Consider the following 144,179-nt stretch of genomic DNA (forward strand, 5'->3'; position numbering starts at 1 on the left):
AAGCCAACAGTATAAGTGAAGTGCCTGTAGAAGTGTAGCTTATTGTTCCTGTTGTCGTACTGTCGATTGCATCAACCAGAGGATGTGGTTTGCCCCCCGTGTTTCTGGGGTTCCTCCACTGTGTGGATTAGATAGGATCGTTGTCCTTGACAACATCAAAACAACCTTACATCTCTGTGGACCTATAACTCTCAGTTGTCCGTTTCGTAATAGCGCAAAGTGACAATCTTAAAGTGGCAGATGATGTAATGGTTCGACAATAGAGAAGTCCCTGACAATATGACGACTGTTATTTGAAACATCAGAACAAACAGTGTTACTATGTGTTGATAATACTTTGTCCTTGACAACGTCAACATAGCTTGACATCTCTGCATGCTCGCATAGATGAATCTGTCATCACTAAGCGTGCTGTTTTTGTAACACGTAGAGACCAACTCATCACATGGGAAAAAAACATTTCCAATATTAGTTTTGCAACAGGTTTTCACAACAGATCTCTCTGAAATGTGACGATAATAATCCTAGACAACACCATAACATTGTTATGTCTCAGCATGCTTGTATAGTGGTCTTTCTATAAACTAGGGTACCAGTGAGAATTTGCTATGCTGGACAACTTGTTACAACTTGTACAAACTATGGCATAAGTCATTTTGATGAAGACATTAATGAGCGAGCTAGGACTGACTCAATAGTAAATAGTTACTAATAAACAGTTATATTGACCTCTTACAGAATTCCTCACCCGAATATGGAGTCAGCAGGAGCAGGTGCCCCTGGTATAGGGGTCAAGGAGCACATCCGGGAGCATACGGCGATGCTCCACCATCTCGGCGCCGCCATGGACCGCGTCATCCAAACCATGGATCGCTGGGAGAGACAGGGAGTTCCTCCACCAGCACAACCGGGGCTTCCACTACTCGCCCCCCCCTGCACCCGGTCCCAGTGGGATTCGTCTCGCTCTTCCCCGGGAGTACGATGGGACAGCTGCACGCTGCCAGGGTTTCCTGTTGCAGCTGGATCTATACCTGACAACCATCCACCAGGCTCCTTCAGGCCGTGAGAGGGTGTCCGCCCTAGTCTCGTGCCTCTCGGGAAAAGCCCTGGAGTGGGCCAACGGCGTGTGGAGAGAAGGAGTTGCGGCTCTGGACCATTTCAAGGATTCCACCCGCCCGAGGGTAGAGTGGCGGGTGAATGTCTCTTCCATCTGAGGCAGGGGACAAGGAGCGCCCAGGAGTACGCAATGGACTTTCGGATACCTGGCCGCCGGCGCGGGGCCCTGATCGACCACTACTGCTGCAGTTTGCGCGAGGATGTCCGTCGGGAATTGGCCTGCAGGGACACCACCCTCACCTTCGACCAGCTGGTGGACCTGTCCATTCGGCTGGATAACCTGCTGGATACCCACAGACGTCCAGAGCGGGGTCTGTCGGTTCCATCCCCCAACACCACCACTCCGATGCCCATGGAGCTGGGAGGAGCTGCGCTCAGGGAGACCGGAGGAGGTTCCATCCCCCAGCACCACCACTCCGATGCCCATGGAGCTGGGAGGAGCTGCGCTCAGGGAGACCGGAGGAGGTTCCATCCCCCAACACCACCACTCCGATGCCCATGGAGCTGGGAGGAGCTGCGCTCAGGGAGACCGGAGGAGGTTCCATCCCCCAACACCACCACTCCGATGCCCATGGAGCTGGGAGGAGCTGCGCTCAGGGAGACCGGAGGAGGTTCCATCCCCCAGCACCCCCACTCCGATGCCCATGGAGCTGGGAGGAGCTGCGCTCAGGGAGACCGGAGGAAGTTCCATCCCCCAGCACCACCACTCCGATGCCCATGGAGCTGGGAGGAGCTGCGCTCAGGGAGACCGGAGGAGGTTCCATCCCCCAGCACCACCACTGTTGGAGTTGGAAGGTGCTGCGCTCAGGGAGACCGGAGGAGGTTCCGTCACGTGCACCATCTGTGGCCGCAGAGGTCACACTACCGGTCGGTGCCGGGTTGGTTCCTCTTGGGGTCGACGCAACAGGCAGGGCACTCTGGCGTCACCCCAGGTGAGCCGGCACCATTCTCACCCAGAGCCCTCTGTTGCACACATGTTTTTGTATGTTACTTTTCCTGAGTTTTCCCTGCATTCCCAGCATAAGGCGCTCGTCTATTCAGGCGCAGCTGGGAATTTCATAGACAGATCATTGGCCCATAGTTTAGGGATCCCCATTGTTCCAGTGGCTATGCCCTTCCCAGTTCATGCCTTAGACAGTCGACTATTGGGGTCAGGGTTGATTAGGGAGGCCACCGCTCCCCTGGGCATGGTGATGCATTGGGGTCACAAGGAGAGAATCAGTCTCTTCCTCATTGACTCTCCTGCGTTTCCCGTGGTGCTAGGCCTACCCTGGTTAGCCTGTCATGGCAACTGTTTCATGGCAATGGAGGGCTCTCACGGGGTGGTCGCGAGAGTGCTCTGGGGGGTGTTTAGGGGTTTCTTTTGGTGCTACTACGGTGGAAAGTCCAGACCATTCCCCCCGAATATTCCGATTTGTCTCTCACCTTCTCCCAAAAGAAGGCGACTCAATTACCACCCCATCGTCAGGGGGATTGTGCGATAAATCTCCTGGTAGACGCCACACTTCCCAGGAGTTACATGTATCCCCTGTCACAGCGGGAGACGGCGGCTATGGAAACATATGTCTCCGAATCCCTGCGTCAGGGGTACATTTGGTCCTCCACTTCACCCGCCTCCTCAAGTTTATTTTTTGTGAAGAAGAAGGAGGGAGGTCTGCGCCCATGTATTGACTATCGAGCTCTTAACCAGATCACTGTGAAGTACAGTTACCCGCTACCTCTCATAGCCACAGCGATTGAGTCAATGCACAGGGCGCTTCTTCACGAAACTAGATCTCAGGAGCGCTTACAACCTGGTGCGTTTCCAGGAAGGAGATGAGTGGAAGACAGCGTTCAGTACCATCTCAGGGCATTATGAGTACCTCGTCATGCCGTACAGGTTGATGAATGCTCCGTCAGTCTTCCAAGCCTTTGTGGATGAGATTTTCAGGGACCTGCACGGGCAGGGTGTAGTGGTGTATATCGATGACATTCTGATATACTCCGCTGCACGCGCCAAGCATGTGTCCTTGGTGCACAGGGTGCTTGGTCGACTGCTGGAGCATGACAGGTACGTCAAGGATTTCCACCTCAGGGGTGGAGATGGAGAGTGACCGCATTTCAGCCGTGGGTAATTGGCCGACTCCCACCACGGTAAAGGAGGTGCAGCGGTTTCTAGGGTTAGCCAACTACTACCGGAGGTTTATTACCTCACTGCTGAAGGGGGGCCCGGTACGTTTGCAGTGGTCGGCTGAGGCAGACAGGGCTTTTGGTTACCTGAGGGATCTGTTTACCTCGGCTCCCGTGCTGGCCCATCCGGATCCCTCTTTGGAGTTCACAGTGGAGGTGGACTCGTCCGAGGCTGGGATAGGAACGGTGCTCTTTCAGCGCTTGGGTACGCCACCGAAGCTCCGACCCTGTGCCTTCTTCTCAAGGAAGCTCAGCCAGGCGGAGCGAAACTATGACGTGAGGGACCGGGAGCTGTTGGTTGTCATCAAGGCTTTGATGGCGTGGAGACATTGGCTTGAGGGGGCTAAACACCCTTTTCTCATCTGGACTGACCACCGCAATCTGGAGTACATCCGGGCAGCGAAGAGACTGAACCCTCGCCAGGCAAGGTGGGCCATGATTTTCACCCGTTTTGTTTTCACCCTTTCTTACAGACCAGGTTCTCAGAAGATGAAGGCAGACATACTGTCCCGGCTGTATGACACAGAGGAGCGGCCCATGGATCCCACCCCCATGCTCCCGGCCTCCTGCTTGGTGGCGCCGGTAGTGTGGGAGCTGGACGCGGACATTGAGCAGGCGTTACGTGCAGAGTCAGCTCCCCTCCAGTGTCCCACTGGGCGTCTGTACGTTCCGTCTGCTGTCCGGGACCGGCTGATCTATTGGGCCCACACGTCACCCTCCTCTGGTCATCCAAGCATCGGTCGGACGGTGCGCTGTATGAGTGGGAAGTACTGGTGGCCCACATTGGCTAAGGACGTGAGGGTTTATGTTTCCTCCTGCTCAGTGTGCACCCAGTGTAAGGCTCCTAGGCACCTGCCCAGAGGTAAGCTACACCCCTTACCCGTTCCACATCGGCCTTGGTCGCACCTGTCGGTCGATTTCCTTACCGATCTTCCTACCTCACAGGGTAACACCACGATCCTGGTCGTTGTGGACCGTTTTTCCAAGTCCTGCCGTCTCCTCCCTCTGCACGGTCTCCGTATGGTCCTACAGACTGCGGAGGCCTTGTTTACACGTCTTCCAACACTACGGGATGCCTGAGGATATAGTGTCTGATCGGGGTCTCCAGTTCACTTCGAGGGTCTGGAGGGCGTTCATGGAATGTCTGGGAGTCTTGTTCAGCCTTACCTCGGGTTTTCACCCCGAGAGTAACGGGCAGGTGGAGAGAGTTAACCAGGATGTGCGTAGGTTTCTGCGGTCTTATTGCCAGGACCGGCCTGGGGAGTGGGTGGCGTTCATGCCCTGGGCAGAGATGGCCCAGAACTCGCTTCGCCACTCCGACACTAACCTCTCCCCCTACCAGTGCATACTGGGGTATCAGCCGGTTCTGGCTCCTTGGTATAAGTCAGACCGAGGCTCCTGCGGTGGATGACTGGTTCCGGCACGCGGAGGAGACATGGGACGCCGCTCATGTTCACCTTCAGCGCACCGTGCTGTCACAATCACTGTCACAACTTCCGCCGAAGGTGGTTCCTCTCCTTGTTCGGGCGGTGTTCGGCGGTCGAAGTCACTGGTCTTCTAGCTATCTCCAATCCACCTTTCATTTTCCATTTGTTTTGTTTTGTTTTCCCACACACCGGGTTTACATTCCCTCATTACTTGACGTGTATATAACCCTCTGTTCCCCCCATGTCTGTGTGTGGAATTGTTTGTTGTAAAGTGTATATGTACTCCAGACTGGTTTGCGACGGGTTATTTCAACCCATATTTTTTTGTTCTGGGTACCGTTGGTTTTGCCTCATCAAACTGGTCCGGTTATTACCCAGTTCTGCTCTCCTGCGACTGACTTCCCTGCAGCCAGTTACTCACCTCTTACAATTGTGAGGAGAAAGGAGGAGGGGAAAACAGAACGGAAGAACCTGCTAAACAGATGAGTGTTTAACAGCATTTTCCCAACAAAACAACAGGGACCCCCGAGCGGTAATTTGACCATGATTACTGCAAGTTTAGATAGCTGGCCTATTACCAATCAACAACAAAAAATGTCAGTGACTGACATAACAAGAGAAATACTGCTGATGCGCAACCAACTTGCACCTTGTGTATTCTACTATTCTGACTGGTAACAGTAGGTTGAGAACTCAACTGAGATTTTTTTATTGATTCGCGGGCCTATAAAAGGGGGGCTGCTTTCGACCGACAATTGGACATCCCTGCTGTACAGAGTTAAAGACACCCATCTGTTTAGCAGGTTCTTCCGTTCTGTTTTCCCCTCCTCCTTTCTCCCCTTCCTCACAATTTCTTTCCTCCCTCTCTTTCTCTCTCACACCCCCATGTCCAGCTGGCCTGACCAAACCTCCCTCCCACACTCCCTCGCTCACAGCCAGCCTTGAGCTCCAGGACAGCCAGCTGTATTCCAGTTGTTCAATCAAGGATAGTGCTGACTGTGCTGTCTAATAGAAATCACTGTTCATTTCTCTGATGTGATAACACAGGACTACTCAGTCCTGTTCAGCCAGAAAGCCACACAAACATGCTCCTCTGTCGGTCTGTCTGTCTGCGTGCTTCCCTGTCTGTCTGTCTGTAATTCTTTGTCTCCCCCAGGTGTGTGTGCAGCTTCTCAAATGGTTGAACATTGTTAGACAGTAGACAGCAACATATTTCACCCACTATAACATACCAACATCTACCTAAACCCCATGGAACACCTGTGGGATGAGCTGAAGAGGAGAGTGCACAAGCGTGGACCTCAGAATCTGAAGGATCTGGCGAGATGATCTATGGAAGAATGGTCTCAGATCCCTTGCCATGTGTTCTCCAACCTCATTACGTACTATAGGAGAAGACTGCTATCTTGGCAAAGGGAAGTTGCACAAAGTATTGAATGAAGGGGTGCCAATAATTGTGGTACACATATATTTGAGAAAAATATATTATTGCATAATTGTAGCGGGTTAACTAACTTGTTAGTTCTATTAGCTATGCTGACTATGACTATGGTGTTTGAAGGACATATTGGCACGGTTTGCCGGCCCATAACTTCATCTAGGGCCTAACATCACCCGTGCCAATATATCCTCCAAACACCGGCTTAGCGGGCATTATCACTTAAATTAGCTAAAGTAAAGTCATAGCCAGTTAAATAATATTATCAGTTGTGATTAGAGGAGAGGAAGCCACGTGGCTTCTATAGATCTGATTATAGCCATAGAACCATTTCCAGGGAATGAAGGAAGGAGGAGGAAAGGAAAAACATCTTCCCTTGTTTTTCCAAAACAGGTTCAGTTCAGCTCACTTAAGCCTCAAGTGCACTTCCTGGTCACATGTGTGTGAAAGTTCATGACAAGCACACCCTCTAGCACACAAATACACACTCCGCATTTTCCAGTCCTGTGGTGTTTCTCTGGGAGTCAGTGTTTGGAGGAATGTGAACAGTGGGTATGACAAATGGAGGTCAAAACACCACCATGCTTCTACCTCTGCTGTGGTTGCTGTAGTCCAGATTTTGGACTGAAAGTAGGATCTGCACTTATATTTCAAAATATGGTGAGGGCAGCTTTTACTTTTAGTTTTTAGACCAATTTTGACCTTTAGCTTCTTTTAGAAGATCTATGTATTATGAGAAAATAAGAGCAAACTGCATTCTTCTAACACACGACACCGTCAGTGGCCTTAGTTCTTTTATACCTGTAATACAGATTGATAGATTTTCTTAACTGGTCTATTCTGAGGGCTCTCCCCCGATGCAGCTTTCAGTATTGTGTTGTGTTCAGGTGAGCTATAGATCTCTAACATCAACTCTATAGGATCATTTGCTTTCCATGACAAAAGCTGAGGATCCAACATGGTCCTGGAACCTGCAGAGACTTGTTTGGGTCCACAGAGGAGGGGGGAGGAAGGATGATGTTTCTGACAGTGACAGGCCTTTTCTTTTTTCTCTGTGTGTTCATATCACGGAGGAGGAGAGGACAATCTATCAAGTTTTATTTGAATTGCATTTTACACCAGGGGGAAAACACATCAACAAAATAAGAGGGTAATAATGTTTAACGTGCACATTAGATTGAGCATACTTGATAAAGTGCAAACAAAACATAGTAAAAGGGGGATAGTAGAGTGTTCATTAGGCACCAAATGCAAGACAACGGACTGAAACAGTGAGGGACTACCTAGGCTTGTCCAATAAGAAACTTTGAATTTCTGTCCCTGTTGCAAAGCTCTTTATAATGTTTTCCGCTACATGCCCTAATGACAGTGGTGGGGAAAGTACTCAATTGTCATACTTGAGTAAAAGTTTAGATACCTTAATAGAAAGTAAAAGTGAAAGTCACCCAGTAAAATACTACATGAGTAAAAGTCTAAAGTACATTTAGAACCAAATACTTTAAGTATCAAAAGTACATGTAATCTAAAATATACTTAACTATCAAAAGTAAAAGTATAAATAATTTCAAATTCCTTATATTAAGCAAAGCAGATGGCACCATTTTCTTGTTTTTAAAATGTATGGACAGCCAGGGGTACACTCCAACACTCAGACATAATTTATAAAGAATGCATTTGTGTTTAGTGAGACTGCCAGATCAGAGGCAGTAGGGATGACCATGTGTTATCTTGATAAGTGCGTGAATTGGATCCTTTTCCTGTCCTGCTAAGCATTCAAAATGTAATGAGTACTGTTGGGTGTCAAGGAAAATGTATGGAGTAAAAAGTACATAATTTTCTTTAGGAATATAGTGAAGTAAAAGTAAAAGTTTTCACATTTAGAAATGGTAAAGTAAAGTACAGATATCCCAAAAAACGACTTACCTAGTACTTTAAAGTATTTTTTACTTAATTACTTGACCCAGGGGCAAGGAGATGCTTCAAATCATATTTTCTTCGTGCCCAACACACGCACACAGAACTCTTGTCGTTGTATGTTTTAATCACAGCAGGTTCACACACCCATGTCTCCTCTCTCCCTCCCTGTATTCATTTTTGTTTGCGAAATCACTTCACTGAACAACCATAAATCTGGTTTTATGGACGTGGTCACGCAGGAAACTACAGCTTCTTGAACAACACAAACACACACACACATCAGCGACAAAGGACCCTAAACTCTCCCTCCTTTGTCTGAAAGAGAGACACCACTTGGCCTGTTTTCACTGACTGTGTTTGAGCAGCAATTAGACACGGTCATTTACACCCGTACTGCAGCTCTGTCAGGATGAAAGAGATGAAAGAGGCTCCTTGGGGTGCTCAGAGGGTTCGGAGGGGGGTGAACTAGTGCCCATTCTCCAAACTTGAACAGACAAGTTTTGGCATTGGGACATTAAATGGAGGGAGAACGGAGTGGAATGGAGTTCCATAACCTTGTGTTTTGGCTCAGTATTAGTAGTCATTACATGATGCTGCAAGACACATTGTTGCATGGAGTATTTATCTTCCACTACTTCCCTGATGCCAACATGGTGGCCATCACAATTCTAAAATCTCGGCTCCATATGGCCAAACTCTGCCTATCTTTGGCTCTGGTTATTGCTATTGACAGGTAGCAATTATCAGGGTTGGGCTCGTCTGTGAGCCATAAGGGATATGAATGTGAGCAAAATGGACGAGTGGGACAGGGGGGCAGGGGTGTGATTGGTAGAAGGGTGAGTGAAGGGTTAGGGGTTTATGGGGGAGAGTGTGGATAGGATTGGCAAGGGTTGCATGCTGGTTCTATCTGCCAGCTTCATCAGTCAGTCACAACCCCCCCCCCCCTAATCTTGTAGTGATTACAGTGAATTAACAGCTTTAGAGACATTAGAGACACACCAGCAGACAGCAGGGCCAGCCATGCCAAAGCAAGACACAGTGTGTGTGTGTGTGTGTGTGTGTGTGTGTGTGTGTGTGTGTGTGTGTGTGTGTGTGTGTGTGTGTGTGTGTGTGTGTGTGTGTGTGTGTGTGTGTGTGTGTGTGTGTGTGTGTGTGTGTGTGTGTGTGTGTGCGCGCGCGCGTGTGCTTGGACGTGTTTAACTATACTTCTGGGTACATTTTGTTAGTCCCCACAAGGTCAAATGCTATTTCTAGGGGGTTTAGGGTTAAGGTTAGAATTAGTATTAGGGTCAGGAGCTAGGGTTAGTTTTAGGGTTAGGATAAGGTTAGGTTTTTGGGTTAGAGTTAGGCTTAAGGTTAGGGTTAGGGTAAGGGTACAGTTCAAGGTTAGGGGTTAGGGGTTATGGAAAATTTGAATGGGGCTGAATTGTATGTTCCCACAAGGTTAGCTGCGCAAGACTGTGTGTGTGTGTGTATGTGTGTGTGTGTGTGTGTGTGTGTGCACTAAACTGAGACCTTCCTTGCTTCTAGGGTCCAGGAGTTACAGAGACTCCAGTCCCGCCTGAACCAGGACTAAATGAAAGGGGCTTGATGCCAAAGTAAACAACGGCCAACACACATCTTGATGCCACAGGGATGGGGGAGGGAGGGAGACCCACCTCCCTAACCTAGCCAGGGGGATGGTTGTTGGGGAAGATGGATAGACAGAAGAGGAAAGGGTAAAGAGATCCAATTAGTGAGAGGATCGGGAAGATGGGAGAGAAAGGGATGGTGCATGGAGTTGAAAGGATTGGAGAGAAGGGACCAGGCTGTTGTCCTTTTTATCTTGACATCTGTTAGAACCTCAGAATTAACGCTGATTCGTTCTGTCTGACCAAGTAACTGTATGTCCCACAAAAATCTGTAATTTTTGAATTAGCACATTTAGTGCCCTGTGCTTTGAGAAATGTAATTAGTAACCTAAAATATGCTCTTAAATTGACAGAAAATGTCAAACTCGCAAACAGAATTCACTTTAAAGCATGTTCACGTTCACCAGGTGTGTGGTGTTTCCTCCGACACAAAATGTTTTTTTGTGAATGGGTGTAATTTGTATGTATACAATGTATAATAGTAGTATTTAAAATGACTAAATCGGGTAATTTTGTGTGCGTTTATAAAATTTGCATCGGGCCGCTTCTGGGGGGTTTCTGGTAAGATCCCTGCAAAGTCGGCTGAATTCCGGTAGACGGAAACAGCCTGATGTAGTTGGGCCGTTTCTGGCAGTCATTCAATTTGATTCCGGGCTGAGTCCGACACCCGATTCCGGGACGATCCAATCAGTTCCGGCCCCCCAGAAGAGGGGGGCTGGGTAGTGAACAAAAGCTGTTAGCTGAATTAGTCTAGCAAAATTTTTCACATCTCATTCGCATTACACACACATTTATCTGCCCTTGAAGAGATTACACAGCAATTTTACACTCACCAACGCTATTAACTCAATTACTGGGCTACATATTTCCCATTCTGTTGGGGGTTTTAATGTGGGGAACAGTTTGCTTTGACTTGTTTTTCCACATCTCTCTCGCCTTCTTTTTCTCACTCATTCTCTCTCTTTCTCTCAATCTCTCACACTCTCTCTCACCCACACCCTTGTCATCGTGTGAGTTGTAGACTCGTTTCTTTACCAGAAATGAAAGAGGCTGTCTTGTTCTGCCGTAAGTGGAGTGGGGCTCGGAGCTGGAGTGGGGCTCGGAGCTGGAGTGGGGGTCGGAGCTGGAGTGGGGCTCGGAGCTGGAGTGGGGCTCGGAGCTGGAGTGGGGCTCGGAGCTGGAGTGGGGCTCGGAGCTGGAGTGGGGCTCGGAGCTGGAGTGGGGCTCGGAGCTGAGACTGTGGCGGTAAATACAGAGATAAAAACACATGTGCAGAGGACAGCTTCTCTTTCTGTGGCGGCAGGCCAATGGGCTGCTACATTTAGATGTAAACCAAGACGCCCTTCATGTCACAGACTCTGGTCACGGATGTAAAAATGCAAAAACATGAGACGCCGACGAGCGGTTAAAAGCAGTGGTTGGCCATGGTGTGTTCGCGATGTGCTGATTCAACATGTATAGTTGTCTCTTTCTGCCTCTCTTTGTCTCAATCTCTATCTCTCCCTCTTTCTCCCAGGTAAGCATCGGCTAAAGGGGCTTATCTCTAGTCTCAGTTCTCGGGACTCACATTTGCATCCCTTCTTTCACTGTTATAGTGCTCGGCTCCTGTAACCCATCTAAACAATGCATTAAAACAATGCAACCTCACTCATCCAATCTATTCTAACTCCCATAGCCCAAGTTTGTGGCACTAGTGTTAAGGAGACAGGGCAGGACCAGGCCTATCTCCGAGTCAAGGCACTGAGAAAGCGAATGATGCAGAGAGAGATCGATTGTTGAAAAGGTGGACATCCTCTATACAGCAGGCAGCAGAAGCAACAGATGGAATCCAGACAGACAGTCTTAGCTGACAATAGGAGAGGAGTGGTCACCACAGCATAGACCCATCTGGGATAATGATGTGAGGCTTACAGTCTCCATAACTGGCTTTCTCCCAGGCCTGAGAAGCTGGAGATATATTAAAGCTGTACATACTGTATGAATATAGATAGGGAGGATACACTATTGCCATACATTTGGCTGTGAAACTAGTCTGAAGATTTGGCCCATTCTTAGCCCTGTCCCCCTGTGCTGGCCTGGCCTTTTTGTGTGAGAGGTCATTAATGACACTGGGGCTCAGAGGGGAGGGGGATACAATCACAATGGCAGAACTGAAGGAAGAGGAAAGGCCGAAGTCTCGGTGTCCCATCACTTTAAATCACTGTGCCCAAGCTGTGTGGCCTGAGGGAAGCATTCGATACCACGGTATGCTCACACACACACACATGCAGGCAAACAGGCACGCACAGACTTACCACCATAATTGAGAGTCAGACATGTGGAGATAATTATTTTCACATCAGTGTCGTACACATCAGAACGGTGAATATGTCTGAATGTCACGTTCGTCGTATGAATCTTTATTATATTAAGAATGAACACTGAACAAACTAACCAAAATAACAAAACGACACATAAAGCTATACAAATGAGTGCTGACAAGCAACTACACATAGACAAGAACCCACCAAAACAAAAGGGAAATAGCTACCTAAATATGATCTCCAATCAGAGACAACGATAATCAGCTGCCTTTGATTGGGAACCATATCAGGCCACCATAGACATACAAATACCTAGACATACAAAAACCCTAGACAATACAGGAGGGTCCGGGTGGGCATCTATCCTCTGTGGCGGCTCCGGTTCTGGATGCAGCCCCCCCTCCTTACGCTGATCCCTCCGCCTTTGTAGAACCGGACTGGGAGGCCCAGGACTGGGAACCGTCGCCGGAGACCCCGGGCTGGAAACTGTCGCCCGGAAGCTCTGGACTGGGAACTGTCGCTGGAAGCTCTGGACTGGGAACTGTCGCCAGAAGTTCGGGACTGGGAACTGTCGCCCGGAAGCTCTGGACTGGGAACTGTCACCAGGAAGCTCTGGACTGGGAACTGTTGCCGGAAGCTCTGGACTCTGGAGGCGCACTGGAGATCTGATGCGTGGTGCCGGCACTGGTGGTACCGGGCTGAAGACACGCACCTCAGGGCGAGTGCGGGGAGCAGGCACAGGGCGTACTGGACTGTGGAGGCGCACTGGATATCTGGAGCATAGAACTGGCACAATGCGTCCTGGCTGGATGCTCACTTGAGCCCGAAAAGTGCGGGGCGCTAGCACAGGACTCACTGGCTGTGCAGACGCACCGGAGACACAGTACGCACAGCCGGCGCAGGATATCCTGGTCCAAGGAGGTGTACTGGAGACCAGGAGCGCTGAGCCGGCCCCATCCATCCTGGCTGGATGCCCATTCTAGCCCGGCAAATGCGAGGAGCTGGAATAGAGCGCACCGGGCTATGAATGCGAACTGGAGACACTGTGCGCATCTCTGCGTAACAAGGTGCCTGACCAGTCACACGCTCCCCACAGTAAGCAAAAGAAAGTGGCTCAGGTCTCCAACCTGACTCAGCCAATCTCCTCGTGTGCCCCCCAATTTGTTTTTATTGGGGCTGCCTCTCGGGCTTCCGTGCTAACCGTGTCCCCTCATATCGTCGCTGTTCCTCCAGCGCTATCTCCACCTGCTTCCATGGCAGGGTCTTGTCCCCTGCCATTACCTCCTCCCAGGTCCAGGATGTCCTCCACTCATCCTTCTCCCGGGCCCAGGATGTCCGCTCCTCATTAACACGCTGCTTGGTCCTTTTGTGGTGGGTTCTTCTGTCACGTTCGTCGTATGAATCGGACCAAGGTGCAGTGTGGTATGCGTACATTCTTTATTATGTTAAGAATGAACACGGAACAAATTAACCAAAATAACAAAACGACACGTGAAGCAATACAAATGAGTGCTGACAGGCAACTACACATAGACAAGAACCCACCAACACAAAAGGGAAAATTGCTACCTAAATATGATCCCCAATCAGAGACAACGATAAACAGCTGCCTCTGATTGGGAACCAAATCAGGCCACCATAGACATACAAATACCTAGATCTACAAAACTCTAGACATACAAAAACCCTAGACAATACAAAAACTAGCATACCCAACCTCGTCACACCCTGACCTAACCAAAATATAAAGAAAACAGAGATATCTAAGGTCAGAGCGTGACACTGAAATTATTTTTTATCACCAATGTAGGCCTAGAGCCATTCTGAATTTGCCTTTTCAGCAAATTCATACCTACACATCACACTGTATGTCTTTATTGAAAAGAGAGGGAGAGGGAACTATCTTTACTTTACTAATCAAGTTGATATATCAACTGTTAGTGTCTGAAATTATGTTTTTTTTTGTCTGCCAATGCGGCACCAGGGTAATGGCCATTTCAGCAAAATAACTTTGATACACCTGCTGACCTGCAACAATTTGAGACTAGCAGGTGACACATGATAAAGGCTAAGCTGAAACATTAACTATATAGGTCAATGTTTGTATGGTTGTTAAGGAAGATATTCATGTCACCTTTACTTAACAAGGAAATAACCTTGAGGTTAAAAACATATTTTACGAGGCCGACCTGGAGCCGACCTAGCAAGAGGCCGACCTGGCAAGAGGTCAGCAGGAATAATAGACACCAGGACAGATACATATTTTATTGTCACGTGCACTAGTACAGTGAAATGCCTTTCTTGCTTGCTCTTTCCTAACAATGCAGTAATCGATATCAGTAGTTGTATGAAAAAAGTCAAGTAGAACAAAAACACATGAGAAATATACTGAACAAAAACACAAATGCAACATGCAACAGTTTTAAATATTTTACTGAGTTACAGTTCATATAAGGAAATCAGTCAATTTAAATAAATTCATTAGGCTCTAATCTATGGATTTCACATGATTTTCACTAACTTAGCTAGCAAATGCAGCTAGCTAGTTTAGCCTACTGAAACACCCTGCTCAAACAAAGGGATGCTATGTTAGCTAGCTGGCTATGACTTTCCAACACAACACAACTCTTCCAAGTCAAGTTAAACTTTTGGTATTACTAATTTATTACCTCCGGGACCCGCCGGTGTAACTAATTACACTAAGTACACTAACATTACTGCATAATTGTATGTAGTGGGTTTACTAACTTGTTAGTTCTATTAGCTATGCTGACTATGACTTTACTTTAGCTAATTTAAGTGATAATGCCTGATAAGCCGGTGTTTGGAGGATATATTGGCACGGGTGATGTTAGGCCCTAGATGAAGTTATGGGCCGGCAAACCGTGCCAATATGTCCTTCAAACGCCATAGTCATAGATAACAGCTCTGAGTCTTCTCCTATAATGCGCAATGAGGTTGGAGAACACATGGCAAGGGATCTGAGACCATTCCTCCATAGATCATCTCGCCAGATCCTTCAGATTCTGAGGTCCACGCTTGTGCACTCTCCTCTTCAGCTCATCCCACAGGTGTTCTATGGGGTTTAGGTCAGGGGACTGGGATGGCCATGGCAACACCTTGATTCTTTGGTCAGTGAACCATTTTTGTGTTGATTTTGGGGTGTGCTCTGGATCATTGTCCTGCAGGAAGATCCAACCACGGCCCAATTTAAGCTTCCTAGCAGAGGCAGTCCGATTTTGATTGAATATCTGCTGGTATTTGATGGAGTCCATGAAACCATGTATCCCAACAAGTTGTCCAGGGCCTTTGGATGAAAAACAGCCCCACAACATCAAAGATCCACCACCATACTTCACAGTGGGGATGAGGTACTTTTCTGCATGGCTATCTTTCTGTCTCCGACAAACCCACCTCTGGAGTTTGTTTCCAAAAAGCTCTATTTTGGTCTCACCTGACCATAGAATCCAGTCCCATTGAAAGTTCCAGTAACGTTTGGCAAACTGCAGGCACTTGAGTTTGTTGTTTAATGACAGCAAAGGCTTTTTTTATGGCAACCCTCCCAAACAACTTGTGGTTATGTGGCGTCTGATTGTAGTCTTGGAGACCTTCTGACCCCAAGACCCAACTAACATTTGCAATTCTCCAGCTGTGATCCTTGTAGATTTTTTGTCCACTCAAACCATCCTCCTCACTGTGCGTGGGGTCAATATAGACACACGTCCTCTTCCAGGCCGATTGTTAACATCTCCAATTGCTTTAGACTTCTTAATTATTGCCCTGATAGTGGAAATGGGCATTTTCAACCGTAGAGCTATTTTCTTATAACCATTTCCTGATGTGTGCTGCTCAACAACCTTTTGGCACACATCATTACTGTATTCTCAGGTCTTTCCCATTGTGATGGATGACTATGTGAACTTGGCCTGTGTGTGACCTCATATTTATACCCCAGTGAAACAGGCTTACCACTTAAGTGTTCCTAATCACTCAGGTGAACTTGAGTAAGATTTTACTCATAAGAATTTCTAGGGGTGCCACATATGTGGCACATATTTTTTGGAGAAAAAGATTTATTTCATTTTTTTCACATTTCAATTTTTATTTTATTTTACTTCAATTAAAATGTTTGATTTTTGTGAATATTTTGAATGAAAGACCAAAAGGATAAACAGCAAAGAATTTTTTTTTGCCAAGGGTGCCAATATTAGTGGAGGGCACTGTAAGCTGCGTTTGCTAGCTAAGTAAGTGAAAGTGAAAAAAAATGATAATCTCTATCTCCCTATTTCTGTGTGCCAGATGTGTTGTTACCTACCCTTACCACCTGGGGGGCGGCTCGTCAGGAAGTCCAGGATCCAGTTGCAGAGGGAGATGTTTAGTCCCAGGGTCCTTAGCTTAGTGATGAGCTTTGAGGGCACTATGGTGTTGAACGCTGAGCTGAAGTCAATGAATAGCATTCTCATGTAGGTGTTCCTTTTGTCCAGGTGGGAAAGGGCAGTGGGGAGTACAATAGAAATTGCGTCATCTGTGGATCTGTTGGGTTGGTCATTCAACATGCTGCAATAGAAATAAGGCCATGCTCATAAAAATGTCATGCTCATACATTTTTATCAAATAATCCTCCCACATCTTAAATGGCACTGAGTACCAAAAGTCCTCACAAGAATAGTAAACCAACTAAAATTCAGAAAAGTGAGGACATTTTGCAGGTTATTAAAAATGCTATTTTAGGCTTAGGGGATAGGTTTAGGGTTAGAATGAGGGTTAGGGATTAGTGGGTAAGAGTTGGGTTCAGGTTTAGGTTCAGGGGTTAGGTTTAGAGTTAGAATTAGGGTTAGGGGTTAGTGGGTAAGAATTGGGTTTAGGGTTAGGGTTAGGGGTTAGATTTAGGGTTAGAGGTTAAGGAAAATAGGATTTTGAATGAGAATCAATTGTTGATCCCCAAACATTCCTCACAAGTATAGTAAGACGTGTGTGTTTTTTTTTGTGTGTGTGTGTGTGTGTGTGTGTGTGTGTGTGTGTGTGTGTGTGTGTGTGTGTGTGTGTGTGTGTGTGTGTGTGTGTGTGTATGTGTGTGTGTGTGTGTGTGTGTGTGTGTGTGTGTGTGTGTGTGTGTGTGTGTGTGTGTGTGTGTGTGTGTGTGTGTGTGTGTGTGTGTGTGTGTGTGTGTGTGTGCGTGCGCGTGGGAGGTCATGGGAGTCTTGGGATTGTGTGAAATCAGATTGGAGATGTGGGTGGGTTCCCTTCATTGGAGTATTCTCCATCTCTTGCCATGCTGACTAATTTCCATTCGTAGACAAATATGAGGTGAATCTTTGGCTAGTTGTCCATTTTAGACAAAACATAGCAGTAGTTGTCTGCATCATCATTTCCTCATAGCAGAGTGAGTCATGATAGTCACACAGATGTCTTGTTAGGTCATATGTCTGTCAAATTGACTGAAAAGAACATGCCTTCATCATAATGAATGTGAAACTTGAGAAACTACACAGTAGGACACGGCAACTGAATAACTGTAGAAAGAACTGCTTTGCATTTGTAGAAATCTTGTTGCAGTTTTTTTTGATCGCAGATACAAGCACTACTTTGAGCAATGTTGTCGATTTTCAAAACAGTGTTCTCAAGACACAGAACTCTGTGGCCTTTTGCAAAACGGTAAATGCATTTTCAAAATGTAGTTGCCATTTCAAAATATAAATACATTCATCAACACTGTATGATACATTAATCACAAGAACACGGCTATCTGCAAAAAGATTAACACAAACATACATTTCTCTTGAGTCCAAGCAGGCAAAACAGAAAGTTCGATTTAACATTTTCTTTTCCAGTAGATCAATAGATTTTCTTTGCAGTCACTAAATCATGGTGATCAAAATTGGAAGTACAACTATCAAAAGGTGCAGAATTGTGTGAAATTACTCTCATTTTATGCATTTTTCACCAAACAATTTCCTACAACAAATCAATTATAATTCCTGGTCAAAAAGAAAATGGAAAATAAACACATTGTGTGCAGGAATCATTCATCGGTATCATCACACTCAATTCCATGTATTCATTACAAAGACTGGTCTCATAGGTTAGTAGAGATCACTCTGTCATGCTGATTGAGTTCGAGTAACAGACTGGAAGCTTCAAAAGGAGGGCGGTGCTTGGAATCATTGTTCTTCCTTTGTCAACCATGGTTACCTGCAAGGAAACACGTGCCCGTCGTCATTGTGTTGCACAAAAAGGGCTTCACAGGCAAGAATATTTCCAGTAAGATTGCACCGAAATCAACCATTTATCGGATCATCAAGAACTTCAAGGAGAGCAGTTCAATTGTTGTGAAGAAGGCTTCAGGGCGCCCAAGAAAGTCCAGCGCCAGGACCGTCTCCTAAAGTCCACCGGTACAGAGCTTGCTCAGGAATGGCAACAGGCAGGTGTGAGTGCATCTGCACGCACAGTGAGGTGAAGACTTTTGGAGGATAGCCTGGTTTCAAGAAGGGCAGCAAAGAAGCCACTTCTCTCCAGGAAAAACATCAGGGACAGACTGATATTCTGCAAAAGGTGCAAGGATTGGACTGCTGAGGACTGAGGTAAAGTCGTTTCCTCTGATGAATCCCCTTTCCGATTGTTTGGGGCATCCGGAAAAAAGCTTGTCCGGAGAAGACAAGGTGAGCGCTACCATCAGTCCTGTGTCATGCCAACAGTAAAGCATCCTGAGACCATTCATGTGTGGGGTTACTTCTCAGCCAAGGGCTCACTCACAATTTTGCCTAAGAACACAGCCATGAATAAAGAATGGTACCAACACATCCTCCGAGAGTAACAACGCCTTTTCCAGCATGATGGTGCACCTTGCTATAAGGCAAAAGTGATAACCAAGTGGCTTGGGGAACAAAAGATCAATATTTTGGGTCCATGGCCAGGAAACCATGGCCAGACCTTAATCCCATTGAGCACTTGTGGTCAATCCTCAAGAGGCGGGTGGACAAACAAAAACCCACAAAATCGGACAAACTCCACGCATTGATTATGCAAGAATGGGCTGCCATCAGTCAGGATGTGGCCCACAAGTTAATTGACAGCATGCCAGGGCGGATTGCAGAGGTCTTGAAAAAGGAAGGGTCAACACTGCAAATATTGACTCTTTGCATCATCTTCATGTAATTGTCAATAAAAGCCTTTGACAGTTATGAAATACTTGTAATTATGCTTCAGTATTCCATAGTAACATCTGACAAAATTATCTAAAGACACTGAAGCAGCAAACTTTGTGAAAATTAATATTTGTGTCATTCTCAAAACTTTTGGCCACGATTGTATACGCCTCAATCCACACCAAAAGAAAGCTCTATAATGGAAGGTCACAATGTTGGATATGATGACTTAGAAGTAACCCAACTTCCTTCTCTGCATCTCTGCATCTCTGCATGCCCAAATGTTGTCAAAAATCATAAAGATTTGCCCGTCTCTGTTGCCTAGATCTTTCCCTATATTGTACCTGATTGACTACAGATAAAGCTACTATATACAATTTTGAGTAGTATTATGTGCTGATTGCCGGAAGCATTGAACACATTTGCAACCTTTTCTCTTCTGATGAAAACAACGTGTGTGTGTGTATGTGCATATTCATAGTGAAACATCTATGACCAAACTGGCTTTGACAGGTGCATTGAAAACACGTTACCATTGCATGATCATAAGGTGAATGGTTTAGACTTCTCAGTTCAGTCCAAACCAGCTGACGCTTCCCCATGCATCATTGTAGAGAACTGTAAGAGTCCAAATATTGCCATCTCCTCCTCCTACCTATTTCACCACCATCCAACCATTGAATAACCCTCCAAGACTTCTACCCAACTAATACCCCTGCTTGCCCAACGTCCACACCCTGCCATCTACCCCACTGCCCCCTTACCTGATCCATGTCCCTCGTCTTTCCCACACTTCCAGCCCAGTGCCCCTGGATGCGGCTGGCATCTAGAGGCCGGGTCCACTGCCAACTGCCAAACCCATGCAGCGCCATTTCCAACATGCTAGCCAAAAAGGCGCCCGGCGCTGCCGGCAGGGTGCGTTGTTTTAGAAGCCAAGAGACCATCGGGCCCCGAGGGATCATGTGTTGTGTCAACATGTCTACCGGGACCCAGTTTCTCCCTGGCACAGGACAATGCCAACAGGTGGACTGCGGCTGGGCTGTAGTGGGCTCTGCTTTGCCCTGTGCCAACTGTACTAAAGAAACAAAATGGAGGGTGGGTCTCTGCCAGCTTCCTGCTCCCATGGTTGCAGCAACACAGACTGGCAGATATCTGGCTGCTTCAGTCACATGCAGATAGGGATGGCAGTCAGAGGAGAGTCTCCAAACTTTTTAACTCTGGTCTTTCGTGAGTCATTTGATATGAAAACAAAATTAGCCAAAAGATCCCAGTAGAAAGAGGTGAACTCCTCATCATCGCTAGCTGTAATGTTACTGTGGAGTCGCTGGGGGGAAGTCTGTCTTTTCTCAACGACCTGTGACCCTGACCAACAGGACATCCCTTATAGACACCTCCTAACCCCACCTGCCATTCACCAACTTCAGTCTATAAATAGCCATAGTTGCATAACCACTGGCTTTGCTGAAGGGTTGAGTAATGATCACAAGCGCCCTGGGAATTGGAATGTCTATTTCAGTATGTCTGTCTACGCCCCACAGAGCTGTGTACAGAGCTGCACAGACACCAACAGCAGGTCACTGACTACCACTCATAGAAGTCATAGAGACAGGGACACAGAGGGACACAGTCCTTCAGTGCCAAGGCGGTGGCCAGTAACCAGCTGTCACTCAAACTCCCCCCAATATAGCCCTGTTAAAAGGGAGACCAATAAAGCAAGCAGGGGGTAAAAACGAAAAGAGATATTTTAAAACAATATTTAATTTTAATATTCTCTGGTAGGCAATTGATATTAGCTGCATTCAATACATTTTGTCGCATTCCAGTTTTTCAGAGCTAATCCAGATTTGAGTTTGCATTCGTTAGAAATATCAAACATCTCAACTTCAGTCAACATGTGCCAAACCTTAAACTTATCATACACTTTTTAATACCAAGGCAATAGAATTTGAAACAATTAGTATTTACACATAGATACAAAAATATATTTCACAAAAAAAGTAGTATTGATACATTTACAATGACCAGCTCTATACAATTACAAATATACTTATATTGTAAAAAGACATTTCTTAAATACTCTTCCAGCTCAAGTTATGTATAAAGGACGCACAGCCTGTCCCGTGTATGTGAGATGGTGTTTGTCTGTCTAACAGTGTCCCAATACTTTTACAAAGATTCCTTTCCTTGTCTCCTTCTTCATCTCCTCCCCTAGTCTCCTCTCTTCCATGACTGCTAATAGTTTATAAACTGGGGCTGCGTACGAAATATCACTCTATGCCATATAGTGCAATAGAACATGAGGCTCCATTTTAGATTAGCCCATTGTTACCGTGCAAACCTAGAAAAAACTATCCAGTCCAATCAGCTCAGATCATGAGGGAAATGAGACGACAAGAAGGAAAGGAGACAAGGAGATGACGCCGTCTTATAATATTGGGACACAGACTTGAGATGAAGTTGCTCAGCAAGTCTGACGGTCACTGTGACTGTCCCTGTGCTATGTTCACAGCACTCCTGGTGTGTGTGTGTGTGCGTGTTCTGGGGTGCTGGACAGGGTGTCCCTTCCTCGCGATGGCTACTCTCCAAAAAAGGGTCTCTGCCACTTCTCTTCGGCTCCGTGTCACATGCCTAAGGAGAGACAGACAGACGTTTGATTAGTAATGGACTGTAGACTCCTCTTCGTACCTCAGGACAGACGCATAGACAAATTCACACACACACACAGTGCTTAGCAATAGCCTCTCTGGCTCCTTGGCAGTCCAACACTATTCTTAGTTTGGAGGTGTGGGGCAGTTTTACTTGGCAGCCATCATTAACACTGTAGACCCTAATAAAAATGACAGGCTCTACTTAACCTGAATGACAAATAACTGACTGTCCCTTTACTTTACGTGACTTGCTGTCCCATCGCGTGGTGTGACTGAATGACTAACCGTCCCATTGGTTTGAATGAGGAACATTCAGTACTCTAACTGCCTGGCCTTCTCTGTTAAGAAAAGCATCGGAAACTCTTCCATTGGTAATTCCAATTCCGAAGCTGACATTTACAGTTGATATTCCACCCCAGGTTTTACGCTGGCACATTCCAATGTAACCGCCCTGATGCAAGTTCCAACACCCTGGACTACTGTAGTAAAGGATTGGTCCAAAACAAATAAACTGAGCTATGTTGGTCTGTACCCGCCACATAAACTAGGCTCTCTCTCTGGTTACATTCGTACATAGGCTGCTGCGTGTGTGTGTGTGTGTGTGTATGTGTGTGAGTGTGTGTGTGTGTGTGAGTATGTGTGTGAGTGTGTATGTGTGTGTGAGTGTGTATGTGTGTGTGAGTGTGTATGTGTGTGTGGTGTGTGTGTGTGTGTGTGTGTGTGTGTGTGTGTGTGTGTGTGTGTGTGTGTGTGTGTGTGTATGTGTATGAGTGTGTGTGTGTGTGTGTGTGAGAGTGTGTGTGTGTCAAGACATAATGACATGAGTGACAGCTGAAAGGGATATCTTCCCTTTCCCTCAAGGCTTTACATGGTCTATCCATACATCCTCATACATCCCCATACCCCAACCCTGTTTAGAGCTGACAGCTAAGAGCTTATTGTTTCGGAAAAACAGCAAGGCGTGACAATCATGTGGTGGTTAGCATATCTAACATAGTTAGCATAGAGAACACACACCCTTGACTGAGTAAATTGTAAAAAAAAAATATATATATATATATATTTTTTTTGTTCTAACATTTTTGTTTTGTGGAAACCCGTTGCCTAAAACCAACTCAAAGTGTTTCAGTGTTCAATACTTAACGTAATAAAGTCACATCATCACCGCCCATATTGTTATCTTTTTAAGTTGTAAATACTTCACTGTTTTGTGTTTTATGAGCTTGTTGGCATTAAATGATGTTATGTATTCTGAACTAGAACGCTTGAAGTTACTTGAACATGAGTATTTGTTGTAGTCAACATTCAAATGTAGGGTCTCTTTTACTTCAATGATTAACCTTCATTCCAATCATTTTCAAGGTTAAGTCGTAAGTAGTTCTGATTAGACATTTTCAGTGACCGTGTCTTAATGTTTAACATTGCTTTATGTATCTGACGATTTGTCATTTTAACCCACCTTAGCGAGCATTGTGGAGCACAAGTACTCAGAGCAGTAACTGGATATAGAGCTGTGAGCATTACAGGGTGATGCATTCGCCTCTGTCATTAAGACCGGCGCACATGACCTCGTTAATGGTGGGAATGGCTTGTCTCATTATCGAACCTCAATTTGTCCGACGGCTTTGATATCTGTTCATCATGATCAATTGCATCTCGTAGCACAAAAAAACTGCTTAATATATACTAGAAATATATACTAGAAATATATATTTTTTTCTTCGAACGTGCCTACAGCATTGTGTACAAGTATCATAAATCCTCTAAAAACAAAGCCGTGGGGCACTATGAAGTATTCATAACTTGCAAAAACGTAGTCATTCTATATCAGCACAAAACAGATAAATCGTGTTTTTTACGCAAATATCAACGTGTCTGACTATTACTTTATTATTTGAAGTAAAGACGTAAAACATAATAGAATCAAGTAAGAACAACTTACAGTTTTGAATAAATGTTATATTGACTTTAAAACGTTAAATCACAATAACTTCTAGAAATGGAATAACTAGATCAGCGGAACATAAATAAATGCAGTTATATTTTCTCAATCCCCTAATATTTGTTAACAGTTCTCAAAAACATGAAGTGATAACAAATCTTTTTGATATCTGAGTTCGTACTACTTTTATGATTTGAGTTCTACTGACCATTGGAGATGTTTGAGTTGCCATTACCTAATGTCTTTAATGAGTTACTTTTGACAGTGTACTGTGAATGGTGTAAGCTATTAGCGCTTACTTGCTAACGTCTTGTCAAGGTCAGCAATGAAGTCCTCCAGTTCTTTAGTGTCTCCCAGTTTGGCTGTAAACAACATCGAGAGAGGGTCAGATGATAGAATAGAACAGAGTAGAACTGTATTATCCACCTGCAATTGCATAACCTCAAATGAACATGCATCATGTGTTATGTGAATCGAACATTACATGGCATTATCTACTACAAATATATACATACCTACTACAATACTAAACAAGAAGAGTGAGTCACTTGAACGCTAATTAGTTAATAGGTGACGTATTGGAATAGCTGAGGATAGCTGAAGTGCTCTAAGCCTAAGGCAATAAGCCTGCCTATTGTAACATTCTCCTAAAACACACATCATGTTTAATCCTGCATCTATCCTTCTGTCTAAACAGGAGTGATACTGAGCTGCATTTTGGCAAATGTCTCCTGTTGTCAAACTGGGACAAGACTTTGCATACAGTATAGAAAAGTTGAGGCAGAATGACGTGTGTGTGTAAAGGTGAGAATGCTGACGGTTGTGTGTGTGCACGCTTGCATTTTTGTGTGTGCGAGTGTGTGTGCGTGCATACGTGTGTGTGTCGAGGCTCACCTCTGGGTGATGTGAGAGGTGGGGGGGAGGTGGGAGAGGGAGAAAAGACATTGGGAGAGTTCAGTCTCTCATCACTGAAACTGAAGCTGTTCCTGTTGAGCGACCCAGCGCCTGAGAGAGAGAAAGGGAGGAAGAGAGAGGGGGAGAGAGCGAGAGAGAAAGGGAGAGATTAAAAGACTGATCACCTTTCTGTATGCCCGAAGCATCTGTAGGGCCTATTGCCACATCCATATGTTTTGCACACTTGCGCGCACACACACACACACACACACACACACACACACACACACACACACACACACACACACACACACACACACACACACACACACACAAGCAGACTGGGCTCCCTAACTCATAAGTTGACAGAAGTCATCTGGTTAGCGTGAAAGGGTCAGAGCGGGGACATGAGTAGAGGGTGGTGGGAAGTCAATGAGGGCCCCTCAAACAGGGACAAAACAAAATACCACTGTTTAACAGCTGGTCTCTCTCTCTCTCTCTTTCTCTGGCTCTCTCTATAACTATTGAGATGTAGCCCTAACCCTAACTCAGAGAGGGACATATTTCTCCTGTGTGATAAATAGTGTGTGTTTGATTTAACTCTGTCACGTCTAGTACACACACACACACACACACACACACACGTTACCACCCTCACTCCTGCATTCCCCCACAGTGGTAAAACTGGGTAAGTCAGGCTCTATGTGGTCAAAGCGTTGGCTGTGTGATTGCATAAGTGACATAATGAACACTTTGATTCCGCCAGTAGATATTTCAGCCGGCCACAGAACACGACAGATCTGTATCACTGTTTGTTTTTTTCCAGGAAAGGAATGGTGTTGGGAGAAGGAGAGAGTAAGAGAACGGTTGTTTCTCCTCCGTACAGTATAGAAATGGGCAGTACCGTGGAATTAATTTCAATTCTACACAGCTGAGTTTTGTCCGACTATAAAGTATATTATAAAGTCAGGGTGGGTACTGGAGATGGATGGACGTCCCAAAAACGAGTTGTTTACTGTGGTCATTTTCAACAGAAATGAATCCACTTCCCTGTGCTGTCTCCAATTCAAAGGTAATGGAACCCCTTTCTCAACTCCTGCTTAGATTGAGGTCTGCTGGTCTGCTACTTAATCCTTGTATTAACACTCTTGACAGGTCTGACTAGGAGTATGAGGCTAACTACTAATAGCATAAGCAGCTTAACCTGCAAACCTCAAAATATCTTTCTCTCTCTCTCTCCTGTCTCCTCTCTCTCTCTCTCTCTCTCTCACTCAAGAGTTCCACTGGACCCTGACAGAGTGGCTCTGATGTACAGCACATACCTAGAATAACCCCTGACCTCCACCTCTCAGCACCACATTCAAGTACGCGCACACACACACACACACACACACACACACACACACACACACACACACAAACAAAACCTTGATCTAGGTCCAGAGATCTTGGATTTAGATTGAGCTACTGCTGCATATTTGGCACACAAGCCCCCATATTCCAAGCCAGCCATGTCTCTGTGATAGCCTGTACGCGCTTAGATTTCATTGTCATAAGCAGCTATGAAGTCTCCCAGACGTCAAGCTGTGCATTACCATACGGGGCGTTTGTGTGTGTGTGTGTGTGTGTGTGTGTGTGTGTGTGTGTGTGTGTGCCTCGGGCCCTAACCCAAATGTGATAACCTCACACAGTTACACATAGACAGAAATATGCTCCCGCTCCCCAAGTGAACATTGATTTCATTTCCCAACCACATGTGAGGTGAAAGGATAACTTCATGGTGCTCTGTAGAGTGTGCAACACACTTCACGTCCTCAGGACGAGTTAGGAAGGGTAGTGTCCAGTTTTGCGTGTTTAAGACCGGGGCCTGGCATTCACAGAGGGAGTTACTATTTCATTGACCTGTTTTAGTAACAACTAAAAGACTACGTAATAATAGGTCCATTTAACGTTTTTACTTGAGTAATTACAGAATAACTATAGCATAACTACTGTACACAGGTTTTCAGAGGAACCTAATGTGAAGGGTTACCAGAACATGTTATCTACAGACGAGTGTGAAAACGTTAGGTCCAGGATTCCTGTGTGGGTCCTGTCCTCTCCATTGTAGTCCATTGACGAGTGACCTGTCTCATGCAGGGGAGAGCTATTGTGTGTAAGGACTGATGGATGGATGCATGGCTGAAAGAGAGCTGCACCCCAGAGTGGGCAACAATAGCAGAACTGTCAGTCTGTGATGTAGGTTAGTGAGAAGGCATTCTGAACATGAGGAGAGGCTGGCAGATACTCTGATCTGGGAAGAGAGAGCGAGAGAGCGAGAGAGAGAGAGAGCGAGAGAGCGAGAGAGCGAGCGAGAGAGCGTGAGAGAGAGAGAGCGACAGAGTGAGAGAGAGCGAGAGAGAGAGAGAGAGTGAGAGAGAGAGAGCGACAGAGTGAGAGAGAGTGAGAGAGAAAGAGGGAGAGAGAGACCACTCATTCAGATGCACTGAGTGAGGATGGTTAGGGTTAGAGAAAGCATTTCCAGAGACAGAGGCATCCACCGAGGCATGGTCTGTCTGAGAAATTGAAGGTTTCCAGTTCCAAGTCAAACATTGATGCTTATCAAGGAGTGTGTGGCTGTAGGGAGTGTGTGTGTGTGTGTGTGTGTGTGTGTGTGTGTGTGTGTGTGTGTGTGTGTGTGTGTGTGTGTCCGCCTGCTATAGGTTTTCAGCAGACCGGGAAGAGCACTTGTGGGACACATGACAATGTATAATCTAGCACGAATGGCAATTATGTCAGGCACTATAGGGAGTAAAAGGAATTGTGAGCCTCAAAGTGCAAACAGTAACATATCTAGGCTACTGATACTGGTACTGTCACTACTTGAGAATGTGTGTACTGCTACTGTTGCCGCCCTGTAGGCTATGTAATTGTAGCCTCTGTTGTAGCTGCGAGGTCCTTGGTTCAAATCCTGTTGCAGGCATTCCAGCACAATTGCTACACTGTCTTTCGGGTATTAGGACAACTGTGTGTGTGTTCATGTGTGTCTGTGCGTGCAAGGTTCACTTACTTTCCGAGTCGCTGATGCCACTGTCACTGACGCTGGCACTGCTCCGTCTCTTCACCGTCTTCAGGTGCTCGTCGTACTGGAAATGTCTCTTCTCCATCGGGGAAGTGAAATCCTCGATCACCGCGTCGAACTCACACAACACGTCAGACATATCATCCTCCTCAAGGAATTTAGCTGAAATAACGGAGGGAATAAGCATGTGTTACTATACTGGCTGGACTGGTATGCCTATCCCACAATCATTCTCAATCAAAATATATTTTTCTTTACTTCATTTCACTTAATAAAATAAATAGCTCTCTATTAATTTAGCCTATCCCATGCAACCTATCGACAGTCTGTTTTTGTGTCATTGAAATATGTGCAACACACCTGTTAAATTGAAACAATGTTACATTGTAACAGCTGTTGAATAAGAACCACACTTGCACGGTTTCACAACTTCATGGCTCCCTTTCTGAAAGGTCCAATAACGCCATGCCTGGTCAGTTGTTCAGTGCATTGTCCAGTGGAAGTCGACAGAACAACAAATGAGATGGTCTAACTTACATTTGCCTTGAGACTTCAACTTTGGAGACTTCATTTTTCGTGTCTTGTGAATCTCAAAAGTATCCAGTATAATGAACTTGTTCGGGACGAAGTAAACTCCGCGGGTATCTCCAATAACAACGTGTTTGCACTCTGCGCGCTCTGTCCGCTACTAGTCTGCTACTAGTCTGCGCTGTCCCTCTGATAGTGTCCAGCGTCTCAAGACTGGTTTTAAAGTCTTCCCGTCCCACAGCCGGGGCGGTGACTCGGAGGAGGCGGGAGAGAGAGAGAGGAGGGAGAGAGAAATGGTTGAGTGTAATGTTTGTTCATTTTTATTGTTTATTTCACTTTTGTATATTATCTACTTCACTTGCTTTGGCAATGTTAACATATGTTTCCCATGTCAATAAAGCACCTTGAATTTAACTGAGAAAACGCACTGTGCGTGATTTTACGGTAAAGGCCTATCATTGACCGTTTTCTATTCCTAGGATGATGCTCCACTGGCTGGCGTCATCCCCGGTAGCTATGTGTTTGTAAACAACTTGTGTGTGTCTCTAAGCGGTCAGAGATGTAATGCTTACCGGGCACACAGTACGTGTAATACTTTTACGTTTTATTTATATCCCTGACCCTGATATTTCCGTCTTCTATCACTGGGCAGTTTTTGAACAGAATGTGGTAAAACATTGTTAACTAATTAAACTAATTAACCATTGATTTAACTATGTATTATCTGAAATGTGGACAATGCCGATCTTATTCAAGAATTGTTAATAGTCTCATTCATAAGTTTAAAAAAAAGTTGAATCTTGTCGTCTATCATAGCATGAAATCTATTCATAAAATAGACTACTGTCTCTGTGCGATATCCCCTTTCAATATCTTTGTGTAGTCTATGTCAGAATGGACTGGGAACTGGAATTACACATAAATCCGGCAACCTAATTGAGTTTCTGGTAGAGGGCTAATTTTAATTTGGAGCGACACCATGTGGTGTGAAGTAGAGTTGCAGCCCCTGGAGCTGGCTGATGTCTGCTGCCCCTCTAATTTAAATACAGTACATCAAGAATCTGACCGAATATTCATATCCTATGGTATCTGATGTGAAATACGGTGGGATAAGTAGGATAAACAGTATTTCTGATATTCTGTTTTTGTTCTAGGGTAAGATTTCCTGCTCCTCATTTGTACTTAACCAAACTCCAATGATCTTTTTGTGTCATGATGATTTTTTATGGATCTTTAATGCAGTACAAAACACTTTTTTACATATCAAATCAATACATACGTCATAGTACTGTCAGTACACATTTTAGGATTGCTTATACACCACTGCATCATAAAAATAATTGTCTTTATTAGGCTATATACTGTATAATTTAGATCAGCCTTCATTGTATTGGCTTTTCACTTTGAAGTCTTTGCATGAGTGGCAGCAGCAAATATATCACGTCTCAGAATGTGAAGATAGGCTCATTTGCTCAGCCACTTGGGCATCATTAGCATTGGAGAGCTGTGACAATGTCTGGGAGCCAGCCGCGTTTCTCCTCCTTACACAAACAAAAATACTGAGTAGAATAATTATGGCCACCATGCCCAGTGGACCTGACTTGACATAAAGACCCACTCTGTCGATCCCAGACTCAGGTATCCAGCTGACATCCAGCTTGTTGTCCAGACTGAGGTGGGAGGTGGTGCAGGTGTAGTTGTGTCTCTCTCTCAGCTCCTCTGTGTTGACCTCCAGACTCTTTCTCAGCTGGTAGGTCCCGTCTCCATTGGGCAGCAACTGGCCCCCAGTTATGTCCTGTTCTACTATTGGCTGGCCGTCTCTCAGCAGGGTCAGATTGATGTGGCGGGGGTAAAAACCAAACGCCAGACAGCTCACACGGGCTCCTCCAGACATGGCTTTCTGTGTGAGCCTGACTCTGGGACGCACTTTACGCATCACAAAGTTCTTCAATCTCTCCAGAAATTTCTTCAATGTTTTTATGCAAATGGGTAGGTAAATGGTCTGATAACGCCATTTTGCATATGTTTGATGCACCTCACTCCATGGCGACAGTAGGTTTCCGGAATTGTATGAATAATGTGTCATGTTGTAATATATTAAATCAGCTAAAATTGCATTGAAAGCATCTGTGGACAGAATAAGGCCTGGTTCACCAGTATCCAACATCTCACAGCCAGCCATTCTCTGCTGAACGTCTATATTCCCTGTGGAATTAAAGCGATACCTCAGGTCTAACAGTCGCCTTTTCATGCTGAGGAACATGTGTCCAAACACATTAGCTGCATCTTGGGCTACGTCAACCTCTGTTTCGTCTGGGGCGTAAGGTCCCTTGTGAATAAACTGCTCCGTGTTGGAGTCAAAGTAGCCAACTTGAATGTCATCCTGCATCAACACAACGCTACACTCAGGGAAAGGTGCTTCTCCTGAGATACAAGTTGCGAATGCCAACAGAGAATGAGATCCTGAATGTGAGTGAAGGTGAAAACAAGATCAGTGAATATTTTTTTACAATGTCTGAAAAGCTCCTAGAATCAATACTAAATGACATATGACAGAGAATAAAAAGTTCCTCTTACCTGCGTTTATGATAGTGTATAATGAAAGAAAAAGCCAAAAGAAACACAGTTTTACCATGGTTCTGAATGTGTTCAATATTTTTCTGTACGCTCATATGCTTCTAGGGCAGCTCTCAAATAATTTGGCACACTTTCACTTTCACTAAGCCTTACCGACTTTCACTTTCTTGGCTAACGCCTAGTATACGCTGTCCTTGGAAAAACCTGCAATAAACTGTTTCTCAAACAGAATTCGGGATTTCAATGATGATAATGTAGGAGAAAAAACCTGTTCGGTCTGCCTATTAAAGTATTTTGTGTGTGCCAAGCTATTCTTCTGTTAAATTAGGCTCTCATTTGACAAAAACTCTCCTTTGTGGTTTCTTATGTTTTGTATCACGGTTTGATTTGATCCTATTTCCATTTCATGTCAAATGATTTCTGAGAGCTTGCCTAAGGAAATTATGTCACAATCTGGCCTTGTGTCCAGAGCCCAAGCCATGAATACTAGACAGCTGTGCTATAGTAACTCCCTGTCATCTCCAGGCTGACCAGGGGCAGACTGCCATCTGGCATTTCGGGCAAATGCTAGATGGGCTGGTCCATTTCTAGCCTAGTGGGCCTGTCTTACTTGTATTTTTTAGCAAAATGATAATTATCTGGCTAATAATGTGGGACTGAACAAATAACATTGGCTGGTGTGGGGGACTTGAGAAAAATATGGGCCATTGTGGGGCCTCAAGGAAATAAATTGTCCGGTGTAATAAAAATGCCAGAGCCAATTTCTGGTCCCAGTCCGCCCCTGAGGCTTGTATATAGAATGACGCTGCAATGGATAGCTGCCGTTTTACGGGTTCCTGCTATTTTGTATATTTTTTTGCACTGATCTTAACTTTTTTTGTACATAATGTTCTACTTCAGTGAGTCGGCAACATAGGATACACTGCTCACAACAGACAACCCTCCACTCTACTGGCCAATGTACAATCACTGGAGAACAATCTGGAGGAGCTCGGTTCGAGACTATCCTATCAACGGGACCTGAAGAACTGTCATATGTTTCTCTGAGTCGTGGCTGAACAACGACATGGATAATGTACAGTTGAAGTAGGAAGTTTACATACACTTAGGTTGGAGTGATTAAAACTCGTTTTTCAACCACTCCACAAATTTCTTGTTAACCAACTATAGTTTTGGCAAGTCAGTTAGGACAACTACTTTGTGCATGACACAAGTAATTTTTCCAACAATTGTTCACAGACAGATTACTTCACTTACACTGTATCACAATACCAGTGGGTCAGAAGTTTGCATACACTAAGTTGACTGTGCCTTTAAACAGCTTGGAAAATTCCAGAAAATTATTTCATGGCTTTAGAAGCTTCTTGACATCATTTGAGTCAGTTGGAGGTGTACCTGTAGATGTATTTCAAGGCCTACCTTCAAACTCAGTGCCTTTTTGCTTGACATCATGGGAAAATCAAAAGAAATCAGCCAAGACCTCAGGAAAAACATTGTAGACCTCCACAAGTCTGGTTCATCCTTGGGAGCAATTTTCAAACGCCTGAAGGTACCACGCTCATCTGTACAAACAATAGTACGCAAGTATAAACACCATGGGACCACACAGCCGTCATATGGCTTAGGAAGGAGACGCGTTCTGTCTCCTAGAGATGAACGTACTTTGGTGCGAAAAGTGCAAATCAATCCCAGAACAACAGCAAAGGCCCGTGTGAAGATGCTGGAGGAAACAGGTTCAAAAGTGTCTATATCCACAGTAAAACAAGTCCTTTATCGCAAGAAAGAAGCCACTGCTCCAAAACCGCCATAAAAAAAGCCAGACTACGGTTTGCAACTGCACATGGGGACAAAAATCGTACTTTTTGGAGAAATGTCCTCTGGTCTGATGAAAGAAAAATAGAACTGTTTGGCCATAATGACCATCGTTATGTTTGGAGGAAAAAGGGGGAGGCTTGCAAGCTGAAGAACTCCATCCCAACCATGAAGCACGGGGGTGGCAACATCATGTTGTGGGGGTGCTTTGCTGCAGGAGGGACTGGTGAACTTCACAAAATAGATGGAATCATGAGGTGGGAAATTATGTGGATATAATGAAGCAACATCTCAATCAGTCAGGAAGTTAAAACTTGGTTGCAAATGGGTCTTCCAAATGTACAATGACCCCAAGCATACTTCCAAAATTGTGGCAAAATGACTTAAGGACAACAATGTCAAGGTATTGGAGTGACCATCACAAAGCGCTGACCTTAATCCTATAGAAAATTTGTGAGCAGAACTGAAAAGGGGTGTGCGAGCAAGGAGGCCTACAAACCTGACTCAGTTCAATTCACCCAACTTATTGTGGGAAGCTTGTGGAAGGCTACCCAAAACGTTGGACCCAAGTTATGCAATTTAAAGGCAATGCTAGCAAATACTGATTGAGTGTATGTAAACTTCTGACCCACTGGGATTGTGATTTTAGCACTAACTGCTAAACAGAAGTGGGTGTGCGTTATCCGGGTAGCCGGAAAGTAGAGCATTTCAGATGTCTAATTTAGAAGTGACAAAATCATGGATTTTCTGCATCATTTTTAGACAAAAAGTTTCAGAGTTTTGCAATGTTACAAAGATGGGGAAAGCTGTCCTTGAAATATTCTTGATATTTTCGTCAAAAGAGAGATCAGGGTCCAGAGTAAAGCTGAGGCCCTTCACAGTTTTATTTGAGACGAATATACAACCGGCGAGATTAATTGTCAGATCCAACAGAAGATCTCTTTGTTTCTTCGGACCTAGAACGAGTATGTCTGTTTTGTCCAAATTTAAAAGTAAAACATTTGCCACCATCCACTTCCTTATGTCTGAAACACGGGCAATTTTGGGGCTTCACCCTTTTTCATCGAAATGTACAGCTGTGTATCATCCGAACAGCAGTGACGTTAACATTATATTTCCGAATGACAGCACCAAGAGGTAAAATATATAGTGAAAACTTTATTCTGACTAATCTCTCATCATTGATTACATTGACTTATTTCAGCAATTTGAGTGTTTTTCTGTCTAATGTTGTTGGGGCATATTATTCTGCTTTAATGTTACACCTGAATCACCACGATAAATATACTTGTTATTCTTGAGTGTATTTTTAATAAAGCTGAGATGTGTAGGAATACAGGTGAAATTAGTCATTGACACAGACATTGTGGGCGTAGCAGGATGATTTGACTGCAGTGAACCATGGAGTTGTGAGTTCAAATCCCAGCTAAGGACATGTTGAATAATAATTACTGCATTAAAAAACATGCACGATGTAGTCAAATCTTTAAGTTGAAAACACTGTGTGTATCATAACAGATTTTTGTTTGCTGGGTATCTTCTGTGAAATCTCATGCTTTGAAATATCACATGAAGTATTCCAAAATCACACAGTTTCACATGATTTCACATTTGCAAAACATGTGGAATTTCTGTAAGGAATCACATACTCTGCTGTTACTGTTAATTATCTATCCTGTTGCCTAGTCACTCTATTCATAGTTATATGTACTGTACATATCTACCTCAATTACCTCGTACCCCTGCACATTGACTAGGTACTGGTACCCTGTGTATATAAGTTGTCATTACTCATTGTGTATTTATTATTACTTTTATTATTATGGGTTATTACTTTTCTATTATTTCTCTATTTTCTTTCTCTGTGCGTTGTTGGGAAGGGCCTGTAAAGGAAGCATTTCACTGTTAGTCTACATCTGTTGTTTACGAAGCATGTGACTAATACAATTTGATTTGGACATTCTCAAAGCTCTCTCCTGTCGGGTTCTTTTGCAGACCCAGCTCTCGCTGAGACTTTCACACCTCTGGTGTCTCTTTTAGCAGGCAGGCAAACGGACAAACAGGCCCTGTGTTTGCAGCTGCACTTGGCTGTTGACTCTGGGGCTCCGAGGTGTGACATACACCCCCACAGAGGGGATTATCAGAGGTGCAAAAGGTGACACCTTCACCCCACTGGGCTGGGAGATCTCTCCTGTTCACAAGCCTACAATGACAGGGAGTCTCTACCATCCACCTTTTCTCTCTGTCTACTCACTCCCTCAGGGTCGGGGTCAATTCAGAATTTGACCAATTGATACTATGGTAGAATGTAGTATTTGGAAAAAGTATGTTTTATTATATAGGAGGTACTGTATGTTTTATGCTTCCACAGTTTCATACAACATGCCACAATCCTAGAATGAGGCACAGTGACTGACAAAATATGAGCAATAATAGATTTTTTATTGACAAAAACTAATTAAATACTCTGAGTACTACTTACATTATTTACATTAGATTCATGTTCAATTATGATACAACATACAAAGTATAAAGACGACATAGTAAAATGCATATTGCTCTATCTGCTAAGCTGTAGGCTACTTTCTTATGTATGAAGCCGTATAATTGTCTGTATCCTATATGAGCGAAGAGCTGAATCCCAATCTGAGAAACGTGCACATAACTCATACTTCCCTCGTATTTCCCTCAAATTTCCCTTTGACATCAATTCATCATTTATGTGATGGTTTGAGTTACTGCACGCACCTGACGTTTGGATGTGCATGAAGATCTTAAAGTAGAAATGTGATTCGTGCATCTTGGATGTGTGTGTGTGTCCCTCATTCAAAGTCACAGCCCAGCAGTTCTATCCTGAGCGTGATGGAGGTCTTCCAGCTCTGAGGGATGACTCTGATAAAGCGAGAGAAGATTGGAGGATAAATGTAGTTCTTCACATGGCCATTGTTATCCGTGTTGCCGGGGAAAGTCTGCCGGGAGAGTGGAAGACAGACAGCATGTCAGTATTTTGAACTCTTCATGTAATAGTATTATCAGATGAATACTTATTAGCGATAGCTTGGGTAGAGAAGTAACAGCAGGACTGTAAAATACCCCTCAATACCATCGCTTAATACCATCGCATAACCCTTTTGCCTGACTTTTCCTACCTTTGACATGTTGTCATCATCGTCAGTGTACTTCATCCAGTGTAGTCCATCATCGCTATACTCCAGAGTGTAGCAGATGACGTACATCTCTGTGCCCAGGGACTTGGCCCCCTGCGTTATGATACCTGTGATCTTCTTTACCTGGGCCAGCTCCACCTGCAGCCACTGGTTCATGTTGTTATTCTGGGGAGAGACAGGCGGGACAGAGGGATGACTGACCTGGAATGGTGAGTGTGCCCACATTAGTTTGTACATACAGTATATATCTATATGTGTGTGTGTGTGCGTGTGTGTGTGTGCGCGCGCACATGTGCCTACATGGATCTGTGTGTGTTATCGTACCTTGGCTTGCCATGCGTTGATGGTGCCCTGTGTGTTGAGTCGTGCCAGTGAGGCTTGCCAGGAACCAGAGTACCAGCTGGAGGCTGTAGAGCTGGCAGTGATACGATGGTCCTCTATCCGCCCGCTCTCCATACCCAGGGGCACTGAGCAACCTGATGGAGGGAATTAGAATACTTTCACTTTATTGCACGTTTATTGGGAAATATTTGTGCTCGAACATAGGCTTGGATGCTAACATAACATTAAACAGTAGGAATACTACCCGTCATCATTATCATCATTATAATTGCCATCGTCATCATCACCATCACCATCATCAACAACAACAACATCCTCATCGCTCACCGTCCAGCTCACAGCCGTAGTACTCCATGCGGACCATGGGCGAGTTGTGGGAGTGGAGAGGGTGAAGTCTGATAAACCGACCAATCAGGGGAGGGAAGAGGGTGTTGACCTTCACCTGATGAGCTTCCTCGTTACCAGTGAATGTCTGGAGAATGGAAGAAAAACATTTGGATTAAAAACATATATAGTCATATGTACTGTATCTCTGTATATTTAGCAGTCATAGCAATGAACAAATTCAAAAGTATCTATCAAAAGTATAATTTCAGATTACCAGAAGTATCTCTGATTTTTGACAATGTAAATATAACACAGTGCATATAACTAGAATAACAGCAATGTTAGAATGTAAACACATAATCCCGTCACACGTGTTCCATTGCTCTCCAACCACGCTGTTCTATAGACGTACTCCTCACCATCCTGAACTCGTTGCTGTCTCCCTTGTAGTAGATCCACTTCCTCTTGTCCGTGCTGTAGGATATGGTATAGTTGACCATGTAGTGGGAGGAGAACATCTGCTTGGCGCCCTGTGTCGCGACCTGACTGATCACCACGGGCCTCTGAAAGTCTACCTACAGGTCACAGTAGGCATCACTACAGGTGTCACCAAATAGGTATCACCACCCAGGCTTAAGTTGAGACACATAAAACCTCACCTATCGAGTTTACAGGGTCAGGAAATACTCAGGACCAAGGCATGACACTCATGTCACCCCACCTCAACAGAGTGTATCCTCACAAAGACGCTGTAATGATATGATTATGCTGCCACCTGTAGGAAACGCTGAGGAATGCATGCTCACTGCTCACCAGCTACATAATATTGCAGACACCACATGTATTCTCTGGGAGGTGAGGTTATGTACCTGTATCCAGCTGCCTGTCTTGTCTGTACTCCATGCATTGTATTTGCCTTGGTTGTTCAGTCTGGCCAGATGGGGCTCCCAGTAGCCTGCATAAGGAGAAACAAGTTAGTTAGAGGGTGAAACCAGCGGAGGCTGGTGGGAAGAACTATTGGAGGATGGGCTCAATGTAATGTCTGGAATTGAATAAATGGAACGGAGTCAAACATGTTGTTTCCATATGTTTGATGAGTTTGATACCGTTCCATTTATTCCATTCCAGCCATTACAGTGAGGCCGTCCTCCTATAGCTCCTCCCACCAGCCTCCTCTGGGTAAAACACTGCAACTGTTAAAGTGGCACTCCAGACTAATTTTCACCCCATATTGCCCTTTCCTGCAGTCAAATGACCTAGTGACCTCATGGGTGGAATGTTATTAATATTTTTCATAATTTCATCATTAGTAAACATAAAATTAAACCCAGAAAATCCGGTGTTTCTGTGTCAAACGGTTTTGTTACATTTCAGTCTTCTGTGATGTATATCAAGTGTAATATTGAGATGCAAACTCAAAATGTTATACCTTTCAACTCTATATCTGACATGATACAGGTGTCTTCTTCGTTTTAAGCCCATAATCATGTGTGTGAGGTGTTCACTTTTGTTTCAAAGTAGATTTGTTTAAGACGACTAAGTGTGACCCTGATTAGCCCATTTACTAAACAAAATGCACATCTCAATAGGTGGTCCAGGTATGTCATGGCACAAGTGGGGGATGGGCAATTCCTCTTTTGTGATCTATTGTTCCTCAAGCAAGCAGGGAGGCTGATGACATCATGGATTCAGACCAATTCCTTGAAGTGTCTAAAAAACACTATTTTGCTCAAAACACTTAAAAAAATAATCCTTTAGTATTTATACTTGGAATGTTGCTTTTGCAACAGTAAAAGTTAAAACATCACTGAAGGACATCTAACTTGGAAGGCTAGATGTCAGTTGGTAGTATTATTTCTGATTAGGCACCCAACATCTAGAGGGCGGAGGGATACTGAGTGTAAGGATACCTCTTTTGTCGTTTGCTGTGATCTGGTTGTCTTTGACGCTCCCAGAAATCAGACCCAGTGGATGGTAACACTCTGGAAAACACAAATAGATTTTATTATGGGACTAATTCTTTGGGATAATGACCGTTGATATGACTTGGATTGAGTCAATTCACTCAATAAGCATTGACACTAGCAGTAAAAACGACTCTCTGGGAGTTGAGGTGGACATCACACCTTTGCTGTTACATGTGGCATTGAGAAATTGGTACCATTAGCATAAGTGCTTTTGAGTGGGTCGTACTATTATCTAGAACCAGGAAGAGGGTCTGCATCCCTCTCTGTTGGGAGAGTCCAACCTCTGACTCCAGCTGCCACAGCCCCGGCTTGGAAGGCAACATCTCCAGAGTTGCAAAGCCCCCTGGGAAACAAAACCAGAGCCGGTTAGTAGTGTTGAGGAAAACTCTTTCCAAGGATCAACTAGGGATAATTATCCAGTTATTAAGAGTTTATTCAAGCAATTGCAGACGAGATCACACTCGGAGAGGAACTCAAAGGATACAGAGTCACACAGTCATTATATACTTCTTCTACACAAAGAGCTGCTTGCCTCTCCGAGGGGGAGGCAAGGTTACACGAGAGATAGCAGGGCTCGGCTCCACTTCTTTCAAGCATTGTACAAACAAGAACAGGTTCTAATCAGTTCTCACAGCCCACGCGACTAAGTGAAACAACAGTGTTTTCCCACTCAAATACACACAGTACATATAACACTTTTCAACTCAAGCATTTACATAGCATTAGGACCGTTTTGCCCTAAATGTGACAAAACATGTCATCTATCCATCCAGTTAAGTTCTCACCAGGCAGCAGTGGGTAGACAGCCTGGGTGTGGTCCCTAGTCTGTTTGTGGATGAAGGTCTGGCCGTGGAAGTGGACACTGTGGAGGTCTCTGGGAGATCCCATGTTGAAGAGGTGCCAGCGGACCGTCTGGTTAGTGTACATCCTCAGACCCTTCAGACTGAAGATGATTCCGTTGATGGCTGCTCCCCCCCACATACACACAACCCCCAACAAATTAACGATTAAACAATCTCTGTTTTGTAAATTTGTCACTGTTGTTCATTACGCATATCATGATTTTACAACCAAAAATCCAAAATCAAGACTTGATCCAGGAGGGAACAGCCGTGACCCACTAGTCAGTTATCCACCATTACCTTTCATTTAGTCAAAATGGTGTTAGATTAGAAGGTGCCTACCGCTGAATTTGAGGTTATCGCTGAAGTCATGGTCCATCACCCTGGCTCGTTTGTTCTTCCTCTCCATTATCTCATGGTTCTTCTCGTAGTACCAGCTCTTGGACTCATCGAAGGTCATGAACAGGAGCATGAACTCCCTCATGTCCACTGCCTTCGTGCTCAGAGTGCCCTTACGACACACCAGCAATGGCCCAATCAGACCAGAGTTTATATCTTTCTCCTGGATGAGACGAGAGAAAACAAACAATCAAACACTAGATTATTGGAATATCCCTCAACAGATCACAAAGACACAACAGGTTAGTGTAGGAGATGCTTCAGAGGACAAGACATCACACGTCAACACAAAGTTATCACATTAAATACCTCAGAAGCACAAAAAGGACTATTCATAGAAAATAGTGATGTTGTATCAGCTACATTAATTAACTAAACCATCAGAAGGTAAGTGTTTACTCACAGGGTTAACCCCAGAGTAGTAGGCCCAGGTGCGACAGTCTGACTCGTCTCCGGTGGGCCCGACATTGGCGTTGACCTTCCAGAGGTATGTGTATGTGGTGTTGGGCTGGACTTCGTTGTCATACTTGTACCAGTACTTGGACTCGTCCTCGTAGGACAACCCCTCTGTCTGCTTGGTGTAGGAAACCCCATTGGCGTGCAAGGAGTACGGGCGGCTGGCCAGGTTCCTGAAAAATACCTACAGACCAAGGACACACATTTAATTTCCTGAAAAATACCGTAATACCTACAGACCAAGGACACACATTTAATTTCCTGAAAAATACCGTAATACCTACAGACCAGGAACATCAGTTTGATTACATGGTCCATTATTCATGATCATGGGCAAAACGCACCTACAGTAGATCAATGCAAAAGGTAGCCGTTAGGGTTTCCTGTCTTACCATTATGGTCTGTTCAACCTCTGCCTTGATGACTGGCCCCAGGATGCCCAGGTGTTCGTCCATCTCCCCCCGGATGTCTGGCGTGCTGAACGTGCTGTCCAGGTAACCTCGGAACACTACCTTGGTGAATCTTGTGGACCTGTCGGCTTTCTGTGCCTTATCCATCCTCCTGTTGTGGAGAGACAATGGACAAAAGGTTTTATGGAACAAAAAAGAAGGTACGCATAATTCCAGTCAGAAGAAATATCATTTGAGCACATAGAACAATAAACAAGGGACATTATGTTTTCCCAACACATCCCACACCTCAGCCCCATCCGCTCTATTGTGCTTACTTCTGTCCATAGCCCCCGTAGTCCCACTGCACCTCCTCTGCAGTAATGAAGTATGTCCTCACGTTTTCACCCGCCATTTTGAGGAAATATTTTGCATTCTCATCCAGAGTTAGGTCGTGCATGTCCTCCTTCTCTTTGTATGGGTCAATGTAGTCGACGTACTCATACTCCTCTCTAGCGCTATCCGCTGCCATGTCTAGGACAGCATCCGGGTCATCACTGCCGTCACTCTGGACATAAATCTCATAGTCGCTGAAGTCGGGTCGTGGCACGCCAATCACAATGGCTTTGTTTGAGAAGTCCTCCTCGCTGGAAATGGGTCGGGTCCCTCTGGGGGTTTGACCGGTGATAGGAGGGGGTTTGAAACCCCTGGGGGAGAAACTGCGGCCTCTCGGAGGCTGGGGCTTGTACTCCTTCTTCTTCTTGGTTTTCATGGCATAGCCTTTACGGGGTCTTTGTCTGCGGTGGACGACCTTGATGTTGGGTTTCCGCATTTCCGGAGTTGGGCTTGGTTCCAGAGTATTTGGCGGCTCTGGGAGCTCGTTTCCAATATATTTCGTCATGTGATCTGGCATCTCCATTGGGACCATCCCGTGTGTCCCCTCATAGCCCCAGTGCTCCCCCTGCAGGTCAACAGAGATGGTGCGGATGACCTCACTCCTGTTGTTTCTCAGGTAGATTACCACTTCCTCCTTGGAGCTCTCAGAACTCTGGGATAGAATCTCCTCCGAGCTGCTGTCTGGCTGCTGATTGGTTGACAGTGACAGATTGGCCGCAGCAGGATTAGCGTCAGTAGTCTCATTAGAGAATTCTGAGCTTTCTGAGGACAACTCTACAACGGCATCCGGCACAGCAGCGTTCTTTTCACTCTCAGAACTAGTCTCCTCTGATGAATTCCAGTGGTTCAAACCAGAAGTGTTTGCTGTGCCATTTTGTTTGGGCACTATGTCAGAGAATGTTTCAATGTCTGATGGTTGTGTGCCATTTTGTGGCACCACACTGCTGACGTTGCCAGGTGTGGACATGGCGTCAGAGAAATAGGTACCATTTCCTTGCTCAGTGGTGGTGTTGGTGTCCAATGAACCGTTCACGGTTATGTTACCACTATCCTCAATTTCAAGGTCAAAGTTGGTCATGTTGTGTTCTTCCACCAAGGTAAAAATGAACTCTGCAACTTCAGCACTCACCACACTCTCTGATTGGTTGGTTATATTCGGAGATGAATTTGAAGCTGTTCCGTTTTCATTGGATGAAGCAGTTGTAGACTCTCTGGCCAGGAGTACAATATCGTTGGCGTCAATCCCCTTGTTCTCTTCTGTGGTGTTGGAAGAGGGGTCGGGAAGAGGCACAGAGTAAGAGAAGACATCGCCTCGTGTAATCCTTCCCTCTAACTCTCCCACTAATGCTTCAACTTTTGAGGTGCTATTCACAGTGGCCCAATCCCCTCTGATCTGCATCACTCTCTCACTCTCATCCTTTGAGCCATTGTTGAACGGACCTGGTGAATCTTTGGTTGCTGTGACTTCTGTACTATTGGTACTTACTGAAGTGATGTTGCTGTCGACAAATGATAAACTGTTGTTATGAGCTGTTTTGTTCATTGATTCAGTCTCAGCCATTGAGGAGCTGTTAAGATTTGAGTGTAACTGATCTGTGGTAAAGTTCAGCGCTTCTGTTGCATTCTCAATTATGCTCTTGTTCAACAAAGCCTTTGTCGTAAAGTTGCCTCCGTCAATCGTCTCCCTCTCGGCCAATGACGTGTTTGTAGGTGCATCGTAAGAGGATGAGGTGTGGTTTGCATTCGCGTCTCCGTCGGGATCAGGCACATCAGCGCTATCGTAGTCGTACGGAGAGAGATCCAACATCTCCACGTCCGTCTCATTCGTCTTTTTCTTGATTGACCTAAGATCCAGAAAATCGGCCCAGCCCGCTGTATAATCATCAATCTCCACCATCTTCTTTTTCTCTTTCACCTCGTCCGTCTTCTCCTTATCTTTAGCCTCGTTAATGTCCATGGGTTTCCAGATGGAGAAGTCAGCGCTGACCTTCGGATCCGTCTCTGTCGCCGTCATGGTCTCGTCTTCGTATTCATAGACGTAGTCTCGGAAGCACTCCACGTCTCTGAACTTCACACGCATTCCCTTGGTGGTCTCATGGGAGTTCATGGAAGCCAGCAGCCAAACACCTAACAAAAGAACAGACCATATTTAATCCTTGAATCCTAACAAAAGGAAACATTTTACATCATCTTAATCCTGTATTGTGCCTGCTGTAGAGTTGACGGTTGAAGACCCAAATGCATTTTCCACCACTAACCTATCTATTGCATCTTGTAGAACTTATGGGTTAGAGGTTTGAAAGTTGAGTGTGCGGAGTGTATGGCCAGTTAACCCATTAACCGCTGACTCACCAATGTTATCCATGTTCATGGTGATGGTCTCTCCAGTCATGGGGAACAGGCTGAGGAAGTCCTCCGTCTGATCGTTCAATTCGAAAGTGTGACCGTAGAAGGTTGCAGTCTGGATGTAGTCCTGCTCTCCAACACTGGACACGTGCCACGTCACGATCTCACCATTGCAGAAGCCCAGCAGCTGACCACTCTCGAACACGTAACCGTTAATCGCTGGGGGAGGAAATTATACCATTTTAGTCAATAAAGGAGGTGGTCAGATTTGAGGAAAATTATTATTCTGAATATGAAGCACAGTTTTTGACAGTGATAGGCAGTTGATTTTTATGAATGTGATTCTTCTACGTGGAGTGCATTCTAGATAGGAGGAAAGATTTAGTATATGATACATTTTCTCAATTTCAATCATCTTCTGGCTGTCCCAGACCATTCCTGTCTCTAAAATGTATGAATTGTTTTGATGAAGGGAAGTGATACTCACTATGCATAACGTTTGATTTATAAAACTCTGGGTCTTCTTTCTTGACCTTTGCTGGTTCACTGTACGATACAATGTTGTCATCTAGATACCAGCTCTTATTCTCATCAAAAACAGTAAACATGGCGTGCTGTTCTTTGTCTGATTTCAGCTGCAGAGACAAAGCTTCATTTAACACTGTACATCCAAAATCTGTAAAAGTACATTGTATTAAATTCTGTTATGGCATTAGTAGAGGAGAGAGGCCAGTTGCAGTACCTATGTAGTAGTAGTAAAATGTTATAGTAGTGCAGTAGTAGTAATGAAGTAGCAGTAGTATAGTACCTGCCTGTTCCTTAGAAGTGATGTATTAGTAATTGAGTAGAAGTTGTATCAGTGTAGTACCTGCACATTCCTCTTGTTGAGGGACTGGCTCTTGCAGATGAGCAGAGGTCCAAGTAGGCCTGAGGCGATGTCTCGGGGTGTGTTCACTGCACTGTGGTACATACGGGTCAGGCATTGCGAGTCGCCCGCCAAAGGTTCATCCTCTTCGATCACCTGCCACACATAGGTATGCGTCTCGCCAGGTTGAACCCCATGGGTCTGGTTACCTCCTGCCGGGTAGTTGGCCCCCTCTGCTACTTTGTCGATGGTCAGTCCGTGTGGGTAGATGCTGTACGGCCGCGTGGCCATGTTCTTAAAGACAATCTGTGAATGTGGGGAACAGTTGCTTGAGAAGGCACTGGCAAAAGACAATTGTGGACACAGTTTAGTGTTCATGCATGGAGAAGAAGGTAGAATACACATCTTAACAACTTAAGAATTGGGCACATAAAAAAAGTGGGCATTTGAAAATAGAACATTTTTATCTCACCTTGATGACATCATGGATCTGCGCCCTGATGACAGGGCCAATGATGCCCACCTCCATCTTCCTCTGTTTGTTTTCGGCCCTCTCAGTGAACTTGCCATCTTTGTACTGCGTGTACACTGCCTTCTTATATTTCTGGCCTATACGCTCTGGGCTTCGCTTCAGATACTTGAACTTGAAGTCTCTGAGAGAAACAGGAAGAGAAACGGATGTGATGTCACAGGAAGTCAGGTCACACTGAGATTAGTCAACAGATGAATGGAGAATGTCAAAGTGGCGATCATGTCACAAATACAACGATGGTATTATCTATTACTGTATTAAGCTGAATTGGTTCCCAATTCTAAATTGGCTGAATTTAGTTTAGATCGATAAATAATTGTGGGCTAAAGTAAAGCGAAATGAGTAAGTCAATAAATATCTGTAAAGCTGTTCACCCGTCAATGTATTCTGGCATGTTTGGTGCGTAGTCCCAGACAACCTCCTCAGCTGCGATATAATAGGTCCACTCCTGGCTCTCTCGTTTCTGCTTGATGGTCAGCTTACGTTTGGGAGGGTTAAAGCCCTCGCAGCTCCTCACTTCGACAAAGCCATGCATACCAGCTGCAACAGCAGAGAAGTTAGTTTGTTCAGGAGGGTCATGTTGATTTAACATGTTGGGAATAGAACATTACACATTCAATCAATCAAACTTGATTCAAAGTGCATTTCAAAATGTCAATACACTACAATATATCTGAATAAACCTCAATCTGTTCTGTGGTCCATCACAGTAAATCTCACACCACACATATTCTCAGAACCCATATGCAAATATAATAAACACTTAGAATTTTTTTTTGCTATCTAGAACCTAAACTGGTTCTTCGGCTGAAAATATATATTTTTGGGTTCCAGGTAGAACTATTTTCGGTTCTATGCAAAATCCTTTCCACAAAGGGTTCTACATGGATCCCAAAAGAGTTCTACCTGGAATCAAAAAGGGTAATTATATGGGGACAGCCAAAGAACTGTTTTGAATGTCATCAAGCCATTGACACTTACCCTCCAGGTGCTTGCTGGTGTGTGAGGAGAGGAGCCAGCGGCCCGTGTTGACGGCGGTCATGTTGGCGCTGGTTGCAGTGCCAGCGATCAGGCCCACCGAGGAGACCCGATGGTCAGCCTGCTGCAGGACCTGCCCATTGATGTGCACCGAGAACAGCTCAGGCTCTGAACTCATGCCCACCAGGTGCAGGCTGACAGAGGTGTGGGCGCAGACAGTCAGACCTGGGGGGAAGGGAGGGACAGTAGGAGGAGATGGAGAGAAGATAGGGAGGGGGACAGACTTGAGGAAGGAATGAGCCCACTACACGCCCTATACCCATAGAATCTGAGAAAGGATTAGGTGGAAGCAATACTTCCAAGCAATAACCAGCTGGGATGGAACAACTAAAGCAGACAACCTAAACTACTTAAAGCACAACAACCATTATCTGTAGATATCAGCAGAACTCAGAGTGATGAGAGAGGATCTGACTGACTGACCTGGCACTGATCCGTTGCTGTATCCATTGATTGTGTGTTTGATGTGGCTTTGGGTGGCAGTGGCACTGTCCATCTTTGGCTTATACCAGCTCTTACTCTCATCCAACACTCCCATGAGGAAGACGTATTCCTGGTGGAACAACACCTGTTCTCCAGACACGTCAAGACTACCTGGAGGGAGGTACAGAGGGTGGTTCAGTTGATTTCTTTCTGGTTACTTACTGACATGGTTGTTTTGGTACGTATGCCACTGTGTCAGGAATAGGTCTCATACATTTCACATTTACATTTACATACCTGCTTTACAGATGAGCAGGGTTCCGATCAGTCCTGAGTTGTAGTCCTTGACAATGTCAAAGTGGGAGAGGTAGGTGTAGGTGAGACAGGAGGGGTCTGCGGCCCGGGGGACAATGTCTGATGTCACCTCCCAGTAGTATGTGTGTTCACCTCCAGGGGGCACCGCATCATCTTCCTTCTCAAATTGAGATGTGTTGTCAAAGTACAGGGAGCCTAAAGGGAGACATGTTTGGTTCATGATAATAAAATAAAGCAGAATGAGAAATAACTTAATTGCCATTTAATGATCAGAATTTGTCTTGATGTTGTACAAGGTTAAAACTTTGTCACCTGGCCTGATTCGCCTATACTCTAAATAAACATACAATTTACAGTGACCCCAGTTAACATTTAACAAATGGCTAATCTACAAAATATGCAAACCATCTTCATAAAAAATGGTAGAATCTAGGAAAATCTGGGGAATTTAAGAGGTCTATTCACTGCCATCTTGTTACAATGTTACCTAACCTTGCAATGGCACAATTCATTTTGAGTTAAGTATGAATTAAAGAGTAATAACACTACATCCTGTGCATTTACAAAACTCATCTCTCAACCGCCCAAGGCTTTATTAGGGGAAATCATGGATTTCCACTGGTTTTAGGGAGTATCCTTTGGACTTTAGGACTGGCTTGTATGTTAATCTGTGTGTCCTGGTTAATATTAATGAAAAGGCCAAACACAGCTGCTTGTGTTGCACAACATGTGTACTTAACTGAATGAATAACATTCAAAATGCCCTAAGTCCCCCTTTTCCAACCACATCAATGACTGTCTAGGCCACAGGATGGGTGAATCTGTCTGGGATAGAATACCTCACTGTTTCCACATAGTTACCACAGTCATAATGACAACAACCATGGCTAGACTTGTAAATTGTTGGACATTTCCGACAGATTTTAATAAATTATATCTGTAGAATTCTGGACGAGAACACTTAGTGGGAATACCTGTCAAAAAAAATCCCAATTTATAAGTAACCACCAATGAGCTCTGATAGGCCAGTTTAATACAGACGACATCATTGGTTTGTACCCACCCTCTGACTGCTTCCCGTAAGCGATCCCGTGGGCATGGAGGCTGTAAGGACAATCCGCCATGTTCTTGAACATGACCACAATGGTCTCTCCCTCTTGACCACGGATGGTGGGCCCAAGGAGCCCTGCAAAACACAACAAAAACACATTGGTTAAGAGGGATGTTCTTGCTGCTAATTTAGTTATTTTTTCTGAACAGTCAAAATCGTGTTTTCATGAAATTGGATGATATTTGGATGAAACCAAATCAAAGTATGATGAGCAAAGTATGAAAAATGACTGTTGCTTCTAAACTGATCAAGTTTGACCATAAAGTTACTGGTCCCATCCCCCATGTCAAACACTTGGGTTCATTATTAGGGTGACATTTTAATACACCTATGGTAACATGATATTCTCTTACCTAATTTAAATAAGTAACACTTTGTAACCAACATCAGAGATAGCGTCTTTGCAGAGGGGAGTGGTTTATATAGTTCTATAGCTACCCTACTGGTGTCAAAATTTGACTGTAGGGTGTCAGCAAAATAAAAGTTTACATTATTCATATTTGGCAAAGATACTTATATGTTTCCCTTTTCATCTGTGTCTGGTGTTTGCTAGTATACTGGCTAGCTAGGTCTTCATCTGTGTCTGGTGTTAGCTAGTTACTGGCTAGCTAGGTCTTCATCTGTGTCTGGTGTTTGCTAGTTACTGGCTAGCTAGGTCTTCATCTGTGTCTGGTGTTAGCTAGTTACTGGGTCGCTAGGTCTTCATCTGTGTCTGGTGTTAGCTAGTTACTGGCTAGCTAGGTCTTCATCTGTGTCTGGTGTTTGCTAGTTACTGGCTAGCTAGGTCTTCAGCCAGCATGGAACAAAAGGGGGGGGGGTCATTCAAAACGCTGATGCAGTTGTCAAGTCAACACATCCGTCAGTGCTTCTGTGAACCGCATCACAAGAGAAATGCGAAATGGGAGATGTTTGAGTTGCTTTGTGCATCACCAAATTTACATGATGATTTTACCGCAACACTACTTACTTAATCCATGTTGCTTGACATAGGTGTCTCATAGAGCTAATGAATATAAGCTCCCTGCCCACTCAGCCAGTCTTTTGAACTTCCTGGTAGTTAGCCATTGAAGAAAAAGTACTATCCAAACCAATATTATTGGTGATATTTTAGTCACTCAAAATTCTGTTTTACTTGGGAATCAGAATGGCTGTGAGGGACCTTTAAAAGCCTACACATTCGTGGTGGTGGACTCAAAATAATCCCGTACAATGCAAAGCACTTTGTGACTAAAGGCGCTATAGCACACAGCAAATTGGTGTTTATTTTTCAGTATAACATTTCTAGTCTTCATTCAGGAGTTAAATTCACACTGTAAGAGTGACATTAACACTCAGTGTTGGTGTTAATAACCATAGTTATTGTTTTATACTGTGGAGATTAAAACAGTCCCATCAAAACCACACCTATCATTATTATATTTCTCAGCATGCTACTGCAGCTAGTTTTTTTAGGATTGTTTTTAATATATGTGCTTTTGCATGTACAGTACCAGTAAAAGGTTTGTACACACTTACTCATTCAAGGGTTTTTCTTTATTTTTACTATTTTCTACATAAGCAGAATAATAGAATAATAGTGAAGACATCAAAACTATGAAATAACCGATATGGAATCATGTAGTAACCAAAACAGTGTTAAACTAATCAAAATAGATTCTTCAAAGTAGCCAACCTTTGCCTTGATGACAGTTTTGCACACCCTCTGCATTCTTTTCCAACAGTCTTGAAGGAGTTCCCAAATACTGTATGCTGAGCACATGTTGGCTGCTTTTCCATAAATTTGAACAAGTCACACCATTTCATTTAAATGCATTCCAGGTGACTATCTGCTAACGTTTCCGTCCCGGAGCTAGCACCAACTAGCCTGGGGCTAGCCCATGCTAGACCCATCTCCCGGCTCACTCCTGGGCTACAATATCCGACCCCTTCTACTGCCGGTACGGGGCACGGAACCCCACCGATCCTCTATGACTGGAATACCGACATAATCTGCCCGGGGATTCCAACAGGCCCCTCAGGTGCGACGCCCACTGAAGGCACATTCTGCTAACCTGCTAGGCCTGCTAGCTACCTAGAGCTACTTGGAACCCTACTAACTCCCCGACCGGTCTATCGACGTCACCGCACGATGAGGCAAAAACAGACTTACCCCAATCGCGACGTCCCCTAAAGGCTAACTTGCTAGACCCGGCCTACTAACTGCTAGCTTGCCTGCCCCGGTCTGCTAACCGCTAGCCCCTGCTAACTGCTTGCTTGCTAACCCGGTTTGCTAACTGCTAGCTTGTTTAGCCCCGGCCTACTAACTGTTAGCGTGTTAGCATCGGCCTGCTAACTGTCTGAATCGCCGTGCGTTGATCACCATAGCAGCATCCACTCGTAGCATGCGCTCCATCAGGTATATCTCACTGGTCACCCCCAAAGCCAATTCCTCCTTTGATCGTCTTTCCTTCCAGTTCTCTGCTGCCAATGACTGGAACAAACTGCAAAAATCTCTGAAGCTGGAGACTCATATCTCCCTCACTAGCTTTAAGCACCAGCTGTCAGAGCAGCTCACAGATCACTGCACCTGTACATAGTCCATCTGTAAACAGCCCATCTATCTACCTACCTCATCCCCATACTGTATGTATTTATTTATCTTGCTCCTTTGCACCCCAGTATCTCTACTTGCACTTTCAACTTCTGCACATCTACCATTCCAGTGTTTAAATTGCTATATTGTAATTACTTCGCCACCATGGCCTATTTATTGCCTTAACCCCCTTATCTTACCTCATTTGCACTCACTGTATATAGACTTTTTGTTTTCTTTTGTTCTACTGTGTTATTGACTATGTTTGTTTATTCCATGTGTAACTCTGTGTTGTTGTATGTGTCGAATTGCTATGCTTTATCTTGGCCAGGTCGCAGTTGCAAATGAGAACTTGTTCTCACCTAGCCTACCTGATTAAATAAAGGTGAAATTAAAATTAAATTAAAATAAAGCTGTTTAGAGACTGCCAAGAGTGTGCAAAGCTGTCATCAAGGCAAAGAGTGGTTACTTTGAAGAATCTCAAATATAAAATATATTTGGATTTTTTAAACACTTTTTTGGTTACTACATGATTCCATATGTGTTATTTCATAGTTTTGATGTCTTCACTATTATTCTACAATGTCAAAAATAGTAAAAATAAAGAACAACCCTGGAATGAGTAGGTGTGTCCAATCCTGAAAGCTGTTCTGAATGCAAGTGGCAGGTGAATAAAAATTCCGACCATTGGATATCTTAACTCTGGCTGGATTCCTATAGGTATTACGTAACACGTTACAAGCCAGCATAATGTGACATGCAGGCCTGCTGTGGCTTGTTAACCAGAGGTTTCATAACACCACTGTGTTAGGATAAAACTAGGTAATCAAGTAAGCCAATAAATAAGTGCTTATGATATATGTAATGTATTGTTATAGTTTAATTTTAATGATGACATTTATCCAGGAAATCACTTGGCGAAAACCACAGGCCTTTAGCAGGAAATAATTCTACAACCATGTCTCTGTCACTAACAAGTACAGTCATGGGTGTTAACTCTACAATTTACTCAAAAAGAAAAGGAACCCTGGGAAATATGCAAATGAGACTTTACACCATACAGTGTTAAAACAACAGCCCAAAATGATTTACTGTAAAACTACAGATGTTCATTTCTTACACTGAAAAAGTGTAACAGAGTCAGCACTTAGCAAAGGGAGTCCATTTTACGCCAAATCAAGTGTTATGCTTTACACTGTAGGTGTTGCGTATTACGCTACAGTAGAACTAAGCAAACACCACAATCGAGTTCCTTTGAAAACTTTCAAAGTAAAATGGGGAACACTGCAACAGAGTTAAATCTTTAAAACTTTCTAAATTATTATTTTAATACCAGTTCAGTTCACTGACAATAGTGTACATTTGACAGAGTTAAATTCACACCATTGATTTTGCTGTGCAGTTAAAGGTGCTATTACAGAAACTCAGTTCATCATTCAACATGATACATTGTCATTGGGTCAGAAAAGAAGATGGAGTAGAAGGTCCAATGAAAATGTAATGTCCTCTTTATTCCAACCACTCTGAAAGACACACATACAGTACATGCAGACAGGAGTAAATGTATCTTATCATGTTTATTATGTTTATCAGTCATGAGGGAACTTGAGGTGGAGTTGTGACTGTATGGGCAAACAGGAACATTCACTAATGAAAGACTGTCTGTATGTGGGATAGCCCAGACTCATACACATAATTTACCCGACAACGGTGAAAACGCCAAAGCATAAACATAATTTACCTAGCCAGGAAGGATGGGTCTTGGCCTGCTTGAATCCCTTCTCATACTCCCTGTACACCACTTTCCTATAGGAGGGGCCAGACCTAGACAACAATGGAAAATCACAAACGGTGAATGAACAGAAAAGGACCCAATATAAAACATACGTGGGTGATATAGAAAGACAAATTCTACACATAATTCAGTAACTTAAATACATAATTATCATGTACATTGTTTTATATTCCCCAGTCTGAGGTTCACACCATAAATGTGATAATAATCAAGAACTTGGCTGGAGATTGTAATTGTATTGACTTTACATTAATACATAAAACATAATTACTAAAGCTTAGCCTTTTCCAATGAGGACAATATTGCCTTCTAAGCAGACTGTTCTCGTCACATAATTGATGGAGATACTTGACATACACACAATGATATAAAGAAAGAACAGTACGTTTTCATTTTTGTCCCATGTTCCATTCAATGGAACACAAGTGAGAGAGCACTGTGGTGCTGCCATGACCTATCCACCTGATCAAACAATTACACGATACACCCTCCAAGAAGACAAGAGCCAAATCAACTCAGTAAATCTGTAATGTAGTCAACAGCATATGCCAAACACTTGAATTAACACTGCTCTTAGCGAGGTCAAAAAGATTCAACTTCACATGCAGGACCCAATACAAAGACAAAAGGTCACAGAAAAAAAGGAATATAGTAAATCTCATATAAAGCTATTAACTCGTTTTTAGTTTTACCTCTGTGGTCCATTAGATGTGTAGTCCCAGTCTATGTTCACAGCAGCAATATAGTAGTATCTCTTTCTGTCTGAGTGCTGTTCTGCTGTAGTGTGGGACAGTAGAACCGAGAAGAGCACCAGGAGAGGCAGGAGACGGTGAGTCCATTCCCAGGAACGAAGCCTCATATCTGGGGTTGGAACTCCAGGTGTGGACAGTCTGTCTGTTCTGGATGACAGGAAACTGTTATCTGACAAAGAAGAGTCCACTCTGTGCTTTATCACAGGACACAGACAAAAGCACACACGCACACACAGACACACAGACAAACAAACAAGTCCCAGCCAGGGCATTGCGCAGTGCTCCAATGTATTTTTTCAATCTTGTTAATTGAAACCACATGATTTACTGTTAGTCACTCCTAGCGAAGCAATTTCCTTCACACATGTTACTACGCACTGGAGATGACACTCTTGTTTGGATATTTATTCAGAACTGTTCCAGACCTCAGACTTTAAGATAATATTTCATTCCTTACTGTGCACCATGGGTGTCCCACAGATGCTTTCCCAAAAAGTTTCCATGATAAGCCTGGACATGTTCATTCATCACCAGGGACAGATAGTTCAGCAATAGCCCATGCACGACAATGGTTGGAGAAAAAGGGAAGAATGGCAAGTGTAGGGAACCAGGTCAAAATTCAACTAAAAGGCAACCTGCGATTTCTCCTCCGGTTGTCATACCTGTGTTATACCTGAGCCTGTGTTACTACCTGCACAAATTCCTATGCAATGAGTATACAGAACTTACTAAAGTTGAATAATCAGTCATATATTTTTTAACAAAAGGAAAGACAATGGCAAACTTGCACTCATACCTTTGTATAACTATTTTTGTTTCTTGTTAGACAGTGGACCTACTAAACAGCACAGTGTTAACAAGGGATTGCATAATCACAGACATTAGTCTGAATTTTAATTCAGTATACCAATCATAGTATGCAATTAAGCTGCAATTACATACCTTCTTGGGTGACCAAACAAAATTCACATAAATGTAGTTATAGATATGTCATTATCGTTTAAAGCAAGTACTAAAAGCGGTATATCTGTTCTATGTGCGCTATTTCTATCCCTCCCTATTTTAAATTTCGGTTTTGCGTATTTAACTTTTGGTTTTGTACACCAGCGTTAAACAACTGAAAATACAATATTTTTGGTTACGGAAAATATATTTCACATCGGTTTGGATTATACAATGATTCTCTACACTATACTTGCTTGTTTTGTCACATAAACTAAAAAATAGGTGAACTATTAAAATTTTTTGCAGCCAGGACATGGCGAGTGATTTCTGAATCGCGCATCTTCTAAGTACGTTAAAACATGACGTCGCCAATCCCCGTTTCATACCCATTGCGCTTGCGCGCGTCCAAGGCTACCAGGAAGCAAACCCGAAGCAGTTTGACTGTCTACAATGTGTAGACAGAAAGCTGTAGAAAATGTACGATTTCTAGTAGCTAAGTACAAACTCTTGCTTTTGGTTGAATTTTAACAGCAGGATTTCGTAGCCTACTCTTCATAGAGAAACGTTAGTTTTTGTGGACATTTTCGAGGGAGTGACACAGTGGCAGTGCTGTGTGCGTTGTTTACATTCTTGAGACACCACCAAGCAATCAAGCAGCTGGAGGAAGCTAGCTAGCTAACTAACTAACGTATCTAGTTGATTTCTATTGTGGTTACAGTTTATGTGAATCAAAATACAGCTTGATAAATGTATGACTTGTATGTATGACTAGGCTAGCTAACTATCCCTTTTAGTTTGTGATAGGCGTTTGATGACCTGCCCATGCACCTGCATTAGCCAGTATAGTACTGCCTGCATTTAACATGTCCTAAAGTACAGTACGCCTATTGCCATTACATATTGCCATTGCATATTGCCATTACATATTGCCATTGCATTTGGCTATATGCAAACATGCCATGCACACATTAGTCTTCATATACAACTATACAACATATAATGAAAATGTAGCATGACCTCTATTCATAATTTAAAATAGCCACAATGTGACCTTTTGTTCATTTGTTTGTTTTTGGTAAACATTACTTCAGCAACCATTTCAGCTAATGTAATAATAACTGCAGTTGAACTGTGTAACTATACTCTGGAAGAAAACCCTCTGTGTGTGTCTCTTGTGTTTGGCCCTGTCTGGCTCTCACATGCTTCTAATCAGCTTGACAAACATGAAGATTCTGCGAAGAGGTGATAACCGTGGCTACTTTAAGGACACAACTAGTTACTGTATATAGCCTAGGTCATGTCCTGTGGCTTTTAGAGAGGAGCAGAATAGTTAGACCTGTTTGGGATGTTGTGTTAGTAGAGGGAGAGTGGAAGTGGAAGGAGTTAAATGTTGCTACTATCTGGGCCTAATTGTACTGCTGTAGTCAACTGTATGGAGAGTGATGTGAAACTAGCAGGGTTCGAGTAGGGTGGATTAGGCTGTGAACAGTTTCTCTCAGAACTGGGGTGTGTGCTGCGGACACTGAAGGCTTAGCTTACTGTTGTTGTCTTTGATTTCTCTGTTCTTACTGTTTTTTTCCCTTCTTATTTTCCCTCCTCTGAGTGCTCTGCCTACATGTCGGCTCTTGGCCTGCATTCATATACCAGCTCACAGTGGTTTTGTTGTGTGTGTTTCAGTGAGCCAGGAGCCCTGCGTGTGTGTGAGCCCACATCATGGCGTGCTGCCGGCTGTGCTCCAGACTGTGTTCCAGGCTGTGCTCCCGCTCCTCCGCGTACACTCTGGCCCTGGGCTTGGGCTTCGTCACCCTGGGCACCTCTCGCATCCTGCTGCTCAAGTTCTCTGCCAACACACGTTAGTACTACATTATCATTCATGGACTTCAGTTTGAATCGATGGTCTTATGTAACTGTTTTTTCTCTTCTTTGACCTATAGAGAACAAGTATGATTTCCTCCCTGCGTCTGTCAACCTGCTGGCAGAGGGGCTCAAGCTGCTCTTCTGTCTTGGCATGTCTCTGAGAGTCATGGTCAGAGGTAAGAGATGGGCACTGAGGGAGAGGGCGCCATCTTGTCCAATGTCATAATTCAGAATGTTTAGAGTTGTTGTTGTCGAGCAACAATGTAACTGAGAGAAGGGACATTAAAGTGTATGTATTCCAGACGGCCGTTCATGTCGAGAGCTGGGCTGCTCCTCGGGCTCTGCCTTCCTGAGTTTCATGAAGTGGTCCGTCCCCGCCTTCCTTTACTTTCTGGATAACCTCATCATCTTCTACGTCATGACCTACCTACAGCCTGTGAGTTTAATAATAACACACTGCAGTGTTTTAAATGCTAATGTTAAAGCCTCGGTTGTCTCTGATTCCTTTCCCCCACAGGCCATGGCAGTGTTGTTCTCCAATGTTGTTATCCTGACCACAGCTATCCTGTTCAGAGTTGTGCTGAAGTAAGTCACAGTTTTGTTCTGGACATAGTGTTCTGTACTGGACCTATATGTTTGTTTACATAGCTGATAGTGGCACTCGAGGTAAAAGTTTCCCCCTAACTACTGATCTAGGATCAGCTTACCCTGACACAACCCTAACCAATGCATATGTTTTTAGCTCAATATCAAATCATTTCTTGGGTAACAATTAAGTACCTTACTGTGATTGTTTTCTATTAAAATGGTCAAAAAGAAACAAAAATAGCTTCTTAGCAAGGAGCAATTTAACTAGGACTGTCTGGGAGTGGTGAGGGGAAACCTAGCTGTTATTGGCAGAGAGGTTTGGTACTCTTTGTTATTGGTCTATTAACTAATTTACCACCTGGTGTTGTCACTAGACAGCTCAAAACTACATCCCACCACAACTGGCTGAAATTTCAGGCGCTTTTCAAACAGATCTTAGTGGCGCCCCCGAGTGGTGCAGTGGTCTAAGGCACTGCATCTCAGCGCTAAAGGCATCACTACAGACCCTGTTTCGATTCCAGGCTCACAACTAGCCGTTATTGGGAGTCCCATAGGGCGGCGCACAATTGGCCCAGTGTCGTCCGGGTTAAGGTTTGGACGGGGTAGGCCGTCATTGTAAATAAGAATTCGTTTTTAACTGACTTGACTAGTTAATTAAAAAAATTACACTTAAAGGGCATTATCGTCATTTTCACAGTATTACAGGAAAATCATGTTTTTGACTGCACTGGTCCTTTTTAAAGCTGGAATCTGTACTTTGTGAAACTGACACCACCGTTTGCGATATTACAACAACAAAAGTTATTTCAAACAACATTTATTTTTTAATTTTTTACCACAATACTGGATGCACCTCTCTTCCGTTTCATTAACAAAAACAATAACAGCTTTAACCATTATTGAGGTAAAATCATAAACTGATTTCAGATCAGCATTTAGGGTCAGCCTACGTCGAAGGGCTCATCTCTGACCGCTGCTATTCCCCTCCTCTCCCCTAGGAGACGCCTGTCCTGGGTGCAGTGGGCCTCCCTGGTCATCCTCTTCCTGTCCATTGTCTCCTTGACGACAGGATCGGGAGGCAGCCAACGGGCCATAGCGATGCCGGGCCTCCACCCCAGCCCCCTCTCCCTACCCACCAACAGCTGCCTGCTCTACACACAGCTAGAGGAGCAACGAAGGAACAACAGGTTGTTAGAGCGATGGATGGGAGGGAAGGAGGAAGGGAGGCAGTCAATGTGGAATTCAGCACTCCTCTGTACAGTGTCTGTATTAGGACATCTTCACACATCCTGCATGACACCACAAGTTTCCTTTCCCTGTCAATAAGTCAGTCTAAGTAAGTGTTCCTGCTGTCTCCCCTCCCTCCCCCCCTCCCAGTAACTCCAGCACATGGAGCTCAGTGCTGCCGGGACAGGCTGAGGTGTGGCGGGGGAGGCTGATGGGGACCCTGCGCTCTCTGGGCATGGGTCACATCCTCCTGGTGCTCCAGTGTTTTATCTCCTCCATGGCCAACATCTACAACGAGAAGATCCTCAAGGAGGAGACCAGCTCCAAGAGAGTATCTTCATCCAGAACAGCAAACTGTAAGAACTCATGTGAACGTTGGCACACACACACACATGCATGAATGCAGACATATGACGCACATATTCACACAGCTTTCAAACATCCCAATAACCACCGAACTACACACAAACATCTGTCTAAAAATCTGTGTATGTGGTTGCAGGTACATGTTTGGCATGCTGTTCAACGGTCTGACTCTGGGTCTAGGGGGCGAGGCGAGGGGTTTAACCGTCCGTTGTGGCCTCCTTTATGGTCACAACGTCTACTCACTGGGACTGGTGCTGGTCACTGGTAGGACACACGTACACACTGGTGCTACTGTTGTTGAATTAACCCCATACAATGTAAAGGACTGGTTCATTCATTAGCATGAATAGGTACAGTATGTACTGTGCATATGGTATATGCATTATTATTGATTCACTATTCATTACTAATATATTGATCCGTTATTCCTGACAGCTAAGGTCTGTCGGTGGCATTCATCCTAAGGCTGATTTATTAGGAATGCATTATTATCAATATAAACATTATTATTAATACATTACGAAATGTATCAGTAGCTTCCCTGGGCCTGTCAGTGGCTTTCATCCTGAGGTTGATTATTATAAATGCATTATTATTGATCCATCATTATCAGTATGTACATTATTAATATATCAAATGTTTTATCCCAAGCTGCCCTGGGCCTGTCGGTGGCGTTCATCCTGAAGTTCAGAGACAACATGTTCCACGTGCTGACAGGCCAGATCACTACAGTCCTGGTCACGGCCCTGTCCCTCTTCCTCTTTGACTTCCACCCCTCGCTGGATTTCTTCCTGCAGGCGCCCGTGGTGCTGCTCGCCATCTTTGTCTACAACGCCAGCCGGCCCAAAGACCCTGAGTACGCCCTGCAGCGCGAGAAGCTGCGCGTCATTAACGGAGAGGTGCTGCAGAGGTCGCGAGGGGTGAGGACCCCTTTTTTCCCTTCATCAATCTACACACACTACCCCATAATGACAAAGCAAAAACAGGTTTTTAGACATATTTGCAAATGTATTAAAAACACTGATATGGTATTTACATAAGAATTCAGACCATATAATCAGTACTTTGTTGAAGCACCTTTGGCAGCAATTACAGCCTCAAGGCTGAATTTAGGAAGATGAAGAGTCTTGGTGGTTTCAAACTTCTTCCATTTAAGAATGATGGAGGCCACTGTGTTCTTGGGGACAATCAATGCTGCAGACATTTTTTTGGTACCCTTCCCCAGATCTGTGCCTCGACACAATCCTGTCTCAAAGCTCTACGGACAATTCCTTCAACCTCATGGCTTTTTTTCCCCTGACATGCACTGTCAACTGTGGAACCACATAGACAGGTTTGTGCCTTTCCAAAACATAACCAATCAATTGAATTTACCACAGATGGACTCCAATCAAGTTGTTGAAACATCTCAAGGATGATCAATGGAAACGGGATGCACTTGAGCTCAATCTTGAGGGTATAAATACTTATGTGAATAAGGAATTTCAAAAAAACTTTTTGCTTTGTCATTATGGGGTTTTGTGTGTAGATTGATGAGAATAAACCTGTAACCTATCAAAATGGGGAACAAGTCATGGGGTACTGAATACTGAATACTTTCCTAATGCACTCATTCAAGGGTTTGTCTTTATTTCGACTGTTTTCTACATTATAGAAATAGTGAAGAAATCAAAACTATGAAATAACACATACAGTGGGGCAAAAAAGTATTTAGTCAGCCACCAATTGTGCAAGTTCTCCCACTTAAAAAGATGAGGGGCCTGTAATTTTCATCATAGGTACACTTCAACTATGACAGACAAAATGAGAAGAAAAAAATCCAGAAAATCACATTGTAGGATTTTTTAATGAATTTATTTGCAAATTATGGTGGAAAATAAGTCTACAAACAAGCAAGATTTCTGGCTCTCACAGATCTGTAACTTCTTCTTTAAGAGGCTCCTCTGTCCTCCACTCGTTACCTGTATTAATGGCACCTGTTTGAACTTGTTATCAGTATAAAAGACACCTGTCCACAATCTCAAACAGTCACACTCCAAACTCCACAATGGCCAGACCTGCACCAGGCTGGGAAGACTGAATCCGCAATAGGTAAGCAGCTTGGTTTGAAGAAATCAACTGTGGGAGCAATTATTAGGAAATGGAAGACATACAAGACCACTGATAAATCTCCCTCGATCTGGGGCTCCACGCAAGATCTCACCCCGTGGGGTCAAAATGATCACAAGAACGGTGAGCAAAAATCCCAGAACCACACGGGGGGACCTAGTGAATGACCTGCAGAGATCTGGGACCAAAGTAACAAAGCCTACCATCAGTAACACACTACGCCACCAGGGACTCAAATCCTGCAGTGCCAGACGTGTCCCCCTGCTTAAGCCAGTATATGTCCAGGCCCGTCTGAAGTTTGCTAGAGAACATTTGGATGAATGAATGAATGGGGCCATGTATCGTGAGATTTTGAGTGAAAACCTCCTTCCATCAGCAAGGGCATTGAAAATGAAACTTTGCTGGGTCTTTCAGCATGACAATGATCCCAAACACACCGCCCGGGCAACGAAGGAGTGGCTTTGTAAGAAGCATTTCAAGGTCCTGGAGTGGCCTAGCCAGTCTCCAGATCTCAACCCCATAGAAAATCTTTGGAGGGAGTTGAAAGTCCGTGTTGCCCAGCAACAGCCCCAAAACATCACTGCTCTAGAGGAGATCTGCATGGAGGAATGGGCCAAAATACCAGCAACAGTGTGTGAAAACCTTGAAGACTTACAGAAAACGTTTGACCTCTGTCATTGCCAACAAAGGGTATAAAACAAAGTATTGAGAAACTTTTGTTATTGACCAAATACTTATTTTCCACCATAATTTGCAAATAAATTCATTAAAAACCCTACAATGTGATTTTCTGGATTTTTTTTCTCATTTTGTCTGTCATAGTTGAAGTGTACCTATGATGACAATTACAGGCCTCTCTCATCTTTTTAAGTGGGAGAACTTGCACAATTGGTGGCTGACTAAATACTTTTTTGCCCCACTGTATGGATCATGTAGTAAACAAAGTGGTAAATAAATCAAAATATATTTTATATTTGAGATTCTTCAAATAGGCACCCTTTGCCTTTATGACATCTTTGCACACTCTTGGCATTCTCTCAACCAGCTTCACCTCCCTGGAATGCTTTTCCAACCGTCTTGGAGTTCCCACATTTGCTGAGCACCTGTTGGCTGCTTTTCCTTCACTCTGCAGTCTGACTCATCCCAAACCATCTCAATTTGGTTGAAGTCGGGGGATTGTGGAGGCCAGGTCATCTGATGCAGCACTCCATCACTCTCCTTATTGGTAAAATAGCCCTTACACAGCCTGGAGGTGTGTTTGGTCATTGTCCTGTTGAAAAACAAATTATAGTCCCACGAAGCGCAAATAAGATGGGATGGCGTATCGCTGCAGAATGCTGTGGTAGCCATGCTGGTTAAGTGTGCCTTTATTCTTAAATATATCACTGACAGTGTCACCAGCAAAGCACCTCCTCCATGCTTTATGGTGGGAAATACACATGCGGAGATAATCCGTTCACCCACACCGAGTCTCACAAAGACATGGCTTTTGGACAAATTTCCACCAGTCTAATGTTTATTGCTCGCGTTTCTTGGCCCAGGCAAGTCTCTTCTTCTTATTGGTGTCCTTTTAGTAGTGGTGTCCTTGCAGCAATTTGACCATGAAGGCCTGATTTACACAGTCTCCTCTGAACAGTTAATGTTGAGATGTGTCTGATACTTGAGCTCTGTGAAACATTTATTTGGGCTGCAATTTCTGAGGCTGGTAACTAGGGCTGTCTTCTGTATACCCCCTCTACCTTGTCACAACACAACTGATTGACTCAAATGCATTAAGAAGGAAAGAAATTCCACAAATGAACTTTTAACAAGGCACACCTGTTATTTGAAATGCATTTCAGGTGACTACCTCATGAAGCTGTTTGAGAGAATGCCAAGAGTACGCAAAGCTGTCATCAAGGCAAAGGGTGGCTACTTTGAAGAATCTCAAATATATTTTTATTTCTTTAACACTTTTTTGCTTACTACATGATTCCACATGGGTTAATTCATAGTTTTGATGTCTTCACTATTGTTCTACAATGTAGAAAATAGTAAAAATAAAGAAAAACCCATGAATGGGTAGGTGTTCTACAACTTTTGACCGTTAGTGTGTGGACAGACAGACAGACAGACAGACAGACAGAAAACCCAAACAAACACAACCCACTCTCACCCATATACAGTGTGACACAGGCAAACACCCATGCACACTGAGGGCAACCATGATTCTCATTTGTGTGTAATAAGGATTTAGACTGTGGGGAAACCAATGTGATTCTGTGTAATGAATAGAGTTTAGATTCCCACCACAGCCTTAGCCCTGGGTAACTGCATTACAGTAGGTACATAGATGTATTCAATTAGGTTGGTTAGAGTATGATGATAAGTAGGAGGGTGTCGGTCTATAGAGGCTCTGTGTGGAAGTTGCCTGTAGACATAAATCTAGGATCAGCAAACCTTCCTTAAATCCTTAGTGTGGAAATAGCTATTAGGTAAACGCAGTCAGAAATGTGAAAAGATAGTGACATTACATAGACTGTGTTGTGAGAATCCCCCATAAGAGGGGAAGCACACCAGAGCAACGGACGGTTAGGGTACTTAAAAACAGTGTGTGGCCGTCCTATCGCCTCTGACCGCAGAACACCGCCTCTGGCTGCAGAACACCGCCTCTGGCCGCAGAACACCGCCTCTGGCTGCAGAACACCGCCTCTGGCCGCAGAACACCGCCTCTGGCCGTAGAACACCGCCTCTGACCGTAGAACACCGCCTCTGGCTGCAGAACACCGCCTCTGAGCGCAGAACACCGCCTCTGGCCGTAGAACACCGCCTCTGGCCGCAGAACACCGCCTCTGGCCGCAGAACACCGCCTCTGGCCGCAGAACACCGCCTCTGACCGCATAACACCGCCTCTGGCCGCAGAACACCGCCTCTGGCCGCAGAACACCGCCTCTGGCCGCAGAACACCGCCTCTGGCCGCAGAACACCGCCTCTGGCCGCAGAACACCGCCTCTGACCGCAGAACACAGCCTCTGACCGCAGAACACTGCCTCTGGCTGTAGAACCTCCTCTGACCACAGAACACCGCCTCTGGCTGTAGAACCTCCTCTGACTGCAGAACACCGCCTCTGACCGCAGAACACCGCCTCTGACCGCAGAACACCGCCTCTGACCGCAGAGCACCGCCTCTGACCGCAGAACACCGCCTCTGACCGCAGAACACCGCCTCTGACCGCAGAACACCTCCTCTGGCCGCAGAACACCGCCTCTGGCCGTAGAACCTCCTCTGACCGCAAGAACACCACCTCTGACCGCAGAACACCGCCTCTGACCGCAGAACACCGCCTCTGGCCGTAGAACCTCCTCTGACCGCAGAACCTCCTCTGACCGCAAGAACACCGCCTCTGACCGCAGAACACCGCCTCTGACCGCAGAACACCCCCTCTGACCGCAGAACACCGCCTCTGACCGCAGAACATCGCCTCTGACCGCAGAACACCGCCTCTGACCGCAGAACACCGCCACTGACCGCAGAACACCGCCTCTGGCCGTAGAACCTCCTCTGACCGCAGAACACCGCCTCTGGCCGTAGAACCTCCTCTGACCGCAGAACACCGCCTCTGACCGCAGAACACCGCCTCTGACCGCAGAACACCCCCTCTGGCCGTAGAACCTCCTCTGACCGCAGAACACCGCCTCTGACCGCAGAACACCGCCTCTGACCGCAGAACACCGCCTCTGACCGCAGAACACCGCCTCTGACCGCAGAACACCGCCTCTGACCGCAGAACACCTCTTCTGACCGCAGAACACCTCCTCTGACCGCAGAACACCGCCTCTGGCCGCAGAACACCGCCTCTGACCGCAGAACACCGCCTCTGACCGCAGAACACCGCCTCTGACCGCAGAACACGTCCTCTGACCGCAGAACCGCAGAACACCGCCTCTGACCGACAGAACACCTCCTCTGACCGCAGAACACCTCCTCTGACCGCAGAACACCGCAGAACACCGCCTCTGACCGCAGAACACCTCCTCTGACCGCAGAACACCTCCTCTGACCGCAGAACACCTCCTCTGACCGCAGAACACCGCCTCTGGCCGCAGAACACCTCCTCTGGCCGTAGAACCTCCTCTGACCGCAGAACACCGCCTCTGACCGCAGAACACCGCCTCTGACCGCAGAACCTCCTCTGACCGCAGAACACCTCCTCTGGCCGCAGAACACCGCCTCTGGCCGTAGAACCTCCTCTGACTGCAGAACACCGCCTCTGACCGCAGAACACCGCCTCTGGCCGTAGAACCTCCTCTGACCGCAGAACACCTCCTCTGACCGCAGAACACCGCCTCTGACCGCAGAACACCGCCTCTCACCGCAGAACACCGCCTCTCACCGCCTCTGGCCGTAGAACCTCCTCTGACCGCAGAACCTCCTCTGACCGCAAGAACACCGCCTCTGACCGCAGAACACCGCCTCTGACCGCAGAACACCGCCTCTGACCGCAGAACACCGCCTCTGACCGCAGAACACCGCCTCTGGCCGTAGAACCTCCTCTGACCGCAGAACACCGCCTCTGGCCGTAGAACCTCCTCTGACCGCAGAACACCGCCTCTGACCGCAGAACACCGCCTCTGGCCGTAGAACACCTCCTCTGGCCGCAGAACACCGCCTCTGGCCGCAGAACACCGCCTCTGACCGCAGAACACCGCCTCTGACCGCAGAACACCTCCTCTGACCGCAGAACACCTCCTCTGACCGCAGAACACCTCCTCTGACCGCAGAACACCGCCTCTGACCGCAGAACACCTCCTCTGACCGCAGAACACCGCCTCTGACCGCAGAACACCGCCTCTGGCCGCAGAACCTCCTCTGACCGCAGAACACCGCCTCTGACCGCAGAACACCTCTTCTGACCGCAGAACACCTCTTCTGACCGCAGAACACCTCCTCTGGCCGCAGAACACCGCCTCTGCCTCTCTGGCCGCCTCTGAGAACACCGCCTCTGACCGCAGAACACCTCCTCTGACCGCAGAACACCTCCTCTGACCGCAGAACACCTCCTCTGACCGCAGAACACCGCCTCTGACCGCAGAACACCGCCTCTGGCCGCAGAACCTCCTCTGACCGCAGAACACCTCCTCTGACCGCAGAACACCTCCTCTGACCGCAGAACACCTCCTCTGACCGCAGAACACCGCCTCTGACCGCAGAACACCTCCTCTGGCCGCAGAACACCGCCTCTGGCCGTAGAACCTCCTCTGACCGCAGAACACCGCCTCTGACCGCAGAACACCTCTGACTGCAGAACACCGCCTCTGACCGCAGAACACCGCCTCTGGCCGTAGAACCTCCTCTGACCGCAGAACACCTCCTCTGACCGCAGAACACCGCCTCTGACCGCCTCTCACCGCCTCTCACCGCCTCTCACCGCCTCTGGCCGTAGAACCTCCTCTGACCGCAGAACCTCCTCTGACCGCAAGAACACCGCCTCTGACCGCAGAACACCGCCTCTGACCGCAGAACACCGCCTCTGACCGCAGAACACCGCCTCTGACCGCACCTGACCGCAGAACACCGCCTCTGACCGCAGAACACCGCCTCTGACCGCAGAACACCGCCTCTGACCGCAGAACACCGCCTCTGGCCGTAGAACCTCCTCTGACCGCAGAACACCGCCTCTGGCCGCAGAACACCGCCTCTGACCGTAGAACCTCCTCTGACCGCAGAACACCGCCTCTGACCGCAGAACACCGCCTCTGGCCGTAGAACACCGCCTCTGACCGCAGAACACCGCCTCTGACCGCAGAACACCTCTTCTGACCGCAGAACACCTCTTCTGACCGCAGAACACCTCCTCTGGCCGCAGAACACCGCCTCTGGCCGCAGAACACCGCCTCTGACCGCAGAACACCGCCTCTGACCGCAGAACACCTCCTCTGACCGCAGAACACCGCCTCTGACCGCAGACCGCAGAACACCGCCTCTGACCGCAGAACACCTCCTCTGACCGCAGAACACCGCCTCTGACCGCACCGACCGAGAACACCGCCTCTGGCCGCAGAACCTCCTCTGACCGCAGAACACCGCCTCTGACCGCAGAACACCGCCTCTGGCCGCAGAACGCAGAACACCGCCTCTGACCGCAGAACACCGCCTCTGACCGCAGAACACCGCCTCTGACCGCAGAACACCGCCTCTGGCCGCAGAACACTCTGGCCGCAGAACACCGCCTCTGACCGCAGAACACCGCCTCTGACCGCAGAACACCGCCTCTGACCGCAGAACACCGCCTCTGGCTCGCGCACCTCCTCTGAGCACCTCCTCTGACCGCAGAGCACCGCCTCTGACCGCAGAGCACCTCCTCTGACCGCAGAACACCTCCTCTGACCGCAGAACACCTCCTCTGACCGCAGAACACCTCCTCTGACCGCAGACCACCTCCTCTGACCGCAGAACACCGCCTCTGACCGCAGAACACCGCCTCTGGCCGTAGAACCTCCTCTGACCGCAGAACACCTCCTCTGACCGCAGAACACCGCCTCTGACCGCAGAACACCGCCTCTGACCGCAGAACACCGCCTCTGGCCGCAGAACACCGCCTCTGACCGCAGAACACCGTCTCTGACCGCAGAACACCTCCTCCTCCTCTGACCGCAGAACACCGCCTCTGACCGCAGAACACCGCCTCTGGCCGTAGAACCTCCTCTGACCGCAGAACACCGCCTCTGACCGCAGAACCTCCTCTGACCGCAGAACACCGCCTCTGACCGCAGAACACCGCCTCTGGCCGCAGAACACCGCCTCTGGCCGTAGAACCTCCTCTGACCGCAGAACACCGCCTCTGACCGCAGAACACCGCCTCTGACCGCAGAACACCGCCTCTGGCCGCAGAGCACCTCCTCTGACCGCAGAACACCTCCTCTGACCGCAGAACACCTCCTCTGACCGCAGAACACCTCCTCTGACCGCAGAACACCTCCTCTGACCGCAGAACACCTCCTCTGACCGCAGAACACCGCCTCTGACCGCAGAACACCGCCTCTGGCCGCAGAACACCGCCTCTGGCCGTAGAACCTCCTCTGACCGCAGAACACCTCCTCTGACCGCAGAACACCGCCTCTGACCGCAGAACACCGCCTCTGACCGCAGAACACCGCCTCTGGCCGCAGAACACCGCCTCTGACCGCAGAACACCGCCTCTGACCGCAGAACACCTCCTCTGACCGCAGAACACCTCCTCTGACCGCAGAACACCTCCTCTGACCGCAGAACACCGCCTCTGACCGCAGAACACCGCCTCTGGCCGTAGAACACCGCCTCTGACCGCAGAACACCGCCTCTGACCGTCATTTCCTGTGGATTCTATTAAGGATGGGCACAGTTAATCGACAATCAGGATATCTGAACATACGTTAGCATTCCATTACTTGAGTGAGTGTTTATTTACATTATTTATTTATTGTAGCCCTATTTTGACAGTGAAAAGGCTTAAATTAGATTATCCTTGTTACCTACAAGGATACAGCATGACATTTTAAATACTTAAAATAAACTTTTGAATATTGTTTTTATAACTGTGCGTTGCCACTTTTCGCCACTTCAAATAGCAATTACTGGCGAGCCCCTAAGAGTTTCCAGAAGACCTGACACAGATCAATGCAAAACACTCACCAGAACCTTTTTATAAGACAATCAGTTCTATCGTCTCTTTTACTTTGCTTTGAACCCAAAACTACGGAGAAAAACAGCCTTCTGTTGTTTTACCTCTGCATTTGCGTCATTCTAATTGATTAAGAGAGTCATAATTATCTGGATATTCCCCAAAATATCCTGATATTATTTGAATAGTGAAATAATATCAAATGCCCTTCCCTAGATTCTACATGGTTTTTAATCGCCTTTGTTCATCGACACCCAGCAGGTAAATGCTAACACACCACATCCACCCACTGCTTTCAGACGTTCGTCTTTCTGGTGTTATTCCTCTCTCATCTCCACCATGCTTCCTTTGTGTTTGTGTAGGATGGGGAGGAGCTGGAGAGGCTGACCAAGCCAAACACAGACAGTGAATCAGAGGAGGAGTCTGTCTAGCCTCCCATTATGACTTCACAATGGCTCAACCCTGTGATGTCATCAGTATGCCTGACTCTGTGACATCACAATGGACAAACTGTCAGTCCTGAATTATGACTTTGCTATAACCTGGCCTGTGACATCATCAGTCTGTGACATCAGAATGGACATGCTATGTATTATGACATCAGAGCGGCTTGGCCTGTGGTTTTGTTGGCCTACTGTGATTGTCATAATTTATTGTACATCATAGATGTGATAAAGAGGTCAATGGAACTCGACACAAACATGGAAATGCCATGGAAATGCATGGGGGAAAAGATCCTGAGTCTCTTCATTTCCCCCCAGCAAAATGATCCTACATTTAAGCTATTGTTTATGTGTGTATTCCACACTACGGTATGTTGAGTATAATGCGTGTATGGATGTCAACCCCAATACATGTTCATGTCAAACACCAATCAACTGCATTGCAGTTAAAAACGACTTTGACTACCATGACCGATTTCTATATGCTAGCTATGCTACCAGCTTATACGAAAAGGAGTTAGCATTTAGCAGTCACTTCTTCTAAGCCTGAAAATAAACAACTTTTAAATGTTATTCTGCGAAAACTGGCAAATATATCAAAATCCAATTTTAGTAGCCACATTGTGGGCCTTGTTCACAAATATTCACTTTGTTAGATCAGACTTGAATGTGCGCCAATCCGGCATCCTTCTTTCCCCCAAGGTCTGCGTTCCAATGACCTCTTTACCGCATCTATTCAGAAATGTGCTTGTTTGTGTATGAAATATGATATACAAATAATATTGTAATGGAAGAAATGCTAAATATACAATTTTGTATATGTTGTATTTAAAATAATGCTATTGCTGTTATTGACACAGTGGCAAGGGTTACAGCTGTCAGATGTTGATATCTGCCAGTATGATCTTATTATGTCTTTGTTTTTATTATACATTTGTTTGCATTATGTTGGTGGCTATTAAGAAATCTACTCAAGGCTGTTGGATGTTTGGGAGCTAAATGAGTTTTTCTAATGGCCAACTACTCAGTTTGTCTTAACGTTATTAAGTACTCACAAAGACCATACAGTACTAGCACACTGTGCCATATAATTTACACTTCTATCATGTATTCAAAAAAGCTTTATGTTATGCATAACATAAAATTATTGTTATGCTGTATGCATTTAAGGCAATTTACACCTGGTTCTTTTATTACTATTCATGACAGTGCATAATTACAATTTCTCAAACAGTCAACAGGTTATCAAATGAATATTAAAAACTACTGCCAAAAATACCATATTTTGTCTAGTTCACTGACTATATTTTCCATTCTGTTGATCTGTGTTGTAATGTTCGAATTGAACCAACAGGGGGTGGTGTAGTATAATAAATGGTTACTGTGCGTAAAGAACCCCTGACTAGACATTTATACAAATTACTGAGATGTGTATTAACTCCAAGAAACTGTTGATAGTAAACAAAGTTTTATTTGTCATAAAGCACCACAGAGTATAAATAAGAACAAGGTGTAGCAACAGGAAACTTTACAAACAAGTTGAAAATTCATCTTAGAAACAGACAGTTATAGCTCTGATTTTGATAGCCTCAAATAAAACCGCCTCAAATAATAAGTCCAATAAATACAAAAGTTTTTACGTATCTTTACGCTTGTATCTACAATAAGTTCCAGACTGTGAAAGTGAAAATTAACATTTGGTCAGGAATGGAATTGAAGTAGACTGATGGAAAATGTGAAATGTTGAAAAGTTTTCAATTGTAATTCTTAATACACGAGAACAAGACTGATATAAAGAAAGATTGAGATTGATGACATCGCTATCCAATCCTTTATTTCCTTCTAGTACAAAACCAGGAAGTACAGAGCTAACCCCTTACCCTTTAACCCTGTGCATAAACTTCCTGAAAACACAATCCACTAATAAGGAGGCGAGACAAAGTTTATACCCATGCCCCTCACACACACACACATGCCCAATTTTAATTCAATCCCTTTCCCATAGCCCTAGATACTTACTGCTAACTTGTAGATCTGATTCAAGCAACATGGTGACAATCCCATCTAGACTACCAGAGGGCTTGCTTACACCTATCTGATCCATTCAAATCTACAAAGGGCCATCAAAAAGCATCTATGAGATTAGGCAACATACTCCTTAGTAACCATATCATTGCTGATAGACTATTGACTATTGACACCCTCTCAACGACCCCTTTAGTAACCGTATCCCTGGTGATAAGCGTCCTGGTAACCGTCGTAGCCATTGTGATGGTATCCGTAGCCCCCGTACTCGTCTTCGGGGCAGCGCATGCCCAGTGACTGCTGGATGGCCATCTCCTGCCTGCGGAGCTGCATGGAATCCACCAGGTCGTAGATGTTGGCCATGGACCACATGGGGCTCGGGTACCACGACTTGACGTTGCCGTCCTTTCCCACCAGCAGCATGGAGAAGTATTCTGGGCTGATCTGGAAGTAGTTGCGGATGTCTTTGACCAAGGCGGCCGAGAGGCCCTCACGTTCCACCGTGGCGCTGCCTGAAAGGGGGAGAGAGTCAGTCAATAGGCTTTGGTGTGTTTGATATCTTTGACTTAAAAGAGGCATTCTCGCTCCATGGCCAAGCTGCCTCTCTAGAGCTAGAAAGGATTAGCTTGTGTTAATACTGCTATGGAAGAATTGAATTTCATATTATCCATTTAATGTGAAAGTGTTTGTGGATTAATTTCGTTGTCTTTTGAAGGTTCCGCTAAATTCAGTGCCTCTGCTCCAGCCCCGTCATCTTCCCCTGCAAAACTACCCCTTCACTCAAGGAAAGCATTGACGGGTATTCCGGGTCCGTTTGGCTAAAAGAGACCTTTATTTAGCTCGCAAGCAGCTCTTTGTTCAGTAGTGCTTAAAAAGACCAAATCCATGATGTAAAGCCTAGAATGTTGCCTGCAATTATGTCACACATCATGATATGCAAGTACAATTTTTACCTGACCATTTTATTAGATGACCTGCAAAACAAAAAAAACTACCAATTTTGAATGCAGTAAGGAATTACAATCTTCAGAGAATGTTTTTATAACGTATCTGCAGATAATCGTTATCGGGAGCTCAAAAACCAGTAGTAACAGTATGTAAATAAGGGAGCCAATTGAATGGCTTTCACAGATGCGAGTCGGTTCCTGACGTTCACCAAAAAGATCAGTTCAAAAAGAGCTGTTTGTTCGTGAACGACCCATCACTAAAGGAAAAGTCCATAAAGAGCACACAAGAAAACTATTTGGCAGGCTAGAGAAATTAAAGGGAGGGTTTACATATCTCCTCCCTAACACTCCGGCCACAGGAGCTGTCTGCGTGTCAGGGGTGAATGGATGGAGGGCCGTGTGTGTGGTGTAGGCAGCAGTATCAGCAAGTTTTTTGGGGGTTGGGTCCCCTACCACAGAGGAGACATCAAACAGGTAGCATGGAGAGAATACAGGAGACGCAGCTGGGCGATAGGGACTTGGACTGGGGGAGACAGCAGGAGTTAGGGCTGAGGCTGGCCTACCTGCCTGCTGTGTCAATAAAACAACATCCGAAATTCAACATTGTGGCTGTATGAACTGAAGATTAAACTAAACATAACACATACAGCCCCATTGACCTTCCACTTGTCTTGTTTTGTTTGGTTTAATCTTCATACAGCCATTTCCCGTATGCAGTTTGATACAGTTGAAGTCGGAAGTTTACATACACTTAGGTTGGAGTCATTCAAACTCATTTTTCAACCACTCCACAAATTTCTTGTTAACAAAATATAGTTTTGGCAAGTCGGTTAGGACATCTACTTTGTGCATGACAAGTAATTTTTCCAATAATTGTTTAAAGAAAATACTTATTTTCCACCATAATTTGCAAATAAATTCATTAGAAATCCTACAATGTGATTTACTGGATTCTTTCTCCTCATTTTGTCTGTCATAGTTGAAGTGTACCTATGATGAAACTTACAGGCCTCTCTCATCTTTTTAAGTGGGAGAACTTGCACAATTGGTGGCTGACTAAATACTTTTTTGCCCCACTGTATATCCACAGTAAAACGAGTCCTAAATCGACATAACCTGAAAGGCCGCTCAGCAAGGAAGAAGCCACTGCTCCAAAACTGCCATAAAAAAGCCAGACTACGGTTTGCAACTGCACATGGGGACAAAGATAGTACTTTTTGGAGAAATGTCCTCTGGTCTGATGAAACAAAAATAGAACTGTTTGGCCATAATGACCATCATTATGTTTGGAGTAAATAGGGGGAGGCTTGCAAGCCGAAGTACACCATCCCAACCGTGAAGCACGGGGGTGGCAGCATCATGTTGTGGGGGTGCTTTGCTGCAGGAGGGACTGGTGCACTTCACAAAATAAATGGCATCATGAGGCAGGAAAATTATGTGGATATATTGAAGCAACATCTCAAGACATCAGTTAAATTATCATTATCATCATCATTATCATCAAATTAAAGCTTGGTTGGAAATGGGTCTTCCAAATGGACAATGACCCCAAGCATACTTCCGAAGTTGTGGCAAAATGGCTTAAGGATAACAAAGTCAAGGTATTGGAGTGGCCATCACAAAGCCCTGACCTTAATCCTATAGAAAATTGAAAAAGCGTGTGTAAGCAAGGAGGCCTATAAACCTGACTCAGTTACACCAGCTCTGTCAGGAGGAATCGGCCAAAATTCACCCAAATTATTGTGGGAAGCTTGTGGAAGGCTACCTAAAACGTTTGACCCAAGTTAAACAATTTAAAGGCAAAGGCAATGCTACCAAATACTAATTGAGTGTATGTAAACTTCTGATGAAAGAAATAAAAGCTGAAATAAATCATTCTCTCTACTATTATTCTGACATTTCACATTCTTAAAATAAAGTGGTGATCCTAACTGACCTAAGAAAGGAAATTGTTACTAGGATTAAATGTCAGCAATTGTGAAAAACTGAGTTTAAATGTATTTGGCTAAGGTGTATGTAAACTTCCGACTTCAACTGTACATATAGGTGGTGTGGAAAAACAGGGTTCTTACCGTTGATTGGATAGAGCTCTAGGACTCCTCCCTGGTCCACTGCCTCCATGCCAACCAGCTTCAGGATGGAGATGTGTCTCAGGCCTGGGTCACCATGGAAACCACCACCACATAGATGAACAAACAGCAGAGAGGACATAATAGCGCATTAGAACAACAAAATACTATTTGCATTGCCCACCCCCTCTTTTTCGCCTCTGCTACTCTCAGTTATTATCTATGCATAGTCACTTTAATAACTCTACCTACATGTACATATTACCTCAATTACCTCGACTAACCGGTGCCCCCTCACAATGACTCTGTACCGTTACCCCCTGTATATGGTCTCGCTATTTTACTGCTGCTCTTTAATTACTTGTTCCTTTTAAATTCTTATTCGTATTTTTTAAACTGCATTGTTGGTTAGGGGCTTGTAAGTAAGCATTTTACTTTAAGGTCTACTACACCTGTTGTATTCGGCACATGTGCCTAATACAATGTGATTTGATTAGTTTAGAAAAATGTATGTTATTTATCTTTGTGTAGTCTAAGATTAATCAACCAATCAATATACATGCAAAAACACAGATATTGAAACAAACAATTCTGAAAATCAACCTGCATGCTGGGAAATATGATAATGGTGTGCATGGTTTTGAGTGTTTCACTCTACACAGAGTATTAACACACTCACAAACACCAATACTGAAGTTCTCGTGCACCACTGATTGTTCGTTTTTTAAATTTAGCTTTGGTGCTATTTTCATGTGGTGATTTTTCAAAACTCTTAGTACAAAACTCCAAACTGGTAACACAGCCAGTCTTACATTCAAAACCTTTCATTGTGCATTCATTTTGTCTGCAGGCATGTTTCACCACACACCGAAAATATAATGAGTACATTGGTTGAATCACCAAAACACAACATAATGACATCTTCTCAATGTAGTTATTTTACCAACCAGTTAACCCAGTAGCAACACATTTAAGACCCATGTTTCAAAATGTCCCTTTGAATGTAGTATGCTAAAGAACATTAAATTACAGTACATTACACTGTTTTCACATTAGGCAATACACTTGCACTACCCATAATATTTGACTCAACATCAAATGTCCATAATTTCCATCTTATGTGTGATGAAAGGTGTGATCATTGAATACATCTTTCAAAATGTAATCAAATGAAAGAAACAATGTTTAGCAAGTATAAACTAATACTTGCTAAACATTGTTTCTTTCATTTGATTACATTTATTCAAGCCTGTCTTGAACATTTGGCCATAGGTTGTTATCGTAATCCCAGTAAATATCATTGTTGGTTAAGGGCTTGTAAGTAAGCCCTTACAGACCATTATAAGAATTTCACGGTAAGGTCTACACTTGTTGTATTCGGCGCATGTGACAAATAAAGTTAGATTTGATTTGTTCATGCATCCCAGAAAAACGTTTTTGCATGGTCATTCCTAGCCTGACATACAGTACCAGTCAAAAGTTTGGACACACTGTTACGCCCGCGTGGTAAGCATCTTTCTTTATTTTGATGAACACCAAAAAAAACACACAAAAAAGATCAACGACCGTAAAGTTCTGCAGGCTACACAGCAACTAACAAAATCAAGATCCCACAACTGAAGGTGGGAAAAAGGGCTGCCTAAGTATGATCCCCAATCAGAGACAACGATAGACAGCTGCCTCTGATTGGGAACCATACTAGCCCAACAAAGAAATAGAAACATAGATTTGCCCACCCAAAAACACCTGACCTAACCAAATAGAGAATAAAAAAGGCTGTCTAAGGTCAGGGCGTGACACACACCTACTCATTCAATGGTTTTTCTTTATTTTTACTATTTTCTACATTGTAGAATAATAGTGAAGACATCAAAACTATGAAATAACACATAAAACTATGAAATAACACATAAACCCCCCCACCTAAAATCCTATCTGACTGTATGGCCTTTCTCTTGCTCTTTTTGTTAGTATTATCTTTTACCAGATCTAATGTGTTATATTCTCCCTCATCAATTGTGTGGTTGTGTGTCTCTGTCCCTGAATGCGTATGCACATGTCTGCGAGAAACAATTATAATGGTCCTCCTCAATCTCAGTGACTGCCAACACTTTTATTATGACTACTAAAGTATGTGTTTACCTATCAATCTAAAATGAAACAAATGGATAGAGAGCCTAATGTTCTTCTGTATGTGATCGGGTCTGAGTGGAGGCTGTTGTAAATCTAATATGATTTACACACATTTTGAACCACAGGGAGCACTGTGTGTGTGTGTGTGTAACAACCCCTAGGCACTAGACTAGTCACTTCCTGTAGATGGGATAAATATTGTTTAAGGAATATGATAATAAATCAACAATTCCTTCTTATACTCACCCAGGTTGCAGGCTTGGCTGGTCAGTGCATAGAGTTGCTGCTGATAGGCCCATTCCTCATCGTTGGGGGCGGAGATTACAAACAGGCGACGCCTCCAACGGAACCTGAGAACCCAAAGACGGAACTAGGATGAAAGATGTAGGAAGATTATACAGTCATGTCATCAACCAAGTCACTTTCTGTCCAAACTCCAGACCCTTTGGCTCACTGTCATCAGACTGGAATTTAGTCTATTGCAACAAACCACAGTCAATCTGTTAAAGATAGAAATATAGGACCATAGTCAATCAATCCAAGACAATTGTGTTACTAGAAGTACAGGCTCGTGCATGCTGTCCACCATCAGAGCCAAGTTTAGCTCATAAAGAACTGTTGAATTTGTGGTGCAGGTGATTTAGTGTGAATATTCATGTTGACTACAAATTCTGACCACAGCCTCCTCAACGAGACCCCTGCCTCCTCAACGAGACCCCTGCCTCCTCAACGAGACCCCTGCCTCCTCAACGAGACCCCTGCCTCCTCAACGATTCCTCAACGAGACCCCTGCCTCCTCAACGAGACCCCTGCCTCCTCAACGAGACCCCTGCCTCCTCAACGAGACCCCTGCCTCCTCAACGAGACCCCCTGCCTCCTCAACGAGACCCCTGCCTCCTCAACGAGACCCCTGCCTCCTCAACGAGACCCCTGCCTCCTCAACGAGACCCCTGCCTCCTCAACGAGACCCCTGCCTCCTCAACGAGACCCCTGCCTCCTCAACGAGACCCCTGCCTCCTCAACGAGACCCCTGCCTCCTCAACGAGACCCCTGCCTCCTCAACGAGACCCCTGCCTCCTCAACGAGACCCCTGCCTCCTCAACGAGACCCCTGCCTGGTTTGAGACAATATTCTCACTGGCTGTGAGCTAATGACTGTTTAAAATTCCAGACGCTGCCACAGCCATCAGCAAGAGTAACGTGCACACACACTACCTGGAGAGGAAGTTCTCCAGTGATCTGGGTTTGTCCTCCTTCTTGCAGACAACTCCGTCTCTCTTCTGCTGTTCCATCTCTCTGATGCGAGAGGAGAAGGTGTCGATGTAATCAAACACAGCCTTCATGGCGATCGGGACCTCGTAGGATTGCTGTTAGAGGGACAAACACACATCATCAAGACAGAAAAAAAGACAATGGAGCAAAAATATAAGTATTGGAGGATTTGAGTGTACAATCCTTACTCGATTCTTTAAGTTGTCAGGAGAAAAACATAACAAATGCTATTCCTTTGTTATACCTATCCCAGTATTCTTAAAAAATGGTGTATCCTCTACTCCTAAAAAATCTGTATGCAAATGAAACAAGACACTGAGCCATGTGTTCGATGAGAATCAGAGTCCCTTCACACACAGCAGATTTGTGGGTGTTAAACAATTGGAGTTGAGATAAAAAAAAGTGTTGTGAGTGTTATATCTGATTCTAGTGGGGTTAACACCAGTGGGATTGAAATTGACACCGTCTGCGATGAATAAATGGGATTGAAATTGACACCACCTGTGGTTAATAAATGAAGTGTTAGTTTATCAACACTTTGAAAAGTGTTAGTCATATACACACTAAGAAAGTGTTGCATTTAACACTGTGGGCATTACAATTCTGATCTCAAATTTGCTCAGTCCAGAATGTGATATTCCCCAATGCAGCATTACACACTCACAGAAGCACAGGCACACAAACATTCTAATGGATCAGGTGAGGGTCTGCTGCCATGGATACAGTCTCCCTCATTGTTTTTTGCATTCCCTGTCACTCCTCCCTCCCTCCATGTGCCCTGTAATGTTAATAGAATTTCCTGTCTGTACTGACAGCATTAGAGGGTTGCTTGCACACTGGCGTCTTTGTTTAATCCGTCTGAAAACAGCCTGGTGGTTTACACACACACACGCACACACACACAAACACAGCTGTTGGGAGAACGTCATGATGTGTGAATTAAACCAGTGTTTAATCACGGCAGGATGTTTACAGTATGGCGAAGGCAGGTCAGGCAACATGAGTCTATGTCTAATTGGCCAAACAGAGAGGTTAGGTGTTTGTGCTCCATTTAGCTCACTTGGCAAAATGGTTGGGTTGAGTTGTAGACTTTAGTTCTAAATGGAATGGTCCAAAAAGTGCGGACTCCGACAATCCAGTGTGCCAGATTGCAAAATAATGCACGCCTAGTAAGACAGAGAGACAGAGAAAAAAAGAGAGAGAGAGAGAAAGAGAGAGAGAGAGAGAGAGAGAGACAAAACCCACCTTGGCTCTCATGTCAGTGTCAGTGAGAACCATGTAGAAGTCGTTAAATGTCATATAAAACTCCTTCCTGAGCTCTGTGATCAGATCCTGGTTCACCAGGTCCTCCTGACGAAGACCCGTCATAGGCTTGTCGTTCTCTGGGAGGGGAAGAGAAAGAGAAGGGAAAGAAGAGAGCGAGATAAAATTGAGAAACAGACAACCAATTAAAATGTTGTTTAGTACAATTTAACAGACTCCTGTCCAGAGCAACTTACAATATTGGGTACATTTTCAGATAAGGAAGCTAAAACAACTGCATAGTACAACCAGAGTCATGGGGAAACAGGGATTGGACATCCCACTTCCTACCAGAGACTGAATGGGTTGACACATGACTGACGACCAGAAGGCGTGTTTCCCTCATAATATTTAGGAGAGGTGGAGTCGTGGCCTTATTAGTTGTTATTGGTTACACCTATCCCTGTCTCTTCAGTTCTGCAAACATAGAGGTAGGGTAAGGAGGGGACTACTGGGGGAATCGACGGTTGATTTTGGGCGAGCGTCTGTTTGAGGTAAAATAGATCTACCACCCAAAAGGAGGGCAATGGTGTGTTTACTCTAGGCTTACTGCTTCCTCTGAGAAGACACACACACACACACACACACACGAGTGCGCACGCATGCACACACAACACACTGAGGCCATCTCTATTACCAAACATTGGCAATAATCTGTATCAAACAGAGTGAGAGGGAGATGGCTGAGGAGGAAGAAGCCAATCTAGATGGTTTGTCTTATTTTTATTTCCTTTAACTCTTTGGAATGTCTCACTCCCTTTCAACATGGATATTCCTTAAAAAAACTAAAAAACATTCAACCATAATTTTCTCCTGATTCCCGAATGCTTGTTGAGGCAGACCAGATTGCATCTCAGACTGCATTCCAGATCTCGCTCTGTTTTCCTTTGTTTTGATTTGGAATCCAACCCCAAAGACCACAGCTGTCTTCAACATGAGGGTAATGACAGAGGCCATTTGTTGACTTACTGTTTGTTTTGACTGGAAACCCATCAGTCTCCACAAAAAATGATTTTTTTTTTTAAACCCCAATGTTTCCTGATGTGATTGAGAGGATAAGGACTCCACATGTCTGCTTTGTACTATAAAGAGAACTGGTCACCTTTTGAAAACATACAGCAACATACATGAAGATGTTTTCAATCCACAACCATCCTCCTTTCTACAGAAAACAAATGGAGTCTTCCTATGGCTTACATATACAGTATCTGTAGCACCATGGCAAAGTGGTGATCCATCTATCTATCCTGAACATGAATATACTCAGGCAGGAAGTTGGCTTGATCACATGGCTTAGAGGAGCTAACACAGTTGGCACATTTGGTTCCTTGGAAGTTGTGGGAACGTATGTTTTTGGTTTTCCATTGGTACTGAGAATGAAGCCATAAGTTTCCTGACTTTTTAGGATGCAGGGAGGTTCTGAGAACGTTTCACTATGGTTCCCTGAAAGTTTTCTTGAGAAGTTTTCTTAACATTCTGATGACGAAAATGATGAGTTATTTGAAGGTAATTAAATAACGTTCTGAGAACATGTTTCAGTAAGACTTTTAATAACACTGCTAGCTTAATTTGTGTTAGCTGTTCTGAACTCCAAGCACGGCTAGGACACATGGAAATTCATTAACTTAGGCATTAATCATGCAAACCCATTTATTTTTTATTGTATCAAAGCCTCAGTGAGATACAAACCTACAAATCGTCTGTTCTCTATTCATGGAAATAGTCCACTGCGCCACCAGGATGGAGCTAGCATGCCATGTTTCTTTTAACTGATACAAAGCTGTTCATCTTTTGTCTATTCAAACGGAACCAATTTCAAAGGAAACAAGCACTCATTAAGATCAGGTGTGGCCAATAAGTGGGCGCGGCAAACACACCTGGAAACACTTAACAAGATACACCGAGGATAGAGAGAGTTTTGTTGACACTTAGAGCGGAATGTACAGGTATATGTTTTTAAATAACATTCTTAGAATGTTCTTTGAAAGTTACTAATGTTTTTTATGGAAAGTTTTCTTTAAATAGAACCACGAGGAAACCTGCAGAAAAAGTTATGCTGAAGTACTGAAATTCACACAGAAGCACGTTGTTTCTTAACGTTCTTTAAACAATTTGAGAACATTCATTTAAATAGAACTATGAGGAAACTTGTAGGAAACCTTATGCTGAAGTACTGAAATTCCCACCTAAGATACATGGTTCTCAGAACGTTATGTGCAATATGGGTATCCTGCACCATTCCCAGAACATTGTGCGAAGGTTGTCTGCAAAATAACTATCGGATAACCCATAACCCCACTCCAAGAAACAAATGGTTCTTGAACATTATGTGCTAGCTGGGACTGTAGCTACCGCTTACACAGCCCACAGCCCTTAATCACAGCACCCTGTACGTACATACGCACACACACTGACCAATGTCTGCATTACACTCAAAGGTAAGGATGATGTCATCCAACACAGGGAACCTTTTTCCAGCATACAGCTGTGAAAGGACCATTTACACACGGACACACACACACCCGCACGAACACACACACACACACACGCTCACCCGCACGAACACACATTAACCCTTGGAGCCATGCTTGGAACATAAGACTAACCACCGTCCGGTTCATAACATGGGTGTGTGTGACATCACCTCAAATCGCTTTCTGGCATTCCGTCTGTGGAACATGTCGTTGTGTAGAATCAGAGAGAATAATAAAGTTTTATGCAGTAGGGCTGTGTCCTGACATTAACACATCCTAACTATAGGCTGGAGGCATGATTCAAATCTCCATAAAACTACAAATATTGTCGCTTGCCAAGCCCAATTTACAACGCAAATCTCATAAAACGCATTTGTAATCTTGAGCCATCTGAATAAGTAGCTTTGAAGAAAATCAACAAAAGGGAGACTCTAATTCATCTTGAAGATAAGCCATGTAAGCTAACCCAAGACACATTATTGATTGTGTGTGTGTGTGTGTGTGTGTGTGTGTGTGTGTGTGTGTGTGTGTGTGTGTGTGTGAGAGAGAGAGAGAGGTGACCTAACTCTCTAGCTTACACATTAGCTGCAGAGGAAGCAGACTTTCCCCTTTTCACCAATGATAAACTAGGAAGGTATTCAGCCGGGATCGCCCCACACCACACATACACACTGGCGGACTTACCATTAGGTAGAAGAGGCAATTGCCTCAGGTCTCACATTATCAAGGGGCCTCATGACCTGGGCATAAAAAATAAAAAATAAATATATATACAAATATTACAATAGTTTCTCTGCTTGAGGCCCCCTCATGCTCCGCTCGAGGCATAATACATAGATAATAATAAAATCCCCTTCAAAAGCTGTCTGTTTAAGCTAGAGATGTGCATGGGCTGGATCTTAATCCACTGCAAACCCCGATGTCTGACTTCCGCATCGGTGGTGGAAGGTGGCAAAGCTACCGAGGTGTTTCTCTGTAGCTTTTTCTCATGAAAACGGCTGTAGCGATCGAACGGTTTGGCCAATAAATGATTATGCCCCCTCTATGGAAAGGTGAGACTCTCACAAACACAAAGCCCCCCCCTCCGATCCGTTTGGTCACATGCACGAAGCACTCATGGCGAAGCAGTGAAAGCCTTTGTGCACCATTAACTTTCATGTCTGGGACTTTGGCATTGTGTCTCACCAAAATGTCATTGCAATGGTAGTGTCATCCTGTTCACAGTGTTATTGTTCGAGCCTCTCTTATTGTTTGCTGCAGACTCACTCCAGACACCTGCTAGCCTTCTGTTCTATCAGAGGAGTTTAGGATAGCAGGGGTAAAAACAGGACAGGGCAGTAACAGCAATACAGGACACCTACTGTAACTTAAGGGCTCAATTCAATCCGTATCGCCCAAGTTCAGCGCTATAGCGCGTTTGAAATCTAAAGGCAATGTTCCCACGTTCGCGGAGGCTGCATTTACGGTACGTCGGCTGAATCAGAAATTACCTTTCAATTTCAAGTGTACTATAGCTGATGCGGTCTGTTCTGTCCTGTATAGGCTACGTGTCGTAACAATAATAATACATTACATTTATATAGAGTTTTCAAGGACCCAAAGTCACTTAAACTTTTCCTTTCCTGCAATAGTGTGTTAGTAGAGATGTGTACATACCCAGCTGGTAGTGATCTATCTTCATGGTGGAGTTGACAGAGCCAAAGATGGTGATGATGGAGACTTTCCTGATGGCCATCTCACACACCGTCTCCAGGTACTCATCCCTCTGTTGCACATACATAGTGCTCTCCTCACTGGGGGCTGTTATGATCTGGAGACACACACACAGAAAGAGACTGGGTTAGACTGTGTTACACACACTCACACACACACACTGCTGTGGCGATTGTGTTTATAATAGACAGCGGGGAGGTTAGAGGATGGGGACTGATTTTACTACCCTGCCCTCGGCAAAACTCCTGTGATAAGAATCTAGACAGGCTGCCAAACACTGGTACTTACCACAAGTCGTCTCCTGTTCTCAAAGTAGTCCAGGAAGGATGCCAGGGAACCCTTAGGAGGCGGAGGCTTCTTGGTGGGTTTGTGGTACGCCTCTTTCTCATGATTCTTCAGCGCCTTCTTTCCGTTCTTCTTCCCGTTGTTTTTTCCCTCCTTCCCCACCTTCGCTCCTCTCCTCTCTGCCTTGTCCCTCTTGGTGGCCTTTTCTGGTTTGCTGTTCTTTTTCTTCTTCTTCTCAGTATTGTCGTGTTTTCCCTTGCCCCTCTTGGTTGGGCTGACCTCTGTGTTGACCTCTGTCTCTGGGTTGCTGGAGGTGGGCCGGCTTGATTCATAATTCTCCTCATACTCATTATTCAACACCTGGAGAGAAGAGAGGAGAGAAGAGAAGAGGAGAGGAGGGAGGAGAAAAGGATAGGAGAGAAGAGGACTTTATTGATCACCAAAATCAAGCCTGGTGCCACAAAAGCAACAGAGAACAACATACAGCAACATTCTGTCTCAACATCAATGTAATAAGTGAAATGTAATAAGTCAACTTTTTGGGGAGGCAGGGTAGCCTAGTGGTTAGTGTTGGACTAGTAACCGAAAGGTTGCAAGTTCAAATCCCCGAGCTGACAAGATACAAATCTGTCGTTCTGCCCCTGAACAGGCAGTTAACCCACTGTTCCTAGGCCGTCATTGAAAATAAGAATTTGTTCCTAACTGACTTGCCTAGTAAAATAAAGGTAAAATAAAAAAAACTGCATACCTTCCCATGCTTCCTTTTGGTGGGTATCACTCCGGCTGGCCTACGGCTGTTGTGGTCCTTCCCCTCCTTGTCTGTTCGGTTGTCCCCAGACGTGGTGGTCTTGGGTGGGTACCTCGCCCTGTCTCTCCCCTTGTCTCTGCGGTTATAGGGCTCAGACGTGGTCCGAGGGGCAGGCAGCCAGTGAGGGGTGGTTTGGGCTTTTGTGGGTCTCTGAGTTCTGGTGGTAGTGGTGGTGGTCTGTCGTGTGGTCACAGTACGTTTAGTTGTGGTTGTTGTGGGCTTTGGTGTGGTTGTTGCTTTCGTTGTTGTCATGGTGGCTTTTGTCGTGGTCGTCGTGGGTCTTGTTGTTATCGAAGTTGTCATTGGCCTCGTTGTCGTTGACCTCGTGGCAATGGTGGTGGTTGTTGTGGGTCTCCTCATTGGCTTCCTCGCAGGCGGCTTCCTCTCTGGGGTCGGGTCTACCTGTCCACCTGTTTCAACTTCCATCCCTGAGTCTCCACCCCTCCCACCCACTTGGCCCTCTACTCCCGCCCCTTTACACTTCTGGACGAATCCCTTCTGTCGGATCTTCTCCAGCTTCCTCATTGGTGCCTGGTCGATGACCTCGTACATGGCCTCCAGCCTGACTGGATAGGGGTACCTCTCCTCCACTTGCAGTGTTTTCCTCAGGAGCACCATACCGAACTTACCTGGACAGAACAGGGTGACAGGTTTAATTTACTGAGTAAAGTAGACTAGCTAATATGGCTTTGGCCACAAGCAACATGCCGAAACGAGAAAAACTCACCAAGCACGCTGTAAGCATCTCAAACTTACCTGTAAAAGACTCAGATTTATGTTATTGCCCTCACAAATTCATTTTCACTGCTTGTCAGCATAAAACATGCACTAAACATACAAATAGCCAACATCACACCAAGTACCCCCATAACCCCCACTCCTAACACCAAGCAGGTGTTGACAGATCTGAATGGCAGGTTCAATCTAGCCCCCCACAGAGATTCTCTCAGATCTGCTAACACTGAAGGAGTAGGGCTAGGGGATGTTTCCAGGTGGGCCACGCCTACCTTTCTCCAGTTTGAGGAAGGTCATGAGGCGGGGGATAAGCACTTTGTCCAAAGGTTCCTCCATCACCTTCCCCTCGCTGGTGATCCGCCTCACCTTCCCACCCATCTCCCCCTCCTGGTGGAATATCACGATCTGTTGCACGTGCCTCTCTGCCAGCTCGCAGTACACGTCTGGCTTCAGCAGTGTCATCATCAGCCGGTAGTAACCATCTGAGTCATGTGGAGCAGAAATCACCAGGACTCGGTTTTTCCCTGCAAAGCTTGCCAGGAGGTTAGGCGAGCCTGCGCTGCTTGGCATTCGAGTCTGTCTGGTCCTCGCCCCGGGAGTGCCTTCATCCTGAAGCATGCCAGACTGGAGGGGAGCCATCTTCCCAGCTACCCTCCTCCCTGCTACCCTCCTCCTTGCCAGCGCTCCACCTCTCCTGCCCTGTCCAGACCCAGTCCTGGGCTGAAGAACAGAGACCTGGTCCGCCTGCATGTCCTCGTCGAGCCTGGCGCTGATCCCGGAGGGCACCGAGGGGGAGCTGGGTCCTGGGCGGGTTCCTCCCACGCCGACAGTGCGCTCTCTGCCGGCTGCGCGGAGCTGCAGACGCCCGGTATTGAGTTTGGTGCGTTGGCGCAAGGGAAACCGTCTGAGGTGGGCCTGTTTGTCGGCGTGTCCTGCCCACGCTAGCAGACACAGCAGGGACAGACCCAGGGCAAACTCTCCCCGCATTATTGTAAGCTGTTAGTTACAATAAACAACCAGAAAGAAGGAAGAATATCCAATAGTGGACATGGGACCTGTGTGCGTCTTTAGAGCATTTATGTTCAATAAATAAGAAATAAAGTCCAGCGCAGTAAAAAAAAGTGCAAGAGAGAGGCCAACACTTTATTATTGTGTTTTAAAGCATGCCTTTACTTTTTGCAGTGGAACACCAGCCAAACCCCACTTCACCAGCCTGCGATCAACCTGAGAGAAGCGTGAAAACGCAGACAGGAAAACTCACCAGAGAGGTTCTAAAATATCCAAACCAGGCACCAATTGACGGAATCAGCAATTCCTGAAAAACATTCGGGGTATTTAGAAACCGTTAATCCAAACTTTCAATTTCAGCTCTCAAAATAACCACACAAATTAGGAAAATACGCAGACTTTGCCAATTCTGGAAAAAAATGTCATACCATTTATAAACTCCGAGTGTACGCGACATTTTAACATCCACAAGTAAACAGATATACAGCACGGTCTCGAAAACAAATCCGTGTTATTTTATTCTCGGACCTGACCATTATTTAAAAATATAGTTTTTTCCAACTATCAAAGTAATCCAACTTAAAAGCAGGGCGTTTTACGCATAGCAAACCTAGTCCGATTTCAAGAGGAAAACCTGCACTGTATGGGAAATGCGTCTCCTTCTTCTTTCTCCCGACTCCCCAACCTAAACTACAGAAGCTAGTAATGTCGACACCTTTAAGCCTGCCCTGCCTCAGACTCTCCTCGCTGGCGCAGTGGCGCTATATCAGCCTGGTCTCATAGACTAGACGTAACATAGTAAATGTAAATCTAGGAGACAAACTTTGTGTAACATCAAGACAAATCAAATTGTATTAGTCACATGCGCCAGATACAACAGTTGTAGATCTTACAGTGAAATGCTTACTTATGAGCCCCTAACCAACCATGCAGTAAAAAAACAAAATAAGAAAAGAATAAGAGATGAAAGCAACAAGTAATTTAGAGCAGAAAGTAAAATAACAATAGGGAGACTATATACAGGGGGGTACTGATACAGAGTCAATGTGAGGGGGCACTGCTTAGTTGAGGTAGTATGTACATGTATATAGAGTTATTAAAGTGACAATGCATAGATGACAACAGAGTGTAGCAGTGGTGTAAAAAGGGGGGGGGGGTAATGCAAATTGTCTTGGTAGCCATTTGGCTAGATGTTCAGGAGTCTTATGGCTTGGGGGTTGGAGCTGTTTAGAATGTTTATAGGCTTATGTAGCCAAAATGTATCTATGATCGTACGCTATCCATTTATGTTTTTTGTATGCTATTTTAATATGAGAATTAACCAATGATATCAGGTCACACCCGGCCGTGATTACAGACACCTGTGTGTCTTTTTACACTATATAAATGAGTCATCCTGCAGTGTTTGTCATTATACCCTGATGAAGACAGCTTGTCTGTCAAAACGTTGGACGTAAATACTTTTGCATCTGAGCTCCTAGAGTGTGCGGCTCTCCTTTATTTTTTTAGAAGCCTATTGGACCTAAACTTGGCGCTCCGGTACCGCTTGCCGTGCGGTAGCAGAGAGAACAGTCTATGACTAGGGTGGCTGGAGTCTTTGACCATTTTTAGGGCCTTCCTCTGACACCGCAAGGTATAGAGGTCCTGGATGGCAGGAAGCTTAGCCCCAGTGATGTATTGGGCTGTATGCACTACCCTCTGTAGTGCCTTGCGGTCGGAGGCTGAGCAGTTGCCATACCAAGCAGGATGCTCTCAATGGTGCAGCTGTAGAACCTTTTGAGGATCTGAGGACCCATGACAAATCTTTTCAGTCTCCTGAGGGGGAATAGTTTTTGTCGTGCCCTCTTCATGACTGTCTTGCTGTGCTCGGACCATGTTAGGTTGTTGGTGATGTGGACACCAAGGAGCTTGAAGCTCTCAACCTGCTCCACTGCAGCCCCGTCGATGAGAATGGGGATGTGCTCGATCCTCTTTTTCCTGTAATCCACAATCATCTTCTTTGTCTTGATCACGTTGAGGGATAGGTTGTTGTTCTGGCACCCCATGGCCAGGTCTCTGAGCTCCTCCCTATAGGCTCGTCGTTGTCTGTGATCAGGCCTATCACTGTTGTGTCATCGGCAAATTTGATGATGGTGTTGGAGTCGTGCCTGGCTGTGAAGTCATGAGTGAACAGGGAGTACAGGAGGTGACTGAGCATGCACCCCTGAGGGGCCCCCGTGTTGAAGATCAGTGTGGTGGATGTGTTGTTACCTACCCTTACCACCTGGGGGCGGCCCATCAGGAAGTCCAGGATCCAGTTGCAGAGGGAGGTGTTTGGTCCCAGGTTCCTTAGCTTATTGATGAGCTTTGAGGGAAATATGGTTTTGAACGCTGAGCTGTAGGCAATGAATAGCATTCTCACATAGGTGCTCCCTTTGTCCAGATGAGAAATGGCAGTAGGGCTTGCAATAGAGAACGCATCATCTGTGGATCTGTTGGGGCGGTATGCAAATTGGAGTTGGTCTAGGGTTTCTAGGATGATGGTTTTGATATGAGCTATGACCATCCTTTCAAAGCACTTCATGGCTACAGACGTGAGTGCTGCGGGTCGGTAGTCATTTAGGCAGGGTACCTTAGTGTTCTTGGGCACAGGCACTATGGTGGTCTGCTTAAAACATGTTGGTATCACAGACACAGACAGCGAGAGGTTGAAAATGTCAGTGAAGACACTTGCCAGTTGGTCAGCGCATGCTCGCAGTACACTTCCTGGTAATCCGTCTGGCCCTGCGGCCTTGTGAATGCTGACCTGTTTAAAGATCTTACTCACATCGGCTGCGGAGAGCGTGATCACACAGTCTTCCAGAACAGCTGGTGCTCTCATGCATGTTTCAGTGTTATTTTCCTCCAAGCAAGCATAGAAGTAGCTTAGCTCGTCTGGTAGGCTCGTATCACTGGCAGCTCTCAGCTGTGCCTCCCTTTGTAGTTTGTAATGGTTCCCCCAAGCAAGCATAGAAGTAGCTTAGCTCGTCTGGTAGGCTCGTGTCACTGGCAGCTCTCAGCTGTGCCTCCCTTTGTAGTTTGTAATGGTTCCCCCAAGCAAGCATAGAAGTAGCTTAGCTCGTCTGGTAGGCTCGTGTCACTGGCAGCTCTCAGCTGTGCCTCCCTTTGTAGTTTGTAATGGTTTGCAAGCCCTGCCACATCCGACGAGCGTCAGAGCTGGTGTAGTACGATTCGAAATTAGTCCTGTATTGGTGCTTTGCCTATTTGATGGTTCGTCGGAGGGCATAGCTTGATTTCTTATAAACTTCCGGGTTAGAGTCCCACTCCTTGAAAGCGGCAGCTCAAACCTTTAGCTCAGTGCAGATGCTGCCTGTAATCCATGGCTTCTGGTTGGGGTATGTACTTGCGATTACATATAATATGTTGTTTGTTATGGTTACATAAGGCAAAAACGAAAGTAGGGTGGTTGGTCAGAGCGTATAACATGAACTTCTAGCAATCTAAAGTTTGTGAGTTTGAATCTCATCATGGACTTTAGCATTTTTGTTCATTAGCAACTTTTCAACTTCTTTTTTTAGATATGTTGAAACTACTTAGCATGTTAGCTAACCCTCCCCTAACTCTTAACCATTTAACCTACCTTCTAACCCCAACCCTAACCATAACCCTTAACCCGTAGCCTAGCTAACGTTAACTATCTAGCTAACGTTAGCCACAACGAAAAGGGAATTGTAAAATAGCATATATTTTTGAAATTCGTAATATACCATATGAATTGTAATTAGTAACATATACAAAATGGATGATGGATGTCCATAAATGAATACATACCATACGAAACGTAATTGGAGTGTTCCGGATATACTATATATCTATATATTTATATATAGCTATATATTTACTATATTACATCTACCCATGAGTCCAGGTTGGCTATACAGGACCAGCCCCTGGACACCTGGTTGCCAGTAGCAGTCTAAATTCCATTCACTGGAAATGTTGCAGTCTTTCTTTTTCTACTTTTATAAAACACAAAATGATACACAAAATGCCATTTCTAATTTATGAATTAAGTTTACATTTACTGCTAAATTTAATTCAATTTAAAGTTTGGGACTTTACCACAACTGACAACCCCACTGGAGAAAGCTCTCTGGGAAGATAACTGACCATAGAGAAACAATTTATTTGTTTTGGTATGATTTTATTTTTCCAAACAATATCAACATAGACAGACAAAAGACAACAGACAGACCCACACAAACATCAACGACATCACCCCTGCCCAGACCCACATGCTCCCATCTCCTCCATCTCCAGCACCTGCAAGACTCTGTTCCACATGACTACTCATCCCTTCTCTGTCTCCCACACCCTTTCAATATTCAAATAATAATGCATTTGATTCTTCCACTGTCACAACAGTAGAGGATCACTTGATTTCCATAGCAAATCTCAGAGTCAAGTTCCTCCCATAAATTCTAACAAGGAACAGCTTGTATTTCTCCCCCCTTGCCCACAACATCCATTCCCTTTGAAATGTTCCAAAATAGCCGGTGCTTTCCCCTTTCCCCTTGCAGGACTTGTTCCAAATGGTAGCATAATAAATAAGCAATGCATTAAAGTTGGATGGACTTGGGTCATCTAAGAACTGAAAGCTGTGGTAAGTTTACATTTACATTTACATTTAAGTCATTTAGCAGACGCTCTTATCCAGAGTGACTTACAAATTGGTGCGTTCACCTTAAGACATCCAGTGGAACAGCCACTTTACAATAGTGCATCTAAATCTTTTAAGGGGGGTGAGAAGGATTACTTTATCCTATCCTAGGTATTCCTGAAAGAGATGGGGTTTCAGGTGTCTCCGGAAGGTGGTGATTGACTCCGCTGTCCTGGCGTCGTGAGGGAGTTTGTTCCACCATTGGGGGGCCAGAGCAGCGAACAGTTTTGACTGGGCTGCGCGGGAACTGTACTTCCTCAGTGGTAGGGAGGCGAGCAGGCCAGAGGTGGATGAACGCAGTGCCCTTGTTTGGGTGTAGGGCCTGATCAGAGCCTGGAGGTACTGAGGTGCCGTTCCCCTCACAGCTCCGTAGGCAAGCACCATGGTCTTGTAGCGGATGCGAGCTTCAACTGGAAGCCAGTGGAGAGAGCGGAGGAGCGGGGTGACGTGAGAGAACTTGGGAAGGTTGAACACCAGACGGGCTGCGGCGTTCTGGATGAGTTGTAGGGGTTTAATGGCACAGGCAGGGAGCCCAGCCAACAGCGAGTTGCAGTAATCCAGACGGGAGATGACAAGTGCCTGGATTAGGACCTGCGCTGCTTCCTGTGTGAGGCAGGGTCGTACTCTGCGGATGTTGTAGAGCATGAACCTACAAGAACGGGCCACCGCCTTGATGTTAGTTGAGAACGACAGGGTGTTGTCCAGGATCACGCCAAGGTTCTTAGCGCTCTGGGAGGAGGACACAATGGAGTTGTCAACCGTGATGGCGAGATCATGGAATGGGCAGTCCTTCCCCGGGAGGAAGAGCAGCTCCGTCTTGCCGAGGTTCAGCTTGAGGTGGTGATCCGTCATCCACACTGATATGTCTGCCAGACATGCAGAGATGCGATTCGCCACCTGGTCATCAGAAGGGGGAAAGGAGAAGATTAATTGTGTGTCGTCTGCATAGCAATGATAGGAGAGACCATGTGAGGTTATGACATTGTTATTAAGTTTAGACTCTGAGACTTTGGCAGTTCATCTTTTCTCGTCTAAACGGTATACATTATTGCTGTAGGCATACACCGAGTCAAGTTGTATAGTTATGATAAAGTATCATTACAGTGCATTATAACCTCTTTATATGATTCTCATTTACTCCACAATCGTTTTTCCAACAGCTCAGCTCATTGAACAACCGGATTTGTAGCCACGTTTAGCCTTCTCACGAATCCCTTAGATATGCATTTTGACTATAGCCATCTATACTTCCATAACCTGTTCCACCAGACAGTATAAAAGAGCAACAGAGTTTTTATAGCAAAGAACACAATTATTGACCTCAGTACAAACACATAGGCAGATGTTTACTATCATTATTTATCCTGATAATAGTAATAGGACTTTATCTGTTTCAGAATTCTGATGCTCATTGTCGTGACAAAGGGGGAAGCAGCTGGGAATTATGAACATTAGTCTCCTGTCTTTTCAACTGATGCTGAACTAATTAAAACTCTCCCAGTGAACCGTCTGATATGGGCCAAACATATACCCCAATATGACCACTCTGAACCTCAATACACAAACACGCACGCATGCACACACACACAGATGGATGGGCAACGGGAAAATATAGAGCACTTTATCATTGAGTCCTTGGTTCTCAAGCAAGGTTACTTATGATGTGATAATGTAGTTTGGTGAACCATCTATACTATGGATAGCACACTGAACCACCAAACTCCATCCTTACTCTTAAACCTCAGATGTACAGTCTATACCCCAATGTGTTGCCAGTCCAGTATAAGTAAACATAAAACACACATTCCTTAAGGGTTGGAAAGGAGAGGAGACCTGATCTTGTGGTCCACATCAAACACACCTTTACATCCACTGAGCCAATACCATCTTAAACTGAGGTATGTAGGGCAAACACACATACACACACACATAAACACACACACACACACCCCATGCTCTGCTGACCAGTGTAAACGTTTTATAGAGGATATGAATGGAGACTATCAGTATCCCGACTAAGAGTTTATTCACCAGCACTAAATCTAAGCAAGAACTGGGGATGTCAGCACACACACACACAAAAGACCCTGAGTAAAACATGAGAAGCGCAGATGGTGGTGTGTGTGATTTATGTGTGGTGTCAGTAGTAGGATACAGTTTGATTCTAACACAGGATTTGTAGAAGAGAGAAGCCAACCAAAATACTGTCTTCATCCACCTCCATTATCTCAACCAAAACATACACAGATGTAAAGAGCACACTGAGATGTAAAAGAATAGCAGGAAAGGAAGCTTTACAGGGTAGTGTTCATTTGGGCACACCGTAGCAAAACGTTTCCAAATGGAAAACGAAAACTAACATTTCTTATATGTCACGACTTCCGCCGAAGTCCGAAGTTCCTCTCCTTGTTCAGGCGGCGGTCGACGTCACCCGTCTTCTAGCCATCGCCGCTCCACCTTTCATTTTCCATTTGTTTTGTCTTGTTTTCCCGCACACCTGCTTTACATCCCTTCATCACTCTACGTGTATATTATCCTCTGTTTCCCCCATGTCTGTGTGTGTAATTTTCGTTACGTTTGTTGTGTGACGCGCCAGGCTGTTTTTTCGCGGATATTGTTTTGAACCCGTGGTATTGTATTGTTGTACATTATTTTGTGTGTCCAGTGCACTATTCACTTTTGCCTTTGGCTGGAGTGTTGTGATGCTGTTGCGTCCGACTGATTTGCTTCTGCCAATTAATGTGTGCCTGTTCACTCATCTCTGCTCTCCTGCACCTGACTCCAGTTGACCAGTTGCGCACACAGTCTGACATTATAAGAGAAGTTCAGATGGTCTCTTCTTGTTCACTCCATTTCCAAGGACTTTACCTAGAGAACCTGACCCGGAACCAATGAAAGATAATCATGCCATGTCGCTGGCTTCCCAACAAGATCTCACAGTTTGACAGATTTGACTTCAGATTCCGATGTTTGTCCACGTTTCTCCAAAAGTCACATTTCGTAGTTGGACACTCTGGGTTGCTCCTCCTGCTGGACCATTGGTGGCATTATTCCAAATGGTTAAGTTAAAGACATGCTCCGGAACTTTGGCGACTAGTATGTACACTGAACAAAAATATAAACACAACATGTAAAGTCCTGGTCCCATGTTTCATGAGCTGAAATAAAAGATCTCAGAAATGTTCTGTACACGCAAAAAACGTATTTCTCTCAATTTCTTTGCACAAATTTGTTTACATCCATGTTAGTGGGAATTTCTCTTTTGCCAAATAATCCATCCACCTAACAGGTGTGGCATATCAATAAGCTGATTAAACAGCATGATCATTACACAGGTGCACCTTGTACTGGGGACAATAAAAGGCACTCTAAAATGTGAGTTTTGTCATACAACCCAATGCCACAGATGTCTTAAATTGGCATGCTGTCTTCTGGAATGTCCACCAGAGCTGTTGCCAGATAATTTAATTAATTGAATTTCTCTACCATAAGCCGCCTCCAACTTTGTTTTAGAGAATTTGGCAGTACGTCCAACCGGCCTCACAACCGCAGACCACGTGTAACCACTCATCTGCGTGCTTGTCGTCCTCACCAGGGTCTTGACCTGACAGCAGTTTGGTGTTGTAACTGACTTCAGTGGGAAAATGCTCACCTTTGATGGCCACTGGTACGTGAGAGAAGTCTGCTCTTCACAGATGAATCACGGTTTCAACTGTACCGGGCAGATGGCAGTAGTCATTTAGGCAGGTTACCTTAGTAACTCGTGTGGGTGAATGGGTGAGTGGTTTGCTGATGTCAACGTTGTGAACAGAGTGCCCCATGGGCAGGCATAAACTACGGACAATGAGCACAATTGCATTTTATCAATGGCAATTTGAATGCACAAAGATCCCATGATGAGAACCTGAGGCCCATTGTCATACCATTCATCCGCCTCCATCACTTCATGTTTCAGCATGATAATGCACAGCCCCATGTTGCAAGGATCTGTACACAATTCCTGGAAGATGAAAATGTCCCAGTTCTTCCATGGCCTGCATACTCACCAGACATGTCACCAATCGAGCATGTTTGGGATGCTCTGGATTGACGTGTATGACACTGTGTTCCAGTTCTAGCCAATATCCAGAAACTTCGCACAACCATTGAAGATGAGTGGGACGACATTAAATAGGCCTCAATCTAAAGGCTGATCAACTCTATGCGAAGGAGATGTGTTGCACTGCATGAGGCAAATGGTGGTCACACCAGATATTGACTGGTTTTCTGATCCATGTCCCTACCTTTTAAAAAAAAAGTTATCTGTGACCAACAGATGCACATCTGTATTCCTAGTCATGTGAAATCCATAGATTAGTGCCTAATTATTTTATTTCAAATGACTGATTAAACATCTGCTAGCAAGATGCACACACACAGAACTACTCGCTAAAAAGTATACAAAAGTACCAGAGAATCTCTTTAAAGGTTTGGGATAGGGTTAAAAACAACAACTCTGTAGTTAAAGTTTTAGCATTAAATCTAAACGGTTAAGTTAAGGATTAAGGTTTGGGATAGGGCTAAAAAACTAAAACGAGTGCCTATCACTGAGCTTGAACACTCAACCCTCGGAGATGGAGCTTGCGTCCACAACGCCCTAGCAAAACCCAAGCCATCTTGATGGTAATTGCGCTCCCCGTTTCCTCTAGTGGACAGTTTTGAAGGTATCTCCCAATGTCCTGGGTACCTGGATGGACGTCGGAGTTCGAAGTGGATCTTGTCTTTCAGCTCACTAGGGGTCAGAGTTCATCTGGGGTCAAGCTGAGGTAACACCTTTATTTTCCTGACTTGGACTAATGCTGACTGGCCTTTTCCAAGCTTGGTCAGCCTGTGTGCATGTGCATGTGTGAGTGTGTGTGTGCACTAGTCCGCACTAGTAGCCAATGCACTACTAGTCTGGAATCAGTCCCTAAAACCTCTGCTCAAGCCCTTGATCCATCTGTTTCCAGCCCTATGTTTGTGTACATATTCGTGTGTGCATGTGTGTATGCGCATGCATGTACTGTGTGTGTGCTTGTAACCTCTGTAATAAAGACTGGATGGGAATTCAAGTACATACACTGCTCAAAAAAATAAAGGGAACACTTAAACAACACAATGTAACTCCAAGTCCATCACACTTCTGTGAAATCAAACTGTCCACTTAGGAAGCAACACTGATTGACAATAAATTTCACATGCTGTTGTGCAAATGGAATAGACAACAGGTGGAAATTATAGGCAATTAGCAAGACACCCCCAATAAAGGAGGGGTTCTGCAGGTGATAACTACAGAACACTTCTCAGTTCCTATGCTTCGTGGCTGATGTTTTGGTCACTTTTGAATGCTGGCGGTGCTTTCACTCTAGTGGTAGCATGAGACGGAGTCTACAACCCACACAAGTGGCTCAGGTAGTGCAGCTCATCCAGGATGGCACATCAATGCGAGCTGTGGCAAGAAGGTTTGCTGTGTCTGTCAGCGTAGTGTCCAGAGCATGGAGGCGCTACCAGGAGACAGGCCAGTACATCAGGAGACGTGGAGGAGGCCGTAGGAGGGGAACAACCCAGCAGCAGGACCGCTACCTCCACCTTTGTGCAAGGAGGAGCAGGAGGAGCACTGCCAGAGCCCTGCAAAATGACCTCCAGCAGGCCACAAATGTGCATGTGTCTGCTCAAACGGTCAGAAACAGACTCCATGAGGGTGGTATGAGGGCCCGACGTCCACAGGTGGGGGTTGTGCTTACAGCCCAACACCGTGCATGACGTTTGGCATTTGCCAGGGAACATCAAGATTGGCAAATTCGCCACTGGCGCCCTGTGCTCTTCACAGATGAAAGCAGGTTCACACTGAGCACATGTGACAGACGTGACAGTCTGGAGACGCCGTGGAGAATGTTCTGCTGCCTGCAACATCCTCCAGCATGACCGGTTTGGCGGTGGGTCAGTCATGGTGTGCTGTGGCATTTCTTTGGGGGGCCGCACAGCCCTCCATGTGCTCGCCAGAGGTAGCCTGACTGCCATTAGGTACCGAGATGAGATCCTCAGACCCCTTGTGAGACCATATGCTGGTGCCGTTGGCCCTGGGTTCCTCCTAATGCAAGACAATGCTAGACCTCATGTGGCTGGAGTGTGTCAGCAGTTCCTGCAAGAGGAAGGCATTGATGCTATGGACTGGTCCGCCCGTTCCCCAGACCTGAATCCAATTGAGCACATCTGGGACATCATATCTCGCTCCATCCACCACAGACTGTCCAGGAGTTGGCAGATGCTTTAGTCCAGATCTGGGAGGAGATCCCTCAGGAGACCATCTGCCACCTCATCAGGAGCATGCCCAGGCGTTGTAGGGAGGTCATACAGGCACGTGGAGGCCACACACACTACTGAGCCTCATTTTGACTTGTTTTAAGGACATTACATCAAAGTTGGATCAGCCTGTAGTGTGGTTTTCCACTTTAATTTGAGTGTGACTCCAAATCCAGACCTCCATGGGTTGACAAATTTGATTTCCATTGATAATTTGTGTGTGATTTTGTTGTCAGCACATTCAACTATGTAAAGAAAAAAGTATTTAATAAGAATATTTCATTCATTCAGATCTAGGATTTGTTATTTTAGTGTTCCCTTTATTTTTTGAGCAGAGTAGTTCAGTTGGAGTCGATATAGGCTGATTCAAGGTGTGTTTGCACTCTTTTTTAGTCGGCTGAAAACCCAGCGATTCTCGACTACATGCTGGTTGTAATTACAGAGTAAGCCATGGGGAGTTCTCCTGATGGTCTCCGTATGTTTGATTCTAAAGAGGAGGAAGGAAACTGGCCTTTGGATTTTCAACAGGTCAGCACAGCAACATGAAAGCTTTAATATGGGTTGTCCCGTAATTGTATCAAACATACGGCCTTCTGGCCTGTGTCAAGGTTGACTTGCTATCCACAGACTCACTTTCTGAAATGGAATTGAGTCTACTATATAGAGAATAGGATGCAATTTTGGAAGCAGCCAGCGACATGTTGACTTTTTTAGTGTCCAATCAGCTTGAGTTATCCACAGTGATCTGCACTAACACATCAACAGCAGTAATTAGGTTTTGTTGACCCAGCATGTCTCTTTCACATACATTATGAACTTTCATTTCACTCTTTAATCACTGACCTCTCCTGCTGTCCAACCTGACCCCTGGCACATCAGTAAGATGGGACTACTTTCAATATAAAACACACAAACGCAGCTTTTTCCAGCTCACGGGGCTATAACAGTGAGTAGTACAGATGGGTATTTACCCTGTAAAATTATCAGTCCGTTTATAGTGCCAGTCTGCCTGCTGTTAAATGTGTGTGTGTGTGTGTTATCCAGATTTTACTGCTGTCTGCATCCAAAGATACTTTACTGCATCATCCACCTACAATGGGGCATTGTGCGATTGACTGGTTTTGAAACAGGGTTGCATGACAGTGTTAGCCCGGGGCGCTAAAGCCCAGGCATTAGCTTGGGGTGCTAACACAAGTCTTCGGGTCTCAGGCAAGATTACCCCCCACCCAAAAAAGAAAAAAGAACACAAATGAAGAAAAAAAATGTATACATTTATATAATTTATAAACGAAATAAATAAAATAAATGTATGCATTTATATGATTTATAAACTAAATAAATAAAATAAATGTATGCATTTCTAAATAAATACCCCCTGGTCTTTTCTATATGTCCTCCTTTTGTAGATCTCAGCATTAAACATTCTGGTTTATATTAGAAATCTGCAAAGTTTGATCAATTCAGACATCTGTGGAATTTCCAAAGATCAAGGGGGAAACTCACATTACCCCCCACTTTCACTCTCTCTCTCTCTCTCTCTCTCTCTCTCTCTCTCTCTCTCTCTCATTATTTTTTCTTTGTATCTCCATATCTTTCTCTCCATATCTTCCCCCTTCTCTCACTCTCCATATATTTCTCTTCATCTCTTCCCCCCCTCTCACTTTCTACATTGTTCATCGGAGTAATCTTGCCCTATTTTTCTAACTCAATCTGTGTGTTACACTTTTTCCACTTCTGCAGATGACCTTATGTGGGAACACAGAGCAGCTGTGTGTGTGTGTGTGTGTGTGTGTGTGTGTGTGTGTGTGTGTGTGTGTGTATACAGTGCATTCGGAAAGTATTCAGGCACCTTTAATTTCTCCACATCTTGTTATGTTACAGCCTTATTCTAAAATTGATTAAATTGTTTTTTTCCCTCATCAATCTAAACTTTACAATTTAAGGTAACACCAAGTAATTTAGTCTCAACAGCCACACCATTCATTACCAAATTCAGCTGAGGTCTAGAATTTAGGGAATAATTTGTAGCAAATACAATGCTCCTAGTTTTATAGATGTTCAGGACCTGTTTATTACTGGCCACCCATTCCCAAACAGACTGCAACTCTTTGTTAATGGTTTCAGTGACTTCATTAGCTGTAGTTACTGATGCATACTGTATGTGTGTGTGTTTGCTAAGTGTCTGTAAGGGTTCTGTGCCCGGTTTCCTGATAATGATTCAACTTAGGCCTACGAGTGTTTTAACATACATCTTTCCAACAACGGCTGAAGAAGTAACAAAGTTCCCAAAACATCACACAGAAAGAACGTTTGCTAGGTGTGTCGTTGGAGAATGTTTCAATACTGTTAGGATTGAAAGAAAGGCACATTGTAAAACAATTCCTGTAAAATGTACAGTAACTTACTGGCAGCAATTTTCCAGTTAGTTACTGTAATTTATCTTACGGGTACAGCTACTGTAATCCATTTTATGGTATTATTACCAAAAATGTTACTGTAATCTAATTTACAGTATATTCCTAATGTAATTCATGTTTTGTAATTACACGTTTGAAAGTCACCTGTGAATTACCATGTTGACAACTCTACCATCAAATCCACATGTAATACCAGGGTTGATAAATAGACTAGGATCTGGTAACAACAATTGTAACAAGGCACACAACAGTCATTTTCAATGAGCTTATATCTATGTTATGACCTGGCTCAAAGGCTATACCAAATCAAGTGTAATGTAAGGACAATGCTGTTACATAGGATCTACTTGTAATTATCATGTACCTCCCCAGGAGCAAGTGACTGAATGTAAAGTGAAACCCAGTAAGGTATAACCATTATAATGACCATGTAGTTATAGTGTAACAACATTTGGCATACAATCGGCGAACCAGGAGAAATTAGGAGACAGGAGAACATTAGGTATAACCCATTTAGTTACTGTCCTGGAAATGATCACCAGTCAATCTTAAATGAATCGCTAGAGCTCTCTAGCTCAGCGTTTCCCAAGCTCGGTCCTGGGGACCCCAAGGGGTGCACGTTTTCTTTTTTGCCCTAACATTACACAGCTGATACAAATTACCAAAGCTTGATGATTAATTGATTATTTGAATAATCTGTGTAGTATTAGGGGAAAAAACTAAACGTGTACCCCTTGAGGTCCCGAGGACAGAGTTTGGGAAACTTTGCTCTAGTTGGAGTCAGAGAGGGCAAAGAAGTACAAGGTTGGACTGCTTTATTAGTTGTTTGAATTAGAGTGTAATACTTTTTAGTAGGGCTCTTTTAAAGCTCTGTAAATGTGTTAGCCACGTTCAGGGTTTTGGTATGACTATAGTTCAGGACACATGGATTTCTTCCCTTTTATTTGTTTCCGTTTTAATATCAATAAAGAGGTCAGAGGGCAATTTCCGGACCAGGAGCAAGCCAACACAGACTTCATCCCTTACCACCTTAACTGGGTGGGAAAATACTGAGCGCAGTAAAGAAGCCTGTGGCTTTGACCACCATAACCTGTTGATGACATTTTGGGGTCAGAGGTCAAAGTGAGTCCACAGAACTCTGTGGCCTTTTGCAAAACAGTAAATTAGTTTAAAAAATGTAGTTGGGCCTTCTCAAAACATAAAAACATTCATCAAAACTATATTATACAGACAAAATTGCAAATCAATTAATGAAAAGAACAGGACTGCCTGCAAAAGGATTAACGCAACTCTACGTACAAGTCCTAACAGACATAACAGAAAGTTAGTTAAATCCCAGTAGATCAATAGATCTTTGTTGTCGTCACTGGAACAAGAAGATCCAAATTGGAAGTCCATCTATCCACAGGTGCAGAATTACGGGCATTTACTCTACTTTTATACATATTTCACCAAACACATATCAAATCAAAATGTATTCCTAATAATAATACAATTATGAAAAGGAACAGGCTTTGCAGGCGTGGTTCTCGTGAGCACGCTGAATAAATGTAATTCAACCCTCCCACTTGCTGCCGACTTTCTCGTGGAGTTTTCAATCAATAGGGTTTTCAGTGCATTTATCTTAAGGCATCCCTTTAAATAAGGTGTACCTTTTAGTTAGAATTTTATCGACAGACTCAATAGAATATATTTGAGAGAACGGGTTCAGAATAGTAGGGATCAATGAAAGAAAGCCATCTAAACACAGTAGATGCATATTCGTTTCCGTTTCAGCACCAATTGGTAGATTTGAAAATACTCTGATCATGTCGATTATTTAGCTTTTAGAAAGTAGTTATGAATCATAAAAAACAGGTTTGGAGAGCCTTTACACACTAAAGAAAGAAAACGGTGGTTTGATTATTCTGAAAATTGCCACATTCAGTTCTTCAACCCATGGTAATGTTGGATTCGTGTACATAGAATTAGAATAGGGAGAATAGTGTACAATAGTAGGCTATACACTTGTCTACTGCCTGCACTAATCATGGAACTGTGTGATGACACAGCCAAGTATTGCCCCATGCATCAGGCTCAAACCTGTCTGCGCTGCTCTGCGCTCCATAATGACTTAATTAGCCTACATGTCTTTTTAAAATATATGATCAACTGTTACTAATGATCCTCAGCAGACAGCCATGTCTGAGTTTACAGAGGAAACTGAAGGGAACTAAAAGTAAATTGTTAGTTGAATATGTCACGGTCGTTGTATAGAGGAGACCAAGGCGCAGACTGATATGCGTACATACTTCTTTAATAAAGAAAGAACACTGAACAAACTAACAAAAAGTGACGCTAATATGAGTAGTGCAGACAGGCACCTAAACATAGAACAAGAACCCACAAATACCCTATGGAAAAATGGCTACCTAAATATGGTCCCCAATCAGAGACAACGATAGACAGCTGCCTCTGATTGGGAACCAATTCAGGCCACCATAGACCTACAAATACCTAGACTTACAAAAACCCCTAGATATACAAAAACCCCTAGACAATACAAAAACTAACATACCCACCCAAGTCACACCCTGACCAAAATAAAGAAAACAAAGATAACTAAGGTCAGGGCGTGACAGAATATGTGTTATTAGGCCTACTGTTAGCAGCTAAAAGCTAGCAGTTTCTTACTGGCAATAATCTCTCTCTCTCTCTCTCTCTCTCTCTCTCTCTCTCTCTCTCTCTCAATGATGTATGATTTCACTGTAAATACATTTCCATTTATTCATAAACGCCATCTGATTTCCACCACAAAGCATGACTGAGTAGTACCCAATTCTCTCTCTCCCTCTGCCCATGCCGCTGGACCAAAAGCTGAGAGGAAGTTTCAAAAGTAGCCTAATTTCGAGAGAGGAATCTTAACCAACCCCAATCAATGTAGCAGTCTGTGTCCAATATTCAGTGATTATTTCATTCAATCCATACGGTCGCTCTCTAGCTACAACCTCCCCTCTTTTATTCTCTCTTTCTTTCTCCCCACTCCTCCCTTCTCTCAACACACATGCAAATATCTGTAAGGTCCCTCAGCCGAGCAGTGAATTTCAAACAGATTCATTGAAAATAAGAATTTGTTCTTAACTGACTTGCCTAGTTAAATGAAGGTAACATTTGTTTAAAGGGCTGGGAGTTTTCAGGATAAAAAAGAAATGGGATGGAACAGTCTGCTTTCCACCAGACACTGAGGGATGAATTCACCTTTTGTTTTCACCAATTGTTTTGACTTCAATCTACTGTATGGCAAAACCTGAAAATGTTTGTCTAGCAATGATCAACAACCAATTTGACAGAACTTGAAGAATTTGGAAAATAATAATAGGCAAATGTTGCACAATCCAGGTGTGGGAAGTTCTTAGAGAATTACCCAGAAACACTCACAGCTGTAATCACTGCCCAAGGTCTACAACATATTGACTCTGCGGTGTGAATACCTATGTAAATTAGATATTTCTGTATTTAATTTTCAATAAATGTGCAAACATTTCTAAAAACTTGTTTTCACTTTGTCATTATGGGGTATTGTGTGTAGATTGGTGAGAAAAATCCATTTTGAATTCAGGCTGTAACACAACAAAATGTGGAATAATAAGTCTGTATGAATATTTTCTGAAGGCACTGTGCCCGGTTCTAACATACATCCTTTGGCCTGATCTTATCCACATTCTGATTGAGCCCACATTGTCAGACAGGTCTAGACCATCACGCATTGTGATCAGATCTTCTTGACCAACTCTGGAGGTATTCAGGCACGCATTGTGTCAGGATATCGTAGAAGTGTAGACGGATCTGGACAGTGAAGCCATAGCCTTCTAAAATTATTGATAGGTGGCACAATTGAGAGGGCGAGCTAAAAATACATTTTTTAACAAGGCTGTGCTGCGGTCATAGGTCATAGGTACGAGGCAGAGCCGAGTACCGTAGATCCGTACAGCCATGCTAAAAAAAGAGTTGTTTTGCACAACCTTGAGTGTACAATGGGTTACCAATTAAATACAAATATTATTTTGATAAATGTATTCTTAAGATACTATTTCATCTGTCCAATGGTTGCAAGCCAAGCCAGCTGACCGTTCATTTTATTGGTTAGGTTGCCAGAGACGTGACCCTTTTGTGAAGGATTTCTGTTCTATATCTATGGACGCAACCCAATAACTGGTTCTAACTGTTCCGTTGCCATGCTGACTGGCAACGCTCTTATCTCTTGCTTCCTAGCTAGCCAACTACGGGTAACACAGTCACGTCAAACCGTGCAACTAGAATAACAGCAAAGTAGCTGCATTTCATCAAGGGGAGATAATGTCTAGATGCTTTTTACAGTGGAAATCAAATGAATGAATTCGCTAGCTGGGCTGATAGGACAGTGGATGCTCAGGGATTTCTCAGATGGAACAGAAAACAAAATGCCCATTTTTGCATCATAGGCTAAACAGATTTTTTAGTATGGCTTAGAGAGCGTATCAACCAATCACAATGCGTGTTTTGACCCACCCATTGTAGAATTCAGAGGTGGACCTGGGAGAAGCAAAGGAGGACTTGGTTCTTTGAGACAGATATCATGTCATTAGAGTGAATGGCCTACAGCGAGAGGGAATTTTCAGCTGTGGTAGATCTGTACTCACTGGTCAGATGTAAAGACCACCTTGAAAGACAACTAATATTGAAATAGGACATTTGAAGAGTTCCAAAACCATGACAGTATTTAAAACTTGCATACGTGTGTGCGCACACGGGTGCCTGTGTGTTTACGTACCTATGGACTACAGTGTTTAAACAGGACATTCCACAGCCAGGCATAAGGATAACATTCCCTGCATGCACAGCTATTGGGGGACTGACCACGGACACCCCAATACCCACCAACCTACAGGCCACATTCACAGTAACACACACACACAAGCATGTTGCCACATGCAGTGAGAGGTTGTTTACACAGTCCATATGGAATAGTAAGCTAGACATTTTTTAGCAGTCGTTGGCCACTTGTGCACTTGACCACTTAGGCTATTACTTTTTCATGACATTGGTCAGTGTGTGTAGTTATGAAAGAACTTGATCGGTGTAAGTACAATGGTGATGCTCCACTTACCCTTCCAATAAGAGTTAGAGATCTTCTGTTTTATTGCTTATCCCTCTCCAATTCATTTTGGTCTGGAAACATTGACGGGCTTGTGCACAAATGGGCAGACAAATGGAGGACCTGGTAGCTGGCCTCTGCCTGTCTGTTGCTAGTTCATGTTTCATAGTTCACCTCTGTCTTCTTGACAGGTCATCGCCGGGGGTGTATGCATGTGTGTGCCCTTACAACAACAAAAAACATGCAAAACAGAAAATTGGATATTGTAACGGGTCTGGCGAAGGAGAGGAGGACCAAAGCGCAGCGTGGTAAGTGTTCATAATTTTTATTAAAGACAGCACTGAACACTGAATCAATACAAAAATAACAAAATGAATGAAACGAAACAGTCCCTTCTGGTGACATACACACGTAACACAAAGACAGAAAATAAACACCCACAAAACACAGGTGGAAAAAGGCTACATAAGTGTGATTCTCAATCAGGGATAACAATTGGCAGCTGCCTCTGATTGAGAACCATACTAGGCCGAACTCAAAAACCAACATAGAAAAACAAACAGACTGCCCACCCCAACTTACGCCCTGACCATACTAAAACAAAGACAAAAACAAAGGAACTAAGGTCAGAACGTGACAGATATGGAGTTTCACAGGCTGTGCCTGGTCCACATAAGAATAACTGGACTGATAAACATTGTCAACATTCTATAAATATTTATTACACTATAAAACAGATGGGTTGAAAGAGGTTAAAATACAGACCATGCTAAATTTTTTATTAAAACAACAAAAACCTTTCCTGCAGAGCATATAGCATGTTGACCTCTTCCAAGCATTTTTTAGCCAATGTTCAAACAGACCACCTTTCAAGACACAAAAAACCCAATTCAAAACAAAGGCAAACTATATTTATTAAAATGGTGCCAGAAGAAATTGGCAGCATTTTTACAGGCGCCTAACCAATTGTGCTATTATCAAATCAAATTAAATGCATTTATATAACCCTTCTTACATCAGCTGATATATCAAAGTGCTGTACAGAAACCCAGCCTAAAACCCCAAACAGCAAGCAATGCAGGTGTAGACGCACGGTTGCTAGGAAAAACTCCCTAGAAAGGCCAAAACCTAGGAAGAAACCTAGAGAGGAACCAGGCTATGAGGGGTGGCCAGTCCTCTTCTGGCTGTGCCGGGTGGAGATTATAACAGAACATGGCAAAGATGTTCAAATGTTCATAAATGACCAGCATGGAATAATAATAATAATAATCACAGTAGTTGTCGAGGGTGCAACAGGTCAGCACCTCAGGAGTAAATGTCAGTTGGCTTTTCATAGCCAATCATTGAGAGTATCTCTACCGCTCCTGCTGTCTCTAGAGAGTTGAAAACAGCAGGTCTGGGACAGGTAGCACGTCCGGTGAACAGGTCGCCTAAGACAACGCTACAGGGAGACAGGATGGACAGCTGATCGTCCTCGCAGTGGTAGACCACGTGTAATAACACCTGCACATGATCGGTACATCACACCTGCGGGACAGGTACAGTATGGCAACAACAACTGCCCCAGTTACACCAGTATCCCTCCATCAGTGCTCAGACTGTCTGCAATAAGCTGAGAGAGGATGGACTGGGGGCTTGTAGGCCTGTTGTAAGGCAGGTCCTCACCAGACATCACCGGCAACAACGTCGCCTATGGGCACAAACCCACCGCCGCTGGACCAGACAGGACTGGCAAAATGTGTTCTTCACTGACGAGCCGCGGTTTTGTCTCAGTATGGGTGATGGTCAGATTCGTGTTTATCGTCAAAGGAATGAGCGTTACACGTTTTGTTACATTTACATGCCTAAAATGGATTTAAATTGATTTGAAAATGTGAGAATGTGTTTGCTATTGGAATAGCAACAAACAATTTTCTACAAAGAGAGGACTTTGAATTGAGCACTCAATATTCTGAGATTTGGCCTCCCAAATGGCTCAGTGGTCTAAGGCTTTTTGCTGTGCCACTAGAGATTCTGGGTTCGAGTCCAGGCTCTGTAGCAGCCGGCCGTGACCGGGAGACCCATGTGCGGTGCACAATTGGCCCAGCGTCGTCCGGGTTAGGAGAGGGTTTGGCCGGCTGGGATGTCCTTGTCCCATCATGCACTTGCACTTGCGACTCCTATGGCGGGCTGGGCACCGTGCATGCTGACACAGGTGCATGGTGTTTCCTCCGACACATTGGTGCGGCTGGCTTCCGGATTAAGTGGGCATTGTGTCAAGAAGCAGTGTGGCTTGGCTGGGTTGTGTTTTGGAAGAGGCACGGCTCTTGACATTCGGAAAACCACATGTCTGACTTGTGAAAATTTAAAGTTTTTTCCAAATGACATTCTTCAAGTGATTTGTTCGCATGTAAAAAATCTATGTGAAACTTCACACGTGTCCAAAAACCAAGTCTGACTCGTGAATCTTTGTTTCACGTGATTTGTAAACCGCATGTTGTTTCTAACAAGCTTTTTCACACATGATTTTTGCACATGTTTCTGTTCATGTGTTTTTTGTAAGGTGTGTGTGCCAGAGAAACAATAACAGCAGCCATTTTCAGAGTGCCTATTTATTCTCAGTAACATTTCCTTGGCGGGGCCTGGGTACACAAACTGAAAACACAGTCAAAGTAAACATTTTTAGGGTGTGTGTAAAGGATGTGAAAATATAAAGTCTCACCCTCTCTACAGAACCGTATGTTGACCAAGCGTATGTTGGCTACTTGTTAAAATGCTCATATATTTGCTTGTAGCTTCATGTGTTTTCTTTCCACCATAGCCGCAACGTTCAAAAGGAATGTCAAATATAGAATAAATATAGATGATTTACATTATATAGAAACGACCACATTAACCATTTCAGAGGAAGGGGGTTGCTGACTGACACTCTCTTCCTGTCTGGTGTGAACTGAGGACTCATCAGACAGTGACAGGTTTACTTTGAAGGGGATCAAACACACACATACACACGGACACACGCTTGCACCACACACACACACACACTCTCTTCCCAGAGCCTTAAAACAATCCCGGCGAAGAATGACAGTTTGACTTTGAGGCGGATTAAGTATGATCTGTTTGCCCAGGCCAGTCCAGAGCCCCACACAGAAAAAAATCAATGGTGTACCTTTAACTCTGAAAGTGTCAAATGTACACTATTTTCAGTGAACATATGAGTCACACTGTACGGGTGTTAAAATAACACTTCTGAAGGTGTTCAATATTTTACTATGTTGCAGTGTTCCCCGTTTTACTCTTAAGAATGAGAATATCGTGCTATTCACCCACTATTTGTTGGGTGTGGAGATCAAAGAAATTAAAGTGTGGTGGAAGTGTGTCTACAGATACGCCATATTCTGACCTTGATTTAATTCCCTCATCATTCCACCACCTTTAAGCGTGATGAAATTTTGAATAAGGTCGAGCAACCTGTGGGTTCCAAGTGGAACAAAATCTAATTAATTTTTTTCTGATAGAAATAACACCATTCTCCATGCACTGTAATTTACAAAGCTAACATGGAATTGTTTTAAGATGGTCATACCAAGGATCATTTAGCTGTTTGATTTGGAGTTTTAGTACCCCTTAAGGTATCAAAAAAATAGTTTTTTAAAATTATTTGATGACAATTTTAATTTGTCGTTATTGCTGTTAGTCCATAGAAAAACATTGAATAACAGCTTCACACATGGATAAACAGATAGTCAACAACAAAACATCTAAAGGACGTTTGTTCTGAAGTGTCTTGCTTATATCTGAGCGATATAAGAAAGATCAGGAAACATGTATTTAACTCCTTATTTTAGGCACTAAACTATCTCCATGTACACTGCATATACAAAACATCAAGGACATCTGCTCTTTCCATGACAGACTGACCAGGTGAATCCAGGTGAAAGCAATGCTCCCTTATTGATGTCCCTTGTTAATGTTAAATCCACTTCAATCAGTGTAGATGAGAGGTTAAAGAAGGATTTTTAAGCCTTGAGAAAATTGAGACATGGATTGTGTATGTGTGTCATTCAGAGAGTGAATAGGCAAGACAAAAAATGTGAATCTCTTTTAACGGGGTATGATAGTAGATGCCAGGCGCACCGGTTTGTGTCTAGAACTGCAACACTGCTGGGTTTTTCACACTCAACAGTTTCCCGTGTGTATCATGAATGGTCCACCACCCAAAGGTCTACCACTCAAAGGACATCCAGCCAACTGTGGGAAGCATTGGAGTCAACATGAGCCAGCAGTCCTTTTATCTACCAATCGGTGCTGAAAATGAGATTAATATGTTTGTGCATGACATCAGCAGCCTGGGGGTCCAAAATAACATAACTTGTGTATTTTAACGGCAATAAACCCATCCATTTAAAAATGCATTTAGTAGATGTCCGTCTAGCAAACGAGGCAACTAAAAGCAACTTTCTAAACAATGTTTTGGTTAGTTTCTAGCTTGTTAGCTAGCTGGCCAGTTTAAATAATGATCATATCATAGCTGACAACATCTTCATTTGAGCTAATTTGTATTCATTATTACAGGAAAATAAACTAACAACACGATCATTATTTACAAGTTAAGGGCAAGATAATTAAAGAAATAGCTGACGGTTGTGAGTGTGATGAAAATAAAATCAGGGCATTCTACCAGAGAATTCTCGAACTTGGACACTGTCTCATTGGCCTAACGTTATATCCTAATTTGACTTTGGTGCTGGTCATGTTGTTCTTCACATTACCGTCTCTGGTAAACACACACTATATCAAATAAAATCTGTTTATTTGTCACCTGAACAGGACACAGAAGGTGTAAATGTTACAGTGAAATGGTTATTTATATAGTGGAGTCTTTTGTTTAGACATGTAGCTAGCTAGCTAAACAATTAACCATAATCCCAACTCATAACGTTACTACCCTGCATGAATCTGCAGGAAGCTAAAGCTAACCAACTAGGTTTAATGTTAGCTAGCTAGCTAACATTAGGCTATAACTAGCAATGCAAATGGCTTTCTGAGATATAAATAATATTACTCCACAGATCATACACATAATGTTAGACACGTTTAACTTGCAATGAAAATGTATAAGATCTGAAAATGTAGCTAGCTAGACTCGCTTACCCATATACATGGAGGAACGCTTCTTCCTCTCTGTCACAGATGCCACGGTTGCCGTGGAAGATGTAATCCGGAGACAGGTGTTCTCTTATTGACCCCCTCCGCATATTTGCAATCAAACACCAGAATGTTCTAAATCTCCTTAGCTATCGTTCTCTGCTTCCACCAGGTATTCCACTGATTTCTAAACACTTTTACAGTTATTTGTGATATATAAAAAAAAGCTGCGTTAGAAATGATTACCTACACATAATGAGCAGCTCATGTTATAGACAGAAGCATGCTACATGGCAGACGTATCCGAACTCATCTCTCGGCATATCCGGCCAATCCAATCAGGGCTAGCGTGAAGGCTCCTGGCTTTTTCTGTGGCTAGAGCAACTAGGCTCGTAATTTAACAATTATATTTGTATATACAGATGGAATTTAAATGTGTGATTAAGGAACATGAAAGTTCACATGTTCCAGAAGGCATTTCTGCCAAAAAATGCATTAAAAAAAGTTTATGTTCAAATGGCTCTCCTGTGCATTTGAACATGTGACATGCGACATGTGCCTAGTTTCCTGAAACTACTCCCATTTAGAGGTATGGCTTTAGATAAATGTACTGAAAGCCATATTGAATGAAAACACCATAAGAAAATCTGTTTGCCAGCAAGTGGGAGGGTTTTCAACTGTTTAATTAACATTTTACTGCAGTGGGCTAAATCAGAGTCACACAGAGTGTTTCTTGGTAGTTTTAAACAACTCTACATTGCAACATAAGTATACACCTCACACACATGGTTATGGGCTTAAAAAATAAGACCTGTACCATGTCAGATATAGAGTTGAAATGTATTACATTTTGAGTTTACTTCCCAGAATTACACTTTATTTACGTACATCACAGATGAATGAAATATAACAAAGCCATTTGACATAGAAACACTGGCTTTTCTGCATAATAAAAAAAGTGTATTAATTATGAAATTATGAAAAATATGATTAACATTACAGCCATGAGGCCATGGAGGGTGATTTGGTCCTTTGACTGCAGGAAATGGCTACATGTATTCAACATGCGTAAGGGAACCATGTCTGTAAAACCCATTACTCACCTGCATAAGGTAAGTCTGAATACCCACTAGTGAGACGCTTTTAGGAAAGGTGTGCATAGGGAAGGTGTAAATTTCTGTCTGAATCGGGCCCATGGGGAATAGATCACTCCACTCATACAGACTGAAGTCTGTGAAAAGTGAATGGGGCCCTAATACCATCTTAATGAGAGGAGAGAAGGAAGAGAAAACACACAAATGTATGCAAGTCACCAAGGTTCCCACACAAACAGGCAAACATTGCACCCAGGAGAAGATGGCAGGTGGTGTTTTTTTGTTTGTTTACGTGCATTGTATGTAACTATTTTTTAAAACTTATTTTGTACATAATGTTGCCCCTAACGTCTCTTATGACCGGACATAAATTCTAGACATCAGGACTGCGATTACTCACCACGGACTAGCAGAATCCTTTTTTTCCTTTCACGACTCTGACGAGCCCGATACGAAGGATACACTGCTTCCATGGGAACAGGCCCCTATTCAGTGATCTGAGTGAAGAGGAAGCAGAGAAAGAGGGGCTGAAAGATCGTGCTGCCTTCTGAGAATTCGTAGGCGATCCCTCCATCCTGCTAGCATATGTGCAATCTTTGGACAATAAAATCGACGAGTTACACAGAAGATTAAACTACCAACGAGACATTAAAAACTGTAACATCTGATGCTTCACGGAGTCGTGGCTGAACGACAACAACATCAACAGACATTTTGCTGGTTATACGATTCACTGGCAGGTTAGAACAGCGGCGTCTTGTAAGACAAGGGGCAGCGGTCTATGTATTTTTGTAAACAACAGCTGGTGCACGATATTGAGCTATTGCTCGCCTGAGTGTCTCATGATAAGCTGTAGACCACACTACCTACCGAGAGAGTTTTCATCTGTATTCTTTGTAGCTGTTATTGAGCTATTGCTCGCCTGAGTGTCTCATGATAAGCTGTAGACCACACTACCTACCGAGAGAGTTTTCATCTGTATTCTTTGTAGCTGTTTACATACCACAACAGTCAGAGATAGCATTGAATGGGGCGGCAGGTAGCCTAGTGGTTAGAGGGTTGGGCCAGTAACTGAAAGGTTGCTAGATCGAATACCCAAGCTGACAAGGTAAAAATCTGTTTTTCTGCCCCTGAACAAGGCAGTTAACCCATTGTTCCTAGGACTTCATTGTCAATAAGAATTTGTTCTTAACTGACTTGCCTAGTTAAAAACCTCTTGCGGATCAGTGGGACGCTAGCGTCTCATCTCGACAAATTCCGGTGAAATTGCAGAGCGCGAAATTCAAATGACAGAAATAGTCATATTTAACATTCATGAAAATACAGATGTCATACATCAATTAAAAGCTTAACTTCTTGTTAATGTCATAAGGTGATGTCATAAGGTGAAAGCACCAATTTGTAAGTCGCTCTGGATAAGAGCGTCTGCTAAATGACTTAAATGTAAATGTAAATGTTAATCCAGCTGCTGTGTCAGATTTCGAAAAGGCTTTATGGCGAAAGCACACCATGTGATTATCTGAGGACAGTGCCCAGCAACAAAAGCATTAAAAACATTTTCCACCCTGGCAGATGCGCCACGAAAGTCAGAAATAGTGAAATCCCTTACCTTTGAAGATCTTCTTCTGTTGGCACTCCAAAAGGTCCCAGCTACATCACAAATGGTTGTTTTGTTCGATAAAGTCCATCTTCATGTCCCCCAAAACTCAGTTTAGCTGACGCACGTCATTCAATAATCCACCGGTTTCCCTCCTTCAAAATGCATACAAGATGAATCCCAAATGTTACCAATAGACTTCCCCAAACAAGTCAAACAATGTTTATAATTAAACCTCAGGTACCCTAATACGTAAATAAACGATCAAATTTAAGACGGAGAATCGTTATTGTCATTAAACAACAAAGCATTCACTAGAACTTATATAAAAACACTACAGCCAAAATGGGAGCCACATAGAAAAACTACAAATTCTTGCTAATTTTTCCAAAGACAAGCCTGAGACTATTTCTAAAGACTATTGACATCTAATGGAAGCCATAGGAACTGCAATCTGGGAGGTTTTCCCTTCATTAAAGATGAAAGCCAAAGGAATCTTTGGGTTTTCGGTTGCCATATCAGTTCTGTTATACACACAGACATTATTTTAACAGTTTTAGTGTTTTCTATCCAAATCTACCAATTATATGCATATCCTAGGTTCTGGGCCTGAGTAACAGGCAGTTTACTTAAGGCACGCTTGTCATCCAGACATCAAAATACTGCCCCCTAGCCCAAAGAGGTTTTAAATAAAGGTAAAATAAATCAAGGAAAAATAATACTGCCATAAGAAAATACTCACCCAGAGGCGGCACTCCTAATAGCCGGGGACTATAATGCAGGGAAACTTAAATCAGTTTTACCAAATTCCTATCAGCATGTTAAATGTGCAACCAGAGGACAAATAACTCTGGGCCACCTATACTCCACACACAGAGACGCATACAAAGCTCTCCCCCGCCCTCCATTTGGCAAATCTGACCATAATATCCTCCTGATTCCTGCTTACAAGCAAAACTTAAAGCAGGAAGCACCAGTGACTAGATCAATAAAAAAGGGGTCAGAGGAAGCAGATACTAACAGGACTGTTTTACTAGCACAGACTGGAATATGTTCCAGGATTCCTCCGATGGCATTGACGAGTACACCACATCAGTCATTGGCTTCATCAATAAGAACATCGATGACGTCGTCCCCACAGTAACTGTACGTACATAACCCCAACCAGAAGCCGTGGACTACAGGCAGCATCCGCACTGAACTAAAAGCTAGAGCTGCCGCTTTCAAAGAGCGGAAGCTTATAAGAAATCCCACTACGCCCTCCGACGAACCATCAAACAGGCAAAGCGTCAATACAGGACTAAGATCGAATCGTACTACAATGGCTCTGACGCTCGTTGGATGTGGCAGGGCTTGCAAACCATTACAGACTACAAGGGAAGCACAGCTGAGAGCTGCCCAGTGAAAAGAGCCTACCAGACGAGCTAAACTACTTCTATGCTCGCTCCGAGGCAAATAAAACTGAAACATGCATGAGAGCACCAGCTGTTCCGAAAGACTGTGTGATCATGCTCTGCGCAGCCGATGGCCGGATTACCAGGACGTGTACCGCGAGCATGCGCTGACCAACTGGCAAGTGTCTTCACTGACATTTTCAACCTCTCCCTGTCCGAGTCTGTAATATCAACATGTTTAAAGCAGACCACCATAGTCCCTGTGCCCAAGAACACTAAGGTAACCTACCTAAACGACTACGTCTGTAGCCATGAAGTGCTTTGAAAGGATGGTCATAGCTCACATCAACACCATCATCCCAGAAACCCAAGAACCACTCCAAATCCCATACCGCCTCAACAGATGATACCACCGCACAGATGATGCAATCTCTATTGCACTCCACACTGCCCTTTCCCACTTGGACAAAAGGAACACATATGTGAGAATGCTATTCATTGACTGCAGCTCAGCTTCAATACCATAGTACCCTCAAAGCTCATCAAAAAGCTAAGAACCGTGGGACTAAACACCTCCCTCTGCAAATGGATCCTGGACTTCCTGACGGGCCGTCCCCAGGTGATAAACAACATATCCATCACACTGATCCTCAACACAGGGGCCCCTCAGGTGTGCTTGCTCAGTCCCATCCCTGTTCACTCATAACTGCATGGCCAGGCGCGACTCCAACACCATCATTAAATTTGCCGCTGACACAACAGTGGTCGGCCTGATCACCGACAACGACGAGACAGCCTATAGGGAGGAGGTCAGAGACCTGGCTGTGTGGTGCCAGGACAACAACCTCTCCCTCAACATGATCAAGACAAAGGAGATGACTGTGGACTATAGGAAAAAGAGGACCGAGCATGCCCCCATTGTCATTGATGGGGCTGCAGGGAAGCAGGTTGAGAGCTTCAAGTTCCTTGGTGTCTACATCACCAACAAACTATCAAGGTCCAAGCAAACAAAGACAGTCGTGAAGAGGGCACGACAAAACCTATTCTCCCTAGGGAGACAAAAAATATTTGGCATGGGTCCTCAGAACTTCAAAAGGTTCTACAGCTGCACCATCGAGAGCACTGGTTGCATCACTGCCTGGTATGGCAGCTGCTCAGCCTCCGACCGCAAGGCACTACAGAGGGTAGTGCGAACGGCCCAGTACATCACTGTAGCCAAGCTTCCTGCCGTCCAGGACCTCTATACCAGACGGTGCTAGAGGAAGGCCATTATAATTGTGAAAGACTCCAGTCACCCTAGTCATAGACTGTTCTCTCTCCTACCGCATGGCAAGCGGTACCGGAGTGCCATGTCTTGGTCCAAGAGGCTTCAAAACAGCTTCTACCCCCAAGCCATAAGACACCTGAACATCTTGTCAAATGGCTACCCAGACTATTTGCAGTGCCCCCCTCTCTCAACCCCTCTTTACACCACTGCTACTCTCTGTTGTCATCTATGCATAGTCCCTTTAATAACTATACCTACATGTACATACTACCTCAACTAACCGGTGCCCCCGCACATTGACTCTGTATCAGTACCCCCCTGCATATAGTCTCGCTATTGTTATTTTACTGCTGCTCTTTAATTACTTGTTACTTTTATCTCTTATTCTTATCTGTATTTTTTTAAACTTCATTGTTGGTTAGGGACTTGTAAGTAAACATTTCACTGTAACACCTGTTGTATTTGGCATGTGACTAATAACATTTGATTTGATTTGATTTGAAACAGGCACATAAACACACACATACACACACTCATACACACGCCTACTCTCGTCACCAAGGTACACACACACACACACACACACACACACACACACACACACACACACACACACGGAGGTGCAAAAACTTCATGTTCAGCCAAGTGCTACAGAGGGATTGTCCCATCATCGGTCTCTCATGAAAAGTGCTCTTTCCATCCCCTTAGGTCTTAGCAGGGCAAGCCCTGAGTTGTCACATTAGATTATGTACTCTGTAGATTTAAGAGACAAGAATGTGTTTTTACCAGGGGTACATATTTAGTCATATGAATGCTCTGTATTCAGTGGCTTTTAGAGACCGTGGGTTTGGAAATGAGAAACAGACTGGAGTCAACAATATAGCTTTATCTATTCTGTATGGTCCAAAACATAATTAATTAATTAATTCATATTCAACAACATGTTATTAGGCTCCTAGTTTACACACCACATAGATTCAACCCATTCACCCCTCCAGTTGCTGCCCTCAGCATAGGCGTCTGGTGTTTTCTCATGTGTTCAGTCCTGGTAGAGAAAATGACAACATATGTCCAGCAGCTCCTGAGGCAGTCTGAGGGCTAGATTTAGGTTTGATAAATCAGTCTCTTTGATGAATCAGCTCCTTTCTTTTCTTTGATAAATCTTCCCCATATATACTCATATCTTCTCCCAACCATAAATACATGACCCATGCAGATTAAGGTCCCTAATTTGATCACCCTGTTGCAGGACAACATTGCTGAAATGAAGAACATGCAAAACGTGTAGCGTATGTGACGTTTGAAAAGGCTTCTGAAGTTTGTAATTGCAACTGAAATTTCAGACTGTGTCAATGCATCAACCCCTACAAAAACGTCCATTAAATATAATCAACATAATAGTTCACATTTCCTCTTGCTGCAGGATTATTTTCCTGCTGTAGCAAACTGGCTCAAATTAAGATCCTACATTTGTATGTAATCCTCTTTCCCCTCAACAACACACCTGCCCCATATCGTACTGTACTGTATGTATTCCTCTCTCCCCTTAACCCCAAATACCTGACACATATGTTTCTCACCTACACCCCAAATGCCTGACCCATAGTGCAGGTTATGTGCCCTAAACCGAAACCCCAAATACCTGCCACATCTGTACTACTCAAAATGCCTGGTCCATATGTGTTCGCCTCAACCCAAAATACCTGCCTCATTCAGCACCACATGGCAAGTGTACGGATGGATGCTTGAGATATATGTGGGTCATTCTGTTTTCACACAGGGATGCCGTCTGACCTGGCGGCCAGTGAAAGTGTTCCCAACTGGGCTAGAAATGTGGGAGATGTCTGGCTATTGGGCCACAGTTTGGGCCCTGATGTTGCTTACGATAACCCACCTGTTATGTCGGAGCCAGTGAAATTGATATTGTGTTTACGAATAACATCATAGAGAAATAGCATATATAAATAGAACAGTAGTGGTCCATTAACAGAGCCTTGAGGAACTCCAAAACTTGTTAGATTTGTCAGAAGAATTTCCAATCATAGAAACAAATTGATACCTGTATATCAGAAATGATCTAAACCAAAAATCCAATACTACATATGGTTGACTCTACATGTGTTAAAATACTGACGCTACAGACAATTTTGTGAGATGACCGATTTTCAGGATGTCTCATGGTCTGACAAACACTGCTCTAGCTCTGTCACCTTTCACCGGAGATGATTGAAGAAAAAGAAGAAGAAGATATCTCCAGCTTAAACTGACAGATTTTCATTTTGATTTTTGTATTATGCTAAGTAGATTTCCACAGGGGCGCAGACATTGACTCTATGGGGTTAACAACGGTTGGCATCCAATATGTTGCATTACCTCCTCCAACTGGACTCTAGTATAAATCCATTATACGTTGTGATAAAAAAATGGTTAAAGGGAGATGTTATTTTATTTACGCTGCCAACTCACCCTGCACTTATTAAAACCCACCAAGTCAAATCTCGTACACCCAAGTACTTCTCTACAGCTGCCACCACAATATCTATTTTCTGTGACTTACGTTGCATCTCTGCAGTACAGTTAATAAAGATTGCAATGAACGCTAAGAAGCCAACCTTACTGAAGCATATATTACTCATTGGCCTATCCCTCTGGGCTGGCACACATCTAATACTCGCAGGGATCCACTCAGAATCCCTCACTTTTGATCCATCCTCCTCGACTTGCCGCTATGGAACCCTGACTCTCTCTCTCTCTCTCTACCGCATCTGCTGTCTCTGAATGCTCGCCAATAAAATGCCAACTCCTGAGGTACTGACCTGTTGCACCCTCTGCCACAGTGTTTCTAAATCTGCATTGCTTTCTGTTTGGGGGTTTAGGCTGGGTTTCTGTATAAAAATAGGAACGCAAGGCCTTGTCGTTGGGTTTTTTATAGACATTTTTTGGTGATCAACTAGTAATGCCTTGGAGATCGATCAGTCGATAACGATTGACCGGTTGGTGACCACTGCTTTTCATAATATCATAGAAGCAGTGTTCTGCTAATCTAACAATGATCACCATTCACCTTTCATTGTCATTCCTAGCTAATGCAGATACTTTGCCTATCAGCATTTTGTCTTGTGGCAGGGGGCTACCCTGGCAAACATGTCAAAGTGGTCAAACATTCCTATGTGGTGTCCTGTATACAACCAGAGTTCCCTGATCCTGGTGCAGAATGCAAATGGTTTCTTCCTACCCACATCGACTGATACCATTCAATTCAATATGTAAAAAATGCAACATAAGTAAAAGTTTTGTCTTGTAAAATGTTTATGCCAAGTGCCAGATCTCTCTCCATTCAGAGACATTAGTATCATACACATCTGTCAGTCTGGACTTCACATCATCTTGCAAGTCTCCATGCTCTGGCTCCATACATGTTTCTGTGAACATATACACACATAGTCACAGTTATATTACCAATGGCAGTTAGGATAGGTGATATCTGACACACAAACAGGTACTAGGTTGAAGTTTGAACAGGTCAGATAAAACCTACCCAACTCAAACGACCGAGGCCGGCATCTGGTAAAAGCATCTACAGTCCTCTCAACCTGTAGAAATAGGCAAAGTAGAGGCAGAGTTCATAAGTGACACATACAGTTGGGCAAAAAAGTATTTAGTCAGCCACCAAGTGTGCAAGTTCTCCCACTTAAAAATATGAGAGAGGCCTGTAATTTTCATCATAGGTACACTTCAAATATGACAGACAAAATGAGAAGAAAAATCCAGAAAATCACATTGTAGGATGATTTTTAATGAATTTATTTGCAAATTATGGTGGAAAATAAGTATTCACAATGTGATTTTCTGGATTTTTTTTCTCATTTTGTCTGTCATAGTTGAAGTGTACCTATGATGAAAATTACAGGCCTCTCTCATCTTTGTAACTGGGAGAACTTGCACAATTGGTGGCTGACCAAATACTTTTTGCCCCACTGTATAATGAAAAGGCTGTTGCAAATACTGGACATTTCTGTTGTACTGTATTATTAGAAATCCCCTTCATTCCCACATTGTGGATGTGTTGAGTGCCAGGTCTCTCTCCATTCAGAGACATCAGCAGAATGGCGCAGGAGGGGATGGCTGCCGTTTTACGGGCTCCTAACCAATTGTGCTATTTTGTCGCATTGTTAGTAACTTATTTCGTACATAATGTTGATGCTACTGTCTCTTATGACCAAAAATATTTTTGGGGTATCATATCAGTGATTACTCACCTCAAACTGGCGGAATATGTTTTATTTAATGAGTCGGACGCGAAGGATATAACGTTGCTCCCAGACATGGCCCAAATCCCCGTCATTCTCATGAAGAAAAGAAGGAAATACAGGGGTAACCCACCTCTACCATCCATTCTATTAGCCAAATTGCAATCATTGGAGAATGAAGTGAATGAGCTCCATTCAAGACTATCCTACCAATGGGACATTAAAAACTGTAATATCTTATGTTTCACTGAGTCGTGGCACCTACCTGACCAAGGCCCTTCTCCCCCTATTGCTCAGTTTGGCCAGCTCTAGGAAGAGTCTTGGTGATTCCAAACTTCTTCTATTTAAGAATGATGGTCACTGTGTTATTGAGGACCTTCAATGCTACAGAAAATATTTTGGATTGTGCCTCGACACAATCCTGTTTCATGGCTTGGTTTTTGCTCTGATGTGCACTGTCTACTGTGGGACCTTATACAGACAGGTGTGTGCCTTTCCAAATCATGTTCAATTAATTGAATTTACCACAGGTGGACTCCAATCAAGTTGTAGAAATGTCTCAAGGATGATCAATGGAAACAGGATGTACCTGAGCTCAATTTCGAGTCTCATAGCAAAGGGGTCTGAATACTTATATAAATAAGGTATTTCTGTTTTTTGAGGGATGAGGAATTTTTTTAATTCAACACCATTTTAGAATAAGGCTGTAACGTAACAACATGTGGAAAAGGGAAGGGGACTGAATACTTTCCGAATGCACAGTATGTTTGTTTGGAAAACGTCACCTATCCTAACTGCCATTGGTAATAGAACAGTACATGTGCATGTGTTCACAGATGCATCTATGGAGCCAGCACTTGGAGACTTGCAAGTGGATCTGATGGAGTTCTGACTGACAGAAATTGTACTTGTCACATGCGTCGAAAACAACAGGTGTAAACCTTACCGTAAAATGCTTACTTACAAGCCCTTAATCAACAATGCCGTTTTAAGAAAATAGAGTTTAGAAAATATTTACTAAATAAACTAAATTTAAAAAATACGATTAACATAAAAAAGTAACACAGTAAAATAACAACAATGAGGCTATATACAGGTGGTACCAGTTCCGAGTCAATGTGCAGCGGTACAGGTTAATCGAGGTAAAGTGAATATGCATAGATAATAAACAGTGAGTAGCAGCAGTGTAAAAACAAAGGGTGGGAGGGGATGTCAATGCAAATAGTCTAGTTGGCCATTTGATTAATTGTTCAGCAGTCTTATGGCTTGGGGGTAGAAGCTGTTAAGAAACCTTTTGGAACTAGACTTGGCGCTAAGGTATAGATTGCCGTGCGGTAGCAAAGAGAACAGTCTATGACTTGGGTGACTGGAGTCTTTGACAATGTTTTGGAGTTTGTCAAAAAGCACCTCAAGGACTCCCTCTGTTTCTCTGTAGAGATGGGAAAATTTTCCAGAGGGACAACCATCGTTGCAGCACTCCACCAATCAGGCTTTTATGGTAGAGTGGCCAGACGGAAGCCACTCCTCAGTAAAAGGTACATGACAGCCCGCTTGGAGTTTGCCAAAAAGCACCTAAAGGACTCCCAGACCATGAGAAACAAGATTCTCTGGTCTGATGAGACCAAAATTGAACTATTTGGCCTGAATGCCAAGCATCACATCTTGAAGAAACTTGGCACCATCCCTACGGTGAAGCATGGTGGTGGCAGCATCATACTGTGGGGATGTTTTTCAGCGGCAGTAACTGGGAGACTAGTCAGGATTCTGGGAAAGATTAATGGAGCAAAGTACAGAGACATCCTTGATGAAAACCTGCTCCAGATTGCTCAGAACCTCAGACTGTAGCGAAATGATATGGCTAATTTAACCAATTCTGGGGTTTTATTCACTTTCCTGCTAGGTTGACCAAGCAGCTGGATCTTTTTTAATGTAATCCATAGGTTATTTTCAGGTGTGGCTTATTAGTGGTGTAGCTTTTAGAAAGTCATTTTTTACAACCGTGAGAGTAAATGTCACTCCAGAGGTGCATTCAGATCATTTGAACATTTGCTACATTGCGAAAAGTTTTGTGTTGAATAACATGTTTCCCCAAAACGTTTTTTAACAGGCTTTGAGGTACGTTTTAAAAGGGCAGTGGCCGTGCTGACAGCGATCCTCAAACCCTACCAGTTTTTCAACTGGTTGTTCAGTACAGCACCGCTTAGTACTCTCTCTCTCTCTCTCTCTCTCTCTCTCTACTTTTCATTAGTGGGATGTTAAGAAATGAGATGTAAGTCTTTCCACTCTCAGTGACATCAGTAAAGAAGGCACACTCTTAGAATATACTGTATCATAAGGCTTGTCTTTGAGAGCTTAGTTGTACGCTAACACCGTGGTGTTAGGAACCTCCGACCTAGCCTCTGCCGACTCCCCAACAACCAGATGTTCCAGTTTAGAGTCTGTTCCAGTATAGAGTCCGTGACTCAACTTCTGCTTTTAGACTGACAAGCATCTTAAATCCTTCTCCATATTTCTTGGATTTGTTGAACAGTGCAGAAGAGTCACCTTCCCTGACAGTTGCATTTTTTTCTTCCCATCAAAACCAGTGTGGTCTTATTTCACACCTGCTACATTCAGAAACTCCTGGTTTACAGCTCGTATTATGGTGGCTTGCTAAGTCACACAAACTTCCTGTTGCCAGACTGAGGAAATGCAACTATTTTTTAATCACCCACAACCTGCATTCAGAATGATTGCTAGGGTAGGGAATAATGGGACAACATTTTCTAAACTAGGACAACCATCTCAGTAATGGGTGCAATAAGTACAACTACTGGATTAGTTTATACAGACTGGATTAGTTTATACAAATGTATGTTATTTATCTGTGTGTAGCAGAAGATTAATCAACCATTCACTATCTGTCAGGGCCTTCAATGCAAACACAAATACATTAAACAAACCTTAAACAAACAAATCAACCTGCAATTGAACATGCTGGGGAATATGATAATGATGGTTGTGATTTTGAGTGTTTTACTCCACACAGAGTTAAAATGGCACGATCACACTCAACTCTGGTTATTAACACCGTCACGGAGGTTCTTTTACACCACTGAGTGTTGATTTAACTCCTGAATCAACACTAGAAATGTTATACTGAAAAGTCAACACCAGGTAACACTGGTCAAATTGCTATATAGCATAAAATACACTACTGGTTCATAGTCTCCTACTCTCTGCTCAAGTCACTGAAAATACTCATTTGAACAACAGACCAAAGATATCGCCTATGTCAGTACTGTATATGTAAAATGATTAAGGGAATACCAGACACATGCATAAATATTCCCATTTACAGTTTAAAACATTCTCACACCTATTCTTTTAAATTGATCAGATTGCTCAAAGTTCTGACATTAAAGTTTCAGGTAAACATTAATGCTCAGGCACAATTTAAAAGGAAGGGGGAAAAAAATACCATAAAAAGCTTATTCAGATTCATAAAGGTTCTACTCGACATATTTCAAATACATGTAACAGAAATGGTGTCCATCTCTGTGTCTATCTATCAATCCAAGGCTGAGGTTACCATCTGATCATTGAGACTGTGCTTTAGCTTAAAACACAGTTCTATAGGAGAGAAGTTGGCCAAGGAGACAGGTGTTACTTCACACACTTGTCAGTCATTGCCAAGACAAGCATGCTTTGGCCTGGATTCAGACATTGATATGATATGAAGACTTACATTTGTCCTCTTACAGTTCTTACAGCACATTTCGATTGCAATACTCAGCCAGAAAATGCCGAGAAGTGCATTTCAGAAGGTGTCAATCACGAAAAAGTCACGAAAGCGTCAAACATGATTTAAATACGTTTGAACAACTCCCAACACTCCAGTCCCTTTCCTTGCTGTAGCGGTCCTGGTTGGAATGCCAAGATTCCTGAGGGTGAATTGGCTGGAGCAGGGAGGAGTGGGTGGGTGGGTTATTCCCGTACTGAGTATTTTTCTGGACTTTTTCCCTGGTTCCCAGGCAGCTAGCAGGCACTGACTCTGTTGGATGTGAAAGACCAAAGTTCTCTGAAAGGATCATTTGACTTTCCGGAGAGGAGGAAAGAGACATGTTTCTTCAGCCATTCACTACCTGTCAGAGCCTTCTTTGAAAGGTTATCTTTGGGCACTCTTTGAAAGGTTCTCTTTGGGCACTCTTTGAAAGGTTCTCTTTGGGCACTCTTTGAAAGGTTATCTTTGGGCACTCTTTGAAAGGTTATCTTTGGGCACTCTTTGAAAGGTTATCTTTGGGCCCTCTTTGAAAGGTTCTCTTTGGGCACTCTTTGAAAGGTTATCTTTGGGCACTCTTTGAAAGGTTATCTTTGGGCACTCTTTGAAAGGTTATCTTTGGGCACTCTTTGAAAGGTTCTCTTTGGGCACTCTTTGAAAGGTTATCTTTGGGCACTCTTTGAAAGGTTATCTTTGGGCACTCTTTGAAAGGTTATCTTTGGGCACTCTTTGAAAGGTTCTCTTTGGGCACTCTTTGAAAGGTTCTCTTTGGGCACTCTTTGAAAGGTTATCTTTGGGCACTCTTTGAAAGGTTATATTTGGGCACTCTTTGAAAGGTTCTGAAAGGATACTACTCTAAAGCACCCTACTCTGAAGTTCATACTCTTCAATTCTAGTCTTTGAGTATACCTGCACTATTGAATTTATAACCCAAGGATGACCGCCGGTCAACGCCCAATTGGGGGAGAATTGTTGACTGCAGTTGAAAACCCTCCGACGAACACAGTAATTTTCTGTTCTGACATCCATATTATGAAGAACAACAACTAAGAAATCTGTAGAAACATAGCCTCTATGAGAGGACCTGTGGGTCGTGGACTTCTATCCAATATTGTCTCAGTCAGAGTCGGGCGTCAGTCCAATCACATCTCTCTCAGGCCTGTGACTCCAGCCATTGTAGACTGGTAAGACAGTTTGGCAAATGTCAGCAGCAAAAACGCCACAGCAGCAAAGTGACAGACAGTGCACCTGCCCTGGACGGACAGATTGAAGGGTGGTGGAGGAGAGGAGAGAAAGAATGTCTCTGGCAGAGTTGGACACTTTCTACATCATGTCTCTCCCATCGCCGCCAATCACAAACACAGATGGATGGTTGTGCTGATTACCTGAGACACAGAGGCAGACGGGTGATTCACTGGTTCAATAAAAAGCCTGTTTGTGTTTCAGAATGAATTTCACTTACAGCCATTATTTTTAAAGCCATGCTTTTTTAAACATTAGTTGGCAACACATACAGTATTTCACTCAGGTCCTGTATTCACAGCGGCTCAGAGTAGGAGTGCTGATCTAGGACCAGGTCCTCACTGTTCATGTAATCTTATTCAGTATGATATAAAAGGGAAAACTGTTCCTAAAGTATGCTTTCCTTTGATCAACATTTTCTAGCTTTTGCCTCTATTTGAGTGTGGGCCAACCGAACACACAAGTCTTCAAAGACTAGTGAGCTAAATGTGATTGTGGAGTCAACATAGCCTGTGCTATATGGGTAGGACAAACACACAGTCACAGACACACACAAGCTCACAAACATGCATAAAGGCAACACACACACACACACACGCTAAACAGTTGAAGTTGGAAGTTTACATGCACCTTGGCCAAATACATTTAAACTCAGTTTTTCACAATTCCTGACAGAGTAAAAATTCCATGTCTTAGGTTAGTTAGGATCACCACTTTATTTTAAGAATGTGAAATTTCAGAATAATAGTAGAGAGAATGATTTATTTCAGGCCCATTCCTCCTGACAGAGCTGGTGTAACTGAGTCAGGTTTGTAGGCCTCCTAACTCGCACACCCTTTTCAGTTCTGCCCACAAATTTTCTATAGGATTGAGGTCAGGGCTTTGTGATGGACACTCCAATACCTTGACATTGTTGTCCTTAAGCCATTTTGCCACAACTTTGGAAGTATGCTTGGGGCCATTGTCCATTTGGAAGACCCATTTGCGACCAAGCTTTAACTCTTGAAATGTTGCTACAATATATCCACATACTTTTCCTCCCTCATGATGCCATATATTTTGTGTAGTGCACCAGTCCCTCCTGCAGCAAAGCACCCCCACAACATCCAGATGCTTCATGGTTGGAATGGTGTTCTTCGGCTTGCAAGCCTCCCCCTTTTTCCTCCAAACATAATGATGGTCATTATGGCCACACAGTTCTATTTTTGTTCATCAGACCAGAGGACTTGTTTTACTGTGGATATAGATACTTTTGTACATGTTTCCTCCAGCATCTTCACAAGGTCATTTGCTGTTGTTTTGGGATTGCTTTGCACTTTTCGCACCAACGTACGTAAATATCTAGGAGACAGAACGCGTCTCCTTCCTGAGCGGTATGACACCTGCGTGGTCCCATGGTGTTTATACTTGCATACTATTGTTTGTACAGATGAACGTGGTACCTTCGGCTATTTTAAAATTGCTCCCAAGGATGAACCAGACTGGAGGTTTACAATTATTTTTCTGAGGTCTTGGCTGATTTCTTTTGATTTTTGCATGATGTCAAGCAAAGAGGCACTGAGTTTGAAGGAAAGGACTTGAAATACATCCACAGGTACACATCCAATTGACTCAAATGATGTCAATTAGCCTATCAGAAGCGTTTAAACTCCTGACATAATTTTCTGGAATTTTCCAAGCTATTTAAAGGCACAGTCAATTTAGGATATGTAAACTTCTGACCCACTGGAATTGTGGTACAGTGAATTATAAGTGAAATAATCTGTCTGTAAACAATTGTTGGAAAAATTACTTGTGTCATGCACAAAGTAGATATCCTAACCGACTTGCCAAAACTATAGTTTGTTAACAAGAAATTTGTGGAGTGGTTGAAAAATGAATTTTCATGATTCCAACCTAAGTGTATGTAAACTTCCGACTTCAACTGTATGTGTGAATCAAACACAGCTAAAAACAGTGGCTTGCGAAAGTATTCACCCCTTGGCATTTTTCCTATTTTGTTGCCTTACAACCTGGATTTAAAATGGATTTTTGGGGGGTTTGTGTCATTTGATTTAGACAACCTGCTGTACAGAAATATTTAAGTCATACCACAGATTCTCAATTGGATTGAGGTCTGGGCTTTGACGAGGCCATCCAAGACATTTAAATGTTTCCCCTTAAACTACTCGAGTGTTGCTTTAGCAGTCTGCTTAAGGTCATTGTCCTGCTGGAAGGTGAACCTCCATCCCAGCTTAAATCTCTGGAAGACAAACAGGTCTCCCTCAAGGTTTCCATCACCCAAAGTGGTATGGATCTGCTATGTTCTTTACGTTAGAACCTGATCCCCCAACAGGAGCTAGCTAGCTAACTAGCTACTAGCTAGTAGTCAGCTAGCCACTGCTAGCGGTCATCAGCTAACCTTTAGCCCGGACAACATACTATTTTGCCAATTGGCCTGGACCCCATTTATTGCCGATACGGAGCCCCGCCGATCCGTCACGACTGGACTACCGACATATATCGCCTGAGTTTTTTTTTTCAACAAGCTCCTCTATTGCGAAGTCCCCTGAATGCCCATCTACTAGCCTGCTAGCCACGGCCCGCTAGCTGTCTAGAGCATAACGGACAGTTAGCTGAATAGGTCCTTCGGCCAATTTCTTTGGCTACTATACCTATTTTGCCAATTGGCCTGGACCCTTTTACTACACGGACCCCAACTGATCCATCACAACTAGTCTGCCGACGTAACCACACGAGGGGGCTACAACAGACTTCTTCCATCGCAACGTCCCTCTAATGCCCTCCTGCTAGCTCCAGCCCACTAGCTGTCTGAATCGCCATGTCTCCAGCCCGCCCAGCTACTCACTGGACCCTTATGATCACTCGGCTAAGCATGCCACTCCCTACTGTCAATATGCCTTGCCCATTGCTGTTTTGGCTAGTGATTATTGTCTTATTTCACTGTAGAGCCTCCAGCCCTGCTCAATATGCCTCAGCTAACCCTCTTGTCCCTCCTCCCACACATGCGTGACCTCACCTGGTTTAATTGATGTGTCTAGAGACAATACCTCTCTCATCGCCACTCAATGCCTAGGTTTACCTCAACTGTAATCAATATCCTATCATATCTTTGTCTGTACATTATGCATTGAATCTATTCTACCGCACCCAGAAACCTGCTCCTTTTACTCTCTGTTCCGAATGTACTAGACGGCCAGTTCTTATAGCCTTTAGCCGTAACCTTTTCCTACTCCTCTGCTCCTCTGATGATGTAGAGGTTAATCCAGGCCCTGCAGTGCCTAGCTCCACTCCCATTCCCCAGGCGCTCTCATTTGTTGACTTCTGTAACCGTAAAAGCCTTGGTTTCATGCATGTTAACATCAGAAGCCTCCTCCCTAAGTTTGTTTTATTCACTGCTTTAGCACACTCTGCCAACCCGGATGTCCTACCCGTGTCTGAATCCTGGCTTAGGAAGGCAACCAAAAACCCTGAAATTTCCATCCCTAAATATAACATTTTCCGACAAGATAGAACTGCCAAATGGGGCGGTGTTGCAATCTACTGCAGAGACAGCCTGCAGAGTTCTGTCTTACTATCCAGGTCTGTGCCCAAACAATTTGAGCTTCTACTTTTAAAAATCCACCTTTCAGAAACAAGTCTCTCACCATTGTCGCTTGCTATAAACCATCTTCTGCCTCCATCTGTGCCCTGGACAGCATATGTGAATTGATTGCCCCATCTATCTTCAGAGCTCGTGCTGTTAGGTGACCTATACTGGGACATGCTTAACACTCCAACCATCCTACAATCTAAGCTTGATGCCTTCAATCTCACACAAATTATCATGGAACCTACCAGGTACAACCCCAAATCCGTAAACACAGGCAACCTCATATCATCCTAACTAACCTGCCCTCAAAATACACCTCTGATATCTTCAACTAGGATCTCAGCGATCACTGCCTCATTGCTTGCGTACGTAATGGGTCTGCGGTCAAAAGACCACCCCTCATCACTGTCAAACGCTCCCTAAAACACTTCAGCGAGCAGGCTTTTCTAATTGACCTGGCCCGGGTATCCTGGAAGGATATTGACCTCATTCCGTCAGTAGAAGATGCCTGGTTATTCTTTAAAAGTGCTTTCCTCACAATCTTAAATAACTATTCCCCATTCAAAAAATATAGAACCAGGAACAGATATAGAACGTGGTTCACTCCAGACCTAACTGCCCTTGACCAGCAAAAAACATCCTGTGGCGTACTGCATTAGCAGTTAGCGCCCGCGATATGCAACTCATCAGGGAAGTTAGGAACCAATATACACAGGCAGTTAGGAAAGCTAAGGCTAGCTTTTTCCAACAGAAATGTGCATCCTGCAGCACAAACTCCAAAAAGTTCTGGGAGGCTAGGAAACACTGTCACCAACGATAAAGCCACAATAATTTAGAATTTCAATAAGCATTTTTCTACGGCTGCTTTCCACCTGGCCACCCCTACCCCGGTCAACAGCCCTGCACCCACCACAGCAACTTTCCCAAGCCTCCCCCATTTCTCCTTCACCCAAATCCAGATAGCTGATGTTCTGAAAGAGCTGCAAAATCTGGACCCCTACAAATCAGCAGGGCTAGACAATCTGGACCCTCTCTTTCCAAAATTATCAGCTGGAATTGTTGCAACTCCTATTACTAGCCTGTTCAACCTCTCTTTCGTATCGTCTGAGATCCCCAAAGATTGGAAAGCTGCCGCGGTCATCCCGCTCTTCAGAGGTGGAGACTCTCTAGACCCAAACTACTACAGACCTATATCTATCCTACCCTGCCTTTCTAAGGCCTTCGAAAGCCAAGTAAACAAACAGATCACCAACCATTTTGAATCTCACCGTACCTTCTCCGCTATTCAATCTGGTTTCCGAGCTGGTCATTGGTGCACCGCAGACACGCTCAAGGTCCTAAACAATATCATAACCTCCATCGATAAGAGACAATACTATGCAGCTGTATTTATCGACCTGGCCAAGGCTTTTGACTCTGTCAATCACCACATTCTTATCGGCAGACTCAACAGCCTTGGTTCTTCAAATGACTGCCTCGCCTGGTTCACCAACTACTTCTCAGACAGAGTTCAGTGTGTCAAATCGGAGGGCCTGTTGTCCGGACCTCTGGCAGTCTCTATGGGGGTGCCATAGGGTTTAATTCTCGGGCAAACTCTTTTCTCTGTAAACATCAATGATGTCGCTCTTGCTGCTGGTGATTCTCTGATCCACCTCTTTGCAGGCGATACCATTCTGTATACATATGGCCCTTCTTTGGACACTGTGTTAACTAACCTCCAGACAAGCTTCAATGCTGTACAACTCTCCTTCCGTGGCCTCCAACTATTCTTAAATGCAAGTAAAACTAAATGCATGCTCTTCAACCGATCACTTCCAGCACCTGCCCCGTCCAGCATCACTATTCTGGACAGTTCTGACGTAGAATATGTGGACATCTACAAATACCTAGGTGTCTGGTTAGACTGTAAACTGTCTTTCCAGACTCACATTAAGGCTTCCTATTTCGCAACAAAGCATCCTTCATTCATGCTGCCAAACATACCCTCGTAAAACTGACTATCCTACCAATCCTTGACTTCAGAGATATCATTTACAAAATAGCCTCCAACACTCTACTCAGCAAATTGGATATGCCATCTGTTTTACCACCAAAGCCCCATATACTACCCACCACTGCGACCTGTATAATCTCGTTGGCTGGCCCTAGCTTCGTAATCATCGCCAAACCCAGGTCATCTATAAGTCTTTAGGTAAAGCCCCGCCTTATCTCAGCTCATTGGTTACCATAGCAGCACCCAACCGTAGCACACGCTCCAGCAGGTATATTTCACTGGTCACCCCCAAAGCCAATTCCTCCTTTAGTCGCCTTTCCTTCCAGTTCTCTGCTGCCAATGACTGGAACAAATTGCAAAAATCACTGAAGCTGGAGACTCATATCTTCCTCACTAACTTTAAGCACCAGCTGTCAGAGCAGCTCACAGATCACGGCACCTGTACATAGCCCATCTGTAAATAGCCCATGCAAGTACCTCATCCCCATACTGTTTTTTTGCCCCTTTGCACCCCAGTATCTCTACAAGCATTCATCTTCTGCACATATATCACTCCAGTGTTTAATTGCTAAATTGTAATTATTTCGCCACCATGGCCTATTTATTGCGTTACGTCCCTTATCTTACCTTATTTGCACACAATGTATATAGACTTTTTTCTATTGTGTTATTGACTGTATGTTTGTTTATTCCATGTGTGACTCTGTGTTGTTGTTAGTGTCGCACTGCTTTGCTTTGTCTTGGCCAGGTTGCAGTTGTAAATGAAAACTTGTTCTCAACTAGCCTACCTGGTTAAATAAAGGTGAAATAAATGAATTAATTAAATCTGGTAAAAGATAATACAATGAAAGAAAGAAAACTGTTTTTTTGTATATATTTTTTTTGTACCATCATCTTTGAAACGCAAGAGAAAGGCCATATGTAATTATTCTAGCCCAGGCTCAATTTAGACTTTGGCTCAATATAGACTTTTTACACCCTAATGCTAATCACATTAGCCTATGTTAGTGCAACCGTCCCGATGCTCGGACATCGATCCTGTAAAGGTTTTAAGCACAGGCAAAATCCTCTAGCAAAATTTGCTTCAGTCTGCTTTGCACCAGACACTGGATAGGAATTCCCCTTTCAGCAGGACAATAATAGTGGCCTACCAAGAAGACAGTGAATGTTGCGAAGTGTCCAAGTTACAGTTCTGACTTAAATATGCTTGAAATACTATGGCAAGACTTGAAAATTGCTGTCTAGCCATGATCCCCAACATCTTGACAGAGCTTGAAGAATTTTAAAAAGAATAATGAGCAAATACTGCACAATACAGGTGTGCATTGCTCTTATGAGACCCAAGAAGTCTTACAGCTGTAATTGCTGCCAAAGGTGCTTCTAACATGTATTGACTCAGGGAGCTGAATACTTATCCAATGACTATATTTTAGTTGTTTTATAGTTGTTTTATTTATCTTAAAAAATATATGATATCATTTTTTTCCCACTTGACAATAGTAGTTTGAGAACATTCCAAGATTTGGAAGACACATACACACTACCAGGCAACTAGTAATGTGTAGGTTTTCCCTTGGGAAACACAACTACCGAACCGTCCAATGATGGGATTTATAAATAAATGATCTGGGTTCCCAAAAAGACTTTACTCTATAATATATACAGTACACATTCTGAGCTAGTCATTAAAAAAGTACGAGATATACAGTGCCTTCAGAAAGTATTCATACCCCTTGACTTATTCCACATTTTGTTGTGTTACAGCCTGAATTCAAAATGGATTCAATTTTTCTACACACAATACTCCATAATAACAAAGTGAAAACATGTTTATTCAAACTGAAATACAGAAATATCTTATTTACATAAGTATTCACACCCTAGAGTCAATACATGTTAGACCTTTGGCAGTGATTACAGCTGTAAGTCTTTCTGGGTAAGTCTCTAAGAGCTTTGCACACCTGGATGGTACAATATTTGTCCATTTAGGGGTTAGACGGAGACATATTGGCCTTTGCGTCAGACTCGTTAAAGAAAATGAGGTGAGTAATCGCTGTTCTGATGTCAAGAAGCTCTTTTCGATCATAAGAGACAGTAGCAGCAACTTTATGTACAAAATACATGACAAATAATGCGAAAATAACTAACAAAATAGCACAGTTGGTCAGAAGCCCGTAAAACGTCAGCCATCTCCTCGGGAGCAATTACTACATTTGGGTGACAACTAAACCAAAAATCAGACGTTGTTTTTTTCATCGTAATTTGGTTGTGTTTTTAAATGTTGAAAGCATAGTGATAAAACATTGAAAATGCAACTAATTTTTGGCTGTCTTTTTGAGTGGGTGAATATAGGTTGTATTCTCAATGATCAACGACTCAAACAAATATTACCCAATTATTCATGTTGTAATTACGTGGCGTGCCCAAATTAAATTAAATAACGTGGGTGATCCAAAATACTTTTTGAATGTTGTGACAATGTTGACATTTTTACTCTAAGCCAGAATAAACATAAAACTAAGAAAACCCAGTGTAATGTTCAAAGGTTAGAATTTCTGTACCAGGTACATTTTTTTCCCCATTTGGGAGAAACGGAATCTTTGAAGACAGTTGCTTTCTTTTTAGAGACACTATTACCACAGGAATGTATCGCTAGGATGAAGAGGTCAAAACTTGTTGAAAATAAAACGGAGAAACGCCACAGAGACAAACAAACCTGGACAGAACACACAAACACCCACACACAGGCAGACAAGTATAAAAAAAACATGATTTCTAAAGGCTAGCTCTATCTATTGGCTCTCCCATGTGACCTGAGCAAGTGAGGTTCATACACTCTCTACAGCAGATGATGTATACAACCTTGCCATCTCTTGGTTACTTCATTCACAAGCATTCCTGTTACTCCCATCCGATTCCATGTCGGCCCCTATAGCCACTTCCTCTGGCTCCTATACCCCCTCAGATGCTGTAGGTAAGGGAGATAGCGAATGGCAAGATAGGTAGAGGTAATATGGTCATGGCTCCATTCACAAGTATTTGACATTAGTCTATTTGAGTCAGGTCTGAATCAGGCCATCTGATTGATATGAATCAAGAAAGAGCACATGTAAATTAGAGGATTCTGCCATCTAGTGGTTTAGAGACGCCAGTGGCCTGAATCCTTTCCCTGCAATGTCCCATAAGGATTAGGCAAGGGTGCCACTTCTGAGTTCCCATTGGGTGAGCCATTCTATTGTACAGGTTACAGAGCAGCCAGCAGCGGTAAGGCTTCATTCTAACACTGTTCCACTAGCCATCAGTAGCCTGCCTGCCTGCCTGCCTGCATGACTGCCTGCCTGCCTGCCTGCCTGCCTGCCTGCCTGCCTGTCTGTCTGCCTCTGCCTGTCTGTCTGTCTGTCTGTCTGTCTGTCTGTCTGTCTCTACTAATTTACCCTATGGGGATCAATGAACTATTCTCTGTCATCTTCTGCTTTTGTAGTAATATACTGTAACTACAGTTACAGTCTGTTTAAATTGCCGGGTGTGTGTCACTGTATGTCTATGAAGAGGTGAAGATTAGGCTAGGAGGCGTTTTAAAGCTCCCACAGATCATCGTTAGGAAACCGCAATTTACTCTCTCCGTCCATGTTAGCACACGTCTGCTAGAATAACAGTCCTCTCTCTCATAGACACACTGCTGGAGGGGAGAGGGAGGGAGGAGGAGAGAACAGAGGTAGACTGGGAATGGCAATACAGTTGATTTCATTTGAATTATGATTATGAGCTCTGGAAAATTGTCTTCACCAGAGGAAGACCGTAACAAACACTTTTCTGAATTTCAAATTGACCTCTAGTCCCCAGGGACTCAGAGCATTAGATAAGAGCAACTGTAAGTGCTTCACCCGTCCTTCATAAACTGTGTGGAATTTGCACCATTACTTACACTCACACAATAGTTTCAGATCAACAGGAGTGCCTACGGGCACGAGTGTTTTGGTTGTGGTCAAAAGTTGCTGTGGTCAAATGTGAAGGAGAGCTGTTTGGGGTGTCATTCCAAGACTGACCTGATGGTGGCGTTGCTGTTCACCAAATGGCTTCATGTGTCCCGCCCTATCAGGGATGGGCAAAAACAAAATACCAAAAAGATTAAATGCATCAAAATAAACTACAAAGTACCTGTATAAACTACAAAATACTTGTATTTGGTAAATACTTGCATTTTGTAATGTTTTTAAATAAAATGTATCATTAAAATGTATTTCAAACTATATTTGCAGGTAGCCAGCCGGAACAGCAACATATTCTGTTACAGTTACAAAAACATTTCTTGCTAAGATTGTGATATATTGTTGTTTATCTACGTCAGTTAAGCAAGTCACTCTGGATAAGAGTGTCTGCTAAATGACCTAAATGTATATGAGAAAAAGAAAACACCAAAATAAACTGCAAAGCACACTGGGTATTATTATTTGCCTGGTTTCGGGGCGGAATAATACTCCTCACGCGTATTATGTTCCCTTTTATATTTAAATGTTTGTAACTTAGCAGACGCTTTTATCCTTAGCGACTTACAGTTCATTTATTCATCTCAAGTAAATTTTCCCTAAACAAAGTATTCATCCACATTTGTACATATACATTTATATTTAGTTAATTTAGCAGCACGCTCTTATCACACCCTAGTGCCATCAGACTTCTGATACCAATGCTTGATGAATTGGGGCCACAAAATGTGAACTGCTGTAAAAAATGGTATAGAAAAGTATTTTGTAAATACAAAATACATTGGAGTGTAGTTCAGCCAAGTGTAATTCAAATGACAAAATACTCAGAAGTAATTCAAATACATGTAACAGAATAGTCTGGTTCCTATGAACAACCAAAATGTGTAATGGGTCCACACTCAAAAAGATACATACACAGCCATTTTAGCTTTGCAGCTTTCTACAGCTTTCTATAATTTGATTTTGAATTTAAACAGCATTTATAGGGAACAACTGATGAGCATCAGGTGCTTCTAATCAGGTTTGCCACTCATCTACCAATCAGGGCTGTGGCTTTTCTGGACTACCTGTACACAAATGAGTCACAAAGGAACACAGAATGAAAGGGTATGGGAGAAGCACGAAGGGCAATTCATGAATCAATTGACTTAGGTGGGTCACTATGAACCCTCACACACAGTATTACAATATTCAGATATACTATTCAGTTAGTCCTATATAAACGTCAATTTTAAACATTCATATGATAAGAGTAAGATTATACTGTTAGACTGGTTGAGATCATTTATATGTGTGATATAGATATATCTCCTACACAGTTGGGTGACACGAGTTACTCCTTTACAAGCACTTTTAGACATGAACAAAATCTAAATACAATGCATCATCGTCATCATGATCATCATCATCATTATTCTGTGTGATACCGACCGGATATGAAACCCACATTACCCATCTTCCCCAAGATCGTTTCACTGAGATAAAGGCTAGCTCTGGGAGCTACTAAAAGTTACAAGGTGTGAGGCAAGGTTACTGATCACGCCAGTGTAGTTCACTAAATCTCCTCCACTACGACATATTCAATGAACCAGTGTAGTTCACTAAATCTCCTCCACTACGACATATTCAATGAACCGTATAGAGTTGTCATTGTAGCCTACCTCTGTTGGACGAACCATGACTAATGCTGAAGCCATGCAAAATCAATGTGGATATCTCTTAAGCTGCCCTCCACCCACATAAACAAACATGATTTTTCTATTGTTTTCCCACATATTTCTCCAACCACCCACACACACACGGGCTCACACACACACACACATTGGCTGTTATTGAGAGATAAACAGGACGTGTTGAATCACATCCTGGGTTATCACAGTGTTGAACAGGGGTGCATTCCTTGAAATACCACTAAAAGGTGAACCCCAGGGTTGAGTGGTGGTACTTAACAAAAAGCATGCCTGTGATTGTCTGTGGCTTGTGACTCAGCTCTTCACATGGTTAGAGTTCATCTGTAAAAAATGTTTTTGGGAAATATGCTGCATACCCTTTCAAAGTACTGTAGCTATAATGCAGGAAGACACGTGACTAAACAATAGGAAGAAGCCGCCGTCCACACACTCAGATCCATGCAACTTCCAGTTTTACCATGCTTCTGATCACAATAGAACTTCCTCGGCGTGGTTCTATGCTCTGCTCAGATCACTGCTAGTGTAATGAAAGTGAACCACCATGCGTGATGAGTAGCCATGTCTGAGAACCCACAAGTTAACGCACTCATTAGCTCAGCCCACTAACAACGTCTTGTGGCGTGTAAACGACCTGGAAATTAGACTTTGGTCAAACAACCCATTTCACATGCTTGTTTTTTCAGAGTAAAAATAGCTCTAGGCCGTGTGATCAATCAGAGTGATCTGATAGGCTGAGACAAAATGTTTCCCAAGGTCTCGACATGGGGACTACACACACTTATGCAAGCGATCTGACACATGCACACACACACACACACACACACACACACACACACACACACACACACACACACACACACAGATACACTGGAGACGTTGGCTGGGCAGGGAACTGGATGGGGGAAAGTGTGTGTGTGTGTGTGTGTGTGTGTGTGTGTGTGTGTGTGTGTGTGTGTGTGTGTGTGTGTGTGTGTGTGTGTGTGTGTGTGTGTGTGTGTTGGCGAATGGAGGGGTACAAGGGTAATCAAAATAATCAATATTACAGTGTGTGTGTGTGTGCGTGCGTGCGTGTATGCGTGTGTCTCTTCATAGTCCACGTTGTGCCGTGAGGTGTTTTTTAAATAGAATTTGACTGCTCGCTTGAGTTACTAGTGGAATGTGGAAGAGAGTTCCATGTAGTCATGGCTCTATGTAGTACCTGTGCGCCTCCCAGAGTTTGTTCTGGACTTGAGGACTGTGAAGAGACCCCTGGTGGCATGTCTTGTTGGGTATATATGGGTGTCGGAGCTGTGTGTTATCAGTCTGAACAGACATAATCTGGTGCTTTCAAAATGTCAATACCTCTCACAGAGTAGTGATGCAGTCTATGTCTCCTCTACTTTGAGGCAGGAGAGATGGACTTTTATGTTATTGAAATTAGCACCTCTGTGTACATTTAAGGGCTAGCCGTGCTGCTCTGGGTCAACTGTTAGAGGATTCTGCTGAACGGATTCTAAACAGCTTCTACCCCCGAGCCATAAGACTCCTGAACAGCTAATCAAATGGCCACCCAGACTATTTGCACCCCCCACTGCTGCTACTCTCTTATTATCTATGCATAACCACTTTAATAACCCTACCTGCATGTACATAATTACCTTAAATACCTCAATTCCCTTGACATCAGTGCTCCCACAGATTCACACATTTAATCTTTATTTTACTAGGCAAGTCAGTTAAGAACAAATTCTTATTTTCAATGACGGCCTAGAAACAGTGGGTTGGTTAACTGCCTGTTCAGAGGCAGAACGACAGATTTTGTACCTTGTCAGCTCGGGGATTTGAACTTGCAACCTTTCGGTTACTAGTCCAATGCTCTAACCACTAGGCTACCCTGCCGACTCTGTAACGGTACCACTTGTATGTATATAGCCCCGCTAATTGTTATTTACTGCTGCTTCTTAATGATTTGTTTTTCATCTCTTACTTTTTTTGTTGTTGGTATTTTCTTAAAACTGCATTGTTGTTTAAGGGTTTGGTAAGTAAGCATTTCACTGTAAGGTCAACACCTGCTGTATTCAGCGTATGTGACAAACAACGTTTGATTTGATTTGATGTCAGAGGACGTAAAGCTGTAACACATATGTTAATTCAGACTGTGATCGACAATGTCAAAAGCTGCACTGAAGTCTAAAAAAACAACTCCCAAAATCTTATTAACGATTTATTTCAGCCAATCATAAGTCATTTGTGTCTGTGCTCGTACATATTGAGTTTACTTCCCTATAATTGTGCTAAAAGTCAGTGAAATAGCATCGTATCTGGTCAAACATAAAACAAATTTGAGTGGAATGTCTTTTGCTTCCCTCTAGGCCTGAGGGCACACATTTTCCTGTAGGCTTAGATTGAAGAGATGGAAAATAGGAGTGGCAATATAGTCCGCTAGAATTCTCAGTAATTTTCCATCCAAGTTGTCAGCACCAACTAATTTGTCATTATTGATAGACAATAATTGTTTCTCTTCCATGCATGAGAGTTAAGTCTCATGCATGGAAACACTGAACAGGTGAGACAGTTACAGTCAGTTATATCCATTATTCCTTTCCACTCTGTCCAGACTTATCCTCTCCAAGCTGATCCAGGAGATGGGTTAGGACTTGGTGAGACTGTGGTTGGTCCTGCATAATGTGGTTCCCATGTCTCTTCCAGGATTTAATGGTCTGACAAAGAGGGAATATGACAACTTCTGTTCACTTTATGACATGATGGGCGGCTTTTTGAGCTTCCCTCAGGTCACATACCAAGGAATGTGTGTGTGTGCGTGCGTAGGTGCGTGCACCACTCTCTATTCCCACCAGGTCTGTGTTACATAAACTACTGAAACAAGCGGTTTGTGTTGAAATGGCAGGGCCCAAGATAAGATCTGCTAGAATGATCAAGAACCCACTGCTATGGAGGACAACTGCAGGGTTGTGTTAGAGGTATGTTGACTCTAACCTGGAGAGGATTCCAATATGACAACTCCAGACCTCTGAGAGGGAAGAAGGGATATATCATATATCACTAGGGAGAATGTTTCTCTGTCTAGGATGAAACACACACATACACGCACACCACAGGAGGTTGGTGGCACCTTAGAAAAGGATGGGTTCGTGATAATGGCTGGAGCAGAATAGGTGGAATGGTATCGTATACATCAGACGCATGATTTCCATGTGTTTGATGCCATTCCATTTGCTCCGTTCTGGACATTAGTATAAGCAGCCCTCCCCTCAGCAGTCTCCTGTGACGCATACACACACACAATGGAGGCTGGTGGGAGTAGCTATAGGAGGATGGGCTCATTGTAATGGCTGAAATGGAATTAATGGAATGGAGTCAAACGTGGTTTCCATATGTTTGATGTGTTTGATATACCGCTCCATTTATTACATTCCAGCCATTACATTCCAGCCTATAGCTCCTCCCACACACACACCGGGGCATGGGGTGAGGTCTTCATGCAGCAGCCCAGTTCAAAGGTCAAGCTACTGATTTGACACCTCTTCTAAATAACACACACACTATGTCACCCTTTAGATACCACCACCCTCCCCTTCGAAAACAAATGATATTCTCTCCGCCTCTCTTCCTCCCCCTTAAGTTCCTCTGCCAATTCTCCCTCTTCCCCCCCTCTCCACTTTCTCATCCTCCACTTTCTCATCCTCTCCATGTCTCCCCTTCTCATCCTCATTTCCTCTCTCTTTCTCCCTCTCTCTTCCTCTCCCTCTGTCCCACTCTTCCCTCTCTCCTTCTCTTCATCCTCTTCTCCACCCTACCCTGCTGAAAACTCCCCTGCATAGACCAGCATACATTTCAAGATGGCCTAGCTGGTTATGCTGGCTGACCAGCATGGTCAAGGTCAAGTTGATCTGACCAGCATGGTCTAGCTGGTTATGCTGGCAGACCAGCATGGTCTAGCATCAAGGGTGGGCTATTCCAGACCTCGAGGGCCTGATTGGTGTCACAGTTTTGCCCCAGTCCCAGCTAACACACCTGACTCCAATAATCATCATCATGATCTTCAGTTTAAAATGCAATTTTATTAATCAGCTTTGTTTGCTAGGGATGGAAAAGAAGTGTGACACACCAATCAGGCCCTCGAGGACTGGAGTTGCCCACCCCTGGTCTAGCTGGTTATGCTAGCAGAACAGCTTTCATTGTACTTTCACTGGTGACCAGCCTTGGTTGTGTTTTTCTCTGGTGACCAGCCTTGGTTGTGTTTTTCTCTGGTGACCAGCCTTGGTTGTGTTTTTCTCTGGTGACCAGCCTTGGTTGTGTTTTTCTCTGGTGACCAGCCTTGGTTGTGTCTTTTCTCTGGTGACCAGCCTTGGTTGTGTTTTTCTCTGGTGACCAGCCTTTGTTGTGTTTTTCTCTGGTGACCAGCCTTGGTTGTGTTTTTCTCTGGTGACCAGTCTTGGTTGTGATTTTCTCTGGTGACCAGCCTTGGTTGTGTTTTTCTCTGGTGACCAGCCTTGGTTGTGTTTTTCTCTGGTGACCAGCCTTGGTTGTGTCTTTTCTCGTTAGACACTAGTGACCAGCATAAGCAAAACCAGCATCAAGTCACATTATGCTGGTTTGCAAAGTGATGTTTAATTTCTATTGGAATCCAGACAAAATGGGATGCCTGCCAGGGTTAGAACGATACATTAGATACATCATTTAAACTGGAATAACCATTTCAGTAACGGGTGCAATAAGTCCAACTAACAGATTGGATTACTTAAAAAAAAATTGGTATTTATCTTTGTGTAGCATAACATACATTTATTGATTGATTCATTAATCTATATACTGTACATGCAAAAACCCAGATATTGAAACAAACAATTCAAAAATATATAATAGCATTAGAGCCTGCTGGGAAATATGATAATGCTGGGCATGGTTTTGCAGAGCAGCAGAATTCTGATTACTTGGGAGTCAACCTCACTTGGGATTTGAACTCACAACCTTCCAGTTACCCGCAACCTGCATCTCCTGCAGGTGTGACAAAGATTGTTAAAAGATTACAACCAATAGACATTGTGTCATTTGTCACTATGGCGGAACCATTTTGGGTACCACATAAAACCCGCTGTATTTATTAAGGATCCGGATTACCTGCGGTCTTCCTGGAGTCCAGCAACATTAAGGCAGTTATATACAACTTAAAACCCGACACACACTTCCGGGTTGGAGCGAGCGGTCGCATCTGCACTCGGTCCGCAGGTAGTATTACATTTCATTACATTTCATTATAGTACAACGGTTTGATTTGTCTAATCTTATCAATTTCTTCTGGCTAGCTACACAGCCTCTTTGTTTCATAGATAATTGCGTAATTATCGTATTTCTCTCCTAACGCAGTCTACACTGCCCTGAGCTAGCCAGCTAGCGTCCACCGTTAGCTAGTCCACCGTCTACCGATTATCAGCACAACTATTACACTCAACTGAACGACTTGATTAGTGTAGTGTTAGCTAGCTACATAGTTGTCTTTGCTGTCTTCGTACCCAAGATAATTGGGTAGTTTAGAGTGTGTAGTTTTATGTCGTTTAACATAGGAGACTCTGCTAGCTAGCCAACAGCTAGCCAACGTCTGAACAGAACTTCTGCACTCAACAATCCGCCGCATTTCGCTTCGCTCCACAGGTAGTATCACATTTTTCATTTCATTTCATTACAGTACAACGGCTTGATTTGTTTGATCGTGGTGACCAGCTAGCTTCTTTGTATCAAAGATAATTGTTAGTCTAGAGCTGGTTAGTTAGCCAGCTATTGTCGTTCTTTTACGCAACGTAACGTAATCAACACTGCTAGCTAGCCAGCTGGCCCCGAATAACAGCACAGTAGAAACTATTACACTCAACGGAACGACTTGATTAGTGTAGTGTCAACAACGCAGCCAATGCCAACTAGCCTACTTAGTCAACAACGAGCCTCTGCCAGCTAGCCTACTTCAGCAGTACTGTATCATTTTAATCATTTTAGTCAATAAGATTCTTGCTACGTAAGCTTAACTCTCTGAACACTCGTGACGTGGTCCACTTGTCATTCCAATCTCCTTTGCATTAGCGTAGCCTCTTGTGTAGCCTGTCAACTATGTGTCTGTCTATCCCTGTTCTCTCCTCTCTGCACAGACCATACAAACGCTCCACACCGACCAATCTGCCCAGCGCGCACGACCCACGTGGAGTTCCAGGTCTCCGTGCCTCTGGAACTGCCGATCTCGGCCAACAAGGCAGAGTTCATCTCCGCCTATGTCTCCCTCCAGTCCCTCGACTTCTTGGCACTGACGGAAACATGGATCACCACAGACAACACTGCTACTCCTACTGCTCTCTCTTCGTCTGCCCACGTGTTCTCGCACACCCCGAGAGCTTCTGGTCAGCGGGGTGGTGGCACCGGGATCCTCATCTCTCCCAAGTGGTCATTCTCTTTTCTCCCCTTACCCATCTGTCTATCGCCTCCTTTGAATTCCATGCTGTCACAGTTACCAGCCCTTTCAAGCTTAACATCCTTATCATTTATCGCCCTCCAGGTTCCCTAGAGTTCATCAATGAGCTTGATGCCTTGATAAGCTCCTTTCCTGAGGACGGCTCACCTCTCAAGTTCTGGGCGACTTTAACCTCCCCACGCCTACCTTTGACTCATTCCTCTCTGCCTCCTTCTTTCCACTCCTCTCCTCTTTTGACCTCACCCTCTCACCTTCCCCCTACTCACAAGGCAGGAAATACGCTCGACCTCATCTTTACTAGATGCTGTTCTTCCACTAACCTCGTTGCAACTCCCCTCCAAGTCTCCGACCACTACCTTGTATCCTTTTCCCTCTCGCTCTCATCCAACACTTCCCACACTGCCCCTACTCGGATGGTATCGCGCCGTCCCAACCTTCGCTCTCTCTCCCCCGCTAACTCTCCTCTTCCATCCTATCATCTCTTCCCTCTGCTCAAACCTTCTCCAACCTATCTCCTGATTCTGCCTCCTCAACCCTCCTCTCCTCCCTTTCTGCATCCTTTGACTCTCTATGTCCCCTATCCTCCAGGCCGGCTCGGTCCTCCTCCCCGCTCCGTGGCTCGAGACTCATTGCGAGCTCACAGAACAGGCTCCGGGCAGCCGAGCGGAAATGGAGGAAAACTCGCCTCCCTGCGGACCTGACATCCTTTCACTCCCTCCTCTCTACATTTTCCTCTTCTCTCTCTGCTGCTAAAGCCACTTTCTAAAATTCCAAGCATCTGCCTCTAACCCTAGGAAGCTCTTTGCAACCTTCTCCTCCCTCCTGAATCCTCCTCCCCCTCCCCCCTCCTCCCTCTCTGCAGATGACTTCGTCAACCATTTTGAAAAGAAGGTCGACGACATCCGATCCTCGTTTGCTAAGTCAAACGACACCGCTGGTTCTGCTCACACTGCCCTACCCTGTGCTCTGACCTCTTTCTCCCCTCTCTCTCCAGATGAAATCTCGCGTCTTGTGACGGCCGGCCGCCCTACAACCTGCCCGCTTGACCCTATCCCCTCCTCTCTTCTCCAGACCATTTCCGGAGACCTCCTCCCCTACCTCACCTCGCTCATCAACTCATCCCTGACCGCTGGCTACGTCCCTTCCGTCTTCAAGAGAGCGAGAGTTGCACCCCTTCTGAAAAAACCTACACTCGATCCCTCCGATGTCAACAACTACAGACCAGTATCCCTTCTTTCTTTTCTCTCCAAAACTCTTGAACGTTCCTTGGCCAGCTCTCCCGCTATCTCTCTCAGAATGACCTTCTTGATCCAAATCAGTCAGGTTTCAAGACTAGTCATTCAACTGAGACTGCTCTTCTCTGTATCACGGAGGCGCTCCGCACTGCTAAAGCTAACTCTCTCTCCTCTGCTCTCATCCTTCTAGACCTATCGGCTGCCTTCGATACTGTGAACCATCAGATCCTCCTCTCCACCCTCTCCGAGTTGGGCATCTCCGGCGCGCCCACGCTTGGATTGCGTCTACCTGACAGGTCGCTCCTACCAGGTGGCGTGGCGAGAATCCGTCTCCACACCACGTGCTCTCACCACTTGTCCCCCAGGGCTCTGTTCTAGGCCCTCTCCTATTCTCGCTATACACCAAGTCACTTGGCTCTGTCATAACCTCACATGGTCTCTCCTATCATTGCTATGCAGACGACACACAATTAATCTTCTCCTTTCCCCCTTCTGATGACCAGGTGGCGAATCGCATCTCTGCATGTCTGGCAGACATATCCGTGTGGATGACGGATCACCACCTCAAGCTGAACCTCGGCAAGACGGAACTGCTCTTCCTCCCGGGGAAGGACTGCCCGTTCCATGATCTCGCCATCACGGTTGACAACTCCATTGTGTCCTCCTCCCAGAGCGCTAAGAACCTTGGCGTGATCCTGGACAACACCCTGTCGTTCTCAACTAACATCAAGGCGGTGGCCCGTTCCTGTAGGTTCATGCTCTACAACATCCGCAGAGCACGACCCTGCCTCACACAGGAAGCGGCGCAGGTCCTAATCCAGGCACTTGTCATCTCCCGTCTGGATTACTGCAACTCGCTGTGGCTGGGCTCCCTGCCTGTGCCATTAAACCCCTACAACTCATCCAGAACGCCGCAGCCCGTCTGGTGTTCAACCTTCCCAAGTTCTCTCACGTCACCCCGCTCCTCCGCTCCCTCCACTGGCTTCCAGTTGAAGCTCGCAAAAGACCATGGTGCTTGCCTACGGAGCTGTGAGGGGAACGGCACCTCAGTACCTCCAGGCTCTGATCAGGCCCTACACCCAAACAAGGGCACTGCGTTCATCCACCTCTGGCCTGCTCGCCTCCCTACCACTGAGGAAGTACAGTTCCCGCTCAGCCCAGTCAAAACTGTTCGCTGCTCTGGCCCCCCAATGGTGGAACAAACTCCCTCACGACGCCAGGACAGCGGAGTCAATCACCACCTTCCGGAGACACCTGAAACCCCACCTCTTTAAGGAATACCTAGGATAGGATAAAGTAATCCCTCTCACCCCCCCTCCCCCTGAAAAGATTTAGATGCACTACTGTTCCACTGGAGGTCATAAGGTGAATGCACCAATTTGTAAGTCGCTCTGGATAAGAGCGTCTGCTAAATGACTTAAATGTAAATGTAAATGTAAAATACTACATGACATTACATTTCACAACACAAGTCTGTTCCCTCAGGCCACTACTCTACTATCACATATCTACAGTACATAACTCATGTCTACGTGTGCGTAGAGTGAGTGTCTTATGTGTATGTGTGTCTGTGCCTGTGTGTGTGTCTTTTCACAGTCCCGCTGTTCCATAAGTTGTATTTTTATCCATTTTTAAAAATCTGATTCTACTCCTTGCATCAGTTGCCTGATGTGGAATAGAGTTCCATGTAGCCATGGCTCTATGTAGTACTGTGCGTCTCCCATAGTCTGTTCTGGACTTGGGGACTGGGAAGAGACTTTTGGTGGCCTGTCTTGTGCTGGATGCATGGGACACATGGGTGTCCGAGCTGTGTGCTAGTAGTTTTAACAGACACCTCAGTGCATTCAGCATGTCAACACTTCTTACAAAAACAAGTAGTGATGAAGTCAATCTCTCATCCACTTTGAGCCATGAGAGATATACATGCATATTATTAATGTTAGCTCTCTGTGTACATTTAAGGGCCAGCCGTGCTGCCTTGTACTGAGCCAATTGTAATTTTCCGAGGTCCCTCTTTGTTGGTACTTGACCACACAGGAATCCAGGTGCAACAAAACTAGAGAGCCTGTAGGACCTGCCTTGTTGATAGTGTTGTTAAATTTGTACTTGTAGGGTAGGGGAAGCCTTTTGAGTTCCATTTAGAACCCTCTAATGAAGAACCCTCTGGTTCCAGGTAGAACCAATGACAGGTTCTACGGTTATTCTTATAGGATACTTCAGATGTGCTTATGGCACACACTGTTTAAAAGTACCTGTAACTTGACAGTAAGTTATTGGCTACTGAGTTGCAGTAAGAAATACAGTATTTGTACAGCTGAATTAAGGTGTTCCTGTTGTAAAACTAGTTTTTGTTTACC

The 144,179-nt window shown here is 44.1% G+C and overlaps 5 protein-coding genes across 7 annotated transcripts; 1 reads left to right on the forward strand and 4 right to left on the reverse strand.

The window, feature by feature from the left end:
- Window positions 1-21,413: 21,413 nt before the first annotated feature.
- rgcc (regulator of cell cycle) lies at window positions 21,414-28,366 on the reverse strand. The gene is made up of 5 exons (XM_029638068.2): window positions 28,229-28,366; window positions 27,680-27,853; window positions 24,631-24,741; window positions 24,036-24,098; window positions 21,414-21,774 (listed from the first exon to the last, which is right to left on the reverse strand). The coding sequence occupies exons 1-5, from the start codon at window positions 28,260-28,262 to the stop codon at window positions 21,767-21,769; spliced, it is 390 nt and encodes a 129-aa protein (XP_029493928.1). The 5' UTR covers window positions 28,263-28,366; the 3' UTR covers window positions 21,414-21,766.
- A 1,201-nt stretch (window positions 28,367-29,567) lies between these two features.
- Window positions 29,568-30,932, reverse strand: LOC115111633 (major histocompatibility complex class I-related gene protein-like). The gene is made up of 2 exons (XM_029637943.2): window positions 30,797-30,932; window positions 29,568-30,682 (listed from the first exon to the last, which is right to left on the reverse strand). Exons 1-2 carry the CDS (start codon window positions 30,852-30,854, stop codon window positions 29,658-29,660), a joined length of 1,083 nt encoding a protein of 360 aa, XP_029493803.2. The 5' UTR covers window positions 30,855-30,932; the 3' UTR covers window positions 29,568-29,657.
- Window positions 30,933-35,029: 4,097 nt separating this feature from the next.
- Window positions 35,030-53,244, reverse strand: f5 (coagulation factor V). The gene is made up of 25 exons (XM_029637807.2): window positions 53,100-53,244; window positions 52,583-52,789; window positions 51,837-51,919; window positions 47,476-47,598; window positions 46,395-46,607; window positions 46,098-46,268; window positions 45,618-45,839; window positions 45,011-45,176; window positions 44,577-44,757; window positions 44,108-44,410; window positions 43,727-43,874; window positions 43,246-43,458; window positions 40,836-43,020; window positions 40,501-40,669; window positions 40,056-40,292; window positions 39,596-39,815; window positions 39,197-39,376; window positions 38,638-38,754; window positions 38,355-38,426; window positions 37,314-37,399; window positions 36,864-37,019; window positions 36,445-36,589; window positions 36,100-36,251; window positions 35,758-35,940; window positions 35,030-35,577 (listed from the first exon to the last, which is right to left on the reverse strand). The coding sequence occupies exons 1-25, from the start codon at window positions 53,168-53,170 to the stop codon at window positions 35,431-35,433; spliced, it is 6,150 nt and encodes a 2,049-aa protein (XP_029493667.1). The 5' UTR covers window positions 53,171-53,244; the 3' UTR covers window positions 35,030-35,430.
- Window positions 53,245-53,975: 731 nt separating this feature from the next.
- slc35a5 (solute carrier family 35 member A5) lies at window positions 53,976-69,095 on the forward strand. The gene is given in 11 exon segments (XM_029638480.2): window positions 53,976-54,064; window positions 55,265-55,439; window positions 55,522-55,620; window positions 55,747-55,880; window positions 55,962-56,029; window positions 57,031-57,219; window positions 57,410-57,567; window positions 57,570-57,615; window positions 57,762-57,889; window positions 58,277-58,545; window positions 67,737-69,095. Coding segments are annotated over 10 exon segments (1,299 nt in total). The 5' UTR covers window positions 53,976-54,064; window positions 55,265-55,300; the 3' UTR covers window positions 67,806-69,095.
- Window positions 69,096-69,268: 173 nt separating this feature from the next.
- Window positions 69,269-85,291, reverse strand: ccdc80 (coiled-coil domain containing 80). Of its 3 annotated transcripts, XM_029638199.2 has the most exons (11): window positions 85,016-85,291; window positions 84,841-84,894; window positions 83,852-84,575; window positions 82,785-83,473; window positions 82,040-82,396; window positions 81,695-81,848; window positions 77,508-77,644; window positions 76,206-76,357; window positions 75,238-75,341; window positions 72,862-72,945; window positions 69,269-70,354 (listed from the first exon to the last, which is right to left on the reverse strand). In XM_029638199.2, the coding sequence occupies exons 1-11, from the start codon at window positions 85,016-85,018 to the stop codon at window positions 70,035-70,037; spliced, it is 2,778 nt and encodes a 925-aa protein (XP_029494059.2). In that variant the 5' UTR covers window positions 85,019-85,291; the 3' UTR covers window positions 69,269-70,034. The 3 variants fall into 3 exon arrangements, with proteins under 3 accessions (XP_029494059.2, XP_029494138.2, XP_029494223.1); XM_029638278.2 differs by having other exon boundaries at window positions 83,852-84,894; XM_029638363.2 differs by lacking the exon at window positions 83,852-84,575 and having other exon boundaries at window positions 85,016-85,288.
- Window positions 85,292-144,179: the final 58,888 nt, after the last annotated feature.

Source organism: Oncorhynchus nerka, linkage group LG1, assembly GCF_034236695.1.
Source record: "Oncorhynchus nerka isolate Pitt River linkage group LG1, Oner_Uvic_2.0, whole genome shotgun sequence".
Lineage (NCBI taxonomy): Eukaryota > Metazoa > Chordata > Actinopteri > Salmoniformes > Salmonidae > Oncorhynchus > Oncorhynchus nerka.

What these genes read in the sequence shown, in the direction of transcription:
- rgcc (XM_029638068.2), bottom strand. Translation starts at nt 28,262, where the DNA reads ATGAAGTCTCCAAAGTTGAAGTCTCAAGGCAAAT. An exon ending in GTTGAAGTCTCAAGGCAAAT is followed by an intron (nt 27,854 to 28,228) that starts GTAAGTTAGACC and finishes CCGTTATTTCAG; the next exon opens with CTAAATTCCTTGAGGAGGAT. An exon ending in TGGCATCAGCGACTCGGAAA is followed by an intron (nt 24,742 to 27,679) that starts GTAAGTGAACCT and finishes TCTCTCTCTCAG; the next exon opens with GCGCTGGGTCGCTCAACAGG.
- LOC115111633 (XM_029637943.2), bottom strand. Translation starts at nt 30,854, where the DNA reads ATGGTAAAACTGTGTTTCTTTTGGCTTTTTCTTTCATTATACACTATC. An exon ending in ATACACTATCATAAACGCAG is followed by an intron (nt 30,683 to 30,796) that starts GTAAGAGGAACT and finishes ACTCACATTCAG; the next exon opens with GATCTCATTCTCTGTTGGCA.
- f5 (XM_029637807.2), bottom strand. Translation starts at nt 53,170, where the DNA reads ATGAATGAACATGTCCAGGCTTATCATGGAAACTTTTTGGGAAAGCAT. An exon ending in ACAGCAACGAGTTCAGGATG is followed by an intron (nt 36,590 to 36,863) that starts GTGAGGAGTACG and finishes TCCATTCTCCAG; the next exon opens with ACATTCACTGGTAACGAGGA. An exon ending in ATGATGACAACATGTCAAAG is followed by an intron (nt 35,578 to 35,757) that starts GTAGGAAAAGTC and finishes CTCTCCCGGCAG; the next exon opens with ACTTTCCCCGGCAACACGGA.
- ccdc80 (XM_029638199.2), bottom strand. An exon ending in CCAAAAGGAAGCATGGGAAG is followed by an intron (nt 82,397 to 82,784) that starts GTATGCAGTTTT and finishes TCTTCTCTCCAG; the next exon opens with GTGTTGAATAATGAGTATGA. An exon ending in GATAGATCACTACCAGCTGG is followed by an intron (nt 77,645 to 81,694) that starts GTATGTACACAT and finishes TTCCCCTCCCAG; the next exon opens with AGAACGACAAGCCTATGACG.